We start from the raw sequence: 122,383 nt of genomic DNA, 5'->3' as shown, positions 1-122,383 counted from the left end.
CTGTGTTTAATTATCGTTCACCTTTTTTAATCCAGACAGCCAGTTTTGTATTCTTCTGGATTTTTTTTTCTGTTGGGAAGAGAAACTCATGAGACATTCCCTCCGCTTCCTGAAACAGAAAGCGTGTCATGCCTATGAACTGCAGCTCCCTGCTGACAAAGTCCAGTCACATCTAATATTGTACACATCCTGTATTCAAAGACACAACCCCATGTCAACCTGCTCTTACTACAAGGCCTGTGACTGAAGGTTGGGTGCTGCTTCATGATGTGCAAGAGGCTTCAAAGTTAAATGACCTGACAAAAGAAAAAGAAGGAAATTAAAAGGCCAGGTGCAGAAGTGACAGAGAACAACTTGGTGGCAAAAGGACAGCGGAAGAACAAGTCCTGAAGCTTATGTGGAGTCCAGGACAGATTCTATTGCCAAGGGGTTGGCAGAAGTGCTTCAGCCCTACTCTAAAAACCTATCTGGCGATGGGCCTGGAGTCTACGTGGCTTTGAACCTGAAGCTGTGGTCAAGCAGGAAGGTCACTGACATCAATGTTGTGGGAAGAGCTGCATTGTAACGAGTCCTGTCATTCCTGAGCTTCTACACCCTGATTTAGTATTTTAATATCTCCAAATTATTCTCTCTCTCTCACTGGTGATGTTTCATTGCTCTTTGTATAAAAGAAACCCAATACAGACAGATTTCTGGGCAAGACCCACTTCCCATAGCAAGCCTTAAAACCTAACGGCCCTTTCTGCGCAGAGGTGGTCAGCCGATAGTCCTTCATTACAGACCTGGAAACTCTCCTCCTCTTTCCATCAGGAGTTTTCAGCAGATTAATGCCTCCCAGGGCTGTCCCAAGACACAACGCTGAAAACATGACTGCTAAAAATTCCTGCTCCAAACGTAAGTCCTAATTCTTTGTAAGGGATTTAACTTTGAAGTGTTTCCCATAATTTTTTGGTACATTGTTAATGTTCCAGCAAAACTTCCAAGCAGGTTGATAAGTTGAGAATAAAGAAAGGCATTTCAATAAATTCGTGCATTGGTAGATTTGTCATGATGTGGAACATAAGAGGGGAGTTTCTTCCCCCTCCTGGACAAAAGTGTGCCTCTGTTATCTCAAGTGGGTTTAGTACAGCCAGAAGGCCTGGTGATGAGAAGACTGTCATGCAGCGTAGAGGTGGGAAAATAATCAGCTGCAGGAAACGTGGAGACTCCAAACATCAGACCAACCATTACATTAAATGGAAGGAGGGAGAACAGGACAGGAAGAAGTAGTAAGAGAGAAACAGAAACAGAGGAAAATGTGCTGCTGGAGAATCGATAACTCAGCTGCCAGTCACCACAGCTGGCAGCATGGGATGACAGCCAGGGGCCAACACATGCTCCGGTGCTTAGACTGGTACAAGACAACAAGAGCAGCACTGGAAACTCCCGAGAAGGGCCCTGGGTGAGGGGCAGAAGGTCTGTCTTCACGGTGCAGCTGTGGAGGAAGCAATGGCAGGCAGCTGAGTGCACCTCAGTCTGCCAGGGGCTTCAAAATCCCACCCTCTTCCAAGGAGGTTTCACTACTATGACTTTAGTCTTCCTTATTCATCCAGAATATAATTTCTAAAATAATTTCACCCACACTGAAACTGTTACCATCCACCATTAGTGCCTAGCTTAACATTTTGGGCCTGGCCATACAACGACATGGTCAGCATGGAGGGAGTACCGGGCAGGCCGCTGGCAGTGCGGCCGGCACCGTTTGGCCCTGAGCGGGCACGGTGGATCTGCGATCTGAGCAGTGTGGGGCAGACACGGGCCCTGCCCGAGTCCCGCGGTCTCCCACATGCTGAAGGCAGAGCCGCGTGTGGGGGTGATGCAGGAGGGCCCCGAGAGCCCGCTTTTGGGCTCTGTGCGGGGTGACGCTGCAGGACTCGACCGACTTCGAGGACCCCCAGGAGGGCTAAGTGTAATAAAACCGCCAGCAATAATTTTGGTGCCGCGGACTGGCGTACCTGGCCGCCGCCGCCACTCCGCTCACCCACCCCGGCCCCCCGCGCACCAGAGGCAGCGACTCTCGTGTGCACCGGTCCCACGGGTGCCTCTAGGCCCGCGTAGGGCGCCGCGGGACAGCAGAGCCGGGATGGGAGGCGGCGGCGCCCGGCAGGCCCCGGAGCCCGCCTGCGAGCACGGCAGCGCCCGGCTCTGCCCGCCAGCGCCGGGTGCCAGCGGCGGGGCCGGGCCCGGGCCCGGGCCCGGGCCTGGGCGAGCGCGGAGGCCCCGCCGGCCCGTGACCGGCCGCGTCAGGTGACGCGGGTCACGGCGCCTCCCCCGCCCGCTCGCTCCAGCCCCGCCGGCAGGCTGCGCCGCGCGCTCCGCCGAGCGCCGTGCGGGGGAGGGGAGCGGCGGCGGCGGGGAGCGGCGGCGGGGCACGGCGCCAGCGCGGCACCTGGGCCCCCCGCGCCCGCGGCGAGGCGCGTCCCGAGGCCGCCCGGAGGCAGAGGGGCCCTCGGAGCCCCGCCGGGAGCGCCGCCGGCATGAGCCAGGTGCCGAGGAAGCTGCCGGAGGAGGAGGAGGGGGACGATGAGGAGGAAGAGGAGGAGGAGATCGTGGGCTTGGCGGGCTACGCCGACGGGGCCGAGTCCTTCTCGGACGGGGACGCGGAGAGCGGCGGCGATGAGGCGTGTGAGTGCCACCCGCGGCGGCCGCAGCGGCATCGGCACCGGGGGCAGCGGGGACCGGCGTCGCGGCCGCCGTGGGGCTACGGGGGGCAGGGGCTGCTCCGGAGAGCCGGGGGGCAGGCACCGGCCTCGGAGGGGCTGTGGGGCAGTGGCCGGCAACGAGTGCGGATGCGGGGCAGGGACGGCCCCGTGTGCGCGGAGATGTAGGTGAGGGGGGGCGGGGGCCGAGGTGAGGCAGGGACGGTAGCGGGCGGGACGGGGCCACCGCTGGAGGAGGTGAGCTTTGGCCGCGGGGGGGTCGGGCCTGGCTGCCTGCGGATGTGGGTTAGGGAGGAGGCAAGGCTCCTCGGGGACTGGGGGCACGGCGAGGGCGAGCAGGGCACGAAGGGGGCCAGGGGTAGCGGTGTGGGGGGGACGAGGCGTCCGGAGGGAGGGCAGGCCTCGCTGGGGACGGGGGTGGGTGGTAAGAGGCCAGGCTGAGCGGGGATGCTGCGGAGGCGACCGTGGGAGGGGACGGGACGGGGACAGGGTGCTCGTTGGGCGCTACCGTGGGGCCAGAGAGAGCGGGGAGCTCTGAGGAGAGGGAGTAGGGCAAGGGGTGACAGGTAGCAGGAAGGGTTGGGAGAGAGGAAGGAGGCAAAAGGAGTGCAAACGAAGTGGTGGTGGGGGTAATCTCTTTTCAGTATTTTCCATGTCTGGGGTGAGAGTTATTAGTGGCCACGGCCTGGTGCTGTGACTTGAGTGTGCCAAGGCGGTGGGGGGGGGGGTGTCAGGCTATAAAAGGCAGCAGCAACACGCAGCTCTGTGTCCAGGGCTGCTCTGCAGCTGTGAATGTCAGTCCCCACAGTGGCAGGCTCTGCTAAATGTCTGTTGTCCGTGTGTCTGCGCATATGAGAACCTGCGTTACTCGCTGCGTATCTGTGTCGGTATGGATGGTGATGCTAGGAAGGACAGGCTTACCAGGAAAAGCAGCCTCATTCAGTAAAAAGAGGCAATGCCAGCTCAGAGCCTGTTGCTTTCATTCAGAGCTTGAATTCATTCTTCTGAGATGTATTTCACAAAGGATCTTGCAGAACTCTCAGTATCTCAGGGTGAAAAAAGAATTGCTTTTTTATAAGAGCATAATAAAAGGCCACATGCTTTAAGGCTACTTTGATGATTAGCATGCAGAACCCTTCTCCTTAAAGGCCCAGTCCTACAGGCTGCCATGGGAGGTATCGCACTGACTAATACAATTTTGGGGAGGGGGGGAAGGTCAGTGCTTTGAGTGTAAGCCTTCATGGTGAAAGGCTGTGGGAATGCTGGGATGTAAGAGCTGTAGCTGAGACTAATTAAAGTCTTATTTGAAAGTACTAAAAATTGCCTTTATTTTGATGCAAAGATAATATATTTTAGTACATTTCTTTAGTGCTAAACTAACTTAACATTTTCTGTGGAGAAGTAATCCATATTCTGCCCTCAGAGGAATTTATTTGGATATTTTTCAATAGGAACTTTATTAGACTGCTACAGATTTCAATTGCTTCTTCATAATAACACCAGAAAATTGTACTTAACAGAAACAAACCTATACATCCTGAATAGCAGGAGAAGACAGTCTATGCAGGGACCTTTTTTACGCAGGATTAAAACAAAGGGCCATTTTAAGAGTCCAGATCCCCTGGCTTTCTGTTTCATTCTGAATTCTCTGGGGAAAGAGGCATAGAGCATCTGTAATGGAGGGGGTTGGGATTTGGGTCTGTGTTTTGTGTATTTAACACTGGGCTGCAGGGCAAGGGGCTTTCCTTTTCCCAGTTTTTGTCCTCTTTCTTCCTGGATCTGTACAGTAAGTAGTCCAAAATTCAGTGTCACAGCCTCCACTTTTCTACAAAGAAAGAACAGAAAGGGCAATATAAGGAGAACAGCTTCAATGCGTGGCTGTTGAAAGTGAAGGGAGAAGCCAGGCTTAAAAGTAAAAACATAATTTGTGCTTGTAGGCATATGGGAGATTTCAAAACTTCATATTGGTCATCTCTCACCCCATACTGGTTTCTTGTCTCCAGCCTGAATGCTGAAACCATATCTCTTGTCCGCTTCTTAATCTTTTTACTTTATACATGAGGTCATATTCACAGACCTTAAAGCACTTAGTTTACATAAAGCCTAGTCATATTTTTGATATATGCAATTAAAAAGTATTTAGAAGCGAGGAAACCCTCTGCAGAGCGTCCAAGGAAGTAGCTTTAAGACATATCATTGCACAGTGCCGCACTTGTGGCAGAGTGGAACCAGGTCTTCTGGTTCTGAGTCTTTAGCCACAAGAATTTCCTTCCACCAGGCATTTCTGCAGTGTTTATGAACCCACAGTAGCTGAACAGCTTTCTTGATTGCATATAAGCTTTTTCTGTTAACTCTTTAGGCTCAGGCCATCTGTTAGCGTGGAAGATGTTCATTGTATGTGTTTTGTAAGGCTATTGTCTTGACAGCACTCCAAGGTGCTGCAAATGCCACAGTCACAGTAGTACTGGAAATGCTGCGAGATCAATGGGCTTGAAGGTACATGAGTGGAAAGTTTGGGACTGCTAATTCTCCTTTACACAAAAGAGGTTAAAACTTAAAAATAACAATTGCATTAGTGGGCAAAAAAATAATCGTTATTAGCTGTATTAGTTTAAAACTAGACTCAGAGGCTTGTTACCTTATGGACAGTGACAAGAGCAACATATTTTCATTTGGCTTGACATCACTTGAGCAGATGGATGGCCGTGCTTTATTTGGATGTTTGAAAACTGGCGAGATCTACAAATGCACCTTCCAGTGTGGCAATCCCTGTCACGCATGCCTGTGGAGCACTGATAGTCACCTGCCTTGACAATTAACTGCAATTGATGTGGAATTCAGGATGGGCTTCAAAAACTATTTTAGTTATCAATCAATATCTCTAATAGCGTTAAGGAGATATTAAGAGTATTTGTTGTGTACTCTGCATCCTGGTGAGACAGGTCAGGACTACTACGTGCAGTTCTCAATTAACTCCTCAGAGCTGGGCTCTTCTGCATATTGCAATGCATGCAAATTGCACTCCATAAGCAGGGACACAACTGCAATTACAGAAATTTCATAAGGAATTGAGTGCTTCTCTGTGGGGAAAGTGCTTTTGAGTTTGTTAAGTTTAATATGTGAATACTTCAAAGGATATGGCCTCTAACCATCAGGACTTCTGTTCTTTACGGCTGCTTAGAAAAGTTGAAATATGAAGGACTGTTGATATGCATTGGAAACTGGCATTTTGTAACATTTACTCTTTGCAAAAGTGAATGAAGCAGGAAATGTGTTGCATCTCGCAACAGGGAAAATTACCTTTCCCATTACAGAATTGAGAAGAGTTTAGTGCTTCTCTTAGGCGTATTATGATCTCACTCAGTAACCTAGTCTGGGAAGTTACAGTCATACATCTACTGGCATTTCTGTGGCAAATTAAAGAAGGAGTTGTCATGTACTCTGCAAAGGAATGTGGGCAGGCAGCACATTGTCCAATTCCTTTACATATAAGGTAATCTCTTAACTGTCTCTCAGAGGAAAGTGCTATAGCAGCCTTGCTATCTAGTCAGGTTTGGATGATACTCATTTGCATTTCCTTGTCTTTGAACTGGCAGGATTTCAAAAGCTAAATAACAGTCTTACTAGCAGAAGAGCTAGTGTTCATTCTTCTCATGGGTAACTCTGTTTGCACTTGCAACTGTATTTTTTTTAGTATGGCTTTAATATAAAGCAATTTTTTTCTAGTAAGTATTACAGTCCATAAGAATCTAACAGCCTGGAATAATTTAATACAACAACAATGTAAAACTCCAAGTTATTTAAAATATTCTTTTAAGATACATGTGAGTTTTTAGCCTACTTCTTAAAGAAAAGGGAGTTATGTAGGTAGCCTGTCTCCTTGTTGTCTCATCACCGCTCAGAACTTTGGAAACTGCTGTCCACCTTCAACCAAATTTGAATGAAAGACATCTCAAAGGTGATTAAGTTCCCACAAGTTTCATGAAAACTGGCATTCAGAAGAGAGGAGAGACCCAAATGAAAGTGTCCTTAGAGGGACAGGCGAGCAGATGCGTGCGTTCTCTGTGGCAGCAGCTGGCAGAGCGGTGTAGACGTGTATGGTCTAGCCAACTGGCATGTGTTTAGCTCCAGATCAGCCACAGCCTGTCATATCTGTTATTTAGAGGATATGTCATAAGACATACAGGGGGAAGTTGGTGTTACTGTGGTGGGGAGAGGAAGGGGACACAAAGTACAAATCCATAGCAAATTAGACGACGTAAGTTCTGTTGCGTACAGAGCAAATAGGAGTTTTTTAAATTTTTTGAAACATGCAATAAAGCCTCAATGAGAAGACTGTTCTTTATATGCCTTTATAAAGTATTTTATTCAAACTAGTTCTTGTAAAGCTTTGAATAAATTATTTTCCCTTCTGATGGCCAAAATGCAAGTTGCACAATGTATGGATATATGCACATTAATGAAATTGTGACTATACATTTGGCAGCTGTGGAAAATTTGTGTGGTGGTGGGGGTGGGGTGGAGGAAACACTGTTAAATCCTGTACCTTTGGTTTGCTTTATTGACAAGACTGTACCCCCCAAAACATTGCTCCATCATCCTAGAGCAGATGTTTATTATTCCTCTGTAGGTGTGAGGTATTGCAGGCACATGCTTCTTGCAGCCACAGGAGGGTACTATCACTGTTCAGGTTGACTGGAAGAGTAGAGCAGCGTGTTGACTGCAGTTTATTACTTCCTAAATTTGTTGTCTGTGGATCAGCAGAAGTTGGCCATTGCTGCGTTAGGAGGATGACATTCTTATGGAGTTAGCTGTCACTATTCTTGCTTGAAGGGGTTTCATCTGTGCACTGCTCCAGCCTGGCAGTGTTTCATGTGTGATAATTAACAAGAGCAGAGTAAGTGGTAACACCTGTCAAGGCCTTTCAAATGTATTTAAAATGGATAGGATGCCACCGATAATGAGTTTTCAACTCCCGTCAGTCACTGTGGTGCCACGGGCCCACACTGAGTGGCATAACTGCTCAGAAGCCAGTAGATGGTGCCAAGGGGATGTTTTACACTAGCACTGCAAGACCTTCAGTTGAGAAGCCCTAATTCTGGGTAACTGAAGCTCAGGAGGCACAAACAGCTGTGAACAAGGTTCTGTGCCCCCCTGGCAGGCACATCCTGCTCTTGCGTTTCTCGAAGTTGTGAGCGAGACTTGAGGAACACAAGAGGGTGGATGTGATCACCACCCCTGGGTACAAAACATGCTCCAAGGCAAAGGATTCCTTCAAGCTTTCCATGTTTTTCAGACCATAAGGCTATGTAATAAATTGACAGGTTCAAATTGTTGTTCCTGAGGTTTCTTGTTTTGGGTTTTTGTACTTTTGGAGTAAAGCTGATCACTTAAAGTATGCAGGGCATATGCAGGAAGGATGCATATGAACAAATGTGTGCCAGTTTTCTGCAATTAAAAATTTATCCCAGAAGAAAAAGACAAAGAAGTGCAATTATGTTGTGCTCTGAATTATGTTGAATAGTCTGTACTGCAGTGGGTGGGAGAAGGTCTGCCTGATAGCTAGTGTGTTTAGCCTGTTGTCTGATCAGTATTTTAAACCCGACCACTGTGTGCTGTGAGCCTTACTCTGCAGATTTAGCCTTGGCAACTGAGTTTTTTGTGTTGCTTGTGTTTGACGCTGCAGACAGGTGGTGTTCAAAAGCTTTTTACATCTATATGCAGTACCATTTTCAGCTCAGACATTTCAAAGTTATAGCCCAACTAAATGCAGGAATTGAGACTGTTGCAGCTGTTTTGATTAGAGATACCTGAAACTGAAGTTGGTGTACTGACAGGTGTGGATAGCTATACATTCATGTTCTTGCAGATATAACGGTATAGTTTGCTCCCATAACTACCTTTATGCTAATATAACTGCATCAGCACTAGAAAATGTTCTGGTTTAGTGGTACCAGTTTCAAACTGGGGTAGGTAACACAATGAAATCACTGTGTTCCCAGGCTTTTGTTTTGCAAATAGGCAGGGGATATGCTGTAATCTTACTTATTGGATAACAAACTTTTACAGATCATAACACAAATTATTCAATAGCAGGTGCGATCCTAACTACCTTAGAAAAGGACTTCTCGTGAGCTCAATACTGTGTTCTAAGTCCCAACATAGAGGAATTATTTCCCTGCTGAGTTGTCCTCTTTCTATAGCTCCTGGGATGTGTGGTTTTTACATCTCTCTCTCTCTCTCTCTCTCTCTCTCTCTCTCTCTCTCTCTCTCTCTCTCTCTCTCTCTCTCTCTCTCTTAGGGGAAGGAAGCCCTCATGTAGCCTTAGGAAGATCACACAGATGTAACTAACACAAACTTACTCCTTTCTTCCAGCAGTGTGATGTAGCTATCAGTTGACAATCCAGTTGTTACTGGATTATATTCTTTAAAGTTGGGTTGGAATGTGTGTGGGATAGTGATAGTTAGAGTAAGATCAGGTATTTTAGGATGTCTGTGTGTGATAACACATTTTTCACATACAAACTGAGCGATCAAACCTTCTGCAGTCTCAGTCTTACAGGTGAGAAGTAGGTTTTCTGATAGTATAGCCTAAGGGGCAAATAATTCAAGTTAAAATGCCTGTAGTACCGTAAGCTTAAAAATTGGTAACATTTGCATAAATTCAAGTAAAAATGTCATGAAGATAAATGTCAAATGCATGTTATCTAACAGTTACTAATTATATTGCCATAGTATATTACCTTTCTTCTTGTGTGATTTTATTTAGTTTTGGATTTCAATGATCCCTTCAGTACTGAAGTTAAGCCAAGAATCCTGCTCATGGGATTGAGAAGAAGTGGGAAGTCTTCCATTCAGAAAGTTGTCTTTCACAAAATGTCTCCGAATGAGACTCTCTTCTTGGAGAGCACAAACAAGATCTGCAGAGAGGATGTTTCCAACAGCTCCTTTGTCAACTTTCAGATATGGGATTTTCCTGGGCAAATTGACTTCTTTGACCCTACGTTTGACTATGAGATGATTTTCAGAGGCACTGGAGCACTGATATTTGTTATTGATTCTCAGGTAAAAAAAAGGGTGTTTAAGCTACCTTTTTATTTTCTTCCTTCAGCAATAGACAAATGGGTTGAAAAGCACAGATTTTTTTCAAAGCAAATAAATAACTTACTTCACAAACACATTAAAAGAAAGTCATTAAAGCTTGAAGAGCTGCTTGGTTATTTTTAATCTCTCTCTGCAGTATGTTCAAAAGTTAACTAATTGGCTTTAACATCTCAAGGTTCTTGCTCAGACTCCTAAGTACTGACAGCATGAGATTGGAGCACATGCTGGATGTAGGCTCAGGCTTCTGCTTAGAAGTGTAATAAAAAAATTAAGCTGTTGTTGAACTATAGTATTATCTAGAAGTAAGTATCATAAAATTTTATATATATTTTTAAGAACTTCCCTACAGTTTTCTTTTTCCTTCATTAGGATGATTATATGGAAGCATTAGCTCGGCTGCATCTTACTGTGACCAGAGCCTATAAAGTGAATCCAGATATCAACTTTGAAATCTTTATCCATAAAGTGGATGGTTTGTCTGATGATCACAAGATTGAAACACAAAGAGATATTCACCAGAGGGCAAATGATGACCTTGCAGATGCTGGATTGGAAAAGATTCACCTCAGGTGAGAAAAGCTGCTGTGCAGAGAATCCTAAAGAGGAGAGCAGCTTATTTGACAAGTTACCATTTTCTGTTCTCTTGAAGTAGCAGGCAACAAGCTTTTGATATACGAAGGAAAAGGATAATCAGAGACATTGCATTTGACTTGAGCCAAACAGAGTATCTTATTTCTGATTGCTGTCTTGGAGGGAAAGATGGGAGAGGAGATGTGCTTAAAAACAGATGACAAATACACCAGAGTCCTACCAGTTTTTGCTGCAGCTGCTGTCTTGAAATAAGTTGCTTGGACAGTGGCAGCAACCAGTAGAGCTCCAGCCAGTAGAGTGTATATGCTACCTACATCACTTTTGCCTTCTTTGAAACCTCTCCACCTCACAGTCCCCTCCCAATCACTAGTCCTCACTGCTACAGCCTGCTTGGAGCCACTTGGGAAGACAGGTGCTGTATCTTTGCCTTATGTCTGCTGATAAAGCAGATTGTTGTAGCAAATAATGAAAAATAGTGGACTTCTGCAGACTGGGAACTAGAGGACATCAAGTTGTCCTGTCTTTCTTAGCACTTAAAGCCAAGTACAAATCTATTAAAAAGAGAGACCTGCTCTGTGAACATGCCAGCTCTTTAGAGCTCTTAACAACTTGACTGCGTCATTGCATTGATAAATGGGTCCACAGCTTTCAAAAAGTAGATCACAACAGACATACTCAGTAATACTCCTTTCCTACAATTTAAAAAATATTTTCATAAGAATACCAAGGTGGGAGTTGCATCATGAAGTTCTACATTGAGGTCTAGTTTGCAGTGGTTAGGGTTTTTTTGTATAGAAATGAAGTCCTATGCTTCAATCATAACGTGACTTTTGATCACAAAGGGTAATTGCATAAGAGTAGGCACTTGCTGTTTGACAATATTTCATTTCACTCATATTATGAAAGGTACATCATGTTCACAGTATGTGGCTAAAAGGAAAATGTGGTGACGTTTTTTTCCAGCTTTTATCTGACAAGCATATATGATCATTCTATATTTGAAGCATTTAGCAAAGTGGTACAGAAACTGATTCCACAGCTCCCAACACTGGAAAACCTGCTTAACATCTTTATTTCAGTAAGTACTTGTTATATACTTTGTCTGTAGATCCGGCTATGTCCAACATGCATGTTCAGATATTCTGTTCGCTTCCTTCTGAGAGATTATGAGGAATGTGAACTCTCAGAGAAATTACCAGAACTTAGTTGAAATACATGCACGTGCAGCTTGGCCTTACCTCCCTTTCTATTAAACAGTGTTGCTGAGCTGCTGAGATACTCACAGTATTTCCTGAATCACATAAAGTGGGTTAGCAGCCATCACTTTTCTGCTCGTGCATTAATCTGAATGTTGCAAAGGTCTGTGCTGCATGCATTTGTTTAAGTAGTACTTAAAATTTGTGTAAATAAATTCTTGAAGGAACATAATCTAGACTGACCTCTTCTGTAGAACTTCCTAGAATTAATTCTACTTTGTATCAAAGTTTAACCCGCTTAAGAAAATCTTCTCTTGTCTTGAAGGTTTTGGAGGTAGAGTCCATCACAACTTTCACAGTTTCCATAGTTACTCCCAAGGCCAATTAGAGGGCTTTGTGTATCTAGTGGCTTGTTACCACTGTGGAGGTAATTGCTTTCTCCACTGTTCCTGTATGATGGTCCCTTTCTCTCCTTTGTACTGGTTCTGACACTTGCCCATTCCCTCATGGAGTCACTATGACACACACTAATGCACTGTTTAATTTAGTTAAAAGCAGGTCATGGAGGAGTCCAACATCCTCTTGTTTTGGCACAAGATAAAAGATGGGAATGTGTAGCCATGAGCAAAGGGGAATACAGTGAGCAGGTTGTGAGAAGGGGGAACTCCCCATTTTGGTGGTAGTTAAGTCAGGTCATAGCGGCTCCTGAAACTGCATCCTTTCTCACAGTATTCTAATTTTGCACCTTGCATCTAGCATTAATTTGTCAAGCTTCAATTTCCAAGCAAGGTATTTTGTTGTGCCTTTTTGTGATTTTGAAGTAATGCAATTATTTAATATCATTCAACAGCCTGTAAGATAAAATTAGACTTCACAGTTTCTCAGTGTAGGGTGTGAAAATGGAGAGAGAAAAAAGTTGGATGTGTTGCTGAAAGGGAGAGCTAGGCTTAGAGGAAGGTCTTTCCAGAACTTATTCTCTTACTATTAAGCAACAGATGATGCTATCTCATAATGAATGGTTTGTTACAAAGATATGTTTCTACTAAATGGCTGGACTTTATACCAGTTATCATCCAGTCTCGAACTCCACTTAGGACAGAAACATAATGACACAGTGATGACAACAGTTCTGGAGCAATTAGATATTGAATATGCTACACAGTCTTAAAGAGAAGGCTGTCTGAATGATAGTCCTCCTTGTGCCAGAGTCATCCCAGTCATTCATATTGTGAGTCAGATCTCTGTATGGGGTCTCCTCACTGTTCAGAGTTGATGAAGAATTGTACCAGACCACCAGATGAATCGAGCACGAGCTGCTTCCTGAATGACTGATGACAGTTGCTTGTGTGTCTGGAACACCCAGAAGGCAGCTTCAATAATATCTAGAATATCAGACGTAGTTTGTAAGGAAGAACAAGTCTTGCAAATGAATGTGAAGTCCAGAAAAGTGAGAGAGGTACACTATTTCCCCTATTCAGTAGGGGGAACAGTCTCAGACTGTTTCTTAGCTCCAAACAGAGCAAAATCCAGTTTGTTAATGACCTATAGCAAGGTGTAGCTGCATCACTATGTCTTCAGCGTGCTTGCTGTCTGTTTCTACGCATATCTTCTATCTGCAGACAGGAGACTCAGAATGACTCTATTTGCAACCACAGGAAGACTAAACATCATTTGCCAGCACAGAATTAGTTAGCAGGTGCCTCTTTACTTTAGCAACTTGGTGACAACAAACCTTGACATGGATTTTGGTCATGCCTTACTTCAGGAAGCCGGTGTGCTGGATATCAAAGTGTGGGTGTATTGGTGTTCTAGTTTGGGTTTTGCAGCAATATTCATGAGGATTTGCTTTCATTTATGCCATGAAGACTTCCAACACGAAAATAGATCTGTGATCGCTCTTAAGTTCACAGCAGATTTTTGCCTAACTTTATAGTGCCACAGTGTGTTAGCTTGTACGTTTGAGGAACCATCAGTGTGATAATACTGCTTCTACAGTCTTTAATGTAACTGCTTGTAAAGCATAAAATAACAGTTGGTTTGGCATTCAAAACCCATGTAAATCTTACCTGACTAACACTCTATCAGCTTCATATAGAAGGATGTCTGTTTTTTAATTACTGTGGCCTCACCAAGCAATCAAGTTGTGTGACACAGGAATGTGGGTTTTCATTTTAGGGTTGATGTGGTTTTTTTGAGGGATGTTAAAAAGTAAGTGTTAAAAATAAACAATGCGTTATCACAGTAAAAATAAAATTAAGTACAGTTTTGTTTATTTAATGATTTAAGTTTCATAATCTGTAATTCAAATGTAGTATTTTAAATTAAAATTCATTCACTAAATCTGCTGTTTGCTGCAAGACCTGTTTAAATAACTGTCCAAAATTCATTCCTAACTGTAAGTGACTGGTGATATCCTGTAAGTTCTTTTAAAAATTACTTTTTTAGGGCTAAATTCTGGCTTACTTTTCATACTTTCAAGAAGGAAAAAGATAGGCCCATTTCCCTAACCTAGGAATTGGAGTAATACTACCAGTTTTACTGAACCCATTCCGTTTAAAGAATAGAAACTGCCTTCTACTTTATCATACTCACTATAATTGAGAAACATGGTTTGAATTTCAACTACCTCATGGTTTTTACCTATCCAAAATAAAATCTCATATATTATTGCAGAAGATTTTTCACAATGACTCTCTTGGATCAGATTAGCCATGGAATACTCTTACATCAATTCAGAGGACTTGATAGAGCTTCTAGCGCATGTTGCATCTTCCTTCCAGACCGTAGGCTTGTGTCAGAGATGACTATTGCTTATTCTGGCCTTGCTCTCATTGACATCAATGGCAGCATTTCATTCAGTTGCGTAAGGCAGCTGTTGGCCTTTGTTTCTCTAATAAGGAACCCTCCTGCTCTAATAACAGAAACAGTTGATTTCCTATTGTCATTTTCCCTGACTGAGCATTAATGATACAACTCTTTGAATAGTATTTTTTTATCCACTGTTTCCTGATTTTTTTATGACTTGTAATTATTGTTTGTACTAACATTTTTTTTCCTTGAGCAATTTCATCACAAACATTCTGGCAAATCCTTTGCTTTTTCAGTTAAAGTTGTACTAAAAACCCTGGCAAATGAAATCTGTGAAGTCATGTGGGTACAATTTAGTGGTTACTACTGGAAGTTCATCCTACCCTTTCACCAAGGTTTTTGTCACTGTACAAAGTTCGACAGAAGCAAATATGTGCCAGTTTCTCAGCAGGTCCTACCACGATGTATTAGTTTCAACTGAAAATGAGCATGGTTTAAGTTAAGACACCAAGCTCTGCCCTTACCAGCAGGCGTAACTGCTGGCATGGCAAACATCTCAAGATGAAAACCTTTTAAACTGTCACTGCAAGTACAGGCAGGCTGCAGCAGATGGAGTTCTGAGATGGAAAAAATCGCTTCTCATTGTTAAATGTTATTATATTGTCACTGGCATCTTAGTAATTTAAAGTACATCTTACCTGTACAACTGAAATTATCACTATGTCTCTCTTTATATAGTACAAAGTCTTATAATGACTCCTCATGAATGACACTACAGGGCTCGAGTTCCAACTTCTTTTGTCTAAAATCACTTGTATTTTCAAATATGTATTTTGGCAATGAATTATGGCTGTATACTTATATTTACAGGTGAATCTTGTGATTAATCTTATTTGACAGCATCTGTTGAAGTATGTGAGGTGCTGTCAGAATTATTGTTTAAAAATTAAAATTACAGAACTATCACATGTGGCCAGAATAGCCAAAATAAATATGCATACATTTTTGTTCTTAGTACTCAAAGAACATAGACTCATAGAGCGATGTAGGCTGAAAAGGACCTTTAGAGGTCAGCTCCTGCTCAGAGTCAGGCCAGTTGGAGCAGGTTGCTCATGGCTGGGTCCAGTCCAGCTTTGTGTATCTCCAAGGATGGAAACTCGACAACCTCCCAGGTCAGCATGCTCCCAGTGCTTCACCACTCTCGTGCTAAGCTTTCTTTTTTCTTGTATCAAGTCAGAATTCCAGCTTGTGCCTTTTGCCTCTTGTCCTTCAACAGTGTAGCTCTGAGAAGAGTTTGGCTCTGTCTTCTGTGCACCCTTACATTAGGTATTTGTAGATAGCAGCGAGCCTTCTCTTCAGGCTGAACAAACCCAGTTCTCTAAGACTCTCCTTGTACATTGTGTGCTTCAGTCCGTGTGCCTAAGGTATCCCCAGAGTACACTTCATTTTGAATATTTCTTTTATTAATGACTTACTGAAATGTGCCACTCGTAGAGTCCTTTCTGTAATGAAATGCAAGAAATTCACCTCTATACTCTGTTCTTACTGATGGGTGTTTCCAGCCTTAGTTGTGTGTGCGATGGTGGCAGAATTAAGCCTCTTTAAGAAGAAAATGCGCAAAATATTGCTGACCATTGTTCAATAGCATACCTAGGGCTGAAATTTTTCTACTTATTTCAGGAAATTTGGAAAGTGGGAGAGTCACTTTAGTCTCTTAACTATGTGTTAAATAGTTGACTTAAGAAAGAAGAAGAAGAAAAAGGAAAAGTTCTGTAACTACAAAGGAAGGTGAAGCTATTAAAACTTGTTAGGGGTTTTCAGTATGTTTTTTGGTAGTTACAAAACTGCTGTGGCAGCAGTCCCAAACCATATTAAAAGGGAAGCCCATATATGGAGAAAATTCAGTTTGATGGAAGAAAGTTGCTTCTCTTCCTTATATAGGTGGATTCTGAAGCATATTTTATAGCTTGAGCTTTAGCAATACTGGTAAATTGCTCTTTGTGTTTACGCTGGGGCAGCTGCCCAGGTGCAATCCCTTGATATCAGCAAGCAAAGCTACTGTTTTCTGTTAAACAGTACACATCCCCCCCCCCCCCCCCTTTTTTTTTTTCCAGGAAGCAGAGGCTTATGGCAGTTTACTTATCTACACAAAGAATATGAGCTAGCATTCCTGGCTAGCCTCTGAGAGCTGCGAATACGATACATCTCCAGTATGGAGAGAGTCTTAATCAGCTTGGCAGGATGACAGGAACATAGCTGTCATCACATTAGCAAGCCTTAGCATTATAAACATGGCTTTAACCACCAATGCTACATGAAAACTGAGAGAGCACCATCAAAATGCTGGTCTTCCTCCTGTGATCCTAAAAGATGTTCTAAGGAACCAGACAGTAAAATAGCTACAGACCCCGATGAGACAATTTCTCAATTTCCTTGATAAATTAATTCCTGAACACTACTGCCTTCTTTGTCCATCAGCTTTTTCTTTTCCTTGTTTCTACCTTCTTACATGTCCATCTAGAATAACTTTAAATTACAGCTCTCTTTTATGTCCATTGTTACAATCAAAACCCAAAAAGCTTGATCTTGGAAGATTCCACTCCACCCCCCCAGCATTTTCCACTGAAATAAATGTAATCTTTACAAATGTTTTCCAGAGAGGGGAAGTTTGGGAGTGTAACTTGTCGTTATGGCTTCCCAGAGGCAGACACTGTTGGAAGGTCTGTGAGCATTGCGGTTTGCTACAAATACGACAGTGCTGTATGTACAGTTCTTTCAAAATGAGCTTGATTGCAGTTTAACTTCCACTTCTTCAGCCTAGCTTTTTGTATAACAGGCAAATAGGGGAACAAAAAAGCTTGGTATTAATTTGAAGACATGGCTTCCATTTTATTTTTTTTTCTTTTTTTTTCTTAAATAGAATTCTGGGATTGAAAAGGCATTTTTATTTGATGTAGTCAGTAAGATCTATATTGCAACGGACAGTACTCCAGTGGATATGCAAACTTATGAGCTCTGCTGTGATATGATAGATGTTGTGATTGACATTTCTTGTATATATGGGTAAGTAAATAGTTAATGTTTTTCATAAAACTGTGTACCTAGAATCTAAATGGCTTCAAAATTAGAATGATGTGGGTATAAACAATAATGAGAATGTGTAATATGTCAGGACAGGGGAGAAGGAGGAAACGGCAGGCCTCTGAGGTACAGATCCCCTGCCAGCAACAAGCACTGTTCCCTGCCCAGCCTTTTTTGTGAACACCTTCCTCTTTCTATGCTAGTAATTTTATGTGGAGGAAGGACTGGGAAGTAGCCAACCTAAAATAAAAGGAAAAATTAACATTAACATTTTGTTCCCCAGGGACGAGTTCAAGTGAAGGATGCCTCCCATTTAAAAAAAAAGTGGGGCACATTTAGTTTTGTTTACTTTAATAGCTAGTGGCCTCTACTGGCCTCAGAGAACTGCTTCATTCTTGCTTCAGTTCTCTGTTCATCTTCTTATCTCTACATTACCTTTGTGGGGTTTTTTTTCAGTTTCCCCTCCTTATACATTAGCAACTGGAGATCTCCTGGGGTAACATGTACATCTCCTTGCAAGTTATATTTTAAATGGCTTGGCCCTTGGCCGAATGTGATGCCAGCTATTCCTGGGAAAGGCAGGGGCACATTAAGAATTAGTGCATTAAGATGCATAGACTTGGAGGCTAAACTGCAGCATGCTTAGAGTGTGGTAGTCTTTGGTAGCCTTGCATTCTTACCCATTGATAGACTTCTTGCACTCTTGGAGAAGGTATGAGGGAGAATCCTAGTGCAGATGTGCACTAAGCATTAGAACTTCAAAAGAACAACAAATTGTTGAATACCTTTCTAAAATTTCTTAAGTTTGTATATTCTACTGTACGTTTCAGATTTTGGAGTTGGTCACTTCAGTAACTGTACAGGAACTTGTGTTTTACAGAGGTATACCATAAAGGATGCTGATTCTGTGGCATTTTTTTTGTACAGAGAAAGACGCTGCTGTGTAGTTCAAAGACTATGCGTTTAATTATTATCTGTACAACACCACTTGTGGGGCTCTCTATTCACAAAATGTCACTCTGTCGTTGTCTTTGTGTAACCATTTAGTGTTTATGACTAGAAATCTGCTTGCCATGTTTTTAGCTATAGACTAAAGACATGGTATTACAATGTATTTCTTGTCCTCTGTTCTTGGAGCATCTGTGGAACTTGCTACCTTAATATATTATTGATACTAATTGTTCTGGGAGGTTGGTGGTAACTGCCCATTTAACAAGATCTGTGTGGGCATTCAGGAATGAGGGTAAAATTACAAGGCATAAAACTAATACAGTGATCATCATGACACATCATCTGTGAAGGAGAAATCTCTTTTCATGATATGATGTTGCAAAAGCCAACATCTCATGAGGAAGGTCTCATGATGGCTTAAACTATCAGTCCACTGCCACTGCTCAAGCAAAGTTACTAGATTTGGAATTATCAGGACAGACTTACTGGTTCACATGTTTTAGATAAAGTCATAATATAGTGCATTGATTAAAAGAAAACAGACAACCTTGTGGTAAATGGTTGGTAACTAAGAGGAAAAAGTAAGGCTCCAGTTCAGGTACTTGGCAATCAAACAATCTAATTTCTAGCCCCAGATCTAAGATTTGGTGTGTGACTGGATAAATGATTTAATCTCTATGTCTTAGTTTACATAGCGTGTAGTTTGAGTAAGAGTCTCCCTGAAAGGTTAAAATGAAAATTTCATAAAGTTTGAGATTATCTGGTGAAAGAACCAATGTGGGAGTACTTTTATTAGCTCATCTGGTGGCTTATCTTTTCTTGTTTGTTTGTTTGTTTGTTTGTTTGTTTGAATATTGCCCCTTAGGCTTAAAGATGATGGCACTGGAACTCCTTATGACAAAGAATCAATGGCAATCATAAAACTGAACAATACAACTGTCCTTTATTTAAAAGAAGTGACAAAATTCCTTGCTCTTGTTTGTTTTGTCAGAGAAGAAAGCTTTGAGAGAAAAGGTATTTTTTCCTTTTCTAGTATTGCATTACTTTTCCCTTATATTAGCAAGTTAATGAATAACTGTGGTTGTCATTAGCTGGTAACAATCTCTAGCTATGTCACAAATATTAAAGGTAAGTACAGCTTGGTAGAGCTTAAATAACATGTTTAAAGGCATGAGGTATTTGTGCTGGCATTAAGATAAGATGAAATCATAAATGTATTTGACAACTTTCTGATATGAAAGCATATGAAAGTTTACATCCAGTACAGTAAAGCTTCCATCTGCAACAGTAGAATGTGTCAGTTTATCTTGGCTAACATTGATTTGTACCTGTTGGCACCAGCATACGCATTTGGAACAGCTTGCGTGCCATAACCAAGGGAAAATTATTGAAACTGGCTGATAGGAAGAAATATGTTCTCGCTTTTCTCATCTCTGAAAGGAGGCTTTTGAAAAGCTGCATGTTTGGGATCTAGACGGCTTTCAGATTTTGCAGATAAAGTGCATTAAGTTTCTTCGTTATCTCTCTGACCCTAGTCAAGGTCAATAGTGAAAGCTTACTTCATGATCACTCTGCTCGCTGGCATGATGTTCACTGAGCTACTGGTCTTAGTGAAATGCCCTGAGGCCAGAACAGAGCAGTGGAAGAATGAGCCATCATCTGGGCTTGCATCCCCATCTTGTGATATTAATTCACCAGTCAGTGTTGGTGTGTTTGTGAATGCAGTACTCATACCATGTCTGCTGGGCTGTTTTACAGGCTATTTAGCTTTTCTTTTATAGAACTTCAACTGGTCAAATTTCTCTTTAATACCCATACTGCCTTTATTATCTATGAATGTTAGATGTGGTCATTTTATTTTTTTGTTGTAAGCATAAGAAGTGTTAACTTTGACATACCTACTAACAACACTGCTTCAGAAAAGACACCATCTTGAATAAACACCCAGCAGGGTTTGGCTACAACTGTGTCAGGTTGTTGTGTCTACACAGTTTGGGACACTTAGTGCTGTAGCCTGTACTCATTAACAGTACAGTTCTGGTATTATAACGCAGATTAGCTTTTGGCGTGTGGTGACTTCCACAGAATATTTTGTCTCAACTCTAGGGAGAGCGAAAATAATTCCTGGAAAAAAATCAAAGTGTAGCATGGTGGATTTAAACCACTTAAAATACGTATCATCTCCTGTTAGGGAAATTGAAGTGGAAGACACTGCAGTATTTGAGTTAAGAAAGCCTATGGCATTAACCTTGAATGAGGTCATAAGCTCAGTACCAAAATTCTAAAATTGTATCGCAGTATTACACAATTGTAGCACCCAGGAAGTATTCCAATTGACTACCAATATGGCTTTACAGCTTTTCTGTAGGATCACATTCACCCCACTCACATGGTAATATTATCTGCCTATTATGTATGTATGTAATCTAATAGCATGTCTGTTGTGTTATTTTTCAATTACAATGTAAGATGAAATATAGCTGGCTGTTATTTGGTAACATTTCAAAGCTTATGCATTGTCAAAAAAAAAAGAAAATTCTTTGATTACTAGGTGCTACTTATTTTTATCACAGTTATTCTGTAAAGCAAATTTACAAAATGACACCATATTTTATGAAAGATTTTAATTTTTCTTGTAGTATGCTGAGCACTTCTCCAAAGCTCTTTATTAAGTTAAGGCTTTGTTATCTGCCAATGAACTTCTATTTGTTTTCTCTTAAGACTAATAAGTATATTTAATATTGGACATAGTATGAAACTATAATGCTCACTGAATTATTTGTATTTATCAAACATGCTTTAGCTTAGCACAGAAGAAAATGCCTGGAAAATTCTCTGATTATGACCTCCAGAGAGACAGTGTGGTATTTCACTAAATGTAGAATATAAGCAATTTTTTCATTACCTAATTTGTATAAATGTCTTTATTAATATGGAAACCATTTCTGTCTCTGTAGGATTAATAGACTACAATTTCCATTGTTTTCGAAAAGCCATACAAGAAGTATTCGAAGTAAGAATGAAAGTAGTAAGATCTAGAAAACATCAAAGCCACGTGCAAAAAAATAAAAGACCCACTCCCAATGGGACACCAAGAATGCCACTGTAACTGAGGTTTTCTGGCAATGTGGCAAGCAAAGTTTTCGTGAAGTTGATGTGACTTCTGCATCTCATTGCACTGAGTGAAGAGGAAAACCAATGGGACTGATGTATTATGAATTTTCCCTGAACGTTCAGAAAGCACTGTTTAAATATTTTTATCCAATTGTTTTTTTCATATAGTGAGCACTTTGAGCAAAATGTTGTATATATAAGCATTGAGGTGAACACTTGTAAGAATTTTCTTAATATATGCTGTAAACCTTTTTCATGCCATATTAAGAAAAAACAGCTGTGACAGAAATACTGGGTACATAATTTGCACTTTTTCATGTTTTCCTTGTGGAGTTGGACTTTGATAAACTTAGTTTTTATGGTGATTTTGATGCATGGTGTCAGGTAAAATGTATGCTGTAGTTTATTTACCTGCTACAATCAAATTGGTTAGTAAACAATTAAGAAAACTTGGTACAATGCCTTTTAAAATTTGTGACAGCTAATACCTAACATTCATACAGATCTAATTTCGTATATTTTTCAATTTGTAAACTGAAGAATAATTTTGAAGTATTACAGCAATAAGCGCCTTACCAGGGATCATAACTGGTAGGTAAATATTAGCTTTTATAAAACAGGCTTTTGGCCAAATTTCATCCGGAGGTCTCCATAACACTGGTCATGCCCTCTGTTGGGTCTGTTTTTATTATTTACCTCAGCATATACCACTAAAATACCTTTCTATAAAGATAATTGTTTTGTAAAATGGCTCTATGTTGCACTGGTATTTTTATAAGGCTTCAAAGGAGGGTGCTGTATCTGAAAGGTTGAATTTACATTGCTAAGTTTGTTTTGAGACCCTGCACATCTACAGTGGGCGCAGTGAAGAATCTGTATGTATTTCCACCCTGATGTTCTGATGTACTGATAGGAAGTCCTAAACATGTGAGCACTGGGTTCTGATTCCATCTAATAGGGGTATGTCTGTGATTGAAATCAAGAAGAAACCATTAAAATGAGGACTGGACAATTACCTGCTGTAGTAATCAGCATACATCACTACTTTTTATTTTAATATTGAACATAGGCAGACTTGCCGCAGGGTCAGTCAGGACAGCAGAGCACTCTCAAACCTAAAAAGAAGTAAAACTTACTTTCTGAGTTCTGTATTCACTGGTTTTGTTTAATTAATTATACAAGATTTTAGTTCCTAGTCAGAAGAGCAACCCTTTTTTTTTCCCAGTCCCACCGCAAACCAATTGCATGCACGGTCCAGCAGTGTTGTCAGCAGCTCTTGGGAGTGGGAAGAGCTTGACCTGAATGGGAGGCAGCTTGCCGTACACTAGAAACAGGTAAGGGGAGCTATACCTCACTCATTCGTAACTAATCTGCCCTTGGTTGAGATAGCTCTGGAGACAGAGGGGAAGATGGAATTTGAAAGTTTTCTCTTAGCCAAGGTAAGGCATAATGCTGCATGTCTGTTGGTGAGTTAAGAGCCCCCAGTGTTTGCTGGCTTTTCTTGAACAAAGAGGAGTTTAACCTCTGGTAAGCAAGTCTAAATTCAGTTGTGGTTTGAATGCAAATGCAGAGTTTCTGTATTCTATACATTGACACATCTTGAGGCTCTAGTACTATACTGAATACATGAGCTGGGAGAGCCAGTTGGCATGAATGCAAAGGCTTTCTACACAAACATCTGCCAAAAGGGAGACCTGTAGTTTCTAAGCCCTTTACTGCTGCCTGATGCACGACTTATCTTTTTGGAACAAATTGGCTCTTTTGGCATGAGTCTATTGAACGTATGTGAAGTTCTTAGGAAAAGGTACTAGTCAATAGATGGAGCTCAGATCCATCAAGGCTCACTTGATAAGTAATGCAGTTCTAGGCACTCAAGAAGGTGAAAAACATTGAGAATAGCCAAAAGTATCGGTCCTGGTGCCAGTGTGAAGGATAATGACAGTAGCTGTAATCAAAGCAGAACACTTAAAAAATACAGAGTTCAAATTCCTTTCAGTACTGTCACCACTTGTCATGTGAGGTGAGGGCAGCTCTTCTGACCAGCCCCTCATTTAAAGTAACACAAAGCTGTCTTCAGAGTTCACCGCAGCAATAGTGGGTAAGAGCCGCCTTTTGACAGCTCTCCAGTCCACAGGACTTTCATTGAAGGGCTGCCATAATTTCTGGCCACATATTTGTCTTTCATTTTGTTGACACCCACCATTGGGTCACAGTCTCTGCCCTTCTCCCTTCACTCCTTCAGGTATAGGTAACTATGTGGGACAAAGAACACCTACCAGGCTGGACCAGACACTGTTGCTTTTTGTTTGTTTGTTTGTTTTTAATAAAGTATCTCATCATACTGGCTATGGTATGAATCATAACTAAAGAATGTAGTTTCCATATATTTGGCCTGAGTTCTATGTAGTAATGCATACCCTTGTATTTACAGACTATCAACTTATTTAAGACAATTAAGTTAGCTCTTGTAGTCTCCTTTGGAATTTGGCATAGATTATGTTGCATAATTTAGTGAAGGTGACTTTAGCTAACATATAAAATTTCTAATTGGGTATTATCAGAGTAAGCATAATTTTTATCAGATTACTTATGTTTCAAATATGTTTAACTATAAAATTGAAAGAATCTTAAAAATGCATTAGTTTTGCTGTTTAACTTTGGTATTTTCAGTTTAGGTGATGACTTGTGTGTTTCACTTTTGAGTAATCATTTTCTAATTAGTACCTCAGATTTTCATGTTCTAGCTGAAGTGATTGAGCACTGAGTGAGGCATGCAAGGTTGGGGTTTTTTTAAAGAATATATTATTTCAAATCTCTTGGTTTTTCTTTTAAATTTTATTGAGATTCTAGTTTTTATTTTAAAGGGATTAAATACCCCATGTGCTACAAGAGACAATTCTGAGAAGGCAGTGTTGGGATACCTTTTTTAAAATTAGAAATTGTGCAAGAAGTAATCACTTCCTGAATAGTGCAGTATTTCCAAAATCCCTGATCTGTGAGTCTCCATTTTTATATATCATCAGAGTTGCCTAGATGTAGTAGGGACCATTATTGAACTAGCCATGTCTCTTTAAAACACTGGTTTAGAATAAACCCAAAGCAATTTAGTATCCCATAGACACTTCAAAGTCAGGAGCTGAGTAACTATAAAACATTGGTACCAACAACTTGTTGTAGCTGAGGAAATCTCTGTAGGTAATTCAGTAGGCAGCAGCCCAGAGTACTTAAGGGATTCTTTGAAGAGTTAAAATGTATCCTTGAGCATGCACTGGAATGTGGCTATTTAAAATGTTACAGTGTTGGAATGTCTTTCTAAAATTCTGTGATTACAGACGTGCTGTGCATTAGCATGGAAGCGTAATCGACAGGAGCAGACTACTCTGATAAAGCATAATTCAAATGAATCATTTGAGATCTCATGTTTTGTGATGAAAAAATTTTTTTTTCTCATTAAAACAAAAATTCTGGGTTTTCTTGCATGTGAAATTGCACTCCTGTGATAAAGTTTTATACTAAGGGAGTTCATTCTGTGAAAGTACTGCAGCGATTTTTAAAAGAAATTTTAAAGAACAGATAAACTCCCTCCATTTTTATATGCATCATCAGATTAAGTTGAAGAATTAAAGAAAATAACCCTAAACAGGTCATCATATACAGTAGCAACTGTTTGCTTTAATGATATATTTACTGTCCCTGTCATTTGCAATAGTCGTTGCAGAATATTTTTTTCTTAAATTGAACATTGAGGTTTTTCCATTTTGGCACTGAATGATGTGCATGACATTATTACATAGTGATTTTTGTTGCTGCAGCTTTATCTCTGTCCTGTTTGATGGAGAAATCAGATCATTAAAGCAAAAAGTTCTTGTGCAGGTTCTAAATATTTATCGATAGCCACATGTGAATTTACTCCATTACAGACAAACACTTCAACTTCACCCATTTCAGCTGTGTGGCAAATGAGAAATAAGCTTGGTTGGGAAATTATTTTGGGCTCCTCTGATATGGTGGCATATGGTTGGTATCCCACTTGATTTCCCACTGTATTAATATTTGCACATTAGCTCATGCACGTATCTTCAAATGGCTACATTTAAAAAAGATTCTAACAGACTCTTTCTTTTCATTTGTTTTCTCCCTGATACCTTCTGCGTTACCTTTCTCATTTTGCTATCTCTGTGTACATGTTTCATTGTAAACAGGTCAGATACCCAGTCTCCTTGGTTCCTGACAGCCTATTCTCTTTGGCTTATAAGCATTATGAGCTACAGGCTAGATCTGGAGCAAAAAGCTACTGAAAAAATACTGAGTACAAAAATATCTAAATTGTGTAAAATCCATTACATGCTACTAACATCCTTTAAAAGATACAACATATTTATATAATCTTGGTATGTATGCACACCATAAAATACATGTTCATATTCAAGTTACAGTTTATGCTGGCAGTCAGACTTTAAACTTTTCTTAATCAACTCCAGAACGTGTTTTAAAAGAAAAGATTCATATAGATAAATACATCCAGGGAAGAAAATTGATCTAATGCAGCAGTCTGTCACAATGTCTCTTGGACTACACTAACATATTTTTGATAAGGTAAAAAGATTTTCAGGAGGCTAGTCAGAGGAGATACTCTACTGAATAGTTTCCTTAATAATACCAGGAGCTGCTGTGAGAAGGGAGGATTATTTATTTCAGAATTGCTGAGTACCAGAAGGTTGAGAAGTGAACACTGATGTCCTTTTAAAAAAAACCAAAAACAAAACAAAACCAAACCCCAACAACTAAACATGGCCTAAACTGAGAAGGGTTGGGATTAAACACCCCATAGATGAGTGCAAACATGAGAGACCAACAAAAATGCAGAGTGGCCTAGTGTGTAGGCCAGTACATTTCCTAGTGTATTCCAAGCTGCCTTCTTTCACAAAATGCAGGCCAAGAAAAGACGATGGGCTTATCACAACAAGATGCACGTACGTACATTGAACCATGGTGAGGTGGTCTGGGCGAGCTCAGTTGCACCATATGGTCCTCAAAGACCCACGTAGTAGTGCCCCAGCAGGGACTTGCACGACAGTGTCAGAGCTGCCTTTGCTATTATAGCAGGATTTACCCTTTATATAGGTTTTAATTTCCACTCAGTGTGAACTAAAAGCCATTCTGGACTCCGCTGAACTAAAGGGTAGTGTCAGTACAAGTACAAGTATAAACCAGATTTCTAAAGCAATGAGAGAGCAGTGATGTTCTGGAGCCTCTGCTCAGTGCAAGGAGAGCAAACAGCCTGGCTATGTCCAAGAGGAGCCTCAGCTTGTCAGTTAACAGGGGTGTAAGTTGTGGTGAGCATGCCAGTTACCTGCGAGTGCTAGCATCTGGGAATGCTATAGTCCTAACTCACTTTCTCATCAGCACGTTGAGTTTCTGACCCAGATGAACTCATGTTTGCGTGTAGGTGTTCATATGTCAGGTAGGTGTCCACTAGCCAGTACCAATCCATTCATCACTGCAAGTTCATGTTCTTGGACCCTCTAATTAGGCTGCCTCCTTGCTCCTTCCCACACAAAACCTGAGTCTCATACCTAGTGCGTGCTTCCTTGATAAATACTGCTCTAGTCCTTCCTCAGCTTTCTGTTATTTCAGATAAAACAACCATCTAACAGTTTGGGAGCCAGTAATGCTTTCAGAGTCCTTCACACCCAATGCTGCGAGTTCTCTTCTGCAGCTGGGGTTCCTCTAATGCTGCTGATAATTGCAGCATTATGGCTGCAGGCAGATAATAATGCCTGATAGGATGGAGTGGTGGATGTCCTAGCGATAAAGTTAAAATCTTTAACCAGCACTTCTGGGGTTTCTAGAAGCCCCACCATCCACTTTGCAGTGGTATCATTCAAGGGTCCTGACACCTGTGATACAATTCCTACTTGTTCTGAGGTTAGATCAACTACTGATTGAATTTTCCCCTGTTGTTCATGCACATCCACATCAGTTTTGGGGACCACTTTGATAACAACCAGAGCCATCTGAGCCATGGGAAACGTAATCTCTTTCAACTCTTTTTGCAAAGCAGTATACAGAGAGAACAGCGGTGTGCTTTCTGGGAAATCCAGTAGAGCCAAATCAAAAGGATTGAGCCAAATCAAAAGGTCCCAGGGGCCAACATCTTTGTCTCTAAACCCTGCAGTGAGAGGTGGAACCATACTCTGCTTTTCTGCAGTGCCCTTTTCAAAGACTGAATCATCCTCTGGCGAGCCAAATGGTCTGATCCGCAAATTGCTTCTCTTTCAATACTCCCTTCACAGCTGCTCAAACTTCTTTTGACTGCCAGTATGCCATTCATCACACTGTCTGGTCTCACATCCTAAGTGCTGAATGCAAGCTCTGCAGCAGAGGCACATGAATCGGCTCACTCCCACCAGTCCTGTTCCCCTTGCTCAGCACTGTTTCCAGTCCTGTTCCTTCAGCAATTTCATTTCATATTTCAATTCCACATTTTCTATCTATAAAGCAGCAGTCATCGTTCCAAGTTCTGCAATTCTTCATAAAGCCCATTATGCAGAAACTTGAGTATTGGCTTTAAATTGTGTTCTCTTGACAGATTATAAATGCCTTTCCTGCTTTTCTCAGTGCACCCTCTCCCATGAAGGCTTCCTGCTCCCATGAACTGAGTGCATCCTTAAAAGTTCCTCAGGATGGGAGAAGTTAATTCCCTTCTTCTCTCCCCTCTTTATATTGCTACCATTAATAGTCCCCATAAAATCCAAGCTATAAATCTCTAATTTGAATAGTTGCGACAACACCAGACTGCACAATTGTTTTCAGCTTTTGTTATTCCTCTTTCAGAATAACAAAATTCCTCTGCAGCCTGCATCCCCTGCCAATCTGCACCCCTCGTAAGTCACTTTGCTAGACACCTTCCACCATCTGCAAAAAAACCCTGCAAGCAGATACACGCTATTTAAAAGTGTAAAGTAATAATTTATTGATTAATACAGGTGGCTATGACTAGCAAGCTACTAGACTAGGCATTAACGTGCTCACCTCCCCCTGCAAGACACCAGATGAGTCTTCACTGGCCAGTGTCACCAAACTGCCATTTTCTGACTCTCCGCTTTTCCCTTCCAGCATTTTATACCTTTTCACATCAACGTTTTTCTTCTGGACCTCATCTCAACAACCCTACCTCCATCTCTGATTCTGCCTTATCTTGCTTGGCTCTGCTGTGCAGCCCTTTCTCATGGTGCAGCAATCCCCTGAGCGTGCTGAACCTGTGGAGCCCAAGCAGCTGGAACTGCAGAGGGAGGTGACTTGCTAGCAGGCAGTGGAGATGGGGTTGATATGGGTCGGCTGGAGCCCAGAGAGCAACGCAGTTTGCAAGAGGGTCAGCAGAGCCACTCTCTGGGCTCTCTTGACTGTTGTGATTAGGGTTTAGTCCAATTGCCCACATGGGTCCCTCGTGTCACTGAAGGTGCTCTAGGCATTCCACCTGGCCTTCAGCTACTGCTTCATTCAGAACGGCACCAGTATCCCATGTTATACCTTTCTGCTCCATATGGATGTCTGGCATACCATAGGATACCTCATATGGAATCAGATGCTTATGAGTGTGCAATTTAATCAAGCCCTAGATTTCTACTAACCATCTGAGAAACTCCTGGGTGTCCCAGATATATATAGGGGGCTGGTGGAGACAACTGATAACTCACTGTATCTTGGTTAATGACATGGTGAGCTTTAATCATCCTTACACCAATTGTAAAACACTTTTTAGGAGCTTTAAATTAAGCACTTGCTCATAAATCCTTTATTCCCATTGCTGAGTCAGTACGAGCTGTATGCAAGCAGCTGTATGCAAGCAGGTACACGCAAGTTCACATTAGAATCGTGAGTAACATTTTTGGAATGGATGGGGTGGGAACACTGCTTGTTGGCAGTCCAGCAGATGTAATCCTGACTGCTTTCCCTCTGACTGCCGTGTAATTGTGAAGACAGATGCTCCCTTCCCAGAAGGAAGCTTATGGGAGTAAGTTAAAATGAAGGGGCATGGGGAGCAACTCACATAAGGAAAAAGGGACAAAAAGAAAATCTGAGGCCTGAAGCCCTGAAGAGGGAGGATCATGAAAAACTGGCTGCATGAGTCAAAGGCTATGCCTGGCATTTTCTCCCTAAACAGTAGCACAGCAGCAAAATAATTTTTAATCAGAGTAGTTCACAACTACTCTTCAACAGCCTAGCTCTCTCTGCAATTTGCACGGTAAAGAATATGCACCAGAGAAAATTTCTGCCATTATCTGTAGTTGCTAAAGATAGAGTAACTAGATCGGGGAAGTCCAGAGTCACAAACAGCTGTCACTCAGACAGCAGCTTCAGCTTTGACTTGTGCCTTTGAACGTTTCTTCTGAACCAGGAAACCATCTGAACTATTACAACGATGATGCCAGAGGGGTGTGAGTCAAGTGACTGGTGTGACTTCCCATTCTTCAGGGGGGGGAAAAAAAGGTGAAAAATATGTACCTTTATTTTGACTTCACATAGTGTGGACTACTGCAAGATGTTCCACAAACTCTGCACCGATGGTCCAGATCAGGCACTCACTTGCTTGGGCAGTTACAGCAGTCTGGTAACTTCTTCCCTCATTCTCTTTCTTCCATTTCTGAAATAACGCTAATTAAAAGTCAGCTGGCAAAGCCACCCGTTTTGTGAGATGGTTGCTTTAGAACTAAGCTTGAAGAAAAGACAGTAATCCCTTTCCTGAGAAGTGCCATGCATCTGTCCAATTGCTACAGGGCATTGGTTACACAGTGCCGTGCTTGTTTTTATCGGTGAGGAGGAGGCGCACTTGTTGAATCCAGATTTACCAGGTCTGAATTCACATAAAGGATTTTAAAAGCTGAGCCTGTATTAGTCACCCATGAGCACAGTAATGCTTTCTCTTCTAAGTGAGTCATATCTGTTCCCACTGATAATATAGGCATATTAATATTAGATTCCTTAATTCCATTAGAGTTTAATTCTGCAGCCAACTGTCTGTATTGAAAGGGTAGCATTATAAATGAAGCAAACTGCTCTACATCTTGTAAATTGGTGAAAGCAGGGTGTGAATGCTTTGTACAAAGAACTATTGTATTTTCATAAGCTTTTGTGATCTCAAACCTTCTCTAGAAGAAAGGATTTGTAGCTGAGTTTATGAGACAGCCTACAAAGCATACAAACCCCACTCTGAACTGACCTCAGGTAATCACTTAATGTATAGTATACACCATTGAAATGTACCTTCCCTCACACAATTATATGACCTGCACAGAGAAATAAATAATAGCTCAGGGTCACATTACCTAGCTTAATGCCCTGAGATCTGCAAGAATATACACTGATGCCTCAGACCCAAGTGCAAAAACTGAACCCCTGTGTCACACAGGTGTCCTGCCTCCAAGAGAAAGGAGAGGTTTGGGGAGTAACTCCCTCTTTGGGGGCTCCTGCTGGAGCCTCCTGGCATCCATCCCCCAACTATTGCGATTCCCATTCCTACCTGCTGAACTCCCCTCTTGGTGCTTTAGCATCAGTTCAACAAGAGTCTTCACTGTTAAAAATAAGAGGCTCTAGCGACTGAAATGCTTGTAATTCTTTTAAACTGAAGGGAAATGCATGATATATTTGTATCAGATATAGAGCTATACATACATATGAAAAAAACTAACTATAACTGTCTATAACATAGATGACTTAGCCTAATCCCCCTTTGCAGCTAATGGAGAAAACTAGGACCTTTTAAAGCACGACCTGTTGGATCTACAGTTAACATCTATGCCAGGTAAGATGAACTCTGCTGTAAAAGCTCCTGGTTCTCTCCATTAGCTGTGAAGTGGTAATCAGCCCAGAAATGTATATCCATAGTCTGCAATTGTCCAGGGGAATTCTGCCCATCTGTTTGCTCTGATTTGGCCTTTCTTTCACAGTAGAAATGTCTGCAATTGAAGAATTATGCATTTTATCAAACCTTATGATTGTCATTAATTTTGTAATATGCATTTTATCAGACCTTATGATTGTCAATAATTTTGTAGTATTTTTTGCAACAGAGGGGCCTGTATGCTCCTTTGCTCTGAAGCTAGGTGGCTGTACCAGAATATCTGTTTTCATCCAAAAGGAAAAAAATTTAGTACACCACAACTGCAGTAAAGTACATAGAAACATGAGCAAAAACATCTTCTGGGAAATGAGAAATTTAAAAAAACCCCTAGAAATTATTAGGTTTTTTTTTGGGTCAAACTGAAGCCTTACTTCAATGTAAAACATTTACTAAAGCCAAACAGTTTTTAATGTTTTGAATTGTCAAAACCGATTATTCTTGCTGTCCTGCAACCAACTTGGTGAAGTTGTACAAAATCTTTCTGCAAGGATTCAGTGTGGTATTAAATAATGAAATTTTGGTTGCAACAGCGTTCAGGCAAACTTTCAGTTTCTATATGCTTCAGCTGAGCATGTGTATTTTTTCACCAAGCTAGATCATATGACAGGATACACAAGCTTCATGAAGTGCTGCCAGCATGTGGGATTTGACTGCAATTTTGCTACTATATTTAGCGTTTGGTTTTAAAAAACCACAACTTCTAGCACAAAATGGCTTCTCTGTGCAAAAGTCTAGACAAAAGGCAGATGAAAACACAAATCCAAAGGGCATTTTTGACCAGAGGCAGGAAGAAGAGGCAGGCTGCCACTCCGGACTGGCAACACCGACTATGCCAGAGCTCTGCCGTGCCTGCTCCTCGTCTGCCCCAAGCAGCTGCTGACATGTGGGGCTGGGAATTAAGCCCCAGATTTCTACCCCTACACTGACTACCTCACAGGAATCGGCAGTTTCACCTGGCAACATTCACCTCCTGCAGCTCTGACCTTTAACTAGTAATACGCCTGAAAATGAAAGCGGTCTTGTACTGCTAGCTCTGCACAATTCCACGTGGCCATTACCCCAGCACCCAGCCAGGCCATGATGTAGCTTACTTAAATGGGGAAAATGTATACATCCTATCAGCGAATTTCTCTTACTTAAAATTAAAGTCTATTCAGCTTATTTTCAATAGTGTTTAACTGTCATGTAGTACAGTGACTCTGTATTTCTTTTTTTAGCTAAAAGCCCAAGTTTCATGTTAACTGCAGGTGCTTCCTCCTTGAACTATATAAAATGACATTGTAAGTGCTGCCAGGGTCAAAGGCCAGAGCCCAGAAGAGAAAGCTGAACTCCATGTTACTCTTAACAAGTTCACAGTAACTATCACTTCTCAATTCATGACACTATTCACATAATAATACCTTTTTTTTAAGTTACCTTCTATCAAAGTAGATCCCAGAACTTTTTACAATTTCCAAAGGCAAAATACTGCCCTCCTACTTTGGGGAAGGGCAAGATTTAGTCACAGATGGTCCCAGAGCCTTTCTCCCACTGCACAGCAAGATGGCTCTGGCAAACGAGGAAAGATGGGACATACCCACTAAAAACGACCAAAATAGTTCGTAGACATGACACCCAGTGCCTGTAGCCCACCATCTCAAGCAATCAGATCAGCCAATGCTAACCAGAAATGCCGAGATGTGATCAAGAATTGTTGTCCATTAAATGCACCCTGAGGTGCTTTTGGTGTGAGAGAACCGCAAGGTCTGGCACCATCCCTTCCCTTGTGCTATAAATGTTATTCACTCTATACATTATTTGCAGAGGTTTGTCCTGTAAAAAGGCAGATCACTTTGCCCTTTTGAAAATTCAGCTACTTGTTAAGGTGGAGTAAAGTTGTTTTATTTATTTATTGCTGTTACCAAAACATCACTGTGCAACAGAACAGGAAAGGGAACAGTAATGCCTTGTTTTGCAATTCTGAAAATATGAGCAGGTGAAAAAAATATACCTACTCAGCTGTTTTTGTTTACAACTGTTTTCTATTGTTCAATCAAAGAAGGAAAGAGCAAAAGAGAACTAAGACATCAAAACATGAAAAAATTAGTCTTATAAAGATGACTAGGAAGAATATAAAAGTAATGTAAATGAAATTAAGGACGATTCATGAGCGAGAAACAAGAAAAAGCTCGGACGTTTCTCATTTACAGCTTGTAGTGAATTAAAGGGAAACTGAGACTGCTAAGAATGTGACCACTTTTATGTATTTTATGAATATATTTGTTATGTATTTCCGTAGCTATAAACTGTTGAAAGTGCTATCCCAAGTGTACTGTGGCTGTAACCAGGCGGCAGAGAAACCGAAGTTGTAGATGCAAACAAAAACTCCTCTGGCAACGTGGGATGGACAAGGAGTTCTGCCCACCAAGTCAGGCTCTCGCTGGTAATTCTTGCCTAAACTAGCACTCCTTGGTGTATGACACCATTTCAGTCTTTCATGATCCTGAAAACCAACAAAGATGCTACTAAGTCTTACAGTATGGTTAAGTCTTTTGGGCGGGCTGTCGGTGGGTCTGCGGGGTCCTGGAAGCCCCTTTTCTAAGCCCCGAGTTTTCAAACCAATCTACTCGTGCTATGCGGTCTGGAGGCACCTCACCCCGGGACCTCTGCAGCTCAGGGCAGGGACGAGACGGGGACGCGGGGGGCATTTTCACTATTGCAGCCACCACGGCAGAACCGCGGCCTAGCGATTGCAGCACGGCGTCCCATCCCGGCTGCGCCTGGAGTCACGGTTCTCCTGCGGGCCCCGAGTGTCACCCATCGCTGCTAGAAATTGGCTGCTTCTTCCACGCCCTTCCACAGAGAAGGCCGGGCAGCTTGTGAATTGTAATTTGCGCAACACGACCATACGGATATTCACCAGCCGCCGTGGCCTGCCGTGCCCCGGCCACCCGCCCCCGGCCGCACGGCCTGCTCCGGGCCCGGCCTGGGCGGGCCCTGCCGAGGGCCACCCCGCGGGGCCAGGCCGCGGGGCGGGGACGGCGCGGCAGGTGCCTCCCTCCGCGGTCACGGCGGGGCCGCCGCCGCCGCTGCCACGTCAGGGGAGTTTCCCGAGGCGAGGCGGGCTGGGCCGGGCCCGGCCTTTCTCCTCCTCCGCCCCCTGCCCCGGTCCCCGCTGCCGGAGACGCTGCGGAGGGAGCGAGCGGTGCCCGCTGCCATGGAGGCCCGGTACAACCTCAAGAGCCCGGGTAGGCGGCGCGGCAGGCCCCGGCGGGCGCCAGGGAGGCGGCCGCGGGCCTCGCCTGCAGGCCGCAGCCGGGCGGGGGGGCGGCAGGGCCGGGCGGAGGGTGGGCGGCCGTGCCTTGCAGGCTGCCCAGGCCGCTGCCTTTCGCGGCGGGCGGCCGGGCGGGCGGGTGTGCCCGCCCCGGGGCTGCCGCGGGTCGCGGAGGGCTCGGGGGCCGGTGCCGGGGCGCGGCGGCGGTGGCGGGGCCGGCAATCGCCTCCCGCGGCGCGGCGGGACAGGTGCAGCGGCCGGGCCGAGGCCGCGGTGGGGAGGAGGGATGGGGGCCCTGGGCCGCGGCGGTGCCCGCGGGTGTGGGTCGGCGGCGCGCCGGGGAGGTGGCAGCGTTCGGGCAGAGGCCGGCCGGGTCGCTTCCGCTTCCCAGTGCGAAGGCGTTGAAAACTCCCTCCGAGCTGTCATGCGGTTCCAAACACCCTGGCTACCTGCTGTGGGGGTGTGCGCCCACGCTTTTTTGCTGGTTCGTGGAAGCATACCTTTGAACTTCTTGTGGGGTGGCTGTGCCCTGTTTCCGTGGGTATCGCCTGCTTTCCAAGTAGGTGCATGTGAGGGGCAGGTTGCCAACGGTAGCTTAGCCTGTAAGTTTGTTTTACAGAAGTGTTACTCTACACACTGTATTTACGTGTGTGTGTGTTTGTTCATAGGATTCTGTGTTAAAATTCATGCCTTATAACCCCTAGACTTTCTTTTGAATCCTTGAAGTGAGAGGGATGCCTCAGGAGAGGTGGGAGATGTTTTGAGAAACAGCGCTGGAATGGAAGGTTTTGCTTTGTAGGAAGGGAAACTGAGGACAGGTCGGGTCCTTTCCGTAGGGCTGCGTTGGAGCAGTGGCCCCATACCAGTTGTGCCAGCCTTCGCCTCCTGGGAGCTGCCCACGCAGCTGGCGGCCTGTCACTGCTGAAGCAAAGCCTCTTCCAGAACTCGTAAGGGCTAGTTGGGTTTGTGTGTCGGTTGCTGTCCTGCCCCTGCTTTCCCCTAATCTGGTTTTGGGAAGTAGGTATTATCAGCTTCATATTATTATGATGAATAGTGGCTTTATTCTTGAATCATACTCTCCTATTACCAGCATGGGAGGTGGGGAGAAACTTAACATTATGATGACCTGTACCTTACAAATGTAAATGGCAGGCTTATTTACAAAATGTGCCTCATGTGCATGATGTATCTATTGCTAAATTATGTCCCTCACCCTCACACCCAAGTTGCATAACTGAAAGATAAGAAGGATCAGAAGGCAAATGATGCACTCATTATAGTTTAAAATATCAGCAAGGAAGACTAGTTTTTTTCTTTTTTTTTAGGGAGATGTGCTGGATATGTTGCATATGTGAAATTACAAGGCCACACAAACATGGTCACTAGTTATGGTTTGCCACGTCATTGGAAATAGTGGTGGTGTGCTGTATGACGGGTTCCTGGGATCTGGGTGGAGAGGGCAAATATTTGTGGTTTAATTTAGAAATGTTCTTTCCCTCTGTTGTTACTAGTCCCCCTTGTTTTCAAGAGAAAATTATCTTTACTGGTATTGATTTTCAGCACCTATGCTGTTCCATAGCAAAATGAACCTTACGTGGCAAAGATTCATACAATAGGTCAATATTGCTTCCCAAAATTAAACATGCTCTCTAGCACATTAATATATTAAATTATTTCTTTCTATATGGATGCTGAAAGTCTACAAATGATTTAAATCACTATAATGTGATTTAAATTGCACATTTCAGCAGTCACTTAATATGTGTGAAATCTTTAATGTAAAAAGATGGGCAAAAAGGTATTAGATAAATAAGAAAAAAGATTTTAAATGAATATTGTTTCTTCAGCAGTTGTTCATTAAAATAAGTTGATTGTAGCTATGTATAGCCATTGCATTTAGTCTGGCGCTTTTCTTACTAACCAGGTAGAGAAGCATATACAATTATTTAGTATTTTTGTGTGTGTTTTACAAATTTCTATCTTGTTACGGTTACACGTGCAGTTTAGTGATGGTATCTTACACTTGCCATTCAACTGAAGGCTAAAGATGGAAATGTAGAGTACTCTAATATTAAGGTGGTTTTCATTAATGTAAATGGATGGAAATACATAAAAACAAATCCACCATGTTTTCTGTTTCAAATGGTTGTGTCATCTGTGGACTGAAGGGATTATTTTGGTAACCGAGCCCTCTAAGGTTTTAGAACTAGTAGCTGTCCTCGTGCCTGTTGTTCTTGTTGTTCTGACTTGAATAGAGGAAAAACCAAGCTGCTAACCTTTAGGTCTTGGTCAGCTTTAGGGATTTGGAATGCGCTATCTTGAGACAGAGTGAAGAAAATAATTGTTTTGTACCTGCACAAGAAGCTTCTCCTGTTGAAATCTGCTTTTGGACTTGAGCAAACTCCTGTTGCAGATGGTGACTTCTGTCTGTTCAGTAGTTTTAGAGAGAGCAACTACTACTTACAATTTTAGTATAAGTTATTTTAATGATTATAGTAGGCTTTATCCAAAATATTTTAGAGGAAAACACTTTTTAAATAGGAAAATTTTGTTAAAAGAAACCTGTGCTTTTATTGATCTTCCTTTTAAGCCAAATTATGCTGTAGAACTATGACAGGAGCTGAAGTTCTTCTATGGTTGTACAAGGCTACATGGATCCCTCTTCTGTGGGTAGGTGTGCTAGACCAGATTAGTGAATGAGGATCAGTTAGGCTCTCTAGTGCCTTTCTTTTTTGTGTGCTTTCATGTAGACCACGTAAAGAGCAATATTGCTACACAGCTTTGTCCTGCTGCTAATTGCTGCTACTCAATATATTCATCTTCTTCCTTATCCCAGTTTCTCCAGCTAAGGTTAGTTCATCCTAAGGTATCTAAAAGACAGTAGCTCTCCACAACATGAAATCAATTGTTCCCCTGCATGCTGCGTCTCTGTCGATGAGAGGCAGCGGAGCTGGTGCTCTGGCAGCTCTCGGTTTAACATAGGTGCACGTTGTGGCTGCTGCAGGTCTGGGCTTAGTGAGGGTGGTGTGCTAAGCTGCTGCTGGCTCCTGTCAGCGTGTGGGGGCATTCACCTGAAGCTGTCTCCTGACACCATCTATGAACTTGGATTTTTTTATTTCTTCCCCAAAAGACCATTAATTTTGGAACGGAAGAAATTTCGCATTCCACGCTTCAGGCTTCTTTGTATTGCCTCAATAAGGCAAAGCCTTTTAAGCTCTTGCTTCATATTTTTATGTCTATTTTTGGCACTTGTAAAAGGGCAAGCTATTTTCTGTCTTAGGATTTCAAAATGGATTAGTCAATGTATATCAGCCTGCTACCATATGGCTGATAAACCTCTCCCATCAATATTAAAGCTCAGCTGACTAAAGCACAGCCTTCATCCTCTTCATGCTTCAGGAACATCCCTATTTTCTGACATTTATAAGACAGCTACTTGGAATAATCTCTTTACTTTTTTTTCCAAGAGCTGTGACCCTTAGCCTGCTGCAAGATCAGACACCAAATCTTGTAGTCACTGTTTTTGTAGTGACAGTCTCCCTCTTTCATGTAGGATGTTACCAGTCTTCTGAGCGCCTATTAGCACAGACACACTTGAAGAATTATGAACAGCTACTTACAGTGACTCACAGAGAGTCCACAAACAACAGTGCTTTTTAATTTTGTTTTGGGTGGGTTTTTTTGTTTTTTTTTCAGCAGAACTCCTCACCTAGAATTTGACTAGTGAGGGCACTGGAGGACTGGGGAGAGTACGTGGAGGGAGGCATGGCACGCGTGTCCTGCATTTGCTGCCCAGGGATGGTGCTTTTGGATCTTAGATGCACAGGGAACATAACATGCCGAGATTGTGATCCTCTTAGCTGTCATCTTCAATGCATTTACTGCTTTTCCTACAAACTATACTTCTCTCTCCACTCCCTACTTTTTACAAGTAAGAAGCATTCCCTGTCAACAAGCATGCATCGGTTCTTTGTTAATAAAAAACAGTTAATAGAAAATAGCCAGCAGGTACTGTGCTGCTTAGTACCTTCCATGTATGAAATAAGGATAGAATTTTTTAAAAATAAAAAGTGGAATGGATGAGAAAAATTGGTTAAAGCTGAAGACATTGTTTGATCTTACTGCGTTCAACAAGTGCCTTACATTTGATAAGTTTTATTTCCCTTTGTGCTGACTGAACGGTTGTTTTGAATTGTAACTACAGAAAGAGTCCTGTACTTCCTGCAGCTCTGAGGGAAATGAGGACTAAAGGTCTGTCGTGATTAGTAATGTGGAGCTCGCTTGAAAGTGTGGTAACGTGGTGTCCTGGTTTCAGCTGCGATAGAGTTAATTTTCTTTATAGTGGCTGGTATGGGGCTATGTTTTGGATTTGTGCTGAAAACAGTGTTGATAATACAGAGATGTTTTAGTTGTTGCTGCACTAGTCAAGGACTTTTCAGCTTCCCATGCTCTGCCAGGTGCACAAGAAGCTGGGAGGGGACACAGCCAGGATAGTTGATCCAAACTGACCAAAGGGCTATTCCATACCATATGATGTCATGCTCAGTATGTAAAGCTGGGGAAGAAGAGAGAAGGGAGGAACATTTGGAGTGATGGCATTTGTCTTCCCAAGACAAACCTAAACCACGACACGTGGGTTTATTTCTGGAGTAGATACCATTGACACTCTATTCTGCAAAAGGATTGTAATTTATATTTCAGAGTACTTTGTCTCAAGCCCCTTTCTTCCCCCTTTTATTGTTTTGAATTCACTAATGATCACATATCATTCACAGGTTCTAAGCTGTCCAGGAAAATCGCATCCACAATGGAGTAGGTGACACAGTTACCTAGTGACACTGTGCAGGTCACTGTGAACCTGTTAGAGTTTCTGTATGTTTAGATTTAATAAACCATTCTCTAGAGAGTACAACACTACTTAAAAAATACCATTCTCCATATCAAAGAGCTGTAGCAAAAGTATTTCATAACTCTCCAATCTGCTATGACTCTTTGCTTTAAATATGTTTTCTTGCATGCTTTAGTGAGCACATCACTTAAAGTGTTTTCTTTGAGTTAAAACGTCAAAGCTCGTCGAGTGTTGTCATCTTGCAAGAAATCCTGTGTACTTTACACATAAATTTAATCCTGACTTTTTTTTTTAATTGTGTGATCCAGTCTTTTTGCAGTTCAACTACTGACTGTGGTTCACTGTTACTTTTCCCCTTATGTGAAATGTAAACTTACCTTTAGTAAACAGGATTTTCTTTTGAATGTGAATACAGGCAGTTTGGGTGAATGAATTCCCAGGTGCTTTGGGCTGCTGCAGGGACTGGTGGTGGTGGTTCAGCAGGTGATGCTGTGCACTGTGAGCTCTGAAGTTGCTTGGTGGTTTCACCAGCTGTGGGTCAGACACTTTTGGGTCAGTGGTCTGGTATTGAGCAGAGGGGGAAAAACCAAAGCCAGCTGGATTTAAAAAGACTTTCCCAAAATGTCATCCCTGACATATGCATCATCTAATTGAAGGGCCTTGATGCTTGTCTCAAATTGATTGGGCGGTTTCAATTTTTTTATTTTTCTAATATTATTGTCTAGTATTTTTTCTAATTGTAGGTAGTAGCATCATTAATAGACAAACACGTAATGAAGATGACTTGTATTTTACTAATAGCTTAAGTGGGCTGAGTAGTTATAGAACCCTTCATCCCAGAGAAACTTCGTAGGAGTTTTACTAATTCATTGGAAAACCTGGATTCGATAAGTAAATTGCATAATTACTTATGCTGTCATGGTCAGCAGAGCCATGGGAGAAAATACTACTTTTTCTGTATTTCTCCTGAGTAGACCTCTAAATCTTATTTAAAATGAAGAAAACAAAATAATAATAGCAGCCATTAAAAAAAAAAAAGAAGCATTTGCTGAAGCAGTAAAAGCTGTTAGGTTGTTTTATTCCTTTTTTTCCAGATCAGATAAGTCAACTTGAAAGATTAGGAGATCTCTAGCTTTATGCCAGCTGTTTTGGGTTCCTTTCTTTATTTATTATGTACTTTCTTTTTCCAACAGAAGAACTGAAAATTGGTAGAATGAAATGGTTGCTATCCATTTGAGGAAGGTACTGTCACACACAACCCATATCACTTAAATAAGAATTTGTTTCACTGATGATCCTGCAGTCATCTTTGTGTGCACAAAATGCTGTCTCTTCACGTGATGAAGTACTAGGGGCAGAGCCTTGCTGAACTGAGACCTCGCCCTCCCTGTGCTTCCTAACTTGGGTTTAATTACAGTGTCACCCATCTCACCTCTACCACTCTCCTCGCCTGGGTCAGTTTCTCCTGTTGAGCTCTTGTACCTGAGTACCACTGCCTTTTGTAGATGAGTTGTGGGAGATCTTCAGGAAGCTTGTAACAGTGTCTGGGTTTCTGAGTGTTGGAGGGAATTGGAACTTGTATCGGATTTTCTGAACTTCAGTGAGCAAAAGGTCTGCAGCTTTGTATGCTGAAATAAATCCCGTTATGTTTACATTAATATAATCTTGGTCATCTCATTTGATTGCCACATGTACTGTTCACTGATAATGTAAAAATGAACTAAAATCCTTCCTTATTAAATACAGAAGACTACTAATAAAACAAAGGTCTGTAAGGCTAAATAAAATTGCTTTATTTTAGGACTATTTTTATTTTCACAATAACAGATTTTTTTAAAAACAAGGCATAATATTTTACTAAGAGAACACCACTGATGTTCAAATCCCGTCATCTCTTTAAGCAGTAATATTGACATTTATGAAGACTGATCACTTGCATTTTCAGCATACAGAAGGGTTTCCTGGGCCACGAGCTGCAGACGAGTCTGGTTGGGCGTGATAGTAGGAGTACTTGAATGTGACTTCAAGATATATCCAAGAGAAGCAGTTGTGTTGAACAGAAATTTCAGGATAGCCTAAGGTAAACGTTAATAAGAAGTAGGATTTGACCAGGACACAGTTTTTGACAGAAATAAATCTACAAATCATACATGCATACATTACACAAATTTTGCTTATTAATTGTGTTATTCCACCGCTGCTCAATCCTAAAGCAAGCTGGTGGCTTTAAATTAGATTCTCAGATTTTTAACATCCACATTTTGCTTTTCAGAAAAATTCGGTAAGTTCGGTGTAAGACAAGAGGCAGATTGTCAGGCAGAGCCTCTGGCCCATAGCACCCACTCTTTCCTTTCCTCCCCAGAGCAGTGAAGAGCTCCCACACCTCCTGCTGGCGTGGGAACTCTCCTTTGCTCTCTAGAGTTAGCCCAGAAACTTATTTTCCTCACTGTTTAACTTCAGTTAACATTATGATAAATTGTTGCTGAGTTTACCTGTGAAAGCATGGTTATTTTTCATGCTGACAGTCATGCCACATTAAAAAATACCTTTATTATTTTGTCTCTAAAACCTATCTTTGACAAATCGAATGTCTTGATTTGAATTTTTTTGGCTTAGTGATACTTTTTGAGTTTATTGACAGTTTGCAATTCTTCATTTTGAATGGGCCCAAACCGTTCTCATTTTTCAGAATTGCCATTGCCAAACGTTTACTCATATTTCTCAGTGTGATTTTAAGTGGGTTGAAATACCATATTTTGCATCAAAGCTCTTTTTAATGAAGTTTGGATAAGAATGTCATGTACTTGTTGCAGGCAGACTTTGTGAATTACGTTTGTTTCTTTCATTGCGATTTTCAGTAGCCAAAGGAGGGACTGTGTTCATGAATACTGCAGCTATGTTTAAAGAAGAAACAATTTAATGCTTTCTTTGCTGGATCACACGTTCTCAGAATGAACCTTTATTGGTCCAGGCTGTTCTTTGCAGCCTGTCAGCTGGCATTTTTCAGCAATGTGGAAATAGAACCTCAGAATGGCTTGGGTTGGGAGGGACCTTCAAAGATCATCTAGTCCAACCCCCCTGCCATGGGCAGGGATACCTTCCATTAGGTCAAGTTGCTCAAAGTCCCATCCAACTTGGCTTTGAACACTTCCAGAGATGGGGCATCCGCAACTTCTCTGGGCAACCTGTTCCAGTGTCTCACCACGCTCATCGTAAAGAATTTCTTCCTTATGTTCAATCTAAACCTGCCCTCTTTCAGTTTAAAACCATTGCCCCTTGTCCTGTCGCTACAGGCCATGGTAAAAGGTCGGTCTCTGTCTTTCTTGTAAGGCCCTTGTAAGCATTGAAAGGCCACAGTTAAGGTCTCCCCAGAGCCTTCTCTTCTCCAGGCTGAACAACCCCAACTCTCCCAGCCTTTCTTCATAGGCATGTACTTTTTCTTAAGATATCCTAGGTTGCTTAATACTGAAAACTTCTTATAAGCAAATTATCTTTATGGTATACAAAAGCAAAATTATATATTTTGCTGTATTTCGTTATCCAAGAGTGGAATGATATTTCATATTCTTTCAGCATATTTTATGCTAGCTTCTCAAAATATCTGTAGTCTGGCTTCTTGGTAATAAAGTAATGCTATGAAAAAATACATACAGTATCACTGTTAATTAAATACAAAAATATGTTAAAAAAACATGCTGTAAACTGCTTCCATTTTAAATTCCACTTAACAGGAGCCCACCTGCTTGTTGTCCCCACCTGGCTGCTGTCTCGGTTACTTCTCAGTGCAAACCCTTGGTTTCTGTGTTTCTGCCTGACAGCTGCTGGTGCTCGGCACCCAGGGGACAGCCTTGGTGCTAAAGCAGTAAAAAGGCTGTTCCTTTGGGGACAAATCCGAAGTGCCGATGTGCACTGCCAAAGATCCTGCGCCCAGTTTTAGGCTGGTAGGCTGGGTACAAACCTTTCTCTGAGTGTCGGTAGACTTTTGTAGAATGGTCTTGAATTTTTTTTTTTTCTTTAGTATTTGGCTTTCCCTCAGTTAACATGAGTGACTGCATGTGATGCTGATATGGGGGGACTGTATTTCTTTTCTATCTTGGTCCCTCGTTTGGGAAATCTCAGTAACAGAGTTGTCTGCCTTGTCCACGACTATTCTGTCTTCGTTAGGCTTCGTTATATATGTTCTTAGTTTTCTCATGGTTACCCTTTTGCTTCGTGGGGTGTTCACTCCTGAATTAGCTCATCCTGGTGCGTGCCGCTTCTTCTGAAGGCAAGTGTCCAGGCTGGTTGGCTGTGATGCAGTGCTGGGGCCGAAGCCTTTTCTGGTCCAGGCTGGTTTTCTTATTATTCCTGGCTAATGAACTGGTAAACCTTAATGCAGATGAAAGAGACAAACATTTTTTGAGCGGAGCCCGGATGCTGCTGCCTGTGACGTGACCTCGTGGGCTCTGCAGGGTGTTTAATTGACACCTCCCCCTGGCAGCAGCAGAATTGGGACAACTGGCAGCAGCAAATTTCCGCATAGTCTGTTTGCTTTTTGGGTTGTAAGAAGTGAATTCTCAAACTTTGAGCTGTTGTTTATAGCTGTCAAGAAGTGCGAAGGCGGAAGAGAACTTTTCACAGTAGATTGAAATCAAAATACCTCTGCAGTAAGGTTAGAGTAGCTTCCCTCACAGCATCATGAAAGTGGGTAAAGCCCTGGAGTCTGAGCATGCTACACAGCTAACAGTCAGCTGGTGATGCCAGGCTTTGTAAATCGAGGAACTACGGTTCACTTTCACTATATCTTTATGCTTATACTGTAAGGGAATTTGGGCAGTGTTTCTCCTTCTTTGTAGTTCGATAATTACATGAGTGGGAGGGACATCCATGGTTTGAACTGAATGTGGAGGATGGATTAAGGGATCCTGTTCCTATGTAGTTGTTCAAAGACGTAACTGGTATTTGCACTTTTTCCAGTAAGTAGGAGGGAGTCAGAACTTTCTACCTAATCTTATTCATGAGGCGGCATCCTTGAATTTCTTGTCTGTAGTTCTTATGTTTAGTCTGCTCTTCAGTTTGGCTAAGTTCTTTATGAGGCATTAATGCATGATGCGCATGAGGGCACCTGGCAGGACAAGTGATGTAACGGAACTTACTCAAGGGGAAGGAAAAAGGAGATGCAGAAAATACAGATGATGCTGGTGGTTCTGAAGTAGAAGATTGGAGAGGGTAACTAATGACTATCCTGAAATTAGGGTAGAAAAATACCTATGTGTCCACACTCAGTAGTAGGTTCAAATTACAAAGGCCCTGGGTAAATTTTTCTGGCTGGGCAAATGCATTTTCAAATCTAGTATAAAACTTCATCTCCTCGTACTACCAGTGTGTTGGTTTCTCTCAAATCTTACTGTGACCTTCTTTGGAATAATTAAGGGAGTAGTCATGTAATAGTCATGAGAGGTGTCAGGATAAAGCTTTGCAGCAGTTGTTTAAAGAAACACATGATGTCCTTTATGATAAAATATTGAGGTTATCATCCTTGTACATCTTCTATTTAAAGTCTGAAACTCCGTTAATGACACCTATGTTTTTCCTCATGTCTTTGGTGCAATTAATAATATGAGACTACTTTAGTCCCAGTGTTCAGTGTTGAGAAACTCTGTGACCATGCAACATATTTTTCATAACTTTGTGCTTGTATAACTCATTTAAGATTTATTCAGCGTGAGTAATTTATATTGTGTCTCAGATTATTAACTCCAGTGAAGAAGCTGGGATGTGCTGACAAAGACTAGTTAGCTGGAAGGAGCTCTTCAAGAAATTTTAATGTATTTTTGTATGCAATGCATATTAATTTTTTTCTTTATTTTCATGTCTTACACATTCTCTTTTTCAGCTGTCAAACGTTTGATGAAAGAGGCTGCAGAACTGAAGGATCCTACAGATCATTATCATGCACAGCCTTTGGAGGTTTGTTTCTCTATATGTTTGCAAGAGCTTGTAATTAGGCTGTGTTATTAATATATACGCTAAATTCTCTGTATGCATATGTATTTAAAATGTACATACTTAGATACTAGCAGACCTTTTAAAATTGATTCAGTTCTTTTTTTTCCTATGATGGAAATCAACACTTTAATGGTATTGCAGTTCCAGGTTGTTAGTGAAAGTACATAATACCAGCTTTACATTGCACCTGAGTAATTTTATCGCACAGGTATAATATGTTTATTCCGCCTCCTCCTTCCTGAGACTACATAAATGCATTATGTTTAAGTTAAGCTTTTTAGACCCAAACATGACATCTGGCTCAGTTGCCGAGTTGCTCATGTAAACACTTAAGCCTAGGTGATCTATGAGGATTCACTATCTTGCATACAAAAAAACTGTGAAAAATGTAAATGGGTGCAATTCTGGATGCATTGTAAGAGAGAATGCTTAGATTCCAGTTGAATAGTAGCTTCTTGAAGTCTTCTAAACACCCAATTAAGTTTTTGGGCTGAGAGGACAGTGAAGTTCTGGTGGTTAGAAGCTTAAACAGATTTCACTGGAGTAATAAAAAAGGCGATGTTCTGTGGTATTCAGTTCTAGGGTTTGATTTAGGTGTTCACAGAAATGCATAGCATACATGCTTACAGAAAATAGCATGTTCCTAGGTGCTATAACATATACCTTATTATTGACTAGTTTTTGTCTGTACCTTGTGTTTCCCCTTCCTGTGGTGAAATGTAAGGTTTAATTCATGTTATTACTTGTAACTTACGTGAAGGTCCTATTTCTGGGTTAGAACAGAGACTTTCTGGGAAGAGAACAGTGGCAGATGAAAGAAAATGCTGGAAATATTGACAGTTCCCTCCCATCCTTGAAAAAATTGTAACTAGGTGGGCAGTCACAGCCCTGTGATACCAGTGTTCAGCATTAGTTGAGAGGTCTTGTTCACTGACAGCAAGCCTCATTTGGACTCCTCTCCTAACAGTAGGTGTTGTTCTGCTTGTGGGCAAGCAGGAAGTTGTGGGCATCATGAGATCCGATACACAAAGCCAAACCCAGAACCCCAAAGAAATAATGCTTAAAGAGAAGTTTTTTATATGTCCAATGAAAATAATATTCCAAATTTCAAAGTGTACCTGTTGTACAGTAAGGCACAATAGTTGTTTCAAAATTGTTTATGGAGGAGCAAAAGACTGGGAATTCTCTGGGGTGTGAGTCAAGTCCCTGTGTTGACTTGGGCATGGAAGGGGCTTTGGGGTGGCTGTCATTAATGTTCTTTCTTGGGGTGGATCTCCCCTCGGTTCTCCAGACATCATTATTCACTGGGGCAAAGACCCGGTTTTCCCTTAGTAGACTCAGTTTTCCATCTGTCAGGTAATAAAACTCTTCTTATAATTGATACAACTAGAGTGAAGAGCTTGAATAATGAATTTAAGGGTTTCAACAAAGCCATTGTGTAAGAAAATTACCAGAAAGCTACGATAGTTTATCCTTTTAACCAGAACCTTAGTAGTCTGTTGGTCGTCTTACTCTCCATTTGATTTTGCCTTCTTAAAACTTTGCTGTGCACTGTTTCTTTAGCCTGTCCTTGTTCAAGAAAATGGTGTTTAGTTGTCTACTTCTTTGACACACTCTTTTCTTTTTTTTTTTTTTCTTCTCCCTTTGGTGGGGGCATTTTAGGATAATCTTTTTGAATGGCACTTTACTGTTAGAGGTCCTCCAGATTCAGATTTTGATGGAGGGATTTATCACGGGCGAATAGTGCTACCACCTGAATATCCCATGAAACCACCCAGCATTATTTTGCTGACGGTAAGCATGTTTACTAGTTTTTCCTTTTTACATGATCAATTTAACTGTAGGTGTCTGAGAGAGAGATTCTTGACATTTAAGGTAATGTTATTTTTGTAAGAAGGGTGCATAGTATATCTAATGCTGCCAGTTTAAGACCAGAAGTCTTCCAAGGTGACTTCGGTATTCTGTAATTCCATGAAGCTTTGCACCTAATAAATGGAAGTTTTCTCCAGGAGTAATCGCGTTGCTGATGTGATTGTCTAACCTGTTCTCTCCGTGGGACCTCTTGGTCTCTGTTGGAGACATTGGTCACATGTAGGAAGGCAGACCTATGGTTTGGGGCAAAGGCCACATTTGTGCATAGTTTCAGAGACCTATAGCTTTTCAGGCTCTCTGCATGTAGTATGTGGGTTACAGGAGCAACAGGCAAGCCACCATGCCACACTGGGACATGTGAGGTATAAGTTAAAGGTTTCTTCATGCATGAATAGAGACAGATGGCAGACTTCTTTGTTCAGAAAGCTGAATGCCAATTTTGTGAGGTTGGCAGTCATATAATTGTCAAGTATTGTTTGCATATAGATTTTGTTAGATGATGATTTTTAGAACTTGTACCAAAAATCAAGAGTTAACTTCACCATGCTTTATTATATCCTCCTTCTTCCTTTGAAGGCAAATGGCAGGTTTGAAGTGGGGAAGAAAATTTGTTTAAGCATCTCAGGGCATCATCCTGAAACATGGCAGCCTTCATGGAGTAGTAAGTAACAATTACTTGGAAAATGTTACCCCCATCAAGCAACTAGATCTTTAAACTGAAAAAAATTTCACAAAGAATGTTTATAGTTGAAAAGAGACAGACTTTGAGGGAGTAAGAGTATGGGAGAATTTGAGAATGTAAAGTCATGAAAGAGCAATGTAGGAGGATTTGGGAATGGTATTAAATAAATGCGGGGTGAAAGGGTTGAGAAACTGGGGGGTGATGGTAAGCTCTTATTTATTTGGATGCACAAGCATTAAGAATTCTCAGAGTACTTAGAATATTCTTTGGTGGTTGGGGTTGGCTTGTGGTTTTTGGTTTTTTTTTTAATTGTTCTTACAAGAATACTTTAAATTCTATTACTTTACCCTGTTTTTGTATAATCACTAAAACCATCTTGAATATTGATAGAGGGGAGTGTGGTCAGCTTTTAATTCTGATGCTGTACTTCTGAACACTCAAGAGGAAAGACAGCAAGGTCTGAGTTCAGAATAACTGAATGTTTTCTACCTTTTTTAAAAGTTTAATTACCACAGAAATTGAGAGTTGTCACAATTCCTCCAAGGCAATATTTCTGTGTTTATATAATTTTAGTTTTGCTGAGTACAGTAGATCAATTATTTCTTTGGATATCAGTTGCACTTTTAAAATATGTTGATAGGATCTTAGGAGTTTTCTAGCAGACCATTCTTCAACTTTTGTAAAGTCTCTTACGTCTTTTTTAAAGAGTAGAAAATACTGTCTTCTGAGTAGGAGGTGTAAATATCCTAGCTCTATTTTGTAGTACTTATCTTCATGTGATATTTATTTACCAAATCTACTAGCAAAGTGTCTTGAATTCTTAAATTCTATGACTATGTAAAACAAAATTGAAGGATAGGTATTGTCAAAATATATGTTTTAGATGACAGTTCTGTTATGAGCTGTTATTAGTATTTAAGTAAGCTTCTTCCCTAGCATGATGACATGAAACGAACAAATTCTGCGGTACATTGCATAAAAGAAAACCACTGAGCTTGTGTGCACTAAATTGCAGAATTCGTGTCTAATAAAAAACACTCACAAAAAGAAGAATGCCTTATGAATCCTCCTCTTCTTCCCCCCACCCCCAATTATTTGTTAATTCTGCCTTACCTTTTTTTCTTCAGAACCCATTTTTAAAGTCTGGAACTCTAATCTTTATATTGATGCAACATTTTTGTGACAACTTATCTTTTCTTCTCTGTGTTGGCTGATGGAAGAATAAGGCCTTACCTTTCATTTATAATGTGAAGTTTTAAAAATGAAGAAAGCCTTGCTGTGTACCAAAAAAACCAGTGCTGCTTGTATGAAATTCAGAGTACTCCTTTGAACAAATCGAAGTTTTGCAGGCAGAACTACAACTTTTCTGTACTGAGTGTAGAGTGAGATGAAATCAGTTGTTTCTGCAACCTTTTTTGTATCTGTTTTCCCATTTTAGTAAGAACAGCTTTACTAGCCATTATTGGATTTATGCCAACCAAAGGTGAAGGAGCAATAGGATCTCTAGATTATACACCAGAAGAAAGAAGAGCTCTTGCAAAGAAGTAAGCACTAAGTTTGTTACTGTAGGTACATATATATGTACTCTCTTTTAGGGTACGGCAATGAGTAGAAACTAAGTCACTTCAGTCTGTTCTCTTGCATTTATTCCAAATATTAAAACATTCTATGACTTTTATATATTTTTTTTTTTCCTGAACATTGTGCAAACTTGGAACTTAGTCAGACAAAATACTTTTGAGAGGGCTGTGTTCCTTCCAGCATTGTGTGGTCAGATTAGAGGTTCATCTGAAATTCAGGCTTAGAGATGTAATTAACATTGTGATACAGTGCTAATTGCAATGTGGAGTATGATGGAAAATGAGTATGATGGAATTGATAGTAAGTGTAAGTGGGGGAGAAAACAACCAAAACGATGCATCATTTCCCTTAAGTAAATAATAATGAAACAACGACAAAAAATTCTGAAGCAACTGCTTCTGAATGATTTTTAGGAAATTAATTCGATTTGTGACTATGAGGAAATGATTAGATTAGTGGACAAGGGGAAAGCAGTGGATGTTGTTTATCTTGACTTTAGCAAGGTTTTTGGCGCTGTCTTCCTTACCATCCTCATAGAGAAACTCATGAAGTACAGCCTAGGTAAGTGGAGACAGTAAAGGTGGATTAAGAACTGGCTGAGCTGCCTGGCTCAAAGGATTGTGCTAAGCAGCACAAAGTCCAGCTGCAGGCCGGTCACTACTGGTGTACTCCAGGGTCAATACTGGTGCCAGTGCTATTTAGTGTCATTAATAACCTGGATGATGGGGCAGAGTGCACCCTCAGCAAGTTTGCTGATGATACAAAGCTGGGAGGAGTGGCTGATACACCAGAAGGTTGTGCTGCCATCCAGAGGAACCTCAAAGGGCTGGAGGAATCTCATCAAGTTCAACAAAGAGAAAAGCAAGGTCCTGCCCCTGGGGAGGAATAATGCCAGCCAACCAGCTGGAAAGGAGCTTGGAAGGGGAGGACCTGAGGTTCCTGGTGGACACCAAGGTGATAATGAGACAGCAATGTGCCCTTGCAGCAAAGGCGGCTAATGGTATCCTGGGCTGCATTAGGAAGAGCATTGCCAGCAGGTCGAGGGAAGTGATCCTTCCTCTGTACTCAGCACTGGTGAGACATCTGGAGTGCTGGGTCCAGGTCGGGGTACAAGAAAGATACGGACTTACTGGAGCAAATCCAGTGCAGTGCCATGAAGGTGATTGAGGGGCTGGAACATGTTTCATACAACGAGAGGCTAAGAGAGCTGAGAGTCTTCATCCTGGAGAAGAGAAGGCTCAGGGGATCTTATCCATGTGTACAAATATCTGAAAGGAAGGTGTAAAGAAGGCAGAGCCAGGCTCTTCTCAGTGGCATCCAGTCCATGGCAGGACAAGAGACAGTGGGCACAAACTGAAACCCACAAAATTCAGTCTGAATGCAACAAAACACTGTTTTACTGTGAAGATGGTCAAAGCACTAGCACAGGTTGCCCAGAGAGGTGGTGGAGTCTCCATCCTTGGAGGTATTAAAAATGTGACTGGAAACAGACCTGAGCAACGTGCTCTGCTTGACCCTGCTTTGAGCAAGGAGACTGGACTAAATGATCTCCAGAGGTCCCTCCCACCCTCAACTATTCTGTGATTATCCTTAAATGAAATCTTATACCTGTGGGGTTTTTTTGGTCTTTCTTCTTTCCCTGTCTGAGGAGGAGAAGGTACTTGAAAGACCATATCCCTATCTTACAAGCAAAGTTACTGTATTCCAAATTGTAACTAATACCTTATTTTGCAGACAGAAGTGAGCTTATTCTGCCTGTATTCTGAGCCAATCGGAAGCTCCAGCTTTCCTGTTAGGATGGCACCAAGTCAAAGCTAATAAACCCTGCCAAGAGGTAGGGTTTAGTGGGTTGGTCTTGATACTGTGCCTGATACTATCAAGGTTGGTCTTGATCACAGCCTGATACTATCAAGGCTGTGTGGTTCCCCGTTGGCTTGGAGAGCTGCCTGCAGCATGCCCTATGGACAAATTATATGTGCAAGAGAGGAAAGGTAATGCTCTCGTAGAAGCTGAAATTCCTGGATTTGAGTCTGAGTCTAATTTGATATTTGTAGTAACAGTTAGATCTTTATAATTTACAATTTTAATTTGCTGCAGATATAAAGTAAGTTTTTAATTGGTAACAAATTATTAATAAAGTATAGATAATAGCAATATGTCAGTTGTTAATATTTTCCTAAATGACATGAGAGAATATGTATTTGTCGTATAGATAATTCTCAACATATTTTTTAAGATAGTGTGATTTAGGGCAGGGGGAAGTACTTTTAAGCTACTGGTCTTGACACCACTTGTCTTTCTGTGGATTGTTTTGCAAATAGTTTGTTTAAACAAGCACACAAGAACATTATGAGAACATGCTATTCTGGGCTATGTCATTTGTGGCCAGGTCACAAGACTTCTGTTGTGAAATGTGTGGCACATCTATGAAGACAGCCCTCTTACCACTAACATCGAGAAGCGTGTCAAGCCGGGCGGACAAGGAGGCTAAAGAACTTGCCAGACAAATTAGCTTCAAGGTGAAGTTACTGTTTAAATTTTTATCTCTGTTGTATAGAATTAAAAAAAAAATACTGAGGAAAAACTTGTAATTTGCAGAACCATTCATCATTTCATAAACCTTCATCAATCACTATGTGGAAACCTGTTTTTTTAGGACAGTCTGAAAGAGAAAAGTAGGAGTGGATCTCTGGCAATGTGCCTATTAATAAATTGTGCATCTCAAGCACTGATTGATTAGTTTTAATTTCAGTGGTGAGCACTGTGGTAAGAACTGCCTAACTATGTTGCTTTTACTTCCATGTTTTCAGTCACTAATAACTTGATTAAATTCTCCAGAATTAGTCTTATCATAAAAGTGTTAGGAAAGTTTGGGCAAAGCTAACCTAAATTTTTTTTCTTCGTGATATTTCTCCCCCTCCCCCCCTTTTGGCTTATGGAAGGAATCAAACATATTCCTACTGAAAAATGGTTGCAAATTCTTTTGAACTACTCTGCAGCTGAAGATACCGAAAGTTGAACTCTGGTATGGAAGTTTTTGTTACCCAAAAAATGCATTCTCTAGCTTGTGTTTCAGTGAAAGTAAGGTTTGTTTAGCCAAGTACGTGCCTTAGAAAATTGCATGTCTTGCATGCACAGTGGTTTTTTTTCACTGGGTTTTCCACTAAACACTTAAATCAGCCACTAAGGAAGAATCCTGTGCATGAGGGCAGAAAACGCCAGTGAAATATATTATGACAATGTGGCATTGGTGCAGAATACATCCTCACTAAGGTCAGGGATGCTAATATATCCCCTTTTATCACCAGTGTTCTCCTAACACTATCCTAAAGACTACTTTTTTTGTGTGTGTGCCATGAGGGTAAAGATTACCTCCTACTGAGCATTACCTGCGTATTCCTGTGCAATCTCACATTTAGACATGTTGATATGATTGGGTCTGTGTGTAATAATGCTTACGATAAAAACATCTCAAAATATTTTACAAAGATGAGGAGATACAGGGACAGAGTTTTAAAGTTGAGCTACTCGGAGAAGCAATGAACTGCCTGCTCCTGGCTTTTTTACAATATATAGGGGTTAAAAAGTGTAGGATTAATTTTTACTTAAGAACTGCTAATCTTCATCACAGAAATTCTAGAAATATCAGAGTACAATTTTTTTTAATTTTTTTTTTTTAGAAAGAACTCTTAACTTACATTTCATACCTTTTTCAGTTTTAAAATGAAAGACGTAGGGACATCAATCTCTAAAGAATATTGGTGCGTTCCATGTATCCACATACTTAACTCCACCTCCTAAGAACAAGAGCTCAGCAAGGGAAAAATGAACAAAAGCCTCAGGTTTCTACAGCCTTTTACAATCCATTGTGGGTTTTTTACAAGGTAAATCAGTTCTGTCCTCTGGTTGTGCCTTCCCTCTGTTTCTCAAATCAAATTTTAGAGATGGGGTTTTTTTAAGCTTCCTGCTTCTCTGCTTTGCTTGACTTTCTTATTGTTTGTTTGATTGATGTTAGGCTGAGGCATTTGATTGATGTGGTTTTAGTAAACTAATAGTATGAATTACTAGCAGGGAATACAAAAGTTTTTAATAATTTGCATATATTCCATGTCAATTTATGGGGTAAGATTTAACATCAGATTGCTGACTGAGCATATAATTTGAGAGCACCTCTGTACTAGCAAACATATTAGCAATCTGTGCGTTATCTTGATCCTTAAAGAAGAGATTTCCTAACTTTTTCTAGATGATCCTGGGATTATGAGAAATTATTTCATACCAGCCTTAAGCAAAACGGTAACTTTAAAAAAAAACTCCATGTGTGGTATTGAGAAAGGAATATGAAATCCAGGAGAAAAAATAACAAACCACGTTTCCTCATTACAGTTTTCCTGCTTCTGTGACCTCCACCTTTGTTCCTGTCTGTTTTAATAGAAAATTACTTTTTTTTTTTTTCAATCAGCTTTACATTGACTTGCAAATTGTTTTGTGCATTTTAGGTGCTATATACCATAAATTCCATTCCACTTAAAAGAAAAAAAGAAAAGAGAGATGACTAATAGCATACACGTTACTGTAAAACAATATGGTTTATCTACATGTTGCAATCACAAGGCATATTTTGCAGTAAAATTAATTCTCCACTCATCCTCATTACTATGTTTAAATATGTTGATCTTCTTTCCTTGATGTCTGTGTTCTCTCCAGCTTTTCTGGAAGCAGAGGTAAGGGCTGGAGAAAAAAAGAGACTAGGTGACAAAAAAGATATTTCAGTTTTGGAAACTTTCAGGTACTTTATTTTTTTGAATGTTAGTCTGACTTCAGTCTAGCATACCAGACTTAGTACTTTCATAAACTAAAATAAATCAGATTTTGTAGTATATGTGCTTTATAGAGATTAACAGTAAAGATGAAATGAGCTCTTCTTGGAAAAAGCAGAAGTGATGAAAAGCAATGGTCACAGGTTCCAGGGAAGGAACTTACGACTGGATAGGGGAAAGGAAAATTCACCCTGTGGGTTTTCAAATGCTGGAGCAGGCTACCCAGAGAGGCTGTGGAATCTCCAGCTTTGGAGATGCTCAAAACTTGACTGAACATGACTCTACTTTGAGGAGGCAGTTGGACCAGGTGACAACTGGAGGTCCCTTCCAGCTGAAATTATTCATAATCCTATGTTGCTTTGTTGCTGGTCCATATTTGAGTCATAACTTGTCCTATCTAATACTAGAGTTCATAATAGTCAAGTGTGAAAGCGAACCAGTGTTGTCAGATTGTAAGTGTTTTTAAATCTTAAATTCATCTTCAGGTTGTTTCAGTGACATATTTTCAGATTCTCCTGAGATAATATACAACAAGAAAGAGGGAAGTTAATTTCCTCACACAAAATAGTATCATGAAAGAATACTGTTATCTTGTGATCTTATCAGCTTGTTATCACCATTGGTTGGTTTCTAATACACTGTTTGTATTTTACTACTACTACCACTACTTATATCTGCATTTGAAGACAGGTATTAGGTCTGGAATTGTCATCTTTATAATAAATAGAGGTCTACATATGTGACTTGGGAGGTGACGTGCTTGCTGATAAGAATTGATCTAGTCATGACTTTTTTTTTTTTTTTATATGTAGAAATTTTAAAGTGTTTCAGTTCAGGACTATGTTGCTATGTCCTTTTCCATTCCCAAGGGATTATTGCAGGCATATATACTGTTTTAACAAGAGGTTTGTTCGTGGTGATCTACATGTCACTACTGATCTCTTGTCTCAAATTTCCAAAAGCATGAAACATAAATTCTGGGATTTGATGCTCATTAGACATTTTATAAATGCATACAGAAGCAGTATTATAAGACTTGCATTTTTTCTTTTGCTCTGCTTGTGCTGAAATTTAAATACTGGAAACTGAAGTATGCATGCCTGACACGGTGTGGTGCCATGCATATATGCCCACTCTGGCTGTGAGGCAACTTTGGTACTAGAACCAGTATGGCCACATTAAATTAGTACTTACTGGAGGCTAGTTAGCCCTGCGGAGTAACAGGCTATATTAGTTCACTTGTAACAACAATAGTTAACATTCACTTAAGGACATGAGAAACAGAAGTTTTTAAAAATGGTGTTATTTCTCACATAATGTTGTCCTGGATCTTCTAAAGAATTTTCTGTTTTGCTGTATACCTCTGTGCGTTTTTTGAATGTTACACCTGTTGTTATGTGCAAACAAACTTAATATTGTTTTTTAAACTGAAGTTTGCACATCTATAATTTTATTGCTAAAGAATGAGAATTTCTTAAACCTGTTGGTGTGTAACTGAAATGCAGCGGGTGTACTTGATTATTACATTTCAGTAAGTCTCATATTCTCCATACATTAAGATACACATTCCAAAACAAGCCAAATCTTTTTGGAGCAATTTTGATCTTGTCTCTGAAGCGTATATGTGTACTCCTTGTAGGCAGAAGCCAATTCATCCAGGAAGTCTGATGCTGGACCCTCAGACACGTCAGGATTGAACCACTCTGCCGCTTCATGTGAGCCCCAGCAGGATGGTGCAGCTAGAGCATTCCAGGATCCAACAAGTGCAACGGTATGGTCCGTCTTTGAGCTGTATCAGTGCAAGTACAGCCATAGTCCAAACGTGAAATCGGTACTATGAAGCTGATTGGAGGCTTCATGAAGAGTACATAGTTCATACATTTCTTCTATAGCTTCTGCATACTTCTATATAAAATCTGTGTAAACTTTAGCAAATAGTATGCTGAATCACTTTTAGAAATAGTGATCTCTTTGCTTTCACTTCCTTCTCTTAAAAACAATAAATAATGTTCTTTTAGCAATTCTTGTTCCCAGTAGTTCCTTTAATGTAAGGGTTAACAGTTCATTAAAATATTATGTCTGAAGTACTACAATTTACCATCTGCATAATATATCACAGGATTTTGCAATAGAATCCTTAGCCAGAGGCAAAAAATATTTCAGTGATGATTTGTAGCTTTTAAATATTAATTAAAGATATCTTCCTGTTTCTTATAACCTCTTTAAGTAAATCTGACTCAAATATTCTTACCATTTGAAGTATGACACTTATGTTTTAATACTGCTAGGTGTAGGGCTTACATAATGGTTTCAGAAGTGACCGAGGCCTGGTGGTGGGCCAAGGCAGCTGCTGTTATGACTCTGGCAAATGCAATCTAAATTCACTGATAAATTGCAGGCAAATCCCAGCTAAGCTGTCTTTTTTAGAGCGGATGGCGCCGCAGATCGTTTAAAAAACCTAAAACACGTCAAATGACGTCAGACCATCTGTTGCATGTTTGCAACATATTTTCAAGCTATGTAGAAATATAAACATGCTAATAGCATACTTTTTTTCCCACAATAAGGATTTTTCCAGATTGTTCAGGATTTAATAAACCATTTTATTTTATTATTCTTATTACAAATCCTGGCTCATATAGTGGAACTAGTCAAAATACCAAGGCACTGCTAGCATTTTCTTGAAGAAAAAGAGACTGATTTTTTTGATTAATCCCTTTTCTAAGAAATTTGTTTTGATCAGTTATGCTGATTTAATAAGTAATGGTTTACTTACTTTTCAGCAGAACAGTCACATGTGAAATGAGACCTTTAAACATATAAATGTATGTAAAAATACTTATATGTGATAAACTGTAAATGATGAAAAGTGGATTCATGTTTTAAGGGATCAGACTGTCACACTCATGATTCTTAGTTTGAGTTTGAAGCAATATCTGTGTTTCTGAGCTGCCACATTTTGAGTGTTAGGAATTTTCTGGAGCCATTGGGGAGTGAAAACTTACAGTCACACAGTGGAAGGAAGAAACGTGTAGCAGGAAAGACTATGTTAAAGAGTTTGAGCTTGCTATTTTTGTGTTCTTATTTATGCAAAAGTTAATAGAAATCTTCTCAAAGTAGGGGGCCAGAGGCCTTGATCTGCTAATAGGCATGAAAGAGTATCCATACAAACCTCAGACCCTTTCTACTCAGCTGGGCTTCTTGCATGTGTAAAATCAGTTTGTTGGGTTAGTTCTTGTTGTGTAAAGACCTAATTCTACCTTACTAAGTTGTAAGTGGTAGACGTGGGCAACATCAAAACTATTTTTTTTTTTCTGTTCTTGGATAAAATGTTTACCACTTACTCTACAAATGTGTGTTTAATTAAAAGCTATTGTAGAAAATTTGCTGTTGTGAACTTGAAATTTATGGCCTTTGACAATAAAAAGAGCAGAGGTAGACCCGACGCTAAATCCTTGTATGAGCTTGCGTAATTCCTTCTGGTGTAGTAGATTTAATGCGCCTAACTCTGAAGTCATGGGACCTTCTGTCCTGCTACACAATACAGAGGAAAAAAATAGCAGTATTTATGCAGGAAGAACGGAGTGTTACTTTTCTTCTCCTTTTGGAACAGTTGTAACCAGTCTTCATTAAAAACATGATAGTAAATAGGTGCTAAGGAAAGGGTCTACCTGTAGGTGAAGAGGAGGGAATCTGTAGGCTGTGTTTTACTATGGGGAAACCAATCTACAGACTGCTTCATGGGTGAATTTGTTCTTTCCAGCAACAATTGTCTATTCCATGATTTTTACCTTTAAGCTGCTTGAAAGGACAGAGATTTTTGCAATTAATTAATGGCAGGAGAATTGTGAGTACAGTGGTGCCCTTCCTGGGATAGGTTTAACTGAGTTATTGTGTGAAGAGCACACTGAAATGGGTCTCTGGCATGGCATCGCTTTGGGTCCATTCCCCCTGTTCCATATGGGGCCTTATTCCTGAAGAGAGAATTTCTCATTCCATCAGAAGAAAAGATATTTTGAATTAACTTTCCCTTCTGTCAGCTTTCACTTAGAAAAAGGAGTATAGCGTCACCGACTAAAGAAGGACCAAGACTTACGGTATTTCGGTAAAGCATATTTTTTAGATTTCAAAACTCAATTTGAAATAGTAGTTTGTGTTTTAGTAATGGCAATTGTTATATTAACAGCAATACTATCATAGTGTGAAGTGTTGTGTTATTCAGTACTTTAGTCTTACAGATTTTTGCCTGTGAAGAGACTTGTTGTGTGATGTAATTGTTGCATGGGTGTATTTGTCTATATCGTTGGAGAGGTGCACTCAGTGTTCTTGACTTTTGGGCTCTCCCTGCCTGACCTCATCTTCTAGGTCACTTCCTTCCCTCCCCACCTTCTCTTGTCATTTTTCCAGACCAATGGCCAGTATCTTGATACCACACTTAAAATTACTACAGTGTCTGCTTTGGTCTGCTCTCTAGCTGAGGACTAAATACCTTCCCAGTGCAATGTTGACTATATATTTCCAGAGTTCCTGCTGTTTAAAAGCAGACAGAGGGATAGAGGTTGTCTCTCCAGCACAGCACATGGTGATTGATGAAGATGACTTCTCACCATGCTTTTCACCTAGTACTATGTACTTTTCATCAAGACCTGCTTATTGGTCGTTCCCATTCGTGGCCCTGTTAGCAATGACTGAAGTGTGCAACACAAGTGCAAATGTTGCACACTGGCTGTTAAAATTTTGTGCACCTACCTTATTAGAGAATATTTATCCAGTATTTAAATTACTTATCTTTTGAGTGAAGAAAGGGGAGGGGGATGATTCTCACACCAGTGATAGTTGCTTCCCAGGAGAACTTGTGATAACACTGTCGGGGTTTGCAGGTGCAAGGCAATGAGTACAACAGCATGAGAACAATAAAAGGAACAATGCTGCCATAGATGCTCTGGAAAATGCTGCCACAGCAGCTTGGGTAAAAGGATACAGAGCTGCAAAGAACAGGCTTTAAGCATTAGGCTAAAACAGTAGGCTACCTAAAGCATTATGCAGTGTAGTACTTGTGAGGAGTCTGAAGCCAGTGCAGAAAACACCTCTGACTAGTCTACTTCTGACAACATATATATATATATATATATATATATTTTTTTTTTTTTTTTTTTTTTTAAATTTGTAGTAGCTGTTGATGTCTACTCAGGGCAAAGTAACGGTACATTACTCCTCTTTGACTGTTCAAATTGCAAGCAAGGTACTGCTGGAAGTTGGCTTGATAAAAGTAATTGCCCTTAGCATTAAGAAAATGAGATTCTTCCACATCTGAGCAAAAACTCAGGTTGGACTTGAGTCCAGATTAAGTCACCTACTATGCCAGTGGTCATCTAAATGTTGGTACCAAGACTCTCATCACAGTCCGTGGGACTAGTTAGTGGAGGCTGGAGAGCACTGCGGCTTACTGAGAAGCAGAGGCTGGTAGGCTGCATTGCTCTGCCTGTCCCCCTGATTGCACTGACTAGATCCACGTGGACTATTACGGGAGTCTGAACTCCTGCCACGCCTGTAGCAACCTACATTTAGTGTATTTGTGTGGAATGGTGTCCCACCTTGGTGCTTATAGTTGATGAATAAAATTGATACTTTAATAAGAATTATGAAGTGACAATCTAAAAACTGTGGTTAGACTTTTTTTTTTCTGATAACCTGGGAATATATTAAACCTCAGTACACTTGTTATTAAACGATATACTATAGTAGTATCCTGCAGTAATATACTGGCCAGTGAAGCGTTGTTATGAGGAGTAATGAAATAAACAGTGTAACTGAAGTCAACTAATCTTGAACTGATGAGGGAGGTTTCTGTGAGAAAATGGGGCTATGTTCTGATACGTGAGATTTATAGAAGCCCTTATTTTTAATCGTATCTTCTGAACGATATATTGTTAAAAAGTCTTTCCTTTTATCACTATTAAGTGGTGTCTTAAGTTTTGTAATACTACAGCAACAATTTTAAATGTCTTGGTAATCAGGAGTACTTGGCCTGACTTTGATTCATTAAAAAATAGATGTATTTCTTATTAGCTTTTAAGCCATGCTGTGTCAAACTTCAGCTGTTCTTCAGTGGGAAGTTACATGGACAAACAAGTATTTCACTGATCCTTTACCTTCTTATTTCTGTATCTCAGATCATGAGTATAACTGAAAGAGGCTTCAGTAACCCAGAGGATTTATATGGTTCTGAGTTCCTAGAGTTTGCTATATTTTTTAAAACATCCCTTCCAAGATGATTATTTAATACTTCCAGCATTCTGATAAAAATGTTTAAAATAACGGCCTGGAGACATAAGTGATGCAGTGAATGCTACCATTCTTCAATAGACTGAGCACAATGTAAATTTCCTTACTTGCAATTTGTTATATGATAGAACTTTTTGTTAATTCTAATATATGTACATTGTACTAAACTAGCCTTATTTAGCAAACTCAGATGTCCTTGGAGCAAAGTTTTCTACCAGTCCTAACAGTTTCAGAAACTTCAGAAGTAATATGACACATAAAGTGCATATTCAGTGACTGTAAAGGTCAGATGCTAAAGGTGGCTACAATGTCGCTCTTATTAAATATTTTTATTTTTAGTCTCTTTAGTATTTTTAGCCCTCATTTCCAACAACATTTCCAGTATGCTTTGACAGAAAATTACTTAAAATTGGATGGAAATTGTGTCATGTGAGGTGTTGTGTTAGTCTAAAAGTCTTGACATTTTTGCTTAAGGAGAATTTAAAAACTTGCCCTAAGTGAAGACGAGAAGATTGTGATTTTTTTAAATTTATAATACAGCCCATCTGCCATTTTTGGGATTCTTAATAATTAAGTCTTCAAACAAAAAATCTTTATCTAGATGTATATATATTTTTAAGATACACTAGCATCTGGTCCCAAATTTATATCGGGTAATGATCACTCCTTTCTCACTAATTTGCTTCTGCATGTCTGCTAATACTCCGTCATTGATTATGTTGGGAATCCCAAGGCAGTGAATTAGCTTAGCTTTAGGTGAAGCACTCAGTCTTCCGCTGCCCTGATGCATCTATTTAATTTCCTCCAAAAAAATAATTTAAAGCCTTGCAATTGTCAGTGAAGTTTCTCTTGAATTACAGCTCAGTTCATGTCAGCGTATGGCACGTTGTTACATTCAGAACAGAGTCTTTCTGTTTTATTTTTAAATTAAAAATTTGCAATGTTGGGAAGAAACCCAGGTGTGTGACAGCTAGTGCCTAGTTACTTTAGTAAGTAAGAAGGATCAGGAATATTTCTAGGCTGCTGCTTCTTCCCTTTTTTAAAAGCTGCTTTAAGAAGAATAACACTTTGCCTGCTGAATTTGCAGTTCTTGCTTCCTGAATTCACTTCTCTCCCCTTCTGACAGATGGGAGTGTAGATGAATCTAGGAACTTCATTTTCAAAGGCTGAGCTTCCCTAAGTCTTTATTTTCCTTGGCATGAGGAGCTTTCAAGTGGGTTCAGTATGAAGCAGAATGACTTTCTTCTGCAGTGTAGTGGAAATCATGGCAAGCTGCTCATGGTGTTCTTGGCTGTCTCTGCTGATAAAAGAAATCTTTTAAAAACATTTTTCTTTGAAGCTACCCAAGCTGCTTGCTTGCTTAGGCAAGAAACCTGTGTAAACAGGCAAGTTGTCAAATGTGGCAAGTAATTACATCAGTACTTCCTTGGTGATAATAAACAGTGGGAAATGCTAATGCCGAGGAGGTAGGAAAGGAAAGTCTCTTCCCTGGGCTAGTTAAATCACTAACTAGGTGAAAGTTTGGAGATTCTTCTCCCACATGCAGAATATGTGGCAAAAGAGTCATGGGACCAAGTACTACTTACTGTCCTGTGGGTCATCAAACCTGATACACAGTTGAGGACATTCCCTGTCTGGCCATATGGAAAGGATATCTTTTGTGGATATAGTAGCTGGCCAAAACAGTGCTTAGGGTTATGGATACTGTGTCCATTAAAAGGCTTTTGCTTGGAAGCAAATATAAAATGTCCAGAATTCTAGTTTTACCTGGTGTAATGATAACCAATCTTTTAGAAGGCAGGGGGGAGGGAAAGCTAACTCTGGAAAATAGCTGCAGGTTGCTTTAAGTGGGAATACCTGCAAACTGTTCAGAGAAGTGAAACGAAGACTTCAAAAAAATAACTTTTTTTCAGATCTGCTTTTTTAAAAAACTTTAAAATTAAAGCTTGTCAAAATTTTTATTTCCAACAACTGTGCTGTGTCGCTATTTTTAATATTAAAACGTTGGAAGTTTGAGCCTTTTAGTATTGCAAGCAGGATTAGGCTGGTGGAATATCAGAACCCATAGTTTCAATCTTACAAACTGACTAATGATTTTCTTTAGAATAATACTCTCTTGAGCCGAACACCAGTTGCCAACGTTTATTTTTTTACCACATAGAATGGTAGACTGACGTTTGACCAGTAGAGGGCAATAGGTATGTGCATGCATAGGTACAGTTCTCAGTAATTTGTGCTGGAATCACTTGGGTGTTTTGTGTTCAGGGTTTTTGTTTTATTTTTCCCGGTGTTGGTGATGAGAGCAGACTTTTGGACCCCGCTGTCCACAGGAAGCAGTGCAGCATTGCTTAATTAGAGTTCTCTGGACTTCTTTCCTGCCTTTCTTGCCCTCCCCAACTTGTTTCCCCTTCAGTATAGGTGACATTACAAATCCTCAGAGACTTAACTATCTGGAGGATTATTAAAGATGTCTTGAACTGCAAAGAGTTAAGCAAATCCTAGACAAAGATATTTGAAATATCTTGATTTGGAACGAACCTAGAATTGAAATATTGTTTGACAGACTTTCTTCAGACTTTTCTTGTCCTTAGAACTGCTAATTTGCAGCTTGAAATAGACTTCTCAAGGCAGCGTGTGGACAAAAATGATGGATATAAGAATCTCGTAGCTACTAGTGACATGTATTATCAGGCTTTCGAGTATTAACAATTATTTGAAGAGTACTTTTTAGTCCTAATTTTATTCCTTACTAATCTTATGCATTGTCTTGCCTCACAACTCTCCATATTTCCTTTTTAGTCTGAAACTCAGAGTAGCAGTGCGGCAGCCAGTCAAGAGCATACTCCGCCTATGTCCACTAACACGTCTATGAGTCCTCGGCAGCGCCGTGCCCAGCAGCAGAGTCAGAGACGGGCTCCGTCTTCAACTGACTTTAATCGGGTGCAGCAACCAAGAGTCAACATGAACCACACTGGATCAACTGTTCTGATTGTCCTTCTGACTTTTGCACTGGCAGCTCTTATATTTCGTAGAATATGTTTGGCTAATGAGTATATATTTGAGTTATAAGGTTGTTTCTGTTGTAACAGCAGTGGCTTGAATGCTTCATTGAACATTCTGTATTGGGTATGACATGAGAACTGTTTACAAAGGCTACTTTTTGTATTTACGCTTAAGTCCTTATGAATGTTAATGTACCTACAGATACATTACTTGTAAGAAAAGCGAAGTTGGACATTTAACTACAACAACTATTAATTGAGTGCCCACTAGATACTTGGAGAAACAGTGCAGTAGAATAGTAACATTAAGGCATGTGGGAGTGGAATCAATTTGAGTAATTTATTAACTAGAAAAAGACAATTTAAAAAAGTGGTTGATTCACTTTTTTGTATGGAACATAAATGCAATTAATCACCCCATCTAAGTTAGTATAAGATTTGACATTGGAGAAGGAATTCTAAGATGAAACACTACTATGGGTTTGTATCCAGTGAACTCTTAATTTAGAGAGGATATGGTTTTGTAACCACTTCTATTTACCATGACACATTTCTAGAGGGGGAACACATACGAATTGGTTGTGATGCTGCTTTGTGTGTGTGAGAGAGGGAAAGGAGTAGGGGAGGAAAGAAGGGGCCAGAAAACTACTTGCATTATTTTGATTTTTATTTTTTTCAGAAGAAAGACTGGATAATCTTTTGCAAGATTTGAATGTCCTCTTCTAATACTCTCAATTGTATATCTTGTTTTTTTTTTTAATTTGAAGATTATATAAAACATGTCTATTCTTGCAATAGTTATAAATATGTAATATAATTATTTACCCAGAGCTACTGTCTTTTAATTATACCAGAAATATACATAATGTGTTGAACTGAATTTTTCATATGTGGTTTTATTTACTAAAGAAAATTTAAACCTTATTATACTTAAACTCTCATATATATGAACATGCTTAAGAGAAATATTTATTAAAACCTTGGTAATAATAAAGAATTTCAAGCCAGTCTTCGGTTATGTTTAAAGTATCACATGGCCTTTTGTTTGTTTTGTTTTGTTTCTTTTTTATTACACCTAAAATCAATATTGGACCCAGAGGCTTTCTGCATTATTAGTTTATTAAAAAAATAAACAACTGGTAATATTCGTGAATGCTGTGCAATCACATATAGAAGCAATAGACCTACAATTGTTCGGGTTTTGAGAGGTTTTGTCTGTGCATATTTAAGTATTGCAGTGAAGCAGAAGAAAGCAATCAGTGGAATAATTTTCCTCTTGTGTTATTGATCAGATTTAAATGTATTCTAGCATGTTTATTTCAAAGACAATGAAATTTAGCTGACTTTCATTTCGTTGCTGTCAAACATGATAGCACTGACGTAAGTGAGATTCTCATCCTGTTTCTCAGAAAGTATTTATCAAGCTACCTACAGCTTTCCTAAATTTTGTTAAATATAGTATGTATTAGTGTTTTGAAACATTAAAGTAGCTGTAACAACTTCTAAAATAAGGAAAGCCCATTGTGTGTCTAAGGGGGATGCGGAAATTTAAAAAAGCCAAAAACTGAGTTCTTTTTTAGCACTTGAGAATTGTTGATAATCTTGTTTGCAGGGCCAATGGAACAAAGATCAAAAAATAGTTTTCTTAAGCAGTTCAGACAAATGTAGTTGGTTCAGCAGTTACTTACACATTCTGCTGCAGAACGATTTGATGTCATTATATTAATTGATGTGGTTTTACCTAATTTGTATATTTATTTCATTAGAAATAAATAAGTAAAAAAAAAAAAAAACCAAAACGCAAAAAAACCCTCCCCAGATACTGTGTTTCCTAGTTGGTATGTTGCTTGAATACCTGTTCTGTTCAAGTATGGCAAACCTGGGCTCACAGAAGAGAGTTCTGGAAGAGGTCTGACCCAAAAGGCAGTTTTTCTGGGTTTTGACCCGCTTGCTGCTCTGGAAGCTTTGCTTTGAATGTGCTTTTCTTTTCCTAGAGACTCACTGCTGTGCCAAGCAAACTTTTGCTGTCGTACCTGTACCACACACTGGTTATTAGTAAAGCAGCTAAGTCTTCTGCGAAGAGGCGGTCTACATTGCCCTTTGAATGGGCCATGAGAAAATAAGCTTCAACTGGTTTCTGAAAACAGCCTCTTCCTTGTGATTAATAGCTGCTTTGTAGCTTTTAATTTTTATTTCAAACTTTTTTTTAATAGAAGCTAAAATGCCTGATTGTGCAAATACCTATTTGAATAAATAAATATTAATGGTGACTTGATTTATGTAAATAATCTATTGCATGTATAGATACTGTGGGGGTTGCTGTGCTTTAATTTTCCTTTAAAAGTTAACAGTAAATAAAATCATCATTTTCAGAGGAAATAGCTCATCTTTTATCTTCAACAGCATAAAGAGCCAGACTGAATTGGAAAATAAACTCTCAACTGCTATAAACCCATCAAAATATGTACATTTTACGATGATATATGTGTCTGAAACATGGCACAGGCAGTTTCCAGTTGCAAAAGATGCCATGCGAAGGAACAGAAGATCTGGGAAGCCTAATGAAAAGGGACAGCCCGGTTTTACACAGTCTGGCAGAAGGATAGCACTGTCCTGAGATTAGGGGATTGAGCAAAAAGCCGGCGTGCGGAATTGCGGGTTTTTATATAATGGCTTTAGTAAATATCCTTTAGGACCCAGTGGAAATGTTTGGTGAGGCAAACTTCATGAGTAATGGCCAATCACTAAGCGGTGATGAGGGAAAAGCTTTGAGAAGCCCCTGAAAGCCTGTCAAAAACATCACGTCGGGAAAGCAGCGTTTCTACCACCGATCGCCGACAAACACGCGACGCCGGAATTAGAGTTGATTCAATGTTTAAACCCGGGGGCACTTGTACTGCAGGAGGTTACTGGCGTGCAGAGTGCCTGACTCCTATTTCCAGCAAGATGCCTTATTTTGCAAAACTCCTTTTATTAATCTTTTGCTTAGTTCTCCTTGTGGAAAGCAGAAAGCACAGGAGGAGGAGGTGGACAAGCCAGCTGGAGGTGCAGAGGGCAAGGTAAGGGTTTTTAAAACATATGTTCCTCTTCCTGTAGTGTTATAAATACATTACTACATAGTCGTAAAAATCTGCCCTGTCAGTGTCTTTGTGTATATTGTATATACACAGCTGTGCAAACAGCTTTATAGATTTTTTTTGCGTAGTGTCTGATACTATATTCAGTTTTAACTGTAAATGGACATGTTTAATGGTAATTAATGAGGCAGGTTTTATGGACACATTGACCACTTCAGCTTGGTAAAAATATTCTTAGCCCCATATGTGAACGACAGAATTCAGAGAAGTTGCAATTAATAGAGATGTTCAAATCTGCATGTTGTTCCAGCAGTGTTTCAAGAGCAGGTTATTTACCTTGCTTGCCGGAATGTCTGTGCTACTTATATTCACATGAAATTGCATGTTATTTTCTAACAATTGGAGGTGGGGATGTTGGTTAGCATGTGTGGTATTAATTAATAACATAAATCCCTGGAAGTTATCCAGGGATTGTAAAATGAAAAATATATTTTGAAGAAATACATGGAAGCTTCACAAAAATATATATTTTAAAGTCAAAGCAAAGGCACAAGAAAGAGTTAAAGGTCTTAGTAAAGTTTATTAGATTTACTGTTGCTGAGATTTGACCAGAGGTTTACATTAGAAAAGATAATCTTCCAAACCTGTCAGACAGTCCAAAGTATGTTAACCTTTTTTGTAGTTATGTCATCCAGTGGCAATTATATCTTACAAGGGCTCAAAAGGGCTTGTTCGAAGGGCTCAAAAATAAAATTGGGTTAATCCATTTTATTAAGTGGCTTCACTATGGCTGTAAACCTCCATATTTTCATTTATTTTTGGGTTTTTTTTGGTTTAACAGTCAGCGCTTTTATTTTATGGGAAGTGGTGTTACTTGAACATTTTACAAAGAAATGTTGTGATATAATTGAAATGTTGTGGTTTAACCCCAACCTGCAACTAAGCCCCACACAGCCGCTCGCTCACTCCCCCCCAGTGGGATGGGGGAGAGAACAGGAAGGGTAAAAGTGAGAAAACTCGGGGGTTGAGATCAAGACAGCTTAATAGGTAAAGCAAAACAAGGAATCCATTCACTCCTTCCCATGGGCAGGCAGGTGTTCAGCCATCTCCGGGAAAGCAGGGCTCCATCACATGTGATGGTTACTTGGGAAGACAAACACCATCACTCTGAATGTCCTCCCCTTCTTTCTTCTTCCCCCAGCTTTATATGCTGAGCATGACATAATATGGTACGGAATGTCCCTTTGGTCAGCTGGGGTCAGCTGTCCCAGCTGTGTCCCCTCCCAACTCCTTGTGCACCCCCAGCCTACTCGCTGGTGGGGTGGGGTGAGAAGCAGCAAAGGCCTTGACTCTGTGTAAGCACTGCTCAGCAATAGCAAAAACATCCCTGTGTTATCAGCACTGTTTCCAGCACAAATCCAAAACATAGCCCCAAACTAGCTACTGTGAAGAAAATTAACTCTATCCCAGCCAAAACCCGCACAAAAGCAAAGAATAGCTAATATGCTCTCAGATTTATACTACTTACTGAAACATACAGTAGCACACGCTTTTAGTGACATAAATGTTATAAAGCTGAAACGGGTAGGGCCTGAGCCTGAAATCCTAAAGCCAACTGAAGTTTTGCCACCGATTTCCACAGAGTCTCCATTATTGAATGAGGTCTTTCATTTAACTCTGCAATTTTTTCCAAGTCTATGTTCTGGGCAATATGGGGGATTCAACAGTAACATTTTCTTGCAAACCATTCACATGTAGTAGAGATCATCTACTTTGAAGTAACAAAATACTATAAATCTTTATTTTAAACGTGACTTTACTCAAAAGTGGTGCCATTCTCTGGGTTAATAAGTTGTTTGAATATTTCGTACTTTATTTAAACATTGCAAAAATAATTTACAATTTCTACAGTGCTGTTGTTTTTGTGAAGTTGTGATAGAGTGGAAATCAAAGCACTTCTAAAATTATTTATAGAGATGAATTTACTGTAAAGAATGACTGACACTATTTGGTTCCCTGTGTAATAATGATTTTAATGAACAGTTTTCCAGCCAGGTAGAACCTGAGGAACTATATGTCTTTTATATAAGTCTTTTATATTTACATTTTCTATGCAAACAATGTACTTACTTAAAAGTATATAAAAGTAAGTATATGGGGCTATTAAATGGGAATGACATTTTAAATACAGAGAAGTCTGCAATATTGAAAAAAAAAGTGTACGGAGCAATGACACTGATATCTTAAATTTCCAGTTATGTAAAAAAAAGTACAGTTGTCTCTAAACCAGCAATGAATAGTGGAGTCTTCTAGTAAAAGGAAATGAAAACCAGTTCCTATGCTGGTTTTCTAATCATGTAAGAGAAATGAAAACAGTGTCCTTTTTAATAACATCTTCTGCTTAGTATTTCTCTTGCTGACTGACCATAAGAAATACAGTAAATGTATTTTACAGTAAATGTATTAGCCGAGAAAATGTATTCCTATGTTTGGGAGTCTACATTTGATAAGTGTGATGTTTTCTGTCCTTTAAGGTGATACATCAACCTGATCTGAAGATCTTTATATTGATTTCAAGAAGCTAGCTTGGGTTGCGCAAGTGCAGAACATCTTCAGTTCTGTAGTTCGTTACTTGAACGTTGTATAGAGGTTCTTACCCATGGAGCCCTGCCGCCTTGGGGTAACTGGTCCCGCGGGCACCGAGACAGCTGTCTGCCAAGTGCTCACAGAGAAGTTCTTGAGCCTGTGCCTTCATGGGAAAGGAATATGGTAAAGCCAGGTTAGGGCTGTGGAGGTAGGAACCCAAATTAAGAAATGCCAGGTTAAATGTTGCCTGTGCATCCTTAATTAGTCCCCCGGTTTTACATTAATATTGAACGGTAATGCATTATTTTTTCTGTGAGTGGTACCTCACTCAGCATGCTGAATGGATAACATTTGCTTAATTAGAAACTGTGTCGTGTTTCATTTTCTCTTACTCCTGCACCCCCCACCGCACTGATAATGCAACTCTTCTACAAAGCAGAGGTATGACTTAAAGAAGCAACTGCCTCTGTGCAGCATTGCCCTGACCATTGCCTGGAGCAGCTTCACGTTATGCTCTGGAGAGCCCGGGCTTTGCGTAGGAAATGGGTGTGTGGTCACTGAGTAGCAGCTCCTGGCTTTGTCCTTTGATGGTAGGTTTTTTTACATTTTCCAGGGATACGGTCCCTGGCTCTTATCTTTCTTACAAAACTGCGTGAAGGGATTGAGTGACACCTATTTGTATGAAGTTGAGAGCATTTTTGCTCGCGTACAAGCTGGCGAATGGTGCGCGAAGCCAAGGGCTCATAACTAAAAGATTTGTGGGTTAAAAAATTTTGCATTTCATTCTGCTTTAGAGAAATCAAGTGATAAATGAACTGCAAAATAAAACCTGTCAGTCACCCAAGTGACTGCTGGGCAGGGGATGTTGGCCCCAGCGTTACCTACACACCAGGGAATAAATTTCCAGAGAGGAGGTAAAGACTTTGGTGCTGGAGGAGATGGTGTAAGTGTGGAAAGGTGCGGTGTATGTGTCAGATGGGCCATCGTCTGTGCTGCCGTGTCGCTAGCTGGGATTTTCCAGGGAGCTGTGTGCTGCTGCCAGGCCATGTCAGACCTGCTATGTGTAGTACTGACTGTACAATGCATGTGTATGTCTGCTTGTCGCTTCCTCGGAGCATCAGCCTTACTGTGAGTGCCAAGCAAGTGCTGTTGGCATGTCCAATACTGGATTGGAAACAGTTCGGGGTACTCATCAGTAGCTCTGTGGTGGCTGCATCTCAGGAATTGCAAACAAATGCTGGTAGTCCTCCTAGAATATCCATCTGGACAGAATTTCCACACGGAAAAAGAGAAACTCTGAAAAACAGTGCTTTTGTCAATATTTATTGCTCTATAAAAATTGCTAATAATGCTTCTGGTAATGTTTATTCCTATAAATTGTCCTAGAAGAGAGGACTCAGGAGACATTTGCCATCTCGATTGTGCCCGTGAATGCTGTGTTTCCAATGGCCTCTGCACTGGACAGACAGACACAGTCTGGCTCCGAGTCTGCTTATTCCTCTCTCCTAACAGTTGCGCAAAGCCTCATGCTTCAACCAGCAGAAACACAGCACTTTTGAAATGGAAGTGGCTTTGAGCTTCTGTTAGCTACAGGCTTCCTGCCAAGGTTTTTGGAAGTGGTCAGTGATTTGGAGTATCTCATTAGAAATGTAATTTTCAGGACACGCTACATGCCAGCCTTAGGTTGGGACCCAGAAGCAGAAGTAGACTATCAGGGCATGGCAGCTCGGACCTCAGCCCACAGACTGTTTCTCCAAACAGCAGCCCACTGGGGCCGGTGGTCTGCTGATCCCTGCTGGAACGGCTGCTGCTGGCAGCCATGCTCCCTCCGTTGCCTCGCGGGGCTGCATTTTTTCCCCCAGCTTTCAACCAGGTGCAGCAGACAAGTCTTCTGGCCCGTGATACCTCCCAGCCCCTACTGATCCCCCCTGCTCTCTGGTGATTTTGCAGAAAATACAATGTTTGTAGGTGGCTTAAGAGTTAAAATGTTGATAACCATTTTTTTACAGGTGTGTTGCTTGCCTGGGGTTCAAGTCCAGGGCATTGCACAGCCTCTAGTTGGGCAAGGTTTGATGTCTCCTGAGGCTTTTTCACCAACGCGGCAGCCTCACAGCAGGGCCAAATAGCAATGTGAAACAAAAGCAGGGAGAGACACGCACACACAAATGGCAACAGCAGGTCTGAGAAGCAAACCTCATGCCTTGTCTTGGCTGTGTGCTCCAGCTGTGGTTCATGTTTGCAGTTACGACTTCTCCGCTGTTGCTCATGCTGCCGGCTCTGACTGTGCTGCAGCTGTGTGGTTGTCTGCGTAGGCTGAGACGTTTAGAGCCTCAACGCTGCTTCCTCACCAGCCTGCGTTGCATTCGGCGCTGCCTCTTCAACAGTCGTGCCTCCTGCCTCTTCAGGCCTCTGGCTCCCTTGGCTAGACCTGTTATCCCCCATATCTCCATCATTTGGCTCTTTGCAGCATTCACTGCCCAAGCAGCCTGTTTACACCGGAAAGCTGAGCATTATCACAGTGCTGTACCTCTGCAATTAAACACGCTGGTTTACTTTTGCTTCTGCTGTCACGGGTCCGAATGACACTGATTTCACAAGTGAGGAGGGCCTGTAACTGTTTTTTGTTTTCACGAGCCAAAGATGACGTCTTAAGTGGCACGGGGCGTGGGGACAGCCAAGCAGGTTGGATATTTCTGCCCTGAAATAGTGCAAATAACAGGTTGAGCTTTTTAGCCTTGCAAGGGAGTGTCTCTGCGTGAAACATCCTCGTGAATTTTACCCTCTGCTTGTGTTACTGTTGTTGGCTTTGGGCTGGATGGATGTAGGAAGAGGCAAGGAGTGCAGGGTTTGGGATATGCTTGGTTAAAAAAAGGCTCCATTTATTGCTGTGAAGAACAAATGTATTCTGCATTCATCTTTAATGAGCTAAAAATATGAACAACCATAGAACAGATTTTTTTTTTTTTTCTGGTTAAAACCCATGCTTTATAAATCCAAGCAAAAATGGAGGGTCCTAAGCAATAGATGATACGGTGCGTTGGGCATGTGACCATGAAATATTCCTAATGTGTATGACAACAGTGATTGTGCACATCCTTTGAGTTTGTGTCCATCATTTTCCGGAGTCTGATTTAGTTTTTTCTGGAAATCTGGCAAGGAAAGTCACTTTCCTTTCCTTCCTGCTCCAGGCATAAACCCACAGATGAGTCAGTGTGGAGCATGTTACATCCAGAGGCAGGGCCACAGAGTCTCTCTCCCCTGCGGCTCTGAGAACAAGAGGGACTGGGGTGGCCATCCATGTAAACCAGGATAAACCTGTCTTGTTGTGGAGCTACCAGGGCCTCTTGGGCAGCCGGGACTCGTCAAGCCCTTGAATTGGTGGCCCTGACAGGCCATGGAAGGAGACCTCCCCAAAACCGAGGACCTTGAGGTTCCCAGCTTGTCAGAAAGTTCTCGGCCATATCTGATCCCGTGTGATCCACGTACATTAATATTAAAGATACACATCTATGTGGGATACGCTCATAGCATAATGGCGATTAGAAATTTGGAATGATCATCTAGGAGCGAGTTAATTGTTATGGCAGTCATAAACTGTTATTGTACCTTCTCTTTTTCAGTTATCCTCTAGGGGATCTTTGCAGCAGTAATACGCTTCGTTGGTTAGAAAAACAGGAGGTTTTGTACCTTTCTTGGTGCTAGATTTACACAGTGTGCACCTCCTCCAGCTTGTTGTGGCTGCTACACAAAGTAAATGACACCTTCAACTAATAAGTTTTGCGGTTTTTTTCCCAGAGAATATACTGAAGCGCAGTAAGATTTTCACTGAAACTGTAGAAATACTTTTCTGAATCCCAACAGGAAATAGGATAATAGGAACCAATGTCCCATGACCGTGAGATACCATCTTGTGACCAAAGTCAGTGCTGAATTCTCCAGTGGGAGGTGCAAAAACTGCCCCGACCCTGCCTGCCAGCAGCTGCACTGTGCTCCAGATGGAGATCACGTTTCCTTTCAGGCTCACCGCTTCGCCATCGCCTTACGCCCTACAGCACGAGGACTGTTTCCAATTTTATAAGTTCTTTATCTTGCTCTGGAAAGGTCTGAATGTCTGCATAGATACCTGCTGCTTTTTTGAGTCCTGCTGAGCTGTTAGCTGTGATTTCTCATGCCATCAAAATTTAAATTTCTTTGATATATTTGGCAATATAAAAAGGATCTATTTTATGCAGTTGAGACCAATTCTGAATAAAAGTGACTGTAAAGGAAAATATTAAAAAAAATTTAGGGCAATAATGGAGAAGCCTTTACAGAAGCTCAATGAGATACCTGTGCCCTTCTCTCCTCTGTAAACAGGAACAAGTCCTCACAGAAGACAGTTTTATCAAACTCATCCCACTTGAGTGAAGTGTAAACAGTAATAAAATTATATATGAAAAACATGGCAAAAAAGAGAAAGGGAGATGGGTGGCTTTAAGTGCATAGTGGTGAATTGCAGAGAGTGCATAAAGCTGAAAGAAACCCTGACAAATCTATAATCAGAAGCGCTAAAGACCATAAGTACATCAGGGAGGATTTATGAGATACCGGTGATCAGATTGTCAGTAAAGGCGCCCGATGAGCAGGAGTGTTCGTGCATCCTTCAGCTCTGCAAAGGCGCTGGCGGCTGTATTCGCCTTTGCTGCAGACAATGAGATATTTCCTATGCCAAACAGTGGGGGGGTGGCAGGGGATACCTGCTGGAGAGGATCAGAAGATACCAGCATAGCTGGTGTCACACACTGCTAGAAAGAATGAGTTTTTTTCAAACAAACTCGGTCTTGCTTTTGGATTAAATTGACAAAAATAGTTATTATACATTTCAAAGGCTGTGTAGACTGCCTGTCATTAAAAATAGCTCTGTAAAAAATATTTGTAAATGGATTACATAGCTTAAAAATTAAATGACAGACCTCTCTAAATTCTGAGTAGTCTGTCGTGTACCTGAAAGACTGGGCATGAACTGATGATTAAATGCTGGCTATTAAATGCAACCCCTGGCTCAGGAAGTTCCTGAAAACCTGGTTTCTTCCGAAGGCAGTGTCGGTGTCCCCAGCCAGCCCTCTGAAGCCTCTGCAGCCACAGACGACTTCTTAGCAACTCTCCTGTGTGCTGTTTGCTGTCTGATGATTTTTAAATGAATTGATCAGAGCTTGGCATTTCAGTGAGGCTGTGCCATCGATTTACAAGATGACATTGTAATACTATCAGGGTTTTCCGTAGTATTTCCTCATACAGCATGCAGTCCAAAGTTTTACTGGATTTTTAACTTGATTTTTTCCCCCCATTCTTTGAGTAGAGAGATTTGATTGAACATGCACCGGTACTTAGGCCTTTCCCTGACGGCTACAGTCAAGCAGACGCAGTAAGATCGTTCTTCTCAGTAAGACATTCTTCACAGTAAGATCTGCCAGCTTTTCAGGAGCAGAGGCAATACAGCGGGCTGCCAAGGGGAGCACTTTGTCAGCAGCCCTAACCTTTGCAAAGAAACACAACCTCCCCCTGCAGCAAGCAGTGAGAAGCCCAACTTTTGCCTCCAACCATTCCCATTAATGGCTGTGCTTGGGTTTATCCCCCTGCTTTTAGGTAAACATTAATGCAGCCGTGTTGGGAGTGCACTTGCTCCAGATGGCTCTTTTTTACAGCCAGCAGGGAGAGAGATGCTTCGACATCCCGATTTAAACAGGAGCCCAAAGTGAGGGAAGGGGGATCCAAATTTTCCTATGTAGCATGTGCCCTGGAGCACGAGGGCTTATATTCCTTCAAAACATCCATTTAATACAATTTTTTTAGTTCTGTGGGTTCTTTTTCACCTCCTTATTAAAGTAAGCAGGTTAAGTGTGTTAGCAGCAGCTATCAACGCCCCGTAGGTTTTATCATTTCTTTTCTGAATTGAATTCTCTGATGGGAAACTTCCAGATTTGCGATTTATGCTCAGTTTGCTCATACTCATTGTGATTTGTATTTTAATGACCGTAAAGCACATCCATGGCCCTTCCACAGCCACACTTATGTGTGCAGTGATGGTTTTCTAGGCTCTGGATTGTTGACCAAGATTTTAAGCCTAATTCACCCTCATTTTTGTATCTATTAGAGTAGTCCCTTTATTTTTCCTCCAAGATTTTTCTTCTTTACTATCAGTAATATTTCTCCCACACAGGCAAATGAATCCGAACCCTTTTGTATAAAGTTCTTTCTATTTATTATTATTCTTTTTAGTAAGTTGCTGATACACAGCTAATTGCAGCAGTATTTACAGCTTTGTCAGTTCTTATGCCCAGAGCAAAGGGGTTGAGGAATCTTAATGGGCCAAGTCCTTCCTGCACCGCTGGGGAATGCCAGGAATGCTCATCTGCATTTTCTTCCGAAAGTCCATGTAGTATCTGTCTGTTTGCTGTTTTGTTACCCACTTATGCCATTTTAGTGACTTTCTTACACTTTTCTCAGGGGTTTATTGTCATCCTTGTTCTACTGTCATATGACCTCTCAAATAAAAAGTTAGGACTTTTTCCCCCTTAATATTCAGAAAAGTGAAGGATTGCAGATCTTGCTGGCTTCTTTAGATAAAACCCCTCTTTTCCTGCTGCTGTGGAGGGAAATGGGTGATTTTGTCATTGCTAAAAGTCAAAAGGCAAAGCAAGCCCTCTGTCCACGCAAACTGCCGGTACTCAACTGATGTTCGTGGGACAGATAGTCTCAGAGTAGTGTATGACATTGCGTGACCACCGTCGAAAAGAGCTTTCTCATGATAATGTCACCTTGGTACCCAGCCAAGTCCTGGCTGGGTAACGTGTAGGACAGAGTCAGCTGCTTCTACTGTTGCTTGCCTTGTCACATTTGCTGCATCCCGGCTCCTCCGTGAGATGCTGTGCTCTCAGCCTCGTGCCTCCCCGGGAGCTGTGGTGTCCAGGGCGGAGAGAGCACCGTGTCCATCTTGGAGCCGGCTGAGATGGCAGGGCTGCCCACAGCGGAGGCCAGGTCTGAGTTAATGCTGTGGAGAGGCAGCGTTGGGGCTGCCGCGCTGCCCTACGCCGTGGGGCTGGCAGCAACCCCGCTTCCCTCCGTGGGGCTGTGCCCACAGGGCTGCCACTCCTGGGACCCTGAAATCGTGCAGGCGGAAGTCAGCCGCTCGGGCCGCAGAGACGTCAGACCAACGCTATTGCTGTCTTTTGCAGTCATATCTATAAGAAGAATCATGATGTGACCAAAACTTGGAAAGGAAAGACGGAGCAGCTTCTCAGGGTTGATGACCATGACTTCACCATGCGGCCGGCTTTTGGAGGTGAGAATGAAACGGTTCTCTTGATTTCATGCTCATCTAATGAAAAGTCACCTAATTATCTAATTAATCATGTAATTAAAAAAAAAAGTCTCTGGCCAGATGCACCAGTGTGAAGGGAAAGGACTTGGGTGATTTCAGGAGATATTCAAGGCAAGTCAGAGGCCTCATCCTCACCTCATAGTCCTCTGTACAGCTCCTACACTCCTTTCTGTTGCTGAAGTTGGCTCTTTTTTTGGCTAGTGTTCCCCAGAGCTCAGGACGGACCTTCCTGGTAAGTATTTCACCGTTGAGACGATGAACAAGCTGCAGGTTTTAATGTTCACTTGTAGTCGTGAAGTTGCAATGACCTTTTCAGCTGATGTGATCAAATTGCAAAGTAAAGAACTCCTTAGGTGGACCACATCCCATCATTGCTAGGAGAAAATGGAGTATTTTTGTCCAGATAAAATCTTGTCTCAAACCCTCTAAAGCAACCAGAAGAGCAGGAGGGGAGGCCTCCATCACCTTCACTTCTGTCTTCTGTTTTACCTACTTACAGGAACATGCTTGCCTGGTCTTTCTAAGCTCACTACCTCAGATGTAAAAGAGTACTTGAATAAAAAATGTGCTGGTATACCAGCATGGAAATCCCCCTTCTGATTAGATCAATAACCAAGCCCCTCCAGAGCTAAGAACAGAGTTTTCTGCAGCTTTTGCTGAATGACTAATACTGCATCCTTTGTCAATCTGGCCTTCTAGGATGAAGTGCAACATCTCCCTGTCCAGTGGGTCACAGGGGTGTTTTGCATTTTGCACCCAGTCTGTAGAACAGAGCTCCTCTGACCTGCCCGTTCCTAGCGTAGCTGGAAAGCTGTTTCTCGCCCCGCAGTGCAGATGTGCTGATCTGACAGCACAGCGCTGTCCCCGTGCTCACAACTTATATATCTCCAAAATCCAGAGTGCAAAATGTGTCATCACCAGTGTTCCCCCCCCATAATTTACTAACAAGTTGCAGTCCAGCCTGCCCGTTGGAGGTAACTCTTTTGATAATCAGTGGTAAACTTGATCTGCTGTTTCTAGGGTTGAAGAGTTTGCCTTAAATTGTCCTCTGGGTGGAACATGGGCAAATCTCCCTGGGGTTGGTGTGCGCACATCTGACAAGCCTGGGCGCGCAGCTGAGGCTCAGGGCTGAGGTCTGGGAGCTGGCTCTGGAGGCACTGGGCATGCCTGCTCCTTTTTGAATCGGCTGTAAAAGTGACACTGAATGAGCTGCCCTCAGGCCCCTCACCTGCTCCAGACAGGGATCTCCTTGACAGGGATACTGCTGCTCCACTCTCTGGTTTGGGAAAGGGAGATTATGCTGGTACATTGCTGGTATCTCCTCTCCTGCCAGGTTGCTTCTTTTGGAAGGTGAGCCTTTCAGCAGGGTGCATTTGGGAAGGAACCTGACCTCTGAAAGATGAAAAGACCAGGGAGCTGTGAGGTTGGTTTCATGGACTGACCTAAATCCTCTTGGCTCCAGGAGGAGATGGTCACTGTCAGGATTGTCCAGCCAGCCATCTCATTGACTCAGTCTCCTGTTTGTTTATTTATTGGTCTTGGTTTTCTTTACCTGACTTTTTAGGCTTATTTTTTCCATTCTTCTGTTCTGGCAAAGCCTGGATCTGTGAGGTCTTGGCTGGATGTCCACTGCCTTCAGTCTGGCTTTATTTGTTGGCATGTTGCTCCGTCATGGATATCGGTGATCGTGTGCCATCCTACATGGCTTGCCTAGCACAGCAGTGCTTTATCACTGAATCACAGAATGGTTTGGGTTGGAAGGGACCTTTGAAGATCATCTAGTCCACCCCCCTACCATGGGCAGGGACATCTTTCACTAGATCAGATTGCTCAAAGCTCCGTCCAACCTGACCTTGAACACTTCCAATGATGGGATCATTGATTTGTGTCACTAGATTGTATGTCGTCTTCTGAAGGGGGATAGGAGGTTGCATGGTTTCATACATATGAAGATGGACTGTTGATTTGGTATGCTTCATCTTTCCTAACAGAAGACTAGATGCTGAGAAGTAGATATCATGCTCTGTTGAGTGAGTTCACTGAAGTGTACATACGTCCCTAAATACCAGGTATGCCCTGTCCTGCTATAAGCTCAGAGGGTCCCCCCTACTTCCCATCCTGTAAATCCTCTGTTCTCCTCTTCCCTCCCCAAGGCCTTAAAAGAGAGCAGTGTGGAAAGCTCCTGTGGCTGCTTCTGAAGCAGCAACTTTTTATTGGCTTTATTCTTCTCCTACTTTCAGATAGGAACCACTATAATATAGTAATCTGGCTGCAAATACATTTTCCTCTGACCATTTTCACTCCTTACTGCAAGGCTGGTGCCTGTGCTGGAATTGTTCCTTTTCTCTCAGAGAAAAGAAGATGGTGCTTCTGGTGCTGAAGATCATGTCTGCTCACCCCCAATCACATCGGGAGGTGAGCGTGCTTGTGTCGGACATGGAGTGATGCACTTCACTCGTAAGAGAGAAGAAAAAATATACTTTATTTATATCAATGGTAAATGTGACAGTGGTTGAAAAACATTCGATGGCAAGGTACACTTGATTATTTACTGCGTAGAGGACAGGACAAAACTGTCAGAGAGACCCTCCTTTGAGTCATGAGATTCAGAAAGGACCCCCTTGCTTTCTAAACTCCTTCTCAGAGAGGAGTCTAGGTGTGACTGGATCCAATCCGAGTCCCAGACTTGGTCAATGGTTTATGTCTAAAGGATTATATGTGTGCAATCAATCCTTTATATCACTTGGCTAAGATTTCAAAGTTTAGCATGCTATTAGTCACTTACCGAGGATCTGTTGCGGCAAGGAATCTCTCAGCCTCGAGGAGTAACCTTGAGAGGCGTCCCTGCTCAAGGGGAGATCCTGGCGTGCAGCCCGCTGCCGTGCAGGAGAGCTCAAAGGGCTCTTGGGCTGCTCACTGTTTATGGGGGTAAGATGATTGACCCACAGCCATATTTGCATACCAACCACAGATTTTAGTTTCTTCACCATGGTTAGGTGGGCGCATTGCAGATTTGTCCTTGGCTATTGTGTTGTTATCTGTCTCCTGAATCCACTTTGAGCCGGATGCAGCCATCACGGCCAGATACATCCATTACGACCACCACTGGTGGTTATCTCTTGAGCAGGTTATGGGAGATAAAGGTGAGGTTGGGGTGGGGGGGGAGCACACCGTCACAGCTTGTTCTACCGGCTCTCCTGGAGCAAACGAGAGGGGAGAAGCAAAGTGCAGAGGCAGGCTCAGGTTTGAAAGCACACAGGATCCCAGGGTGGTAGCCCCTAGAACAGATAGAGTATGTGCTGTATGCAGTTGCAGGCACTGAGTGGACGGGACCATGCACAGCTTGTAAATTACAGCAGTGGGAAGAAGGAGAATCCCAAATGCTTGCCTTTTGCCAGCTCATGAGACAGCAGTCACCACTAAACTGGTCTCACTGAGGGTGCCATCCAAGCCATATTTCATCATATTAAAATGCGAGGGAATAGAATAAGCAGAGAAAAATAGCCAGCTCAGAGAGAGTGCAGCTGCGGGATCGTTATTTATCTTAGTGACTCTAGGTTGAATAGAGTTGCTTTTAACAGTAAATGGTTTTCCCAGCTAGTCAAGTCAGTGACAAACTCTGCTGGTCCCAAAGGGAAGGGATCAAGGTTTCCCTTCGGTGGGCAAAAATCAGTGTCAGTGTCAGAGAGGGAATCTTACTAGTCTTCTAGGTAGCAGAGAAAAGCCTCAAAGCATGTTTGTCAAAAACCTTAGAAACCCAAATCATTAAAGATTAGGGTGCCATGTTGGATTTTCAGAATTTTTTTTTTAAGCCAACCTCAGTTTTTGCAGCTTGGCTGATGACTTCTGAATGCCTGATGTGGACAGACTGGATGTGCCACTCTCTCCTCAGTGTCACCACCCTGGCCAAAAGACCTGCTGGCTCCTGGGGTTGATGGGGTGGGATGTCAGGGCTTCTCTGGGAGGAGATCTGGACTCCTTCCCTCAACTTGGCTGGAGATAGCTGGGGAGCCACTGATTTTATTTTTTTTTTTTTCCCCTAGCTGGTTGTATGTCAGGGACATGATGCCTGTGCTTTTTGGGGAAGCTGAGGGGTTTTGTTCTGTTGTGCTGATGGTTTAGGTTTTGATGTCCAGTGTCACCACTGCACTGTATTTCTGTAAACAGACCAAATTTTTACTATTTTTATCAATGTCGCAGAGCCCATGAGGAACACCTTTGTGCACAGTTCCCACCAAGCACACACACATAGTTACATGGTTACTCTTCCAGTTCCAGTGCTAATGTAACTGCATATTAACCTCCTCCTTGTCTTGTTTTCTTATGTGACCTCCCATCACAGGCATTAGGATACTGCTAGAGCGTAAAAACTTGGAGTAACATTTATAAAATTGAGAAATATCCTAACAGCCTTTGGTGAGAACATGACTTTTTTGTAAAGGAAAAACACAGTGTTTCTGTAATTTTTGCTCAAAACCTCCTTATCTTGCACAGCTACCTGGGACAAAGGAGGGGTGTTAGGAAAGTCGCACTAAAGTTGCATATGATAAGGAACAAAACATGGCAACAACTTTGTTGAGGCTCCAGCCTTGGAAAGCATGATTCACACGCATGGAGATAGCTCGGGTGCTACAGGTTCTTGCACAGCTGCAGAATTATGCAGTGTATTTTTAGAGACAAATGATAAGCCTGATGGAAAAAAAATATAAAGGAAAGAAAACAAAAGCCTAGTAAGAGGTGATCCTTATATTTTCTTCTGCAACGTTATTCGTCAGGCAGTCGCAGTGATTTGCTATGCACTGTGAGTCCTTGCAGTTTTTTGCTGCGGCAATGCCAGTCAAGCTGATGTGGCCTGACCTGCGTAGGATAAAAGGCTTTTGTACTGCTGAGGCGGAGTAGAGGAGCCCGTGGGACACATGCGACTGTAACTGGTCGCTGCCCTAAGACCTTCTCTGCTCTCTGAGGGCAGCTCAAGGACCACCATCTAATGGAGAGTCCAGCCCCATGGCATTGGATTGGGCCTGGGATGTTATGGTGCAGGTGGGAAAGGCAACTCATCTGTGGAAAACATAAATAGTATCACAAGGAGATTGTGAGTGACATCAGACTGTAAAGAAACCCAGAACTGTAAAAGTGATGGTTCCCGAGCTCGGTGGAATAATGGGGAACTGTTAACCTTCAACATTTTTGGTGGACCAGTCTGCAACTTCACCACTGAACTTTAAGCTAAAAAGGGGATGGGGTCCGTAGCTGCTTCATCGTGGCCACGGTGACTCTTGCTGGTCTGCAGAGGACAGTCAGCAAGCTGCCAGCCCAGCACAGCGGTGAGCACTGGACAGAGCAGGCTGCGCTTATGCAGAGTGAAATGGAAAAAAAACATTAGAGAAAGGTGAAGGGTTTTTCAAGAAAAAGTATCTTTATAAAGAGCAAGTGAGCAAGCAAATGTTGTGTAAGTTGTGTTATTAACAGCCCAGTAAGCACGGTTGTCTTGCCTGCTCTCAGCCCATTAGAAACAAGCTATTGGGTGCAGTGGTAATGACAAAGATTTTTGCTTTGCCGATGTTCAAAGTAGCCTCCACAAGCTAAAATAGACTGCGTTTGTTATGACCCTTAGGGAGTTATTTCCATGTCAGTGACCTCGTTCTAGCTAGCAGATGTTCAGGTATTATTTACAAATATTAATATTTAAAGATTATGTAAATGTTTGGTTTGCTGCCTTCCTTAAACATCCATTTTAAGCATTTCATCTATGACATCTCGTATTTTACAGGGACCCTGTGAATAAGCAGCTTTAGTTGATACTTAAAATAGCTGTATCTTCTTTGCTGAGGAACAGCTTAATGCTGTACTTTTATTATATTTCTTCATAGCCTAATAGCCTAACATCAGCTGGTCCTCACTGCCCTTTCTTGGCAGTATTTTTGTCAGGATGGATGAATGGTGGGGTGAATGAAGCATCAGTAGTTCACTTCGGGTTCATATCAAGGGCTGGAATAAAACTGGCTTCTCCCTCAATGAGATGTGAAGAAACGAAGTTGTCTGCAATCATGTGGCAGCTGATGAGCGTATCCTGGTGGTGACTGCCTGGAAGCCGCCCACACATAAGAGGTCCCACACATATGTACATACATTAAAAAAAAAAGAAATATAGATATATATATATAGACACACACACACACACACACATACCTGCAGCAACACTGAAGACTTTTGCAGCTTGCAGACATGGGATCCCTTATGGACATTTGCGAGCCTCTCTGGGTGTGTGCAATATATCTGGCAGCAAAGAAGTCTCAAACCTGCTTGTTTCCCATGTAGACAGTTTTATCTCAGGGCCTATGTCTGCCTCACTCCTTCAAAGACAGATGAGGGGACAGAGAGACTGTCTCAGAGAAAAACAATGAGCCTTTGAAATCACTGCCAAAGAGAAAAATTAAAGAGGTGTTGCAAAGCTTTAGTCTCAGAGCTGGAGTAGAAAACTGACACCAGGCACTTTCATGGTAGCACGCTATTCCCTATCTTCCAAAGCCTGCTGCAGTGTTAAAAAATAAAAACCACGTTTGTGTCCAGTACCCGTTTCTGACTGGGAACTGACTGATCCTTTGGAGCTTTCATGGCTGCACCTCAGCGGGTGGTTTTAGGTGCCAAGACACACTGGGACGTGACAGGCTTTAATGTTGGGCACTTTCTGAAGACATTCCTGAATAGGACTTGTGGAAACCTCCTGGGTTCCCTGGAGGGGTTAGCCCCAGACCAGATGTCCCATTCAACCTGGGACAGAGTTTAGTATTCAAACTGGAGTTTTTGCAAGGTGAAACAAGCCACAAAGCCTTCTCGGTGTCAGAACCCACCCAAGATGGAGACTTGTTGGGTCTGTTGATTGTACTTGTACAACCACTGAATGCAGATGCAAAGTGGGCCTTCTCTAAAGGTATTCTGTACAGCATCTTTTCCATATGCAGCACCTAAGTCGAATGTGTAATGGCTTTCACTGAAGAGTAGGTCACAAAACAGAGCAGCTCACTGCAGAGGAAAGAGAAGTGAGGGAGCACTCTCATCGCTGGTTCTCAGGACACCAGGTTGTGAACTTGGCAAAGGAGTAAAGACATATAAAGCCACAAACAGCTTGACAGACTGGTCCCTGAGTATCTTTTTAATACGCAAGTTTAATTTGAGGCAAGGACCCTGACATGCAGGAATTTACAGAAATAAGGTGTTGCTGATGCGGTTTCAGAAGGTGGTACCTTTACAGCAAGAAGGTGCAAGGGTGCTCTGTCATAGCACTTGTAAATCCTATACAGAAATTGTGGGGCTAATGGATACTGTCCAATACAAGAGAGAAAGTAGAATCAGCCTTGGGTTGGGCTTCAGGTCATTTAAATCCTCTCTCAACATAAATATGTCCCTCAAAATGAAAAACTCCTATTTTCCATTTCCAATTTTTATATCGTCAAATTTGCTAATGACTATGTGAGTGTCTTGAGCTTGCTTGGAAGCTCCACTGTGCTGTGTCTGAGATGCAAGGGGTATAGTTTATTGGTGGGCTTGTTTCTGTGTTGTAAGTGGAAGTCTGTGACTTTTATGTAGTTTTTTAAGAGTCCAGGGTTTGCTTTCTGGTTGTATCACTCCTGCTGAATTAGGATTTGTATTCTGCAAGATGTTGCCGTGGACAGTGATGAAGGTAATGGATGTCAGCATGTTCACTGTTTCTGGAAGAAATGCTTCAGTTGAAGGTTATACAATTTCTCTCTAGTCCTTGATGTATAAATACGTAAGCTCAAGTTTAATTTGAATAATTCCATGAATTTGGCTGACACTTTTCAGAGACCCTAAAGTATGAGCTGAAAAGCTTTGCTGGGCTGCAGTCTTTGAGCAAAGCAGCACTGCTTCCTCTTCTCAGCCAAATCCACAGCTTTCACATGGATCCGTTTAGCTTCCTGTCCAGCAGTGAGCATCCTAGAGAGGAGCCTGAGCTTTGAGATTTCTCCAGTGTTACAGTATTCAGATCTTTTCCTGCTTGTAATTCTCCAAGCTGATCCTTCTGTATTTCCTCTCTCTGAAGAAAAAATGAATATTGATAAAATATTGTTTATGACAAGGAAAAGCTAGTTGATGAGGGCTTCTTTACATTTAATGCTATAATCTAAGTTACTTGTCCTCTGTCTACCTGTTCAGTGTGTCAGATACCACCTCAGCCGTTCTGTTCCCTTCCCATTCACACCTTCCTCATCCTCTGCTCCCTCTCAATAAAGAGGGTTTTCTTCTGTTTGCTCATCCCTAGTGGCATTTGATGGGGAATTTGGCCAAGCACCTGGACCCCCAGTGGTTCAACAGTTTAGCTTCCAGAGGGACAGGATTAAAAAGCTAGCAGGGTTTATCCTGTCCAGAGGGACAGGATTAAAAAGCTTCCCTCTTGACTCCAAGGATTAATGAGACCAAAGATCTCTCGACATCTTTCTGTGACTGATCAACAGCCATTTAATTCAAAGGTATGTGCTGTAGCCAAGATGTCCTTTAAGGAAACCCAAGGTTTGTTTCTGGGGTTTAAAGAGGGCATTTCTTTACAGGGCTTCTGTTTTGCTTCAGACACTGCATGCATTTACAGTGCTGCTTGCATCAAGTGCCTCTGCAAAACTGCATCTTGGTAGAAGTTTTGAAGAGTGATAGGCCAAGTGAATAAGCAATTATCATTATAGTTATGCTTGTCACCTAGAGCAGGACTTGGTGATCATTCGATTCCTACCACTAGCTCCCAGGCAGCAACATTTGGGCTGGCCCCACCGGCCCTTCACCCACTCTTCCCTGCTCAGCCCAACCTCTTGTCCAAGCCTTGTCCAAAGGGCCTCGGTGTCTCAACGTGCCCTCATTCCCATTTGTGTGCCTTCTCGTTGCCTCAGCCCCAGGTGCTGAATGAGGAGCAGGGAGAAGGGAAAAGCAGCGATTGCTCCTGCTAATTGTAGTAGGATTTTGCCCAAGAAAGGCAGGGTGAATATTTCCACTGATAAGTAAGTTTTACAGTCTCATCTTCATACTGTCTGTATTAAGAACTTCATGTTTGAGTCCAGAGTTCAAATGATTTCTCTCTCTCTCTATTATACTCACTTTTTTATCATCCCTCAAATTCGTGATTAACTGCAGAAAAGAAAAAAAGTAAAAGCAGTTTCACTGATGTACAAGACACCTAACCCAACCTCAGGCCTCTTCTCTCAAGGGCTTTCCAGACTGTCCAGCTTTACACTGAACACGCTTTATTTTGGGTTTAATAAAGCTTCATGGCAGCTCCAGACTGAACCTTAGACTTTGTCCTTGCAGTGAGATAACTGCTGGCTATCTGGGAGCCAAACTGAGTGTTTGGTGTAGGAACATGAAAAAAGAAAAGAATATGGACATAGTATTTTATCTTCAAGAGCAGATAGGGAAGGAATAGGAGAGAGGTACAAGTACCAACTTGGCAGTGTTCTTCTGTTTGTGGTTTTGGTTTTTCTATGTTTAGGTTTGGTTTTTTTTTTTTTAATCTGTGATTAGTGTTCAGACAAGCGTGGAAATTGCAGCAGGAAATAGACTTTGGATGGGTTTTGATTTCCTGAATCAAGGCTAAATTAAGCCTTCATACACAGAGAGTGTCTCTTCCAGTCTGGAAGTTGAGGGGGGCTGCCCAGCATGTGCTGGGCACGCAGCCCCTCGGCACTAGGGAGACCCAGTGGGAAGTATCACAGCTGCCTTCCTCTTCTGGCACAACCTGATTGTGCTGTGAAGCCGTCCTGGCAAAGACCGTGTCTTCTCTGTTAGCGCCGTGCATACCACGACATGGTTGTTTGGAAACACTGTGGGCACTACTGCAATGCCAACAGCTGTGTGTGACCACAAATAATATTAATTACAAATGCTTTCTCTGGCAAGAGCCAGAGGCAGTGCTGAGGGCAGCCTTGTGCCTGCCCTGACGTGGGCTGTGTTGGACCATGGAGCCATTCTGAAGTGACTTACTCTGAGCATTGAGCCTTGCTGTAGCAGAGGCCCAACCAAGTTAAGTATCACAAACATGACTACAACGAAGAGCTATTAGGTATTTAAAGGCATTAAGGGAATAGATAAGTATTCGAATCATTGCCTAGGCTTTTCTGGACCACCATGTCTGACTTCAAGAAATATCTGAGCAAAGAATGGCTAATTGGCTACCAACAGGGCACTGCCTGTCAGCAGGCTTGTGTTGTTTCCCTGTTGATTATACTGCACATTAAAATGCTTGTTATCACCACAGGTACAGTGCTTTTTGCTACCTTGTTTAAAAAAAACAAAGCATGTTTTACTGAGCAGGAGGAATGTCATATAGAAATTCTTTCTCTTGGTGTTGTTTTTAACTTTTGTTTACTCAATGCCCTAAATAATCATAGAGAGTAGAAGGAAGTGTGGCTGCAACCAAGGTATAAATTCATAGAGTGATTTCAGATTGAAAAGGACTGCATTAAAATACTGTGTGTAAGACAGGCAGGGTATGTAGTGAAATGTAGCATCACTTATTAGGTCAACTGAAAGAACCAGAAGTAACAAACCACCTCCTTATAAACAGCACTCTGTAAGCTAATTTGCTTCTTAGACCTTGTCATACTCCACAACTACTCAACTGACAAGGACAAAGGGGAGCAGAATACTGCAAAGCCATTGCCACAATATTTCCACTTAATGAAGCCACCATTTCCTCTGGTCAAACCAGAAGATGATGCATTTGTGGGGTGACAGAAGGGCCATCTGCTAGCCATTGTCTGCAGGATGCTGGATTGTGCATTAGGAAGGACACATCTGCCTTGGATGTAAGCAATGTCTCCTCCTGGGGCAAGGACCAAGTCAAAAGAAACGATGCATGGCAAGGGTGACAAGGAAAAGAAATCTGTGATTTTGCCATGGATTTGACTCTCTTTGATGAGTTACAATGATCTGAGAAGGAATCCACTGGCTGATAAATGGTTGCATCCTGTGGTCTGATCAGTAGGGACCGAGCGCGTTTCCTGGCCTGGCAGGCAGGGGCTGGCTCATGAGGAGCTGAGCTGGTGCCACCAAAAGCGGAGGGCTCTCTGACCTGCCATCCTCCTCCCCGCCTGTCTCCTCTGGCCCTGGTGGCCGACTCGGACACCTGACAGGTCTTTCCCTGGGCTGATTCAAGTCACTGATTTGGAAGAAAATAGTCCAATTGCTGCTGCTGCTGTTGTTTTGGCTGGGTTAATTTTCTGTGGGTCAGTGAGCTGAGCAGTCTTACAGAAGGTCCCACCGCAAGCTCAGTCTACTCTTCTATGCAACTTCACCCTTTGCTGAAAATCATTCCCCACGTAATTTGGGGAGGGGGCTGAGGACTGTTTTCACCTCCTGAACGAGCACACCTGTGTTGTGAAGCCTGTGTGCAAGAGGAAAAAATTTTCAGCACTTCTTCAGCCCTGCTGCTGGACATGGCTGTGACAGCATGTCTGCATTTCATCAGCGGGTGCGGACTGGGGCTTTGTGGGTTTTCCCAGTTTTAGGGAATACCTGGGAGAAGGGCAACTGAACACCAACAGGGTGAGAATTTCCTCGGCCTCCGATGACTCCTTATAATACATAAGCAACTGAAAAGGAGTAAGATGGGTTCATGTCGTTGGAGTGAAAAATCTTACCAAAGTCTCTGGGCTCCTGAGAAACGTGCCAGTGCTGATAAACTGGAATTTCTCCCCAAGTAAATCTTCCTGCAAGCACCCTTTGGCTTGGACAGACACGACCAAGACAGGTATAGGAGAGAGCAAATGTTTGCTGGCATTTTTTAAGCATGAAATGCACAACTGTGTGTCTGAATGTGATACGTAGGTGTTCGTAAGCATCTAGGAGTCCTCTAAAAGTGCTGGGTTAGCCATGTTTCAGCTTCATTGCTGAGGGCAACAGTCCCTTAAATTGGAATTGGTGGTGCCAAGGAGCCTGGTCCTGGTCCACAGGACTCGCTTCAGGGTGCCTGTACCCAGCAGAGCCGCTGATGGACGGCACGGGCGCAACAGGCTGGAGCCGTGCATGTGGAAGGGGGACAGTGTCACCGTCAGCACGCTGTGCTGTAATTCAGTGAGGCTGGCTTATCGAAGCCCTAGCAAAATCTGTACCAGGGCCAGTTGCAGTAATCAGCTTGTCTCATGGGCTTTGCGATTACCCTTTCCCTACCCAAGCTGGGTTGGTGCTTCTTTCTCCTCCAGCAAAGGCAAACGTAAGGCTGTGTTCAAAAGCCCTGAAGATGCATGGGAGTCTGAGCGTGCTGGTGCAGGTACAGGAGCAGGATGGATGGCAGCTTGCAAAAGTGCTCTGTGTTCTCAAAACAGCAGTTCTGCTGTCTTGTTAGGCTTATGGTGTATTCAGAGCTTGGAGGTGGTCTTGAGGAAGATGCTACTGTAGCTAAATACATGCATGCAGCAGGCCCTGCTGTGCGTAGCACTGCGCAAATATGGGTCTGGATCTACAAAGGGATTGTGGTGCCTCTTAAATACCATCCAACTGCTGATCAGGTTCAAAATCCAGATGCTAAAAATCTTTGCTTCATGGAGGCCACTATGGTCCTTGGAAAATTAATTTCTGCTGGGCAAGTCCCAGCCACGTCTGCAGAGCTGCTACATCCTTCGCCACAGTCGGTTCCGCTGACAGTGCCCAGGCTGGAGATACGCTCTAGATACGCGCGTCGGCGTGAGCCCTGTGAGACCCACTGCCACACACTGAGAGCTCAAGGTAACAGTGGTCCACCTGGACTGTTCCTCAGCAGTTCCTGCTGACCTGCCCTGGTGGGTCATGCTTGGTGTCCATGTCTCTGTAGGCACTTACCTCCTCAGTGCACTGGAAAAGCGAAAAAGCTGTGTGAGGACACACTATTGGGAACTTGAGTAACCTGAGGAGGTCTTGGTCATTAATGAGCAGCAGTCTACAGTGAAATTTTGATACAGGTTTTCTAGTAATAGAGGAGTATGCATTTATTATGGGATGTTTTCCGCTTATTTACTCTTTGTGAATTCTCTGGTTGCTAATTTTAAAACTACTGTGGAAAACTATTAACTTCATCAAGGAGTCACATGAATGAAAATGGTGATGGGCTCTTGAGAGTTTAATCTAGCTTGTCTTGTTGATAAGAAATGAGAAACCCACAAGGAAGACCTCATTGCTTGCAGTTTCTTCTTCTCAGTCCCCTGTTCTTGGGGCCAAATTTGTTCATAAAGGCCTAAAATTTATGATGGGATGGCTCAGCTTTTAAAAACATATGCAAATGTTTCATCCAAACTCTGGATTAGCTGGGCAGCGTCAACATTGCAGCACATGCCAAGGGGAAGATAATTCAGTGTTTCAAAAGTGGCCTTACATGGTTATTCACTGACTCTTCCCCCAGCCCCCTCGTGAAGAATCATGGGCAGAAAAGTATAACATAAGCTCAGAAATGTTTTGCATGCTACCTTATAGTGCTAATTAAATGCAGATGATATAAAAGAACAGTTATTTACATATCTAAATCTCATTCTCCTACAGGCCCTGCAATTCCTGTTGGGGTGGATGTGCAAGTTGAAAGCTTGGACAGTATTTCTGAGGTTGACATGGTACGTAATCCTCTTTTAAGCCTCAATTATTCCTAGTCATAAAAAGTTCCTCCCACTCGAAACCTATGGATTTCAAATTATTGGTCAGATGAAAGTAATGGCAGCATTTGGCAAATTCAAAGAGGCTGATACTTAGAACTAAAGACTTGATAAAAGCAGGTGATCAAAGGCTTATCTCTGTATCTTCAGATAAAGATTAAAAGTATGAAGGAAAAAGGGACCTTAAATGGGAGAATAATCAGTGCTATGAAGGATCTATCACAACCAAAAATATAAACAGCTGCGTACCAAGGTTTGAAGGTATATGGTGAAGTTCACATAAGCGGCGCTTACTGCAAGAGTTTTCTTCCTTAGGGAACCATTGAATCCATTTGTTTTAAATGCATGATTCTGGGAGGCACATTAGAAAACTAAGTTGGCAAAGTGAATGAGAAGGAGCTGCTCCTGCTTCTGCATCACTGGGGGTTGCCTCACTGAGCACGTCAGTGGGAGCTGCCGGGGGAGCCCGAACTGCCTCTGCCAACATGGAATTTGGTGTGGGGGATTAGTCTGTCAGTCACTGATGCTGCTGCTCAGGAAATTTGCACCAAGTTCAATTGTGATTCAGTATCTTTATTTTCTATTAAAAAAGGGGAAGAAATACATGCAGCTGTTAACCCTCAAGAGGTTTCAAGGTGTTCCCAGCGAAAGGAGTGTTCACAAGCATATTCCTGTTTGGTTTTTGTGGTTTTTTTTTTTTAATTATAGGAAATGGAATAAAAACGAAAGAGAAGTGGAAAGGGGAACATAGAGGAGAAGAGGAAGCTTCTTGATTCCTTCCTCCTTCTGCCTTTTCCTCCCTGTTTTTGGGCACCTTCTCTGGTCTAGGCAAAACACGAAGACTTAAAGAGCTTTAGGCTGATCGGTTTTTATTGTGGTGCAATTATATCTTCATTAAAAGAAGGGAGCTTGCCTGCCTGGATATTGAAGGAGAGGGTTTGGGGGGCTGCACACAATGAAGCGCATGGGAGGGAGCTTTCAGCGCAGGAAATGGCTGTCGCAAGGAGACTTGGGGCTCTAATACAGCAAGGTAACGTCGTAGCAGCAAAAAGACCTAATTAGTGCAAGTAACTAACTTGCAATGCTTTCTGTCAGGAGCATCTGATTTCAACAAAAATCTTGCCAATCAGAAAGCTTTGAAGGCAGCTCTTTCTCCCTTTGCTGTAGACAGCTGCGCAGTCCTATTTTCCCAGCAACAGGACAAGTACTTTCCACAGCAGTTGCTGATTTGTATTTGGGGTGGAAGAACGGTCTCCCGGGTCCGTCTGGGCTACGCTGGTTTGTTTTTCCAGCAGTTTGTCCCAGCGTGGGTGTTCGTGGAGAGGAGAGCGGGCAGTAAGCTGTCTGCATAGCCGAGGGAGCCAGGCTGGCTGTGCCTGCACCAGGGTGCCCTCCTCGGCTCCCCGCTGCAGGCAGGGCAGAGCTGCAGGCAGGGCAGAGCTGCAGGCAGGACTGCTTTCAAACTGCTCTGAAGGGTTAGTGGCCTTGGAAACTGGTTACCCTCTGCCTGGAAGCCTTTGCCTACTGCTGCTTCAACAGGCATCTGGTGCCCCAAGGAAGCACCAGACTGAAGCTGCTGCTGCTGTGCGCACTGGCAGGGGATGCTCTCGAGGCTGCCTGGAGCGTGGCACAAACATGAAATGTGCTGCCAAAAGTGAGGCACTTGTGTATGCTCATTCACTGTGCCTCCAGCAGGTACTATCATTCTCTCTGTTGTAAATCTTGTTTCCTAAGGGATTTTCCTGCTCATGAGTGGTGAAATAAACCCCTTTTCTCAGTTTGTAACTAGCGTGCTGGTCAGAAAGGAACGAGCTGTCGGTGATTGCAAACTGCCTCGTTTGACTCACACCACGAGAAGACATCCATAAGTTGGATTTTGTACTTAGAAACTGTCATCAGCTGCCACTTGGGCTTGATGTTTGCAGGACTTGGTGCCCTGTGTGTTGGCCATTGGAGGCCTTGGAGAGAGAAGAGGCCATTGGAGGCCTTGGAGAGGCTTGGAGAGAGAGGGGTGCTGAAGGCAAGAGAAGAGAGGGCTCCTGCCCGGTGGGACGGGGGAAAGGGCCACACCTGGAAGTGGTGTGGCTCTTCCCGCGCTGTCCCCGCAGGCAGTCTCTGTGCCCCTGCTATGGTGGCTGTGAGTCATGCCAGCGGTGCCTGGCTGATGCCGCATCGGTCCCTGTCCCCCTGTGCCCCCATGATGGAGCTGCCCAGAGGCATTCTGCAGCCGCAGCCGCAGGCTGCCTGGCCCTCCTCTTGCATTGCGGCTGGAGGGCTGCCCAGGGCTGGTGACCCTCACTACCCAGGCTCATCTTTACCCCTTTTTTTCCTTCTGGTGTTAATGGCACTAACTCCTAAGAAATCATCAGTTATGTGTCTTCCTTGCTTTCCTTTTTCCCAGTTCCAGTCAAGCTGATGTGGTTTCCTCGTCCAGCCCCTGAGGTTGGCTTCTCCAGCCAGGTTGCAACCTAAGCCCTGCAGGTAGCAGCAGTCGCTGGAAGGGTTTCTTTGTGACTATAGCTGTAAGGGGAAGGTGGCCAGTGTCCAGCAGGGAACAGGATCTGGCAGCATCCCTGGGGGGAGCAGGGATGGAGGCTGGGACCAGTCTGCCAAGGTGGAGACCTGCAGGTGGGTGAACAGAATTGTCCCTCTGGCAGGTCTCTGCCATGGTCAGAGAGGGAGATATCCGGCCAGCTCTGCCCCGTGCAGGGCAGCAAGATGAGGTCTGGCACCGGAGACTTCTTTGACAAATGAATGTAAAACCTATTGGCAATGCGAGATTGTTGCCCAGGCAGCCCTTTGAAACGGAGAGCCAGGTTAACCGATGGATTGTCATCGTCGAAGCAAAATGAGGTGGTGGTGGTGGTTTTAGAAAGCAATTGCCCAGTCGTTAGGAAGAGATCACAGCCTGTGTTGCTGCCTGCCCGGGCCTGGCAGCTGCAGCTCCTGTAACCACTCGCTTAATTGGGAATATAAAGAGAACAAATGTATTTGATCTCTCAGCATGAGAGAATAGATTCAGCTCTGGAAGCAGCAGCTGCCAGGTTGGGATCAACAAACAGCTGTTTTCCTTTGTGTGGCTGAAGCTCCTGCCCCCTCAACGAGCTTAAAAGAGAGCTTTATTTATACACTTGTACAGTAGGAAAAACAGTTCCCTCACTTGGTTGCTGTTTGCAACAGTTTAGTTCTTTTGGGGATAAATTGCTTAGTGTTTAGCCTGACCATTAAGCTAGTTTTGAAAGTTTTTCCTTTTGAACATGCTATTGATACCATAGTCCTTCAAGACAATTTTCCCAGGATTGAAGAATCATTTCTGAAGAGCAGAGCTTCTCTTGGGGCATATTTATATCCCTTTTAGGACTGAACATTACTGAGTACTGTAATACATTGATTGGGGGGTTATGTTTTGTTTTGGCTGAAATTATTTTGCCAGGAAAACCATTTCACAAAGAGCATTGGTCTAGGGAAGAAACAGGAGTTGAGAGGGGAGGGATTTCATCTACCTGGTAGCAGTGAGTTTTCTTTCTGGTGTTTCCTAGGTGTAGAAAGCAACACTGACAGTCTGGTTCTCTTCTTTTATTGTGAAGGATTTCACTATGACTCTGTACTTAAGGCACTATTGGAAAGACGAGCGTCTCTCGTTTCCCAGCACCACCAACAAGAGCATGACCTTTGACGGCAGGCTGGTGAAGAAGATCTGGGTCCCCGATGTCTTCTTCGTGCACTCCAAAAGGTCCTTCATTCACGACACCACCACAGACAATATCATGCTGCGAGTGTTCCCCGACGGTCATGTCCTCTACAGCATGAGGTAATGGTGCTGCTCCTGAACACCTCCTGGGGCTTTACTGTCAATTTTGCTCCCAGCATGGCTTTGGTGACCACCAGGACTGGTACTGGCAACCCTCCTACTCCCACCGCTGATGCAGAGCCCTGTTTCCAGCATGTCCAATACAAAATGCTTTGCAGGAAGCTACGAGAAACCATACTGTGGGCAGTAACAGGATAATCTCCTCCCGGGGGAAGCATTCCCCTAATTCTTTGCAGTCAGAGGAGGGCTTAGTCGATCGGGAATGTTTGTCCCGGGGTCAGTGTGTGATTAAACTGGAAGCTGCTGATGTACCAGATGGTGACCTCTATAATTATCCTATTTTGCTTCCTGTTTGTCTAGAAAAACTTTTTTTGTTTGTTTCTTTGGGGTTTTTTTATTGGCGTTTGCACGTTGATGTAAAGGTTTAAGTTTATTGAAGCTGAAATGGCAGCATTAAAGACACTCTGTAGTCCCTGATTTTCTAGGAGGTTTGTTGGCTGGAAGAATTCTGAGGCACGTTTGTCATGACCTAAAGGGTTACCCGGCCTGACGGTGTACAGAGATCATGACTGTGGGTTTGCAGGATTCTGTAATACACAAGGACATGGAGGCTTTATCCTCTAAACTACCTTATCACAGATTAAAAAAATACCACAAAAATCACCACGAGCAAGTATACCTATGATTAATAAAGTGAATATATATATATATCTCATGCTATTACAAATTACTATCAGTTATCAATAATATAGCATCAATAAATCATATAGCAACAGCCAATAACAGCAATAACCAAGTAGGTATATACTATTAGGGGTTACTACAAACTTGCCATTAGTGGAGCAACTCATCAACAATATAACAGCAGATATACTTATGATAGATTGCTTATATGGATGTATAATACTGATAACAAGTGATACTGTCATCAAGTGAACCAAATCATCCCACGGGTGGGAGGACAAACCGAAACAACCCCAAAAGTGGGTCCAGAGGGGGACCAATGAGATGACAGACAGAGTGTCACTTCAGAGATGCTCTGCGTCATGGAGTCTGGACTCAGCCGGGCATCCCCAGTGAGAGTCCAAAAGCTGGGAGAAAGTTCATGCAGCAAATTCAACCTGTTTAGGAATGGAAAAGTACGTGCAGCACGGGAAGTTCTCCGAGAGAGAGGCTCCATTTTGGATAAAAATTAAGTCCTCCTTATATCACAGAGACATAAGAGGGTGTAGGATACCACCACTTTGAGCAGCCAATGGGTGCTGTTAATTTCTATTTTTCACCTGGAACGGCCAATGGATAATGATGTTTTTTGTTCTTTCAGACCAATTTTTATTTTCCAGACTGTTTTCCACCTTTTCAGACAATAAGTTGCTGTTACAGTCCCCTGTTTTTGCGCTTATCGATGATATCTCGGGATGTCTCAGGTTTCTAGGTACCCAGCTTCACTTCAAAGAGGCTGGCTGTGCTCCTCAAGGATGCTGCAGCTTCCCAGGCTGACAGGCCTTTCTCTGTCAGTATTTTTCAGCGGACATTTTCTTTTGCTCAGTAATTTTCCCCTTCTAACCAGGCCACCTTTATGGCTGCTTACATCAGCATCCCAGCAGATTTCATTTCCTTCAGAAGAATGCAAAAAGAGATGCAGAGAAAAATACACCGCCAGAGGAGAAAAGCTTGAGAGCTTGGACAAAAGAACATTTCCCCAGGACAGAAAACATGCTCTCAGTGTACAGTGACCTTTGAATGTTTTGTAACACAAGGATTTCTGTTCTAGGATCTTTCTGGAACTTATTCACTTCAGCCATGGTAAAATAATTTTCAAAAACAAGGAAAGGTCTTTTATAAAGTTTGATTCAGGAGACTATTTCTTTTTGAAGAATGAGCATAGTGGGCGATATTGTCCCAAGTAGGACAATATCCCACTGAACCAGGGGGCCATAAAGTTCACTGTTTTCATAGTCCAAATATAATTCTACTGAATTTATTTTAAAAAACCCTGAACAAACTATTAAAACCACAAAGACATGTGTGTGTGTAAGAAAGAGAGTATGCACCATATGGCCACTTCATTTTGCCTGGCCTTAATGATGAAAATCCCATCTTGACCAAACACTTAGTTACACTTTCTCTGTTCTGAACCCATTTAATAAATCCATTTATTGCATGAAAGGTCTGATTACTCACACCTTAACTAAGCACCTAAAGACGCTGTCTATTTTATTAGAACTGGATGAGGATGAAGGTGCAACCCAGCAGGAGAGACAAGAAGGAGAAAGAAAAATGAAGAAGGAGGTTAGACGTAAGCTTGGGTCAGCACTGAGAAGACAGGAGCAGGAGGAGGGTAGGGACCTTCTCTACAGATTGTAACTGAATATAGGTTTCCATTGCTCATGTCCTGCAGTTCTCGTGTGCTGAAGCCAGCATCACACCACTAGTTAGCAGTGCTCAACAGCCAACATGAAGGAACAAGTATTTTTAACCAAAAACATTAGCTCTGCTCATTTGCCCACATGCAGAGTTTTCACTTTCAAAGTTTTCTGTGAGCTGTCGAGGAGGTGATGTGACTTTCCAATGTTACCCCATGAAAGACAAGGCTGTGAGTAACCACAGCTGACTGCACAAGAGTTAAATGGATCATTTGGTTTGTAAAATCCAAGGACAACAAGAATCTGCGTGATACTTGGGCCTGATGGTGTTTAGAACACTCAGAACGTGATCCAGCTGCCCAAGCATGGGTGTCCAGTGGCGTTGGAAATGTCCTCCAAGATATCTCAAGATGTCTTGAGATATCTGCATGGGGTTGGCACTGGGCTTTAGTTGAGGAATATCTTATTGACGAGCTGAGTTTCTGTGCTGCCCCTCACTAACAAATTGTTAATGACCACAGGTTGTGCCACAGTTTAGGTGACCCCAAGGAAAGAAAATAGCACATTGTAATGAGACTGAGTTATGCAATGTTTAAATGCCACACACAACTACGGGAGCTCATTGCTACAATATACCTTCTGGAGCATATCCCCAAAAACCTTCTTTAAGTTTAGCTCATACGGCAAAATTCTGCTCTAGTTTTATAGTCAAAATGAGCAGTGTGTGCTTTTCAGGGGTGATGAGTGTGTAGGTCAGAGTAGTATTTAGATCACAATCCCTTGAACAGAAGAAAAGTTCTTTATCAACATCTGCAATGGGGAAAATGAGGAAACCTTAATCAAACTGGACATAAGGCAACCTTCAAATGTAAATGGTGAAGTTATTTTACGTTGTTGTCTTGTAGGGAAATAACTGGATATAAACCGCAGTGGAAGTATCTGTACTGACATTAATATTACCGTAATGTCCAAGATAGTATTTTAGTTTCCTGATAGGTATTGAAATTACAGCTTCCTTTGGAGTGTCTGTGTATAATCCATCTCACTTGAACTTGGTAGGCATTTTCCTGGGGATTTTATGCTGACATTATGCATAACTGCTGGCTTTAAAGCTGCAGAATGATTTATCTGTGTTTACATTCTCCCTTCATAGCTCCTCATAGAAACCAATCTTTCTCACTTTTGACTTCTAGGATCACAGTGACAGCAATGTGTAACATGGACTTCAGCCACTTCCCCCTGGACTCTCAGACGTGTTCTCTGGAGCTGGAAAGCTGTACGTTGTATCTGTGTTTCTAGCTAGACATGCTCCATGGCTGGCTGCACACACATAGACTGGACACATTTCAGATTACAGTCTACTTTAGAGCCTGAAAAAAAGGTTCACCAGAGTTACTGGGAGTCTTTCTGTTGACTTACTGTGTTGTATATCTAGCCCTTATGCTGCAGGACAGGGGAATTTGCAAGGAAAGCATCCTTGTATGAATTTTAGTAGATGGCACTCTCAAAAAATCACCAACAGAGGTGTTCAACATATGCTGGTTTTCAGCAGCTTGCTGATGAGAAATCTGGTGGCGGAAGTTTTGCTCTGTTCATTGCTTCTGACAGGAAGGTGGTGCTTTCAAGTGTCACAGTAAAAAGTTGAGTATAATGATCATTAATTTTCTCTAAATTTCATCACCAATGCGGTTTATGTATGATATAATCCTGATCCTGCAAATACTGTGACTTGGGCTCAGCTTCTTTGGGAAGGAGTTATTCTGCAGAGGAATTGATTTCAACAGTAAGATTTTCATGGCTGTTCTGTAAACTTTCTCCAGGGTGTGCCAAGACCAACATCTAATTGTTCTGAGGTCCTCCCAGCTATTTAACTGCAATTTTCCTCTACAAACAACAGAATCACAGAATCATAGGGTAACTTAGATTGGGAGGAGAGTTTTAGGTTGGTTTTGAGGTCATCTGCTCCAACACCCTGCTCAGAGCAGGGAGCTTTAGAGTGGGTTGCTCAGGGCTGTGTCCAGTTGGGTTTTGAACATCTCCAAGGTAAGGGTGGCTCCACAACTTCTCTGTGCAACCTGTTGAAATGTTTGACAGCCCTCATCCTGAAAAAGTTTCCTTTTACCTGCTTGGAAAAAAAATCCCTTGCTGCAGCTTGCATCCCTTTCCTCTTGTCCTTTCACTCTGCATCTCAGAGAAGAGTCTGAGAAAAGCCTGTCTCCATCTTCTGTATGATCCCCAGCAGGGCAGCAGTTGGACCCCACCACAGACTCCTCTTCTTCCAGCTGAACAAACCCAGCTTCCCCAGCCTCTCATCTTATGCCATGTGCTCCAGCCCCCTGGCCATCTTCATAACCCTTTTTTCATTCCCCATTCCTGCTACCTACCTAGTGCGCTAACTCATTCTTTAAGTTTTTAATTTACAGCCTTCAAATATTTCTAGACTTTTGCTTCAAATCACACCTGTCACTTTTGCTTTTATCCTTCTAAGATAGTTTGAGGTGTCTGTGTTTCCTCCTTCATCTAAATGCAGGTGTTTTACCCATGACTATTTCCTGAGTTATTCTTATCAGTTAGCAATTCCTTGTCTATGATTTTTGACATGTGATGCTCAGAAAAGTACCATTCTAGCTGTCATTTCATCAGTGTGGAGTAAAAAGAGAATGTGTTTGCCTGAATCAGGATGACCTGGATTTTTTTTTTTTGTTATTGTCCTGGTATATCATATGGCAAGATCTTTTTAACTCGCTGTTGTTAGCAAACTTATTTGTGGCATTACTTCATGCCAAAGATGCCTTTGTGTTTGTTAATTTTGTCTGGATCTCCAAGCTAAAGTCACATCACATCATGTTTCTTCTTTCCCTAAGATGCTTACACTGATGAAGATCTGATGCTGTATTGGAAAAATGGGAATGAATCTCTGAAAACCGATGAAAAGATTTCTTTGTCACAGTTTTTGATACAGAAATTCCACACTACATCGAGACTGGCTTTCTACAGTAGCACAGGTATGGCCTTTTCTGATTTAATGCTATTGCTAAAGCTAATGTTGTATTAACTACTTCTGAGAGAGCTCTTGGGATTATATATCACTGAAATGTAGTCTTCACGGTCTGGTCAATACATGTTTTGAAAGATCAGTTTCTCTTTTCACTACCCTTTAGAAATAAAAAAATCAAAAGAAAGATCTTGTCTCTCTGTGCCTACCATCCAGGCTGTTCTCACTGATTCTGGTTTTCCTCCTCTCTCAAAGGTTGGTACAATCGCCTCTACATAAACTTCACTTTACGCCGACACATCTTCTTCTTCTTGCTCCAAACCTACTTCCCTGCCACCCTTATGGTCATGTTGTCCTGGGTCTCCTTCTGGATCGATCGCCGAGCAGTTCCTGCCAGAGTCTCTTTGGGTGAGAGCAACTGCAACAAGCCATGACTGCGTGAAAACCTTTGAACGTGAAAGTTTTGGCAGGAAAGGGAACTGTTCATTTTGATGGTTAAAGATATTGGGCAAGCAAATGTTTGTTTTATCTGATGATTAGTATAGTGAAAAACTTGCAGTTTGTCTTAAGTCCTTCATTGCTAAGCAGTCCTCCTGATCTATACTTAGCTCAGGACAGAAAGGGCTGTGGTTTTAAAAATAAAGTTGGGCAGAGAAGAGAGGTTTCAGTATTTATGAGTCAATGAATCAAGATATTTCCCTGTTGTCCAGTCCTGCAGTTCTGAGACACACATTGCCATCAGTGTGGGTAGAGTTTCACAGGAGTTTAGGCACCTACAGGGAATTAAAGGCTTCTGTTTGTTACAATTTTCATGAGTGCCTTTCATGAGCAGGATCCTGCCATGTGCCAGCTGCCACAGCGGGTGTCCCAGCCCCAGTATGTGTCTTCGCAACCAGCCGGCGCTGGTGCTGTGGCCAGTGGCTTTCTGCAGGCTACCTGGAGGGTGCCAAAGTTGGGAAAGAAAGGCAGCAAGGGATCTAGTCCTATCAGCACCTGCAGACGTAGGTGTCCCTCCATCTGGTGTGCCCTGGGGACACTCAGGGCATCTCTGTAACATCAGGCCTCAGACAACAGCGGGGCAGCGAAGGGAACGTGGCTTTCCTCTCACATGTGCAGTGCTGAGGGCGAGAGGCCACCAGCCCTGAGGTGAGGCAGAGGTTGGGTTTCTCCTCTCCCAAGGGTGCCTCGCACTGAGGGTCCAACGTTTCTGGGGTAGGGAGGTCTCTCATTTGAGGGAGTGAGAAAGCGAAGAAGTTGCTGCTTGAAAATCCTGTGCACACCAATCTGCCTCTGTGGACATCTCAAAGCCATCAGGAGGAGCTTTGTCTATGTCAGGACTGGAGGAAATTATTTCAGCTGAGCATAAAAAGAGCCGATTTGTTTATCACTCCATGCATAAGTTGGAGGAAGGCAAAAATGTAATAGGAAAATTCTCTGAATGTTAATATGTAAGGCTTCCAATACTAAAAGCATAAAACTGGTATATTAGCCCCGCAAGTTTGTCTCACTTAGAGAGCTATGCACTGCAGCAAACATATGAACAGAGGCAGTCGAGAGTCTACTCCACTGAAAGAAATGTGTTCAGTAGATATTATTTTTAAAAAATTAGATCCTGATGAAAAGTGAACAACAGTAGCTGTGTTTACAGTGGTCACTGTTTTGAAAGGGCTGAGGTAGCTATGAATGCTCTTTGGCTCTGATTTCTCTATTTAAGTGGCTTTGGGAACTTGTAAATATTTTTCTCTCCATGACAATCCAAACAAAGTATATACTATTTTGCATGATTTTATCTATATCTATCTAAATATATATACACACATACACATGTGTATATATATACATATTCACACACCTATATATGTGTATAAACACAAATACATACATATATGTTTATAAACACATACACACGCACACATCTATATATATAATACAATGGTTGTTGTTCAAAGCTTTTTGATTCCCACAGCCTGGACTGTAGACAAATACTCCTAGAGGTAAAAACATAAAGCCTTTCTTTTGCATTGTTTCATGCAAAACATTTTATCATTATTGCACATCCCTTTTAGGATCAGTGGTCTAGATCAAATCCTCTTTAGCTGTGACCAAAAGTCAAGACTAGGTTGCTTTCTGGCAGTGCCTGTAACACAGATTGGTACAGCTAGGAAACAGGAGTCCTTGTCACCACCGGTCATAGCAGACCTGACTCTAAGCGCTGTGTTAAAACCCTTGAGGTTAAGGAGGGAGTTAAATGCTGTTCCTAGCAAAATGATGGCTGCTCCGTTGCTCCTCAAAACTAAACCCATCGTGCACACAAAAGTGCAGGCAGTGGAACAGTTCTGCATTGGCAGGAGAGACACTTATCACAAATTTATTTCATATCTAACATCTTTTAGAGCATCACATAGAGCATAATTTCTGTTTTTCTTGAGACAAAAGCCTTATCAGTCAATAACATTTATCTCTCTTGTTCTTTCCAGGGATAACCACCGTGCTGACCATGTCTACGATCATCACTGGGGTGAACGCCTCTATGCCTCGTGTTTCCTACATCAAAGCAGTGGACATTTACCTGTGGGTCAGTTTTGTGTTTGTCTTCCTCTCGGTGCTGGAATATGCAGCAGTGAATTACCTGACTACGGTGCAAGAGCGGAAGGAGAGGAAACTGCGGGAGAGGGTGAGAAAAACTTTTGTTTTGTTCTCCCATTTATTGCTTTTTTTCTTGCAGCTGATCTGGTCTTTATATTGACTGGTTTGTGCTTATAAATGGGAAAACACTGACATCCATGTGTGTATAATTGGATCTGTTTAGACCGCTCCACCTCAGGCTGCATTGCTAACACCAGAAAAACAGGAGTTGGTCTCATGGGTCTTCAGAGAAGCATCAGAGAAGAGGAGAGTGTGATCTGAACTGGGGAAGACTGCAACCTAGAACTGTGTGGGGATGACAAGAGGGGAAAGTATCAAATTTGATACTTCACTGCAGCTGCCACAATTGCTATATTTTTAAGCTAAAGGTGTTATTTGGAGCAAATTCCTTTCATCCATCTACAGTCAGCTTCACTCTGGAAACTGAATTCAATGGATGTAATAGTGGCGTTGTTTCCCATTACCAAATACAAACAAGTCAGCCAAGTACTTTTTACTGTGCTATGAAAGATCTTATCCTGCATCCTTGGAGTTTTTCAAGTCCTGACCAGATACAGCCCTGAGCAGCCTGAGTCTGCTGTGAGCAGGAGATAGGACCAGAGACCTCCTGAGGTCCCTTCCAGCCTGCATTATCCTACAGACCTGTGAGCCCTTCTTCTTTGTAATTAAACAAAACACCATCACCTTTTGAACACTAAGGCTTGGGACCAAATTTTTTCAGTCCTCACACACCCAGAACATCACCAGGTTTTACAGCTTCTTTCTTCCCATTAGGAACTCCCCACATTAGTTCACAGGTAACATTGGTCACCTACTGCCTTTGACTCATGGAGAAATTTGTATTTTTTTTTAAAGGCAAAAACCCCTCTCCTTTGTCTTTAACTGTATTGGAAGGATGAAATGAACTTGGGAGGGTTTGTTACTGTTCTGCTAAGTTTTCAGGAACATTTTCCCACATCCAGTGATGGCATAGCTTGTTATTTGTGTCACAAATCTGCCCTTTATTGAGTCTTGTGCATTGAATTCTATATTCAACAAATGCCTTTTTACTACACAAGGTAAAAGATTCTGTCCAGTCTTCAGCGTGTGACAATATTAATCCTCAGCGGTGGTAATGGGAACAGAGATAATAAGCAGCATTATTTGAGGGGATTGTAGCAAAATGTAGGTGAGTGCTCTTGAAGAAGCAGAAGAGACATTTCTCCCTGTAAATGTAGATCTTGTCAGCCAATGCTGCTCCCCTATGAAAGACCCAAAAAATCCTAATACGAATATGTTAGGCTGCCCAGAGAAGAGCTCTGTTATGTCTACATTAAGAAATTAAATGTGCCTGGGACCAAGGCTGATGGGCATGGAGCATCTAAAACTAAACCTTCCTTCCCTGAAAATCAGAGTGGTTGCTGTGAGCTGCTGTGGCAAATGGTCTGTGGCCAATGCTTATTACCAAACCATACATGGGAACTTTTTGGTGCTTGTTGACATGGACAAAATTCAGGCCGGAGACATTTCTGACACTCTGATAGTATTGTCAGCTGAGTTCCCATGCCCAGGGAGGCTCTTTGGCAGTGTTTAATTTATTAGTGTAGACATAGACTAAAATTGCTGCAGGGTGAAATTATGTAGCATATTTCTGCATGTATGTGAAGACGGGTGTAATTTAAGACTCTGTGGAGGTGGGTTTCTAGTATGTTAGGCTCCCTTGTCCATAGGGGTGACTGTCATCACATGTACATGAAGCCATGGTAACTGTAATTTGACCTGGGGGCTGAGAGTAAATCTGCAGAATTTCTTTCTCTGCTGGGTCCTGCAGCAACTAGCTTATTGCCGTTAACCGCTTTCCCTTCCACCCACCCACCATCTCCTGGACCTGTCATCAGTTGATGATAAAGAGCCTGATGTAATTCTTCCCTGTGTTTTTTTGGTGGGGTTTTTTTTTTGAGGTACACCTGCTTAGTATAAAATATGTCTTAAAACCCAACTGATGTTCAGCTGTACCCATGGAGTGCTCCAAAAAATTCCTGGAGTGATAGGTCTAACAAGTAGAGCAGATGGACTACAAACTTGTCATGGTTTTCTGCGCACAATCTGCTGATACCAAATCATTTGGTTATGACGAGAACACAGAAAACAACTCTTAAGTTGATTTTCAGGTTTTTCAGTAAGCAATGTGATCTGTTGGTTAAATACTTTGAAGAAAAAGCCTTGAGTGCGGAGTTTTCCAGTGGCATCCTGAATACTGCATATTCAGGTATATATACATTTTTTATATATATAAACATATATTCAGGATATATACATTTCTGTGTATATATACTTAATTATTTTAGCTGAACTTATCCTTGAAAACAAGTCCTTGGAAAACCCACACATCAAAGTTGGTGGAGGAGGGAATTGGGGGCAAAGTATTATTGAGTAAGAAAAGCAATCTGTGGGGAATCAGAGGCAGGAACTCCTAGCAGAAAGGAGGTTTTGGAGTCCATTTTAATTGCATACAAATATGTAATCCATATTGCTGGGGCAGAAAACCTGCAGATTTTAAACCGTAAAAGACAGTATTTGCTATTCAAAATTCTACCTGTATTCATTGGTTTTTTTAGACTTGTGGGATGCATGCTGGTGCTGCTGAAGTCAATGCAAGTTTTGACATTAACTTCAACAGAGCTGGGATTTTACATTAGGCTTTTAACTGGTCCTCTCCTTGGTTTAAAATCAGATTTACAAAGAAAACGTGTATCTGTGAAACCAGAACTTGGCCCTTTTTTTTCCATAACATGTACTGGATAAGCCATTTCCACAGATAAAACTGCACCTTGTCCTTGAATATTTATAAACACAAAGACTGAAAAATAAGGAATCTCAAGACAGCAAGGCTGAGCAGAGCTAGCTAAGAAAACCTTTTGGTTAGTTTTTATGTCTGCTAAAGCATTTCTCTAATCTTTTCTGAGGCTGCTTGTCCAAACAGTGTAGCTAAACCATGTCTCTTCCTTTTGGAACACAAGCAAAAAAAAAGTGACTTTTTTGTTCAAAGAGAAACTTACAGTATCTCAACTAACATTTCAAGCTCAACTCTTTGTTAATAGAAAGGCATAATTTCTGTTGCTACTGTGTTCTTCCAGTGTTCAGCTATATTTCTTGCTTATGTTCCTAGTTTCCATGTACGTGTGGAATACCTCATTCAAAAACTATGATGCTGGATGGAAACTACAGTGAATCTGATGCCAACAGCCTGGCAGGATATACAAGAAACCAGATGGTCCCAGAGGAAGAAAAACAAGAAAAGATGGTTGTGCACTTAGCTATGAGCAATGAATCTAATTCATCAAGGAAGAGAGGCCTGAAGGGCCATGTGGGCTTGCGCATCATCCAGAACACTCATGCAATTGATAAATACTCAAGATTAATATTTCCAGGCACCTATATATTTTTTAATTTGATATATTGGTCTGTCTTTAGCTAAGCATGCTGGCACAGCAGTGACTGAAGCAGAAGACATTTACAAAACTCTCTTTTGTTGGTTCTTTTTCAGTCTAACCTGGATGCAAAGCCAGAAAACTGATTATTTTATTGCTTCTTTGGAGGATAAAAGGGAGGACACATCCTCCAGTGGGCAACTCCATGCACAGGCATCATGGAGGAACCTGCTGTGCTGGTTGCTTTCTAACCCACTCCCCAGCTCCCATTTGCTTTATGACACATGTCACTTCTCATACTTGAAAATATGTGCTCACCATTCACCCCAAAGGTGCTGTATGTTCATTTGGGGCCAGCCACACTGGTGGTGCCTGCTGTGCAATGGACAACCAGAGACAGTGCTCATATGGGCTGTCAGGGATTAGACAAATGCAGCTTGCAAGGGGAGGTCTGGACAGTGCGTCTCCTGTAAGGGAACTGAATGAGGTCTTTCCTTTCAAAATCTCTGCTTTTCAGCAAATCCTTTTATTTTTCTTTGTCATATGAACATCATATTTCTTTCCATTGGTTTATGAAGAAGACCTCCTTTTAGGGTTCAAATTCTGCTTTCTCTGGATAAGACCTTCATCAATACCATTAGGACAGTTGACTGGCCAGGATCAACAGGGTTGGTTACAGAGTGCAGGTGGTATGTTTGAGTTGGTGGTCATTTTTTTCCAGATTAGAAGTAAGGAGTGATGATGAAGCAGAGCAAAGAAACCCACAGACTCGCAGAAGATGGCTCCCAGGGTGCATGGATAATAAAAACAGGGAGGTTTAGGCATGTGTTCTCCATATAACTTGAGCACAGCACATGATATGTAGCACGTGCCCTCTAAAATGAGAAGGGAAGCTGATGTGTAGCATGTACAGCCAGCATGTGGTGAATGGGCAGTGTCTCTGGGACCATCACTTTCTCTCTCCAGAAGCAGAAAACAGTGTTGGGGGCAGACTGTTGGCTTTCAAGGATTTTCCTCAACCCTGTGAGGAAAGTGCAGCTCACAGAGAAACTGTATATCCCAATGTGCCTCTCCCAGTCAACACATTGTCCTTCTGTCCAGGCATTTTGGATCAAGAGGGAGAGATGTCTGCCAGAACCTCTCTCTGCAAAAACATAAGCATGTCAGAGATTAAATGGCCAAGAATAATACTGTGGGATTCAATGAGACCCTGTCTGGCCTCTGGCTCCAAGGCTGATGTAAGTCCTTTGAAGCTGTTGGAGAGCATTGTAACAAGCTTCTGTGTTTGGCATTTCATTTTTCATCCCGTGATATCTCCCTTTCGTTTGCTAACAGCGCTGACAGCAAAACCCAAATGTAGAAACATGAGAGCAACCGGACAATGATGTCCAGGTTCGTGTGCTCCTTATTTTTAGAAAACACCATGACTTTTGGCTGTGGTGGAGATTATGTTCATCAAAACATATTTGGTTACCAAGCTGAAACTCAGCAGGGTGGGCAGAGCCTGAAGTGTGAAGACCCAGGACTGGGGTTAGAAGCTGATTCAATTATAAGATTAAGTTATACATCTGACTGGGGTTGGGCCATGAAGATTCAGATAAATCACATGAATAAAGGAAAAGCAAACAAAAATAGTAATAAAACTGTAACTATTTGTTGGCATGTGAAATTTTCTGCTTACCATAGCAGTAATTCTTTTGTCCTAAATCTCAAGGGATGTAGAAGATGGCAGGGAAGTGTCAACTCCAGGCTGTCAACAATACCCAGGTTTTCCCTTGAATATTGCTCAAATATTGCTGCCTAAGTCATACTAAGGGTATGGTAAGTCCACTGACTTACTGGAAACAAAATTGATGAGAGAAACTAAAATTAAGAACTGTGTTCCCCTTTCATCAGCCATGTTAATAACTGCCATGAATGGAGTTCTATCTGGTCATAAAAGTAAGAAAATACAGTCCTGAAATTGCTGGCAAGAAGGGGAGCCATGGAAGGACAGTATCTGAAAGGAAGGATTGCCCTGTATCCCAGCCTGCCACTTCTCTCCTGAGCCACCAGGTCAGTGCATTTACCACACATGGCTCTTCTGGGAGCTGAAACCTGGATACTTCTCCCATCCACAGATGGAGATCACTACAATAAAGATGCAAGAAATATTAAAGGAATAGCCCACTCATCTTTTGCGAGGTTAAAGCCTGGACGTAACAGTGTGCATTCTTCAGCACTAGCAGTTTTGAGTGTGAAGCAGGAACCAACGCCGTGGCTGGCAGCGGCACAGAGCAGCGAAGGGACCTGTGCTGGGGGAAAGCAGCAGAACTGCACCACGAAGTCACCAGCGTGAAGAGTGAGAAACTCGGTTCCTGTGCCCCCCGTTTTGCCAGTCTTTCTGCATTACCCGTAGCACGTGCCATTTAACCTCTCAGTGCCTTGTCTCCTCCATCTGGAAAGTGGGGAGCAATAACATTTACCTACCTCATGAGGTGCTGAGGGGCTTAACTTGCTTAACTAGCACGTGTGTGGGGCACAGTTATGATTTCTGAGCAGGTCACCCAGTGGGAATCCAAAGGCTTTTGTCTTAGTTACCAGTGAGTTCTTCAAATGTGTCCTCTGAATCAGTCCAGCTGGAAGAAAGCAGCTATCTCCCCCTCCTTATAATGATATTAAGCCACATAACTCCCCCGCATTATAATGATATTAAACCAGAGATAAATGTAGCCCAACAGCCAAAAAATGAGCACTGTCAATGAATAATGCCTCCTGGCATACAAAAAAAAAAGAATTCCTAGTGCTTTACTTTGCCATTTGTTTTTTTACATCTCCTGTTCCCTTAGAAGTTATGTGGCAACGAAGACAGTCCTTTAGATCCTATCATCTTTGTACTAGTACTGCCTGTAGTTTAAATGCTAGCTAATAAACATCTTCTGGAGAGGCTACCTTACTGTTATCTTATATGCATAACTGATAGAGATTGATGTCTGTTTCTACCAGACACAATTATACAGCCTATAAAACCATCAAGGAGGGTATTTGTCCATTAAAGGAAAAAAAAATCCCTATCTTAGGCACCACTTACACTTATTATTCATTAAAACAATAGATGAAAAGTATAGATGCAAATAAAACCAAGACATCTCCTTCAGGCAGCATATGAATTGTATTTTTCTGCTTATTAAGAGGAGAGTGGCTTGGCATGTAGCTAGAACAAATATTTGAAGTGTGGTATTGAGAATGTGTTTCACCTTTCATCTCCCTTGGATTACAAGAGAGCACAGTCCATGAGCACAGTCTAATTGCTAGTTGCAAGATCCAACCAATGTTTTGAGAAATAGTGCCTGAAGCTAGGCTCTGAATACTGTTTGATGGATACAACACAATTCTGTGAAGCACTGAGCATCTGGACAATTAACCTACCGAAGGACAGGATTTTCAGAAGTGCACAAGGGATTTGGGCAAATGAAGGCCACGGATGAACACACCTTCTCTGAATAACGTGGCCCAATTGCGAAGAGAGAAAATGTCGGCCCCGCTCATTCTGTGTATGGCTCCATTTTACTTTTACTTCCTTCTAACCAGATTATGTCTTTGAAAGAAAGTAACTCTATATAGAGATATGTACACATATGTATAATGTATATGCAGGCAGCATATAATGAAGGAAGACACTGTACCTATGTTAAATAGTGTACATATTGTGAAATTGTAATATATTGTATGTAAATTACCATTTATTATGCCCAGAGAACTTACTATGTTGAGTTGAAAAAAGGCTCTTATTGCCAGCCAAGGGCCAAGAAATTAGGTATTGGCAAAAACTATGGGTTCTCTCACATTTTCCTTCTGGAGAAGTTTGCAAGAGGGGCTGATGCTAAACTGGTTGTAAAATAGGTACAATCCACTGTGCTGATCGCTGTAATCAAACCTGGTAATAAAATAACAAATGGAAAGGGTGGAAAAGGGTCCATTTCATGGTGTGAACTTTAAAATGTGATTTTAATTTTGTTTGGAGATCTGTTACCTATGAGCTAATGCCCAGGGATAAAGGATTTGAATAAACACCTCATTTGTAATTGATTTTAAATAAAAAGCATCTCAAAAGGTGGAAGAAATGTAGTGTAAGAATGCAAGTACTTTGAAGTATGCAAAACTCCTTGGGAAAACTGAGCTGTTAATTACAGCTATAAGCTACAGAGACCTTTTGTGAAAACTGCAGCCCACAACTGAAGAAATTTTAATAATTACTTTACATTTAAGGGCACATTTTCAAAAGACCACATGGCAGGTATATATCTCAATCTCCATTTGACTATAAATGAGAACTTGTCATTTAATTCCTCCTTTGTGCCTTTGAGATGATTGTCTCCACACTTACCAATGGAAGATAAAACCGCTCTGAGGTCCCGGCTGCCCGATCTCAGCTATTATCCCTGATACAGACAATGGGACTAAAGTAAATGCGCACGGGCAAGGCTGATACCCGGACCACTGGATAATGGCTATTGTCTGTCAGATTTCCACAATGAAGAGATTACAGCAAAGTACAGTCTAACTAAGTGAGATACTGCCCTGCTGAAATTTAAAGAACAGAAAAAAGTATTTAAAAAACAGCAGGACTTTAGCACTATTAAAATTAAAATGTAATCCAGTCTCACACTAAGCTGATTAATTCCGTCACAAAAATGACATTTGAAATAATGTATCGGGGTCACTACCTTCCTGGTCAGAAGAATTGCCATTTCAGATGAAGTGAAAAGGGTGGGGAGGGAAATCGTGCACAAGCACGGGGCAAGGCACCACTCTTGGAGTCCAGCTCTTGCGGTGGTGCAGGGGCGACCAGGCTGAGCAGAGTCCGCTGCGGAGGCGAGGATCAGAGGACCCAGCTTTCCCAAGGCACTCGGTGCCTGGTCATCACATGTCACCATGCAGCACTCCTTGATTTGGGCAAGAAAAAGCTATCCTCTGCCAGAAGCGGTGGGATCCCCATCAGCCGTGGGGCAGTCGTGAGGGGTGGTGTTGGAGCAGGTGATATAGCTGTTTTGGCTAGAGGTTTGGGTTCAATTCTGGCCACATGTGTCATTAGCTGGTCCTTAGCCAGGGTTTCACGCAGGAGCCACATGCCTGCGGCAGCCCCTGGCAGAGAAACACCTGGCAGAGACCCCTCCACACCAACACAAGGAGACATGCACCGTCCCCAGGTGTCCCTCCACCTCCCGGCTCGTCCTGCCAGCACCGGAGAGATGGGGGCTACATCATCGACATACCACAAAAAGTGTCCCCCAGCCCTCCCTTTGCAAGGGACCCAGGAACCAGGAGAGCCCTGCATTGCCCGCTCCTTGGAACAAGTAGCACAGCCCTTAGCAGATAATTTGACACCTGATTTTTAAGATTTCCTGCCTTTGAGCAAACGCATAAGACTCTCTTGGCCACTTGTCCAAATTGGACTTCTCCTACAAGTCTTTTAGGGGTCTCTGAGTGTGGATATGCACACTTGCAACCATAGAAATTAGCTTAGGAAAAGTCCCTGGCAACTCAATCCATGCAAAATGTATATAAATGATGTGAAAAAAAAAAATTTACTGCTCTACTTGTCACGCAGATTTATAGAAGAAAATTGTGTGTTTAGCTTAGAGGGAATTCAGAGAGGGAAATGAAAGGCCAAGTTAATTGTAACGACAGTTTGAATTACTTGAACAAATATATTTTGGGAAATGGGACAGAACATTAGAGCTGTAAAACTCTCTAGCCTCCTGGCTCTTTCCATTTTATCTGGATTTTTATTAGGGTCCAAATTCATTCCAACCATGACATTTTAAACCTTTCTTATTAAGGTGCATAATGACCACATTTTTATAGGTACAGCTGGGAAGAGACCTTCAGTGCCGCGCACAGATCATAATTGCAGCAGCCTCCAAGTAAAAATACTGCTCTTTTTTCATCGAGAGTTTCAGGAGAGCTGCCATTCCACAAAATGGGAAAGGCAGAGTTATTCAGCCGTTAGGCAAGGAGACAAGACACTCTCCAAGGAGCCAGACAAGAGAAAGACCATATCATTTGCACCAGATAGTAGCCTGGCATCTAACGCATATTGCTAGGTGCTCGGGTGCGGTGCTGAGGAGGTGCTAGGTGCTGAGTGCTGTAAGACTACGTGGTGAGGAAAGGAAACTCCTGCTTGGGCCAGATCTGGAGACGCTAACCCTCTTGGATGGTCATCGCCCTAACCATCACCCCCAGGCATGACAGTGACACAGATGCAAACTGCCACCCTGGGGAAGGTGACAAAGGACGTTTCCTCAGGGCTTGGTCCCACCTCCGTGAGACCCTTTCTTTGAGGGGTCAGTGTCTGCCTGCCCCAAACAGCTCTGATCTGGGCCCAGGATTGATTGCACACTGAAGGAAACGTTTCTCTTCCTCTGAGGCTCAGGGCTCTCCATGTGTGTTTTGTCCATGAGGGAAGTTGGTGCCCTGGTCTGGAGATGTGGTGCCTCTTTGCAGGATTTTCCTATCAGATTCCTGCCACATCAAATCTCCCTTTCACCCCAGAAGTGGCCCAGGAGAGGAGGAGGAGGAGGAGGCCTTGCTTCAAAGGGTTGGTTTGTTTGGCGAGGGGCTGATGTACGGCACAGAAAGCAGAGGAAAGGATCGAAATGGGAGGCCCTCCTGATTACTTGGGGTCAAATGGTCTGTCCCAGGCTCTTGGGCACTCTGTGCCCTAAATGACAGAAGACATGAAAACTGTGCAACTCAATTTTGAACTGAGCTGCTAAATGGAAATGGCACTTGCTGAGCTGCCCAGAGCCCTCACCACCACTCACACAGAGTAAGGCTGGGGTAGAAGCTCTGTGGGTGTCATTCTTTACCTCACTAAGATGCCCAGGAATGCCTGGCGCCAGGCAGTGATGCCGTCTGATGGTGATGTGCCTGGTGGTGATGGCACTCAGCAGTGATGCTGCCCAGGAGCAACACTGACCATCAGCTTGCCCTTCCTCAAGCTCAGCCTCCCACAGAAGGGCTCTCCCGATGTCCTGCCCACCCTCGTGCAGGCCCAGCCAGGCAGTGTTTAGCAGGACACGGCTTCCTGAAAAAAGAGAAAAAAGTAGGGAATGGGAAAGAGGCAAGAAGAGGAAAAAAGTCCCCCCACAAATGAAAGTAAGTATTTTTGTGACTGTGCCAAAGGCTGTATTTTGCCAAGCCATTAGCTGCTCCTCACTTCTTCAGCTTTTCTGTAATCACGGCTGTAATGTTTGTGCTTTCTCTTCCTCACTCCTCTGGCAGCTGACGTAAACATTACAGCACGTCAATATTCTTCCCACGTCTCAGCTGGTGACAAAAGCCATGAAAATAAGTGACTAACAGCTCCAGTGCAAACCACCTTTGTGCTGGTGCTCTGCCAAGGGAAGAAACCATCAAGGCTGTTTTACAAGTACAAACTCTGTCCATAAGATCTCTTCCTTGCTGTGTGAATCCAATAAACCAATTAGTTGAAGCAGTTTAATTGGGAGGATGTAAAATAGCCTGGTAACAATAAAAAAAAACCAACTCTGTTTAATTTCACAGAGGAGGAAGCAGCCTCAGAAAGAAATCTGAGGCTTACCCTCACTTCAGGTATCAAGCAACAGGGTGCAGATGCATGTGCATGCAGCCATGAGAGGCCTGGCCTGGCCGGTGCACCCGGGAATGGAGCAGCCACCCAGGAAGCACTTTAGATCCAGAGTTTCATTCCTCAGTCTCTCCATCCCATGCTGCTGGGCTGCCACCTAAGCCCTAAAATGCCAACAGTTGCTTCCAGGCACCTCCATTCCCAGTACGGAGGCTGCCCCGAAGCCTCATGGCTGCTCCAAGGCATGTCCCTGGTCCCTGGCCCAGCCTGTATGAAGCTGAATGCCTTGATATTCCCTTCTCCTGAGCCTCCAGGCTGGCTGTCAAGTTCTGCTCAGCACTGTGGTGTTAAACTGCCCCTGGTGCCATTTCCCAGCTGCCTCCCTCAACCTGGATGTGCCTTAACACCTTGAGCACCTTGCCCATATCTCAGCCCAGCCTCCCTGATTTCTGCTGTCATTAGAGCAGGTAGCGGACTTGAAGACTTCACACGCACTTGCTGCCAAGCAGACACCCCTCCAGCCATCTTCTGGTGTCTACCCTGGTCCTCGTTTCTGCTCCCCATGAGGCTGCGAGAGGAGATCAGGAATCACCCAGAAACAAGCTAATGGCAGCCGCAGAAGAGGGAAAGAGGCTGAAAAATGTTTCCCGAGGGATGGGAAGGCTGGAGAGGGTGAAGCTGCTGAGCTTGGTCCCTGGGTGCTTGGGCAGAGCCACACGCACGGCACAAAGGCTCGGTGTGTGCCGGGTCTCTGGCACAGCACAGTGGGGCTCGGCCCAGCTCCCGCACAGACACCTTGCTGGCCAAGGAACAGTAGACCTGGGGCACGTCCCCACCACCGGGACAAGGCCGCCATGCCGGGCGCTGCCGCAGCAGTCGGGCAAAACAGGCCTGGCGGGGCTGCGGGGAGGCCAGCCAGCCAGCTCCCGTGCCAGAAGGCAGCATCGACTGCACTTAAATAATTTCTGACAGATGCTCGTGCAGCCTGCTCTTAAAAACCTGCAATCCCACAGCCTCCCCGGGCAGTTTATACCAGTGGTTAACCAGCCTTAAAATCAGAAAGTGTTTACTGCTTGCCAGGCTGAATCTCCCTTGCCGTAACTTGGGTCTATTACGCCCTCTGCTACCTGCGGTGGATATGAAGGAAAGTTTATACACCTAAGTTTGTGCAGTTATCTATCAGGTTTCCTCTGTCTTCACTTCTTTGGACTAAGTGACCTCCACTCTGTCTGTGACCCTTCTCGAAGCCCCCCAGTTTGTTTACAGAAAAGCCTCACAGCAGCCTTACTGCAATCAAGCTGTACGAGCCCTGCTCGCCCCCACCATTTCCTTCTGTGGAAGAAGCGGCATGGTTTGAGGTTGGAATTTGATTTTTTTTTTCGTGTATATGTTTTTCAGCTGTTTCATTAAATGTCTCATTATACCACACAGAGGTGATAACTCATCCATGAACAACAGCCCCATCTTTTCCATAACACCTGCAAGTACTACCTGGCAGCCCAGAAATGGCTAGTTTTGAACATTTACAAAAATTCTACTGGGCAGAATAAACCCCTCTCCTGACTTAATCATCAAGAAACTCACGCATGCCATAAGTGCATAGAAGTGCTTTTCCATGCCTTCTGCATCTCTGCAAACTTTGGTTCCTGCCATGGTGGCAAGTAATGCCCACCATATAATCCAAAGCAGGACTTTCACAGGATGGGTCTTTTTTATCAGCTCAACTCTCCAGCGGGGAGGGTCTGATGAGTTGAGGCCATGTCCCGCAGCCGGGCAGCAGAGAGGCAGGAGGAAGGCTGAGCCCCTGCCCTGCCCTGCCCAGCTGCCCTCGCTCCCCTGCACCAGCACGCATGTGGGCAGGCAGGCGGAAAGCTGGGCCCCGTGCGTGTCTGGGATATGGATAAGTGCATTTTCATATTACATCTAATGTAATAAGTCAGTTAAATGCCCCCAGTCTGGGGAGGGCAGCATGTTAATAAACAGTCGTTACCAGCAGTTGACAGTTGGTTAGCACAGATTAATTCCTAATGAAGAAAAAACTCTTTATGTAATGTAATGCTTCTGGCCGGGGATCAAGGGTTGCAATCATCCACCCACGGCAGACCTTTAAATCCGGCTTTGTTCCACTGCGGGAAAAATAGACCAAAAAAAAAAAAAATCTGCTGTTTTTTAAAGGCTATGATTCAGCCAGCGTCACTCGGATCCTAATTCCAGGAGTGCTGAGCTTGTTTCCTAAAGAGTACAATATGTTGCAGCATAGCCTGGTGATGCAGATGCGGCGGAGGAGGCAGTGTGAGGCGGGAGGGGGGCACCGCGCGGACCCCGCGCCCCGCTGATGCAGGACACGGCCTTGTGCAGCCCCGGGCACGCCAGGGCTCTTGCATCTGGTGGGATAGTGCCGGCTCCCTAGCCACGGGTGCTTGGGGCTGGCTGATGGATGTCAGGGCACACTGTGTTGCATGGACTCACCCCAGGACAGTGTGAGGAGCAGGGGTGCAACCGTATTGGGCTGCGCGTGCACTTGGGGCCAGGATAGCCGGCTGTGAGGAAACCGGCAGCGAAAAGCAGGAGGTCAAACCCAGCTTAAGCAGCAGGGGTTTTGGCAGGGGACCGCGCAGCTGCCCGGATCCTGGCAGCTGGTGTCGTGGTGGACGCACCGGGATTTCACCCTTGCAGCCATCAGGAGACTCCTGGGACCTTTATTTCCACTTGCAAGAGAGAAATGCATTTCACGCTGACTCACTTACTTTCCTCTCCCTCCCTCAAGACATTCCTTGCGATGAGGCTTTAGGAGCTGTTTCCTGGGCTGTTTCCAGCTCCGTTAGGAGCTGTTTCCTGCAGGTGACACCATCTCTCCAGGCTGTGCCAGTGTCACCCTTGCAATGGGGCACTTACAGAGGCACCTGCACCCACCCCGCCAGAGGGTCTGAGATATTGTCCTGAAGCCATGAGATCAAAAGCAAAACTCACCAGAAAGCCAAATCCACTGGAACATCAATAAATAGTGTCAATAATTACTCTGCCAGTGAAGAAGAAAAATTGCTATGGTTATCCTGTGACCTAAGGATATGGATATAATAAAACTGTTTCACATACAAGAAAGTGATTTGTACTGGTGAGGACTGTTTTTTTACTATATTTAATTTTACTCATGACCTGATAGGAATCTTCCTACTGATTTACTGATGATCTCACAGGAAAAAATTGGAAGGAATTTTACAATTATGGCTTAAAGCAAGAATTTTTGCATTTTACTTGAGCATTTTATATTTTACAGTATATTGACTTACACAAAATAAATGTACATAAAGTAGGAGAAGCCCCACAAGCTGTGACATGTGAATAGGAGAAGACAAATGAGACTCGCATCTCCTGAGCGGTGTGGGTCCTCAGCAGGTAAAACGGGATCTCTCAGATGTTGGGGTTTTCTTTTGTTTCCTTTCCATTTCACCTTGCTTTTCTGCAGTGGAAAGCTGCAGAAAGCAGATTAAATCTGTAAGAAGTGTGAGAACAAAGTAAGTTCTGTTCAGGCAAAGGACTTCAAACCAGGAGAAAGGCTGGCAGCAGAGATACTGTCATAGGCAGAGACTTCAAAAGAGACGCAGCAGGTGATTAACTTTGCAACTAATCGGTGCAGCCAGAGGGAGGTACGCAGGCTGGATGAGCAAGGCTGAACTCTGCAAATTTCTGTTTAAGTGGTTCGTTAGAGTTCTTGCCATTCTTGCCATATGTACACTCATGTTAAGGGGACCTGGAAGAGCCCTGTGCTCATGTCTGGGAGCACGACGTTGCCCTTAAGGGCTTCCCATCTCCCCAGGTCCCAGGCAGGGAGGGCAGGGGCACCACCGCTGAGGCATCGTGCTGCCAATGCAACAGCCTGGCCAGCAGCACCCCCAAACCGCTCCGCGGCTTAAACTAGCCACTGTGGCAGATGAGAGAGGTGAAAAGAAATGCCATGGGGCTGCTGCCCAGGCTGGCACTGCCCGGGGAAGACATCTCCAGAAGTGCCCGACCACCAAAGGGCTGTCAGCTGATGGTACGTGGGTGTGCAAACGAGGCTTCCCAGCAGGCTGCCATGCAAGCAGTGGGGGTTTGGTACTGATGTGAGCAGAGAAGATGGTCATCGCCCCCTCTCTGAGCCTTTTTCACACACTGTTTTTTACCAGTAAAGTCCATGAGCAGCTTTATGCTTCTCAGCACAAAGCAAAATCCAACTTCTTTTTACTCAAGGGCGACTCTGCATGTGCTGTAACGGAAATTACAGGCCGCATTTATAACCAACAGAAAATTTTGTGACACCAATACAAAGAGAGCAATCAGATGAAAACATTTGATTACTGACATCAGAGATGGAACAGCCCCATTAGATCATCTTAATCATCTCTCAAAAATGCAGAATGTTTTCTAATACTTTGTCTGGGCTTTGAAAGAAGTTACTGTTAAAGGGATGCCAGCCTGGAAATTGTTAATGGTTTTTTTGGCTCTGGCACACTGGACAATGCCTTTAATGCCAAATGGAGAGATGAGCTCTTCCAAGGAGCTCATGTGCAAGCCATGTGCAAAAAGCATGTACAAATTAATAACAACCATTTTTTTATTTACTCCAGTGCTAGAGAAAGACAAAAAAGAACAGACAACATTTTGCAGAAATCCCAATATGTACTTGGGCTTTGGAGTTTTAAAAGAATCAAGTCTTGAAAAAAAGTTCACCAACATTTTCTGTCTCAAAACGTGCTTCTTCAGAAATGTTTGCTTTGTAGCTTTTCTGGGTTTATTTCATTTCCTTGCTGAGTCTTAATATTAAAAGAAGCAAGGGAAATGAAGGAAGTGAACAAAAGGAAGACGTTTGAAAAGCTTGCAGAAATATTTTAATGGAGAGGGAAAGATGATTCTGTTTTTTGGGGTTTTTTTTTCCTGTTTTTTTTAAATGTCGGAGAAGCAGCATTCTCAGGGCTCAGCTCTGGGTGGTAGCGTAGGACACCATGAACTGATCGCTGATGATATTATGTGTGTGTTGGGGCCTCGCGGGCACATGGGGCAGTTCTTCCACATGTCCCTGCTCTGCACAGGGCTCCCAGATATTTCTCTGTCACTGTTTTTTTTTTCTCTGCCAGAAATATAGTGATCCTACCGGGGGGCCACTGTAGACGGGGAAAGCAGGTTTGTCCCACAGGGAATCTCCTCTTACACAGGGAAGTCTTCAGTGCAACAGCCACAAAGAAACCTGTTCCTCAGAGGAAAGAAATTCCTCTGACACCATACACACAGAGGAGCGGCGTATCACCGTAAAGGAGTATTCACTCACAGCAGTGGGTATGCCCAGTAGCCCAAGTCTCTTGGTCCCACTTTGAAAGTGCCCATGTTTGGAAAAAATGCACAGTTCCATCTTCTACAGTTATTGCAGGTTTTTAATCCATGGACAAGTGTAATTGTGTCATATTTCCATTTTTGATCATGGAAAACCAACTTTCTCTTCCTGTTAAATCAAAACTTAAGTCTGATCTTAGAATATTCTTTCTTTGGGCAAAGGCATGTTGTTTTCTCAGATGTTATGCTTTATATATTCAGCACAAAACTCAGCCATCGTGTTCCTACATACCATGGGCTGAATTTCCAGAGGAGATGTTTGCTTTTCCTGGACTATTTCTGGGCTGACATCAGCACGCTGTGCTGCGAAACCATGAACTTGCAACTACACATGCCCACAGCCTGCTTTTTGGGTCCTTGCCCAGAGCATCTCAAACCACTGTCTCCCCTTCTATTAGCTCTGCTCTGGATTTCTCTCTGAAATAATTACATTATTTTCCTTTAAAGATATGGTATATCTTTTTTAAAGATTTGGAACATCTTCAGATGTGGTTAGTATCAAGCCCCCAGTAACAAATTCATTCTTGCCAGGGAGGGAGGGGAAATGATTTGGCCTAAGAAAGCAGAGCCTGTTTTCAAGTGCCTGAGAGTTCAGTGAAACTGCCATTCAAACCAAAGCCATAAACAAACCCATTAATGCTAGGCAGCTTTCCATCATTACCGAGTGATGTCTTTTGAAGAGGCAGAGGGAAGAAAGGATAGCTATATTTTATTTTGGTTTTTTTCATCTTTGGGTGAGTTTTACCACCAGCAGGAGCTGCTCAGCTGGCTCCCCTGAAGTCTCCAGTTATCCACGCACTGGGGCAGCTGCGGATTGTGGCAACCTGGATTTTTTCACACTCCCCCTGCCCCGGGCAGTTTCATGGGCTGTGAGGGACCTCCCCAATCCTCTCCCTTTCCCAGAGGATACCAGGAAGGTGTCATTTCCTTACAGATACAAGTACACGTCTGCTTACAGTCTCTTTTTCATGCTGGGGTAAACTCCCCTGATGCACCAAATTGTGTGAGCGAGACCCTCAAAAGCCACACATATACTAAAGAAGAGTCTCCTGGTCATGTTTTTTTTTGCACAAAAAAATTATTCTTCCCGTTAGGAAGAGTTTTCTGTATTGCTTTTATGCCTCCTTCTCTTTCCACTCCTGCCAGGGCTTGCCCAGGGTGACCAGCATACAGCCAGCCCCGAGCTGCTCCCAAAACCCCCATCACCTCCTCCCTGACCCACCCTGGCCCCGGGTGATGATGCTGGGACTGCACAGTGTGGGCATTTGTCCTGGTTTCAGCTGAGATAGAGTTAATTTTCTTTATAGTGGCTGGTATGGGGCTATGTTTTGGATTTGTGCTGAAGACAGTGTTGATAACACAGGGATGTTTTAGTTGTTGCTGCACTAGTCAAGGACTTTTCAGCTTCCCATGCTCTGCCAGGTGTAGGAGAAGCTGGGAGGGGACACAGCCAGGACAGCTGACCCAAACTGACCAAAGGGCTATTCCATACCATAGGATGTCATGCTCAGTATATAAAGCTGGGGAAGAAGAAGGAAGGAGGGACGTTCGGAGTGATGGTGTTTGTCTTCCCAAGTAACCATTATGTGTGACGGAGCCCTGCTTTCCTGGAGATGGCTGAACACCTGCCTGCCCATGGGAAGGAGTGAATGAATTCCTTGCTTTGCTTTGCTTGCGTGCGCGGCTTTTGCTTTACCTATTAAACTGTCTTTATCTCAACCCACGAGTTTTCTCACTTTTACTCTTCTGATTCTCTCCCCCATCCCACTGCGGGGGGAGTGAGCGAGCAGCTGTGTGGGGCTTAGTTGCCAGCTGGGGTTAAACCATGACAGCATCCCTGCCAGGCCCCTGTCCGCTGGGAACTCTCTTGCCAGGCAGCCGGGAAAAGTAGCTGTGGAGCTGCTTGTCTCCAGCAGGTGGGAGCCTGCCTGCACTGCTGCTGCCTGCCTGCCTGCCTGCACTGCTGCCCCCACCACTTCCCCTGCTGCTGCCAGCCTGCACCACTGCCCACCTGCCTGGCCCTGCTGGCTGCACTGCTGCCTGCACCACTGCCCACGCTTCTGCCTGCACAGCTGCTTGCACTGCTGCCCGCTTGCTGGCTTGCTTGCCTGCACTGCTGCCTGCTCACCCACAAACTAACTACACCGTTTCCTGCCTGCCTGCAACACTGCCTGCTCTGCTGCCTGCCTGCTCTGCTGCCCACACAGCTGGTTATACCACTGCCCACCTACAATACTGCCTGCTCTGCTGCCTGCCTGCACCACTGCTTGCCTTGCCTGGGTGACTGCCTCCGCCACAGTCCCCACCACTGCCTACCTGCCTGCACCACTCTCAGCACCATAGCCCCAACCACTGCCCACCTGCCTGCCCCGCTGCCCCCACTGCTTCCCACGCCACTGCCTGCAGCACTGCCCACACTGCGCTCCGAGAGGCAGAGAGCCAGCCTGGGTCAGCGTCGCTTCCCAGTGCAGCCACCTGTTGCAGAGCTTGAGACTCTGGCAAAGAAAAAGTACCAAGCTGGTATTCCAGATGGAAAAGCACAGGAAAAATAGAGTGAACCATAACAAAAATTCCCCCTTTCTTCACCTTATCCTCTATGTCCCTGCACCCCAACGGAAATTGCAGATGATCCTGTTCCCCTGGCTGCAATTACAGGGGCAGCCACAGACTTCAGTGCTGGGTGTAAGGCCCACCTCCCATCCTGTCTCATCCCCAAAGGTCCCCAAGGCCAGTCCCAGGTGGGACACAAGCAAACGACGCTGGCAGCAGAAGCAGGACAGCTGTGATGTCGACACGTGTCCTGGGGGACAGGAGACTGCTCAGGGCTCCGTCCTCCTGCTGTGGCTCATTTGCTTCTGCATACCTTGGCTTGGATGTGCAATGAAATGAGAGCAAGAGGTTGAATTAGGAAGGTAAGGTGCTGGCTGTGAGAGGGTAAAGAGGACAAACATGCAGGAAGAGGACAAATGTGCAGAAAGCAATGATGTGAGAACCCAAAGTGGTCATAGCAAAAACTGTATTAATTATGTTTGTGCTTTTGTCGAGGCTTTCCTCTTTTGTGGGTGTATCTAATATGTTTTAAACTCTACCACTCAGCTAGTGCTTGCGAGGAGGTGTACATCCAGTTTTCTCTATTTTATCTGGAAAACAGAGCCATGTAAGATAAACGCTGCCTTTTCTATCTGTCCCCCCCTCAGTGAGCTGCTGAGACCTTTCTGATGGACCTTTCGTGCCCCGGTCCCCCCGGCGCTGCACCTCGTGCTCGCTCATACACTTCAGTGGCTCTTTTCAATGGCCTCCGCACGTGACCGCTTTAGTGGGACGTGCACAGATTCATATAACTGGCTTTGACCTGGTTTGGAAGGGAAAAGAAGAAACAATGGTGAAACCACGTGGGGAAGTTAAAAAACTAAAAGGACTGGCTTTTATGTAACGCAGCTCACCTACCACATTACAACCCCAATGCTGTACCCCTTCCTTTTCAACATCTGGCACTCTGTTTTTCCTATGCAGCTTCTGCTTGCGGCAGGTCAAGGCCTCTCTGACCTTGCTGAGCTGGATGTCCCCTGCTTAATCACTGTCTCCATGTCAGCGCAGGAAGTACTGCTTTGCCCAGTAATGGTGACAGCAAGTTCAGGAGGCTTTTATGTTTTCTGGGAGGCATAGATCTGTTCTCAGTGATGCTCGGCAAAAGGCAAGTGGCAATAGTCACAAGCTGCAGCAAGGTACAAGGAGAAAGCTGCTCAGAGAGGCTGTGGAAACTTCACCCTTGGAG

At 42.7% G+C, this 122,383-nt stretch overlaps 3 protein-coding genes across 5 annotated transcripts; all 3 read left to right on the top strand.

The window, feature by feature from the left end:
* The first annotated feature begins 2,357 nt into the window (after positions 1–2,357).
* Positions 2,358–22,559, top strand: RRAGD (Ras related GTP binding D). The gene is made up of 7 exons (XM_072855456.1): positions 2,358–2,664; positions 9,469–9,764; positions 10,173–10,372; positions 11,358–11,472; positions 17,319–17,461; positions 19,296–19,444; positions 21,388–22,559. The coding sequence occupies exons 1-7, from the start codon at positions 2,517–2,519 to the stop codon at positions 21,537–21,539; spliced, it is 1,203 nt and encodes a 400-aa protein (XP_072711557.1). The 5' UTR covers positions 2,358–2,516; the 3' UTR covers positions 21,540–22,559.
* An 11,893-nt stretch (positions 22,560–34,452) lies between these two features.
* Positions 34,453–64,809, top strand: UBE2J1 (ubiquitin conjugating enzyme E2 J1). Of its 3 annotated transcripts, none has more exons than XM_072855460.1 (8): positions 34,453–34,655; positions 45,426–45,499; positions 47,201–47,332; positions 47,987–48,071; positions 49,531–49,636; positions 52,063–52,192; positions 56,133–56,264; positions 63,578–64,809. In XM_072855460.1, the coding sequence occupies exons 2-8, from the start codon at positions 45,440–45,442 to the stop codon at positions 63,845–63,847; spliced, it is 915 nt and encodes a 304-aa protein (XP_072711561.1). In that variant the 5' UTR covers positions 34,453–34,655; positions 45,426–45,439; the 3' UTR covers positions 63,848–64,809. The 3 variants fall into 3 exon arrangements, with proteins under 3 accessions (XP_072711561.1, XP_072711558.1, XP_072711560.1); XM_072855457.1 differs by having other exon boundaries at positions 34,512–34,675; XM_072855459.1 differs by lacking the exon at positions 34,453–34,655 and adding an exon at positions 35,627–35,648.
* Positions 64,810–66,711: 1,902 nt separating this feature from the next.
* On the top strand, positions 66,712–105,697 carry GABRR2 (gamma-aminobutyric acid type A receptor subunit rho2). The gene is made up of 9 exons (XM_072857853.1): positions 66,712–66,839; positions 76,658–76,764; positions 90,316–90,383; positions 94,010–94,233; positions 97,793–97,875; positions 99,464–99,604; positions 99,850–100,002; positions 102,072–102,268; positions 105,389–105,697. Exons 1-9 carry the CDS (start codon positions 66,727–66,729, stop codon positions 105,695–105,697), a joined length of 1,395 nt encoding a protein of 464 aa, XP_072713954.1. The 5' UTR covers positions 66,712–66,726.
* Positions 105,698–122,383: the final 16,686 nt, after the last annotated feature.

This window comes from Ciconia boyciana, chromosome 3 (assembly GCF_034638445.1).
Source record: "Ciconia boyciana chromosome 3, ASM3463844v1, whole genome shotgun sequence".
NCBI classification, from domain to species: Eukaryota; Metazoa; Chordata; class Aves; order Ciconiiformes; family Ciconiidae; genus Ciconia; species Ciconia boyciana.
Note: the sequence above shows the minus strand (reverse complement) of the source record. Positions and strands in the feature narration are given on the sequence as shown.

Excerpts from the sequence above, each read along its gene's own strand:
- RRAGD (XM_072855456.1), top strand. The coding sequence starts at position 2,517 with ATGAGCCAGGTGCCGAGGAAGCTGCCGGAGGAGGAGGAGGGGGACGAT. Across the intron at positions 9,765-10,172 it reads TATTTGTTATTGATTCTCAG|GATGATTATATGGAAGCATT; the intron begins GTAAAAAAAAGG and ends TTCCTTCATTAG. Across the intron at positions 11,473-17,318 it reads TGCTTAACATCTTTATTTCA|AATTCTGGGATTGAAAAGGC; the intron begins GTAAGTACTTGT and ends TTTCTTAAATAG.
- UBE2J1 (XM_072855457.1), top strand. The coding sequence starts at position 34,645 with ATGGAGGCCCGGTACAACCTCAAGAGCCCGG. Across the intron at positions 34,676-45,425 it reads GTACAACCTCAAGAGCCCGG|CTGTCAAACGTTTGATGAAA; the intron begins GTAGGCGGCGCG and ends TCTCTTTTTCAG. Across the intron at positions 49,637-52,062 it reads AGAAGAGCTCTTGCAAAGAA|GTCACAAGACTTCTGTTGTG; the intron begins GTAAGCACTAAG and ends ATTTGTGGCCAG.
- GABRR2 (XM_072857853.1), top strand. The coding sequence starts at position 66,727 with ATGCCTTATTTTGCAAAACTCCTTTTATTAATCTTTTGCTTAGTTCTC. Across the intron at positions 90,384-94,009 it reads GTATTTCTGAGGTTGACATG|GATTTCACTATGACTCTGTA; the intron begins GTACGTAATCCT and ends TTTATTGTGAAG. Across the intron at positions 100,003-102,071 it reads TCCTGCCAGAGTCTCTTTGG|GGATAACCACCGTGCTGACC; the intron begins GTGAGAGCAACT and ends TGTTCTTTCCAG.